General features: G+C 44.7%; 4 protein-coding genes across 14 annotated transcripts in view; all 4 read right to left on the bottom strand.

Annotated features, from left to right (window-relative positions):
* LOC115141515 (calpain-8-like) overlaps positions 1-7,722 on the bottom strand; it is a 13,887-nt gene extending 6,165 nt beyond the window's left edge. Inside the window, exons 1-9 of one of the 3 annotated variants that reach the window (XM_029680449.2) lie at positions 7,363-7,450; positions 5,497-6,091; positions 5,277-5,346; positions 4,190-4,308; positions 1,131-1,264; positions 660-831; positions 321-404; positions 137-222; positions 1-33 (exon numbers count right to left, since the gene is read on the bottom strand). The exon at positions 1-33 is cut by the window's left edge and continues 45 nt beyond it. In XM_029680449.2, coding sequence (XP_029536309.1) covers positions 1-33; positions 137-222; positions 321-404; positions 660-831; positions 1,131-1,264; positions 4,190-4,270 — 590 coding nt within the window. In that variant the 5' untranslated portion in view covers positions 4,271-4,308; positions 5,277-5,346; positions 5,497-6,091; positions 7,363-7,450. Of the gene's footprint in view, positions 34-136; positions 223-320; positions 405-659; positions 832-1,130; positions 1,265-4,189; positions 4,309-5,276; positions 6,092-7,362 lie in introns of all 3 variants that reach the window. The other 2 variants (XM_029680447.2, XM_029680448.2) reach the window with 2 other exon arrangements.
* Positions 7,723-43,674: 35,952 nt separating this feature from the next.
* LOC115141514 (B-cell lymphoma/leukemia 11B-like) lies at positions 43,675-56,965 on the bottom strand. The gene is made up of 3 exons (XM_029680445.2): positions 56,705-56,965; positions 54,369-54,713; positions 43,675-47,249 (listed from the first exon to the last, which is right to left on the bottom strand). Exons 1-3 carry the CDS (start codon positions 56,754-56,756, stop codon positions 45,511-45,513), a joined length of 2,136 nt encoding a protein of 711 aa, XP_029536305.1. The 5' UTR covers positions 56,757-56,965; the 3' UTR covers positions 43,675-45,510.
* Positions 56,966-58,175: 1,210 nt separating this feature from the next.
* LOC115141513 (CLK4-associating serine/arginine rich protein-like) lies at positions 58,176-75,452 on the bottom strand. 9 transcript variants are annotated; one of them, XM_029680435.2, is made up of 21 exons: positions 75,341-75,450; positions 69,870-70,009; positions 69,537-69,634; positions 69,266-69,367; positions 68,972-69,051; positions 68,783-68,867; positions 68,525-68,664; positions 68,154-68,250; positions 67,816-67,894; positions 67,641-67,714; positions 67,314-67,355; positions 66,506-66,691; positions 65,624-65,944; positions 65,075-65,266; positions 62,402-62,441; positions 60,664-60,724; positions 60,497-60,555; positions 60,297-60,343; positions 60,104-60,198; positions 59,679-59,703; positions 58,176-58,863 (listed from the first exon to the last, which is right to left on the bottom strand). In XM_029680435.2, the coding sequence occupies exons 2-21, from the start codon at positions 69,966-69,968 to the stop codon at positions 58,821-58,823; spliced, it is 1,965 nt and encodes a 654-aa protein (XP_029536295.1). In that variant the 5' UTR covers positions 69,969-70,009; positions 75,341-75,450; the 3' UTR covers positions 58,176-58,820. The 9 variants fall into 9 exon arrangements, 7 of the variants coding, with proteins under 7 accessions (XP_029536295.1, XP_029536298.1, XP_029536297.1 ...); XM_029680438.2 differs by having other exon boundaries at positions 60,113-60,198; XM_029680437.2 differs by having other exon boundaries at positions 65,624-65,941.
* Positions 75,453-80,744: 5,292 nt separating this feature from the next.
* On the bottom strand, positions 80,745-130,381 carry LOC115141501 (protein jagged-1b-like). The gene is made up of 13 exons (XM_029680419.2): positions 129,563-130,381; positions 123,534-123,866; positions 93,561-93,618; positions 90,217-90,471; positions 89,228-89,288; positions 89,007-89,137; positions 88,048-88,167; positions 87,755-87,868; positions 85,004-85,117; positions 83,136-83,249; positions 82,821-83,044; positions 82,585-82,735; positions 80,745-82,466 (listed from the first exon to the last, which is right to left on the bottom strand). Exons 1-13 carry the CDS (start codon positions 129,710-129,712, stop codon positions 82,021-82,023), a joined length of 2,271 nt encoding a protein of 756 aa, XP_029536279.1. The 5' UTR covers positions 129,713-130,381; the 3' UTR covers positions 80,745-82,020.
* Positions 130,382-144,179: the final 13,798 nt, after the last annotated feature.

The raw sequence follows: 144,179 nt of genomic DNA, 5'->3' as shown, positions 1-144,179 counted from the left end.
TCAGCAGCATTCACATCATCCCAGTCTTTACTCCTGCAATTACACACACACACAGGAAAATGAGCACGGGATCACTGTGTAGTGACAAAATGAAACACACACACACGCACACAAATGCACACACACACTTCCTCACTTGTCACTCCAGGGTCCAGAGTACTCCACAAAGCCCCAGGGGTTCCTCAGCCTCAGTAACAAGGCCTCACCAGCCGAATTCTTCACCTGAACCACACACACACACAAACAATTATGTTAGCAAAATGGGAAAGTGGATTATTTTCTCATGACTTTAGTTCAGGGAAGCACAGTATGATACATACCGTGTCAGTGTCTGTGATGGCGTAGGCATGGCCCTTCACCAGTCCCTCTGCAGTCACTGTGCCTATCTCAAGATAGTTACTAGCCTGTGGAGATACACAGCACATACACAGTGAAAGTCACACTTGCAATCACAGTAGCTATTGACGAAGGAGCGATGTGGGTGTCAGAAAGGTGTGTAGCTTTGTTGGTACAGCATTCTGTGTGTGTGTGTGTGTGTATGTGTGTATGTGTGTGTGTGTGTGTGTGTGTGTGTGTGTGTGTGTGTGTGTGTGTGTGTGTGTGTGTGTGTGTGTGTGTGTGCGTGCGTTCTTGCTTGCTTGTTTGTGTTTGTGCTGTACCTGTATGAAGCAGCTGAGCAGGCTGCCACGGGACAGGGCATCAGAGAGGGCTTTCCACATGATCCTGGGGGTGCGTGAGGATACAGGTAGGGAGTAGGCTATGCCCCCTGTGAAGTCCTCCATCGCCTCAGAGATATTACCCCCCTTCAGACTGCCATATGACCCGATCAGCCTGCTCCGAGATAGGGGTAGAGGGAGCAGGAGAAAGAGGTGTGTGGAGAGAAAGGGGGAGGGGATAGAGTGGCGGGGGAGAGGAATGAGGGAGATAAAGGAAGGGGACATTTTCTAGATTGACATTTTCTGCGATTTAGCAGATGCTCTTATTTAAAGTGCCTTATGATAAACGTATTCAAATGAGGAGGCTGAAACCTCATAAGAGCATTGTCAGGCACACACAAACACTACAACCATATAGCATATTACACACGCGCGCACACACACACACACACACACACACCCCGGTTGACTCACTTGGCATAGGCTTTCTCCACCAGGGCGCTCCAGTACTCGTTGCGGGTACAGGAGTAGCTGAAGAGCAGGCGGCCTCCGCGTACAGGCAGCCTGTCATCCACTACCACCTCCACCCACTCACCATACTGCCAGAACTACACAGGGAGAGGGAGGTACGGAGGGGGAGGGAGGTAGCGAGGGAGAGGGAGGCATAAAGAGGGTGGACAGTAAGGGAGGGAGAAGGGATGAGGGGGATGTAGGGAGAGAGGGAGGGAGAAGGTGAGAGAGAAATCTACATTTAATGTGTTGCGTAACAGTGGGCAAGTACAGGCCTGCATTTAAACATCCTGGAGGTCATGAGTTATGACTTGGTGATGTTCTCTAATTGCTTGCCCATAAGCGCGTGTGTGTGTGTGTGTGTGTGGATGCGTGCGTGCGTGTATCCCAGGGTAGTAGCTACCTACAAGTCTGGACTACAATCCCAACATAACCTCTCCAGTTATCTAAGTCTACTCATATTTATCCCCCTTCCTTCCGACAAACATGTTAAGTCATGCCACACATACTTCACTGAGAGGACATTAGAAAATATTAAAGCAATTACAGAGTCATAACTCATGACCTCTATGTTTTAATGTTTCCATTGCATGTCTTTTCACAGATGTTATTTCATGAGACAATGTTTTAGTAATCAATCCCTTTAAATTGACACAATTGGTCCAGAGACCAATTAAATGATAATGACGCCAGGGGCAAGTTTGCAGAGACGAGATAGAGAATGGGTTAGAGGTGTGTGTATGAAAATGTGTGAGTGTGTGTGTGTGTGGGGGGGTGGGGTGTAATTAGAGATCTCCCTCTTAGTGATGGGAAGGGGGGATGAAAGGTGTGTGTGTGGGGGGGTCATAAATCAAGCAAACTAGCACAAGCAAAGTTAATCTAGGGCAGAGATCATCAACTAGATTTAGCCACAGGCCCATTTTTTCTTGAGTGGATGGTCAGGGTGCCGGAACATAATAACAAATTATTTGTAGACTGCAAAATGACCGCAAGTAGCCCAAACAGGTCAAATATTTTACTAAAACAACCCTTTCAAACTTCACATATATCTCCATATCACAGGGGGTTCATGGCACCTTCATTGGGGAGGACGGGCACGTGGTAATGGCTGGAGAGGAATATTAGTTACACCACCCAACTTGGTCTCAAAGCGTTTTGTATTATTCTGTACGTAAACCCGAACCACTCCACTTAGTATGATATGTCACGTTTCATGTGGTTACATAAGACAGATGGTTACTAAAAGCAAAAACAAAAGGAGGGTGGCTGTGGGTGGGTGCACAGCGAGAACATCTAGCAACCCAAAGGTTGCGAGTTCAAATCTCATCACGACTAACATTAGCATTTTAGCAACTTTTCAACTACTTACTACTTTTTTAGCTCCTTTGCATCTACTTAGCATGTTAGCTAACCCTTTCCCCTAACCTTAACCCTTTTAGCTAACCCTTCACCCAACCCTTAAAACTAACTCCTAAACTTAACCCTAACACCTAACACAAAACCTAGCTAATATTAGCCAGATAGCTAACGCTAGGCACCTAGCTAGAATCCTTAACATATCATACATTTTTCAACTTCGTAACATGTTGAACGTTTTGCTTATTTGTAATATATAATACAAATTGTAATTCGTAACATATCATACAAAATGGGTGATGGACAACCACAAATTAATACATACCACATGAAATGTAACATATCATACTAAATGGAGTGGTTGCCCCACCTGGTCCCATAACACACACTAACACACACCTATATTCTCTCATTTCCTTTGTTCCCTTAATAACTCTTTATTTCCACCTTACCACTGAGAAATAGCTAAAAACAAAATAGCTACAATGGACCGAGTTTACCTTGTATCTTTGTATATTTGCTCTGTCTCTGTGTACACTCACAGGGCTCCCTACGCACTCACACACACTGTCACTCCAACGCACTAACACACACTGTCACTCCAACGCACTCACACACACTGTCACTCCAACGCACACACTCACTCCATCATTTGCCCACTCACACATACATTTATACTGACTCCACTCACATACAAGCTGCTGCTACTCTGTTTATCTTATATCCTGTTGCCTAGTCCCCTTACCCCTATTACATATCTACCTCCATCACTCCAGTATCCCTGCACTAGAGGAGATCTGCATGGAGGAATGGGCCAAAATACCAGCAACAGTGTGTGAAAACCTTGTGAAGACTTACAGAAAACGTTTGACCTCTGTCATTGCCAACAAAGGGTATAATAACAAAGTATTGAGATAAACTTTTGCTATTGACCAAATACTTGTTTTCCACCATAATTTGCAAATAAATTAATTAAAAATCCAACAATGTGATTTTCTGGATTTTTTTCTTCTAATTTTGTCTGTCATAGTTGAAGTGTACCTATGATGAAAATGACAGGCCTCTCTCATCTTTTTAAGTGGGAGAACTTGCACAATTGGTGGTTGACTAAATACTTTTTTGCCCCACTGTATAGCATGTTTACCTACTTACTTTATTGTGTTTTTCATTTTATTGTGTATTTCATATTATTCTTATTTCTTGTGTGTGTGTTTTCTTCTATTAGTACATTTGCTATTGATTACTGCATTGTTTTTTTGAATGTACCTTTTATTTAACTAGGCAAGTCAGTTAAGAACAAATTCTTATTTTCAAAGATGGTGGGTTAACGGCCTTGTTCAGGGGCAGAACAACAGTTTTGTACCTTGTCAGCTCGGGGGTTTGAACTTGCAACCTTCCGGTTACTAGTCCAACACTCTAACCACTAGGCTACCTTGCTGCCCCATTGTTGGGTTTTGAGTTTGGAAGAAAGGCATTTCACTGTACTTGTGCATGTGACATTAAAACTTGACACTACTACTTTTCAGTCCTGCGTTTGCTACTCTCACTCTTTTACATGGCATGCTGCACTAATACGATTGTAATGGACATTCTCGTTGTAACGACAAAAAAGTGAGTATGCAGAACACATGTACACTGCAAGCTCATGAACCCTCCCCACGCATTACCGTGAAGTGGAAGATGCCAGCATAGGATTCTGTCAGGCTCTGATTAGGTGGTACCACTTTGACAAAGAGATTGGGGTGCATGGTAAGGCAGGACAGGGCAGCCAGAAGCCAACAGTCACCTATTAGAAAAACAAAGAGACAGGCCAAAGGCATGATAACTAGCCGTATGAATTAGATTTGATTTCAATTGATTCTACATGTTTTTTTGTTTGTTTTTTCATTTCAAATCATTTCCTGACGCTTGAGGAAGTTCTAACACTGCAGAGTTCCCACACTCACACACTCTCTCCCTCACAAACACACACACATGCACAAGCGCACAAAAACATGCCTGTACACACACAGGCACATTCCTCTCTAACAGTCAACAGCTGCTCTTTGTGTCTGTGTAGAGGAAAGAAAGAGGTGTTGATGTTTGATGCACACACACACACACACACACACACACACACACACATGCACACACACACACACACACACACACACACACACACACACACACACACACACACACACACACACACACACACACACACACACACAAGGGATGCCACATTGCCACCAGATCCTTTACACAAACCCAGAGGACAAATAATGAAGCAATAACAAGAGAGCAACATGAGAATTCTCCCTATTTCACAACAATGAAAAACAGACTGGACATCACATGAAAAGCGGTGATAAACAAGGCACATTGTTTTTCATGGGAGAAAGGGGTGTGACCACAGGGTCCATTTTAGACCCACAGATTCCCCCAGGAGGTTGGGACTGGGAGGTGAGAGCACAGAATGTCTCCCCGATCCCCATGCTGTTGGGCCATGTGTTTGGAGCGGAGCCCCTGGGGTGGTGTGGAAGGGTGACCTATTCAATGTGATTATAGGATATCTAATCAGAGTCTGAACCACACAGATAGTAGAACCAGGATATCATCTCGACCCCATTCCCAGGAGAATAGGTTTGAAGAGGTGAAGTCAATCTAGTTCTACATGAAAACTGTGAGTTGGAGTGAGCATAAGTGTCTACCTGTTACTGCAATGATATCCCATCCTACGATGCTTAAAACACACGCACGCACACACACACTTACCCAGCTGGCCCTGGCAGATATCGGTGGTGCAGGTTGTGTCCTCCACAAACACAGCATTGGCACTGATCTCCTGCAGAGAGAGAGAGAGAGAGACACAGGGCAGAGTTCAAAGACTACAGTTTACACTGTCTGAGGGAATGTGTAACTCTTTGTTTCATTCACATAACAGTTGACTGGATGATGACAAAGCAATGTTCCTGATTTCAACTGCATCACAGACGTTTCATGGCTTCTTCGGTTGTTCTCCTCTTTCCATGTCTTTTCTGCTTTTAGTGATTTCCTGTCCAGCTGTTTGGCACAAACTCTGTAAGTTCTCTTTCTTTTCTCTCTCTGAACATTCTCCGTTCTGTCAATTCGCTCTCTTCTCTCTCTGAATACGCTCCAGCAGATCAATCTATCTTCCTCAGAACTAGACCACACCTGACAGTGAGTCAGCTCCGGTGTAGCCTACATCTGTCCATGAGCATCACCCAATTGTACACAACTAGAGCTACTCATATCCTCATCAACCTCAATTCATAATGTCAATGTAAAAATGATAACATAGGCTACAGATATCCATAAAATAAGCATGACTAAGAAATGTGACTATTGCAATTTAGAAGTATGTTTTTGAGAGTGACCACATGGCTGGCTATCATGTAGACCAGGGTTCCCCAAACTCTGTCCTGGGGCCCCCCCTGGATGCACTTTTTTTCCTTCCCTAGCACTGCATAGCTGGGGGGGGGGCCTGATGTAGCCCAGTTGTCACCAATCGGTCGATCACGATCGACTTGTCCATCTTCAAGGCATCCCTAGATGATCACCAAACATTCCTGTAGAAAAGCGATAAAGGATTGAGTTCCTTTGTGTGTGTGTGTGTGTGTGTGTGTGTTGCGCTGCCAACTCTGCCTACCTGGCAGACCGGGAGATCTGTGGCTAAATCGAGTGTGCCGGCACTGGCCAATCCGGTAGCTCAAATCACTGTGCCTACAGCTTCCGTCATCCTGGCCACAAAATTTGAAACTAGCCTATGTGAGATTTCATAACTTTTAAAACCATGACCAGAGAGAGACTGTCAAAGAATAACCTACAGCGACGAGCTGCTATTCTGAGTGAGTTCACGTCTAAGTTTTTATTCAGTACTGTTTTATTTAACCAGGCAAGTCAGTGAAGAACAAATTCTTATTTACAATGACGACCTACCCCTTCCAAACCTGGGCCAATTGTGCACCGCCCTATTGGACTCCCAATCACAGCCATATGTGAACCAGGGACTGTAGTGAAACCTCTTAGCACTGAGATGCTGTGCCTTAGACCACTGCGCCACTCATGAGCCCTATTAAAGCACTATTACAAACAAAACGCTCTTCTTCCTACTTCCACTGGAGCTGCAATGAATGAGTATCCAAGTGTAGGCTACCAATAGCCCTGCGTTTTTATTATTATTAGCATTTCGTCCTGTCTATTGTAATATCAAGGAATTATGTAGCTTTCTCTGGTCATAGGGACAACATGAATTTGTGCATGAGGCAGACGCGGTTTGAAACATTCGAGTTTCGCCATCAGGTGGAAGATTGTGTCCTCTCTCTCTGGTCTGTCTCCCTCCCTCAGCTGAGACTAATGGTGTGTTCAAAGCAACTCGGAAATCTCATACTTCAGTGTGTTCAATACAGCTGGGAACTCGGAATAAAACGAGATCCGACTTGGGGGGGAAAAATCTTTAACGGTCATCCAACTCGGAATTCCAAGTCGGAAATATTTCTAGAGCTCTGACTTTCCGACCTGAAAATCACTCATATCATGATTTGACTTCGTTTTTTCCCCTTCTTGTTCCCAGTTGTCTTGAACGCACCATGACCATCAGAGGCAGTTAGCATCAGTCCAGTAAAATAAAAAAGCTCATTATTTCAAATTATACTGTGCCTCGCAAGTGCTACAACTGAAATATTTTGCTATCAAAGCTCGAGTTTTGAAATATAATGTGGCCTAAGAATAGCAATATTGGCCGGCCAATATTTCATTTTTTAAAGTCGTGTTTTAAAAAAGAAATCACTGCGGTAGATCGCGACTTGCTTGTGTATACACTGATAGGACAGGAGCCTACCTTGGGTCGCAGCCACTTGATCTCCTTTTTGGGATCCGGATCGGTAGGCATACCGATTGAGCTCTGGTCCGGGGCGAAGGTTGAGTCAGAGAACAGCGAACCGGATTTAACGCACGCATCTAGGAGGGCTACATAGTCCTGGTCCCGGAATTGAACAGGGTTGGCAATGGAACCGGTTGCGACCTGAGTCTCCATTTCCAATGTTCAAGTTGAGATCAATTTGGAAAAATAGTAAACGTAGCCTAATTAGAGTTAAACTATGCCAGCTTTCCTATTTTGACTCACTCCTGTATGCTTATTTTTTGGGACTTGTGCAACAACCCCTGTTCTTAAATACACACACACTCATTCACCCGTATGGAGACATAAGGGCGCCTCCCTTACTCGAACCATCCCAGAAAGGTATGCAGAGCCCCCGGGAGGTTTGGAATTTTCTCCTTTTGTTAACACAATCAACATGTCCCTGTACTGTGGCCGGAATTGTGATCGAATCAAAGTAATGTTAGCCACTATCAATGCAACAAATATGAAACAAAACGAACTTCGACTTAGTAGGAGAGTGTATGCAAGATATTTTGCAGAGAACCTCTGAGTAGAATTATATTGCAGCGACTAGATATATGTGCTTGTTTTGAGATCAAAGCGAGAGCCGTATGTACTGCCACATGTGCACATTTGTTGATATTCTTTGTTAGTTAGTGAGTTATTAGCCCAGTTATAGCTCATTTATGGTCAGCAATGATGGAGTGATTGCTTCATACAAAAGCAGAAACTGTGTACATTTCTAGCCATCTGAGTCAAGTAGATGTTTTTATGTCTTAAAAGGGCAGTGTTGTATTTTGAGACATGCTTGAATAGCTAAGTAGCCAATAGGCAGAGGGTAGCATAGATTTTTGTCTGATTCTCTGTAATAATAAAAATGGTATGGGAATAAGAATTATTCTTATTTTGTAAAGTGGTTTCTTGCATAAATCTATGGTGCTCCTGAGTGGTGACTTGCCTATACAACAGCATTTTCAGTGATGTCCTTGTCTGAAGAACAAGTTGATAAACAGGTTAATGACAAACCCTGCATGTTTTTTCAAAGGTGTCTTGGAATGTAGGCCTACATTGAACACCCCATGTTGTCTACTACTGTAGGCTGAATGATATAACTATGTCCTTGTTAAAGTGTTATGGGATGCATTTTCTCTGTTGTTTTTGACATTATTATCAAAGAGCAAAAGTAGCCTTCCTAGCCACTGTTAAAACAGTGACTTAAAGCAGGTGCAGCCTCAGTGTTGACAGTAAACGCCGGAAATTGCACAGCATTTTCACAATGTTCAGGTTAGCAGACCTGAAATTTCCTCAGTGCTGAAAAAAATGTAAGGGAACATTGTCTATGACACTTGCTTTGTCCACAGGATGATTTGGACTCTCAAAGAGCCCTTCAGTCTGTCACTGGGCCGTTCTCCTTCACGCCTGATTAAATCGACAATGAGGACAAGAAAACAATGACCAGAGCAAACAAACACAAAGAATAACGATTCAAACCCATAGAATAGTGCCCATTTAACTCCATTATCCGCCTGCCCATTCTTCCCATATGGTCTTTGAGGTCGGGATTATACACAGCCCTAATAACATAGCTCGCCGATCTGCCCTAAACATCCACGCCTTCCGAGACCCTTTTGATCCCACGACCCGCGCGACGTTCTGACGAAAACTGTCAGCGCCACTATTTAAAAATATATGTTAATAAATGTTTATATATATATATATAAATATAAATGTGTTACAAATTCATTTAAAAAAATAGGTCAGGGAAATGAACAATATGAACAACCACCTGAAATAAAAATAAATAGAAGATGACAGATCACATTTCAACATACCGGTACATCAAATCCAATTATATAATGTTATGGTGCAAATACTATTTTGTTACTATGTAACTTGAGGGTATTTGGCATTTTATTAGGATCCCCATTAGCTGTTGCAAAAGCAGCAGCTACTCTTCCTGGGGTCCAACACAAAACATGACATAATACAGAACATTGATAAACAGAACTACATCCATTTTTTTTTAAACATATCAATACATACACACAAACTATCTAGGTCAAATAGGGGAGAGGCGTGGTGCCGTGAGGTGTTGCTTTATCTGATTTTTAAACCAGGTTTCCTGTTCATTTGAGCAAAATGAGATGGAAGGGAGTTTCATGCAATAACGGCCCTAGTAAGGCTACAAATTCACAAATTAAGGTTTGAAATCTGGGCGTCTTCTTTGAAAATATACATTTATGAATATAGATTTTAATCATAAGTAAATTCTGTTTTTTCAGAATGTCTTTTAGTAAGGAGGAGTCTGGGTAATGACATGGTGCCAGGAGCTGACTGAATGGTAGCCTATTATTTTTCGCCTATTTGCATCATTTTCTGTAGTCAGGCAATCCCATGTCGATTAAACATGTATGTCGATTAAAAATGTATGAAGAACAGGCTGTGTGTGTTCTCTCTCTCTAACTCACACATAAACACACTTTCCTCGTCCTACTTTAAGCACATTATTTCACACATTCTTCTTCCACACACAGCCTATATTTAGTTGAAACCAATTACATATACAGTGCATTCAGAAAGTATTCAGACCCCTGTAAGGAGTGCGTAACTGGTGGCAGGGAAATCAGACACAGGAGAGCAGAACTAGGTAATAGCTGGAGCAGTTTAATTCCAAAACCAACGGCATTAAGAAAATATCAACATGGGTACAAAACCCGACGCGCACCAGTAAACATGTGCACAAGCACTTACAACAAACAATACCACACATAGACACGGGGGGAACAGAGGGTTAAATACACAACACGTAATGAGGGAATGAAAACCAGGTGTGTGGGAAAACAAGACAAAACAAATGGAAAATGACAAATGGATCGGCGATGGCTAGAAGACCGGTGACCCGAACAAGGAGAGGAACCGACTTCGGCAGAAGTCATGACAGTACCCCCCCCTTGACGCGCGCCGAAACCGGCCTCGGGGACGACCCGGAGGGTGAGATGCAAGGCGATCCGGACAGAGACGGTGGATTCTAGCCAACACGTCCTCCACCGGCATCCAGCATCTCTCCTCCGGACCATACCGCCTCGAATCCAGTATGGGACGAATGGAGTACGCTGGGGCCCCTCGATGTCCAGAGGGGGCGAAGGAACCTCCCGCACCTCAGACTCCTGGAGCGGGCCAGCCACCACCGGCCTGAGGAGAGACACATGGAACGAGGGGTTAATACAGTAATCGGGAAGCTGTAACCTGTAACTCACCTCGTTCAGTCTCATCAGGATTTTAAATGGTCCCACAAACCACGGACCCAGCTTCCGGCAGGCGGAGGGGCAGGTTTTGGGTCAAGAGCCAGACCCGGTCCCCCGGTGCAAACACCGGGGCCTCACTTCGGTGACGGTCTGCGCCGGCATTCTGGCGCAGCACGGCGCGCTGAAGGTGAACATGGGCGGCGTCCCATGTTTCCTCCGCACGCCGGAACCAGTCGTCCACCGCAGGAGCCTCGGTCTGACTCTGATGCCAAGGAGCCAGAACCGGCTGATACCCCAGTACGCACTGGAAGGGGGAGAGGTTAGTGGAGGAGTGGCGGAGCGAGTTCTGGGCCATCTCTACCCAGGGCACGAACGCTGCCCACTCCCCTGGCCGGTCCTGGCAATAAGACCTCAGAAACCTACCCACATCCTGGTTTACTCTCTCCACCTGCCCATTACTCTCTGGGTGAAAACCCAAGGTAAGGCTGATCAAGACCCCCAGACGTTCCATGAACGCCCTCCAGACCCTCGAAGTGAACTGGGGACCCCGATCAGACACTATGTCCTCAGGCACCCCGTAGTGCCGGAACACGTGTGTAAACAAGGCCTCCGCAGTCTGTAGGGCTGTAGAGAGACCGGGCAGCGGGAGGAGACGGCAGGATCCACAACAACCAGGATCGTGGTGTTTCCCTGTGATGGGGGAGATCGGTCAGGAAATCGATCGACAGGTGTGACCATGGCTGCTGTGGAATGGGTAAGGGGTGTAGCTTACCTCTGGGCAGGTCCCTAGGAGCCTTTCACAGTGGGCGCACACCGAGCAGGAGGAAACATAAACCCTCGCGTCCTTAGCCAAAGTGGGCCACCAGTACTTCCCACTCAGACAGCGCACCGTCCGACCGATGCCTGGATGACCAGAGGAGGATGACATGTGGGCCCAATAGATCAGCCGGTCACAGACAGACACCCCGCGGGACACTGGCGAGGAGCGGACTCTGCACGCCATGCCTATTCAATGTTAGCGTCCAGCTCCCACTCTACCGGTGTCACCAGGCAGGTAGCCGGGAGTATGGGGGTGGGATCCATGGGCAACTCCTCTGTGTCATACAGCCGGGACGATGCGTCTGCCTTCACGTTCTGGGAACCTGGTCTGTAAGAAAGGGTGAAAACAAAACGGGTGAAAAACATGGCCCACCTTGCTTGGCGAGGGTTCAGTCTCCTTGCCGCCCGGATGTACCCCAGATTGCGGTGGTCAGTCCAGATGAGAAAAGGGTGCTTAGCCCCCTCAAGCCAATGTCTCCATGCCTTCAAAGCCTTGAAGACAGCCAACAGCTCCCGGTCCCCCATGTCATAGTTTCGCTCTACCGGGCTGAGCTTCCGCAAGAAGAAGACACAGGGGCGGAGCTTCGGTGGCGTGCCCGAGCACTGAGAGAGCACGGCTCCTATCCCAGCCTCGGACGCATCCACCTCCACTATTGACGCCAAAGAGGGATCTGGATGGGCCAGCACGGGAGCCGAGGTGAACAGAGCCCTCTGGTGACCAAAGGCCCTGGCCGCCTCAGCCGACCACTAAAAACGTACCGGTCCCCCCTTCAGCGGTAGTATTTGGCAAACCCTAGAAACCGCTGCACCTCCTTACCGTGGTGGGAGTCGGCCAATTACGCACAGCTAAGGTCACTCTCCATCTCCACCCCTGAGGTGGAAATGCGGTACCCTAGGAAGGAGACGGACTGTTGGAAGAACAGGCATTTCTCAGTCTTGGCATGCAGGTCATGCTACAACAGTCGACCAAGCACCGTGCGCACCAGGGACACATGTTCGGCACGTTTAGAGGAGTATATCAGAATGTCATCCATATACACCACTACACCCTGCCAACGTAGGTCCCTGAAAATCTTGTCTACAAAGGCTTTGAAGACTGATGGAGCATTCATCAACCTGTACGGCATGACCAGGTACTCATAATGCCCTGAGGTCGTACTGAACGCCGTTTTCCACTCGTCTCCCTCCTGGACACGCACCAGGTTGTAAGCACTCCTGAGATCAAGTCTGGTGAAGAAGCGCGCCCCGTGCATTGACTCAATCGCCATGGCGATAAGCGGGTAACTGTACCTCACAGTTATCTGATTAAGGCCTCGATAGTCAATACACGGGTGCAGACCTCCCTCCTTCTTCTTCACAAAAAATAAACTTGAGGAGGCGGGGGAAGTGGAGGACCCAATGTACCCCTGACGCAGGGATTCGGAGACATATGTTTCCATAGCCACCGTCTCCGCCTGCGACAGAGGATACACGTGACTCCTGGGAAGTGCAGTGTCTACCAGGAGATTTATCACACAATCCCCCCGTCTGTGGGGTGGTAATTGAGACGCATTCTTTTTGGAGAAGGCGAGAGCCAAATCGGCATATTCGGGGGGAATGTGCACGGTGGAGACCTGGTCTGGACTTTCCACCATAGTAGCACCTATGGAAACCGCTAAACACCTCCCCAAGCACTCTCGCAACCACCCCGTGAGAGCCCTCCGTTGCCATGAAACAGTGGAGTCATGACAAGCTAACCAGGGTAGGCCTAGCACCATGGGAAACGCAGGAGAGTCAATGAGAAAGAGACTGATTCTCTCTGTGTGACCCCCCTGCGTCACCATGCCCAGAGGAGCGGTGGCCTCCCTAATCAACCCTGACCCTAAAGGTTGACTGTCTAAGGCGTGAACTGTGAAGGGCATAGCCACAGGAATGATGGGGATCCCTAAACTATGGGCAAATGATCTGTCAATTAAATTCCCAGCCGCGCCTGAATCGACGAGCGCCTTATGCTGGGAATGCGGGGAAAACTCAGGAAAAGTATTGAACAAAAACATGTGTGCAATAGAAGGCTCTGGGTGAGAATGGTGCCTTCTCACCTGGGGTGACGCCAGAGTGCCCTGCCTGCTGCCTCGACCCCCAGAGGAACCAACCCAGCACCGACCGGCAGTGTGACCTCTGCGGCCACAGATGGTGTACGAGACGGAACCTCCTACGGTCTCCCTGAGTGCAGCACCTCCCAGCTCCATGGGCATCGGAGCGGTGGTGCTGAGGGATGGAACCAACAGACCCCGATCTGGACGACCGCGGGTAGCCAGCAGGTTATCCAGCCCGAATGCACAGGTCCACCAGCTGGTCGAAGGTGAGGGTGGTGTCCCTGCAGGCCAACTCTCGACGGACGTCCTCACACAAACTGCAGTGAATGTGGTCGATCAGGGCCCTGTCGTTCCATCCCGCTCCGGCGGCCAGGGTCAGAAAGCCCAAAACGAACTCCTCTGCGCTCCTCGTCCCCTGCCTCAGATGGAAAAGATGTTCACCTGCCGCTCTGCCCTCGGGCGGGTGGTCGAAGACTGCCCGGAAACGACGGGTGAACTCCTCAAAGTGGTCCAGTACCGCATCTCCCTCCACCCACACGGCGTTGGCCCACTCCAGGGCTTTCCCCGAGAGGCAGGAGAAGAAGGCGGACACCTTTTCACGGCCCGAAGGAGCCGGGTGGACGGTTGCCAGGTATAACTCCAACTGCAGCAGGAAACCCTAGCAGCGGGCAGCCATCCCATCGTACTCCCTGGGGAGGGCGAGACGAATCCCACTGGAACTGGGTGCAGGGGGAGTGAGTAGTGGAGGCCCCTGTTGTACTGGTGGAGGTGCTGGAGGAACTCTCCGTCTCTCCCAGAGGTCCATAGCTTGGACGACACGGTCCATGGTGGCGCCGAGATGGTGGAGCATCGCTGTGTGTTCCTGGACGCGCTCCTCGATCTCCATACCAGGGGCACCTGCTCCTGCTGACTTCATATTCCAGTGTGGTATTCTGTAAGGGGTGCGTAACTGGTGGCAGGGAAGTCAGACACAGGAGAGCAGAACTAGGTAATAGCTGGAGCAGTTTAATTCCAAAACCAACGGCATTAAGAAAATATCACCATGGGTACAAAACCCAACGCGCACCAGTCAACATGTGCACAAGCACTTACAACAAACAATACCACACAAAGACACGGGGGGAACAGAGGGTTAAATACACAACACGTAATGAGGGAATGAAAACCAGGTGTGTGGGAAAACAAGACAAAACAAATGGAAAATGAATCGGCGATGGCTAGAAGACCGGTGACGTCAACCGCCGAACACCGCCCGAACAAGGAGAGGAACCGACTTCGGTAGAAGTCGTGACAACCCCTTGACTTTTTCCACATTTTGTTATGTTAGAGCCTTATTCTAAAATTGATTTTATAGTTTTTCCCTCATCGATCTACACACAATACCCCATAATGACAAAGCCAAAACAGTTTTTTCTGACTTTTTACAAATTTAGTTTAAAAAAAAAATCGGAAATCACATTTACATAAGTATTCAGACCCTTAACTCAGTACTTTGTTGAAACACCTTTGGCAGAAATTACAGCCTGGAGTCATCTTGAGTATGATGCTACAAGCTTGGCCCACCTGTATTTGATGAAGTTTCTCCCATTCTTCTCTGCAGATCCTCTCAAGCTCTGTTAGGTTGGATGGGGAACGTCGCTGCACAGATATTTTCATGTCTCTCCAGAGATGTTTGATTGGGTTCGAGTCCGGGCTCTGGCTGGGCCACTCAAGGACATTCAGAGACTTGTCTCGAAGCCACTCCTGCATTGTCTTGGCTGTGTGCTTAGGGTCGTTATCCTGTTGGAAGGTGAACCTTACCCACAGTCTGAGGTCCTGAGAGGTCTGGAGCAGGTTTTCATCAAGGAACTCTCTGTACTTTGCTATGTTAATTTTTCCCTCTATCCCACAGCATGATGCTGCCACCACCATGCTTCATCGTAGGGATGGTGCCAGGTTTCCTCCAGACGTGATGCTTCGCATTCAGGCCAAAGAGTTCAATCTTGGTTTAGTCAGACCAGAGAATCATGTTTCTCATGGTCTGATAATCCTTTAGGTGCCTTTTGGCAAACTCTAAGCGTGGTGTCTTGTGCCTTTTACTGAGGAGTGGCTTCCGTCTGGTCACTCTACCATAAAGTCCTGATTGGTGGAGTGCTGCAGAGATGGTTGTCCTTCTGGAAGGTTCTCCCATCTCCACAGAGGAACTTTGGAACTTTGTCAGAGTGACCATAGGGTTTTTGGTCACCTCCCTGACCAAGGCCCTTCTAGCCCGATTGCTCATTTTGGCCGGGCGGCTAGCTCTAGGAAGAGTTTTGGTGGTTCCAGACTTCTTCCATTTAAGAATGATGGACCTTCAATGCTGCAAACATTTTTTGATACCCTTCCCCAGATCCATGCCTCGAACCAATCCTATCAGATCTCTACGGACAATTCCTTCGACCTCATGGCTTGTTTTTTGCTCTGACATGCACTGTCAACTGTGGGACCTTTTATAGACAGGTGTATGCCTTTTCAAATGTCCAATCAACTGAATTTACCACAGGTGGACTCCAATCAAGTTGTAGAAACATCTCAAGGATGATCAATGGAAACAGGATACACCTGAGCTCAATTTTTAGTCTAATAGCAAGGGTCTGAATACTTATGTAAATAAGGTTACTGTATTTTTTTTTTTAAATACAATAATAATACATTTGCAAAAATGTCCAAAAACATGTTATCACTTTGTCATTATGTGGTATTGTATGTATACTGATGAGGATTTTTTTTATTTAATCCATTTTAGAATAAGGCTGTAATATAACAAAATGTGAAAAAAAGTGAAGTTGTCTGAATACTTTCCTAATGCACTGTCAATCTTTTGTCTTGCCCATTCACCCTCTGAATGGCACACATACACAATCCACGTCTCAATTTAGAGGCTTTGAGGGCACCGGCCGCCATTTTTGTACTCCACAGAAGGCACAGTCCTCCATCGGAATGAATGGAATTCAAAATAACATGTACTTCTTTGTTGTAGTGGGGACAGTAACATTATTACTATTTAAGAAAAATACTTTAAGGAATATGTTTTAATAAACAAATATATATTTTTATGTTCAGTTCACATCATCATTTAATAAAAAATTAGGCTATGCATTAAGATGTCAAGGTGATTCGAAGCAAGAGGGTTTACTGATCGCTCCTCCTCCCGGCTGTCTGCCATCTTTGGAGACTTGCATTTCCATTGTTAGAGCGGTCACTCGACTATCTCGTCAATATAATAGATCATAATTGCCAAAACTGTCCTCTCCATCAGACCAGCCATTTTGGGTATTTGATGTGAGCGCCTTTTTCGCACTACCAGACTGCAATCAATAGTAGGCTACTACATTTCGCCACTAGATGGCAGTCTGTCTCTGCTAGATGTGCGAGGGAATTGGAGTTGCTGCCCATACAATTTTGAAGCACTTTAAATGCCAAGAGACAATAAAGCAAGAAAAGTGATATCATTCAAATGTTACTAGCCTTAAATGGAAAAAGAGAGACATTATATATACAAAAAAAAGTATTTGGAATCTCCTTCAAATTAGTGGATTTGGCTGTTTCAGCCATATCCGTTGCTGACAGGTGTATAAAATTGAGCACACATCCATGTAATCTCCATAGACAAACATTGACAGTAGAATGGCCTTACTGAAGAGCTCAGTGACATTCAACGAGGCACCGGCATAGAATGCTACCTGTCCAAAAAGTCAGTTTGTTACATTTCTACCCTGCTAAAGCTGCCCAACTGGTCAACTGTTATTGTGAAGTTGAAATGTCTAGGAGCAACGACTCCGCCGCAAAGTTTTAGGCCACACAAGCTCACATCTGTAGTCGGTTGCAACACTCACTACCGAGTTCCAAACTGCCTCTGGAAGCAACATCAGCACAAGAACTGTTCATTGGAAGCTTCATGAGATGGGTTTCCATGGCCATGCAGCCGCACACAAGTCTAAAATCACAATGCGCAATGCAAAGCGTTGGCTGGAGTTCACCACCACTGGACTCTCGAGCAATGGAAATGCGTTCTCTGGAGTGATGAATAACGCTTCACCATCTGGCAGTCCGACGGATTCATCTGGGTTTGGCGGATACCTGGAGAACGTTACCTGCCCCGATGCATAGTGCTAACTGTAAAGTTTGGTGGAGGAGGAATAATGGTTTGGGGCTGTTTTTCATGGTTCGGGCTAGGCCCCTTAGTTCCAGTGAAAGGAAATCATAACGTTACAGCATACAATGACATTCTAGATGATTCTCTGCTTCCAACTTTGTGGCAATAGTTTGGGGCAGGCCCATTCCTGTTTCAGCATGAAAATTCCCCCATGCACAAAGCGAGGTCCATACATAAATGGTTTGTCGAGATCGGTGTGAAAGAACTTGACTGGCCTGCACAGAGCCCTGACCTCAACCCCATCTACACCTTTGTGATGAATTGGAACGCTGACTGCGAGCCAGGCCTAATTGCCCAACATCAGTGCCCAACCTCACTAATGCTCTTCTGGCTGAATGGAAGAAAGTCCCTGCAGCATGTTCCAACATCGTGTGGAAAGCCTTCCCAGAAGAGTGGAGACTATTTTAGCAGCAAAGGGGGACCAACTACATATTAATGCCCATTATTATTTTATATGAGATGTTCGACCAGCAGGTGTCCACATATTTTTGGCCACGTGTGTTGTATTTTCACATGACCCTCCCCTAAATTGAACATCTTACCCCCTCATAGAATTAACTCAAATAAATGCTTAGACCACAACAACAAATAACTGTATCAACCCTGTGTTTATAAACGTGGATATCTACTTTGCTTTTGTGGCACAGTCGTGTCGATGCCACGCAGGTTGAGGTTTCACCGATCACCGCAGAGGAACTCACTCTCCCTGCTTGTTTCACTTCTTCACGATCAGAGCCGGTTACAAACAATGATCAGATTTTTCAACATTTTGGTGCCATATTTATAATTATCTAAAATTTACGCAAAACATTTTCCACCAACAAGTTTCTGTGACAATGCACTACACAACCAATAAACAAAAGGTACCGACATGGTTTGCATTTCAACACCACAATAAATAGACAATGTCAATCTCGACAAACAGAAAACACATCTCTCCCTACCTTGTAGTCTTGCCGGGGTATCGAAGACTTGGTGACAATCTCTGAATGCCATTGAACTTGTTGGTGTTTTGGAACAGATGTCTATTTCCATTCATCAAATTTCCTCTGCACAGTTTGGATTGATTGATTGATTTTATTTGCCAGTTAAAAAAATACATATATACACAAATCATTTTTATAGCGACCGGGATTGCACAAAGTCAGGGACTGATTTCCATTGTGGTCCCTATTTGCTGCAGAATATACTACAGTAATATAAGGTCTGATTGCAAGTCTAATTTACACATCTCCATCTGGCTTTCTGGTGTCACCTTATTTTTTTAACATAACTACATCTTTTATGTTTTTCTGTCGTGCGTAATGTGTGGTCGCCTAAATAATAGGCTATGTATTGGATGACGGTACAATCACTTGGGCTTTTTTGGGGTTTGGGCTCAAAAAATGTCTTTAATGTAGGGCTCATAAAATGTCTTTAATGTAGGGCTCATAAAATATATTTAATGTATGGCTCATCTGGCTCAGGTAGCATCAGACTTGAATTTTCATGCCGATCAAAGCTCTAATCAAATCCAGACATGTTAATAGGCTTTATACGCTTTACACTTCCGGTTTGGGCGGGATATACTGTGTTACCCGGGAGAAAAAGGATTAACTCGGGATGGAACATTTGTAATACTGGGAAAATATTCTACACTAGTCTGTAGTTTATTTAGATATTTGGGGCTGCTGGTGAACCATGTTGTGCTGGCATAATCAAAGTGACACTGAACAATAGCACTTGCGAGATACTTTAGGGTGTCTATAGGTTTCAAGGTATGCACATTTCACGGTTTCAAAATTCAAATTGTATCGCCAGACAACGTGACCGGGAAGATTTTAATTTACCAGACATTTGAGAAATTTACCAGACATCCATATGCATTCAGATCCGACTTGGCGCAGCCAGCCCCACCCAATAAACTAGGGATACTGGTCAAATGAGCCACATGTACATGTCCTTTTGTAGAATGATAAGCATTATATTGTTAGATTATAGGAGTAACTTTGGTAGGCATGAAACATTCTTCCTCACCTCGAAGTTCAACTGTCTGAGTCAGTTGTAAGCGCTGGTGCGCACTGCCTTCATATCATAGGCTTGCAGCAGTTAAAGTTTAATAATAGCCACACCAAACATCCACAAACATTTCTAAACTTTATTAGGGTAATATCAAAAGTATGTCAAGCCATTGCTTATAGTGAAAATATGAGCAGACTGTTATATTGTGGCAAACACAGCATTACATTTGGAAGTGAATAACCTTTTACTGCAGTGGGCTAAATCAGGGTCACACGGCGTTCCTTGGTAGTCTTAAACATGTCTACTTTGAAACAAAAGTATACACCTCACACACGTGGTTATGGGTTAAAAGAAATAAGACACCTGTGCAATGTCAGATATAGAGTTGAAATGTATTACATTTTGAGTTTGCGTACAAATATTACACTTTATACACATCACAGAAGACTGAAATATAACAAAACAGTTTGACATAGAATTGAGATTTTCCGCAGCTTTAAAAAAAAGTTGATTAATTATAGAATCATGAAAAATATTAGTAACATTCCACCCATGAGGCCACTAAGTAATTTGACTGCAGGAAATGGCTCAACAGAATGAAACAAAACACTTGCAAACGGGTTTAAACCTTAACAAAAGTTTTGAACAAGCTATATTGCAGCAATTACTAAAAAGGCAAGTGCCTACCATATCCAAAAATGACAGAAATAGGCTAATGTTATGTATTTTACAACAGACCTACTTATAACCTATCTTAAACAAAAGACGGAGCTCAAAATTAAAAAGACAGATATCATTTAATTAGCCAATGAAAATGTCTCAACAGAAATAAACAAAACAGGTTTAGCATAAGAACTGTTTTCGATTAATAAATAGGCTTACAATAATAACAAGGATATACAATAATAATTATAATAATTATGATAAAACAAATTATTAAACTACGTTTTAGTTCCAAAATTGCATCCTACCTAAATAGGGAGTTGCACAGTAGCCTGCATTCTTAAAAAAAACAAACATTTTTAGTCCACTACAATATTAAAACTCGCATAAAATTCCTCTTGTAGGCTTTTCACTAAAGACATCCTCTTTTTCATCTAACTTTTGTTTGACTTGAAAAAGGCCTCCATCTTTGCAAGTATCTGTAGCCTAGGCACTAGGCCAAGGCTCCTCTGTTCCTCTCTCTCCTCAGCAGCAGGCGCACGTGTGCGCAAGGCGAGAGAGATTGGTACTGAAGCGCCAATTCGGGGTGTCGGCTATGATAGACAGCCTCTCCTGGACAATTTTTCCTGCTACAATTTTATTTATCTGCTTTAATTTAAAAAATCTCAGCCAAATGCAGGCAAGTACCAGCTAAGGGAACACATGGAGCATTTTCCCATCAGAGTTGTGTTCTATCAAATGTACTTCTTGCAGATAAAAGTATGTGTGTAATTATGTAGTGCACATGAAAATTCCCATGTATCGAATTAATGTACCGGGTTTCCATCACATTTTCAAAGTCCCACTTATGGTTTTGTCACAAAACATGTTACGTAGCGAATGTGCCCACTCTGTTATTGGCGGGTGCGCTCTAGCCAACAGTTTACAGTACAGGTATAGGGTTAGGTACAGGTATAGCCTACTACATGATGAGATTATTATGGACAGAAGTGCCACATTATTTTCATTTTTTTTTCTTCAAATGGGAGCCAAGCGTCGATCACCATGTCACCAAAATAAGACCCTCGCTTCATCACTGAGCAGTTTCACCACCCTGTGAAGTTCATCATAACTTACTGCATCTGTAGCCTAATAAACTGCATGCTTTCCCATGATGTGGTGACATTGTTTTATCAGACATGTAGGCTACTTTACTTGCATAAAAAGGTTGAAAGGAAACCTGGTTAATGTCAAGCCATTTTGAGGATGCTGGATTTATATGTTGAATGAATGTGCATATGCCTACATGACACTTTTGAAGTAGCCTAATCTGATTAAAACATTGTAACTGGATGTGTTCATGCCATATATAAAAGGTAATACATCTGAACAGTTACATTATACATATCTTGGCTATGAAGCGTTAGGTTCTAGGTGTTTGAAGAATAGCCGGAGAGGATTGGAGAGGAAGCAGAACGTGTTAAACTTTCCTGGACAACTGGGCATGCCGGGAGCATATGTGGCCACATTATTATAGGACGACTTGGGAAAATGATGATCTCAACAAACAGCGCATTCAGTATAAAAAGTAAAAAATACAGCCAGAGTGGCATGCTACTGTTCCTTTCTAGACCTTATAAACTGTCAAAAGTAGACCCACAACTGATCCAAACCTAATGGCACATTCACATCACAGTGCTTTTGCACTGTTATTCAAATGACACTTTCACTGCGGCATAGAGTAGGCTAGAATGTTGACTCAAAGCCACAAGAGCATAGAACATATTTCAAACCTTGCTTGCTAGGGGGAGGTAGTTGCAGAAACGTTGGAATGGTTATTAAGTCAACTTCCTCAATAGTTGGTCCAGATGATCCACCGCCTCCAGAAACGGTGCCACCTGGTGTTGTAGGCTAGCATAGGTAGGATAATTGTATTATCCCTAAACAAGATCAGTAGAGCTTTTTGAGTTGTGTGCCTCACGTCTTCACTGTTCTTTCATGCGCAATGATGCACCTGGCCTCCGCTGCCTTTCAGCTAATCCTATTTGTTCTTGTCCATTCATATAAAAAATGTATGCAACTTTGAATGTTTTTATGTGTGGTATGATTTCTAGCTAGCCTATAGCATATCTGGACAAACGGTTCAAATACCCTTATTGCCACTTTGGATTGTGTATGGAGGGCAGGATAGACTGTTAGACTGAAACTATGCTGACCTGTGGTATACTAAAAGTTAGCATAAGGAAGAGCATAGTGCATAATATCTTGATATAGGGGACGCACATGCAAGCAGATGAGGAAATTTGGCTTGGATGGAATAAATTAAATAGTAAAACCTGTAAAAGAGCGAATGAAAACAAGGGGGAAAAAACGCACTACCCCCCCCCCCCCCCCCCCCCTGTGCTAAAAAACAAACACAACACACCCCAAAGCTAAGTAAAACGTTTGACAACCCTCCCGTATTTTGGACCACCCCTCTCCCCCAGTAAATTGCGATTTGTCCCTGGTTTCTCCTTGGCTGTCCCATCTATGCCCCCCTCCATGGAACCTCCACTGCCTTTCCAAACCAAACTGCCTCAACTTCATCCCAAAATGACGGCTTTCAATCTCCACTATTTCCATTTTTCCACTATTTCCATTTTTTTCTGTTTTTTTCTCAACTTTTGACGTGTTTTGAGATTCTTCGAAAAGCGCTGTACAAGTAAAAGAAAATGTAAGTAAAATGTAAAAGTATAACGATGTTTATAATTAAATCTAGCCTATTAGCAAGGTTGTCAAAAAAAAAATTTAAATGTCATTTTTGCTCAAGGTAAAGTTTGAAACATACCCATTTGAAAAATATACTACGAGATCAAGATCATCCCAGAATTTGGGTATTACATGACATTCCTAAAAAAGGTCACGTTACGACAAAAAAAATGAATTGTCCACATCTGTGCACTTCGAAATCAAGGCATTTGTTGGATATATTATGTATCACCTTCAAATGGACTTGGTATACAAAACCTGTAAGGCTTTAACCATGCTTTTTTCAAATCTATGTAATCAATTATTGAATTCGAATAAAACTTCCCTTTTGGTGTTGCTGCCACTAGTATTCTGTCTGCAGCACACATTATGACATCACTTTCGTATGGTAATGAGGAAACCTTCCACATAAAACCCCCCCATTTCAAAAACATTGCCATGAAGATAACTCATTTGAAAAGTCCATTTTTTTATTGTGCTTATAAACAAATGCAAGAAGGAAGTTATGAAAACAATTAGAAATATGTTTCAAAAAAGAAAAAAAAATACAATTTAAGAATACTATCAAAAAACACAATGTTCAGACTGGTATAACATTGGGCCCATAACATTGAGCTGTATAGAAAAAACTATTCTATGTGCCGAGGTAAAAGTGGGGATGAAAACACTCAGTAGGGTCTGCATAATCAGTAGTCTGTCATTTCTTGGGGATCTGAGACCTAAATACTCAGCAGCACTTTCTACTCCACCCATTCCATTGGCCACAATGCAATACACATGTATGAGTTACTATAAGGCTTCCAGAGAAAAAACAATTCTATGTGCCGAGGTAAAAGTGGGGTTGGGAATACTCAGTAGGGTCTGTAGTTAATCGTAAGGTACCCTATATTTTACAGTTAGCTATCTAATTGTGTGATGCCTTGAATTATGAAATGCAAAGTAGTATGTATTTGCTATGGATTGCAATGCAAAGTATTTGCTATGGATTGTAGTGATTAGCAGCAACAAAACATTTTGTCAAGGTATGCGTGAAGGGCTGTAGGAAGTCAGGCGCAGAAGAGCAGATAGTTGGTAGTAACACGGAGCCTTTTATTTGGCGAACCAAAAGCCCACCGCACAAACGAATACGAAATACAAAATAGGGGTTAAACATAACCCAGCGCAACCAGCCTAAAGTGCACATACATGAACACAGATAAACAATGCCACACAAAGACATGGGGTAAACAGAGGGTTAAATACACAACACATAATGAGGGAAATGAGAACCAGGTGTGTGAAAAAACGAGACAAAACAAATGGAAAAGGACAAATGGATCGGCGATGGCTAGAAGACCGGTGACGTCGACCGCCGAACACCGCCCGAACAAGGAGAGGCATCGACTTCGTCAGAAGTCGTGACACATTTGCCTGGCCATCCATGAGTATGACAATCCAGGGACCGCAGTCTATCTAAATTATTACTGTGACCCATCTGTACTGAACGGTAGCAAGTTAACTAAGTAAAGATGACTTGAACTATCCATTTTCTAGGGTTGTTATGTGATATTAAAATCAGTTTATTTGTTCCATGCGTGGAATACAACCTTACAGTGAAATGCTTACTTACAAGCCCTTAACTAACAATGCAGTTAAGAAAAATACCTAAAAAAATAAGAAATGAAAGTAACCAATATTTATAGAGCAGCAGTAAAATAACATTAGCGAGGCTATATTACAGGGGGTACCGGTACAGAGTCAATGTGGAGGCTATATACAGGGGGTACCGGTACAGAGTCAATGTGGAGGCTATATTACAGGGGGTACCGGTACAGAGTCAATGTGGAGGCTATATAACAGGGGGTACCGGTACAGAGTCAATGTGGAGGCTATATACAGGGGGTACCGGTACAGAGTCAATGTGGAGGCTATATACAGGGGGTACCGGTACAGAGTCAATGTGGAGGCTATATACAGGGGGTACCGGTACAGAGTCAATGTGGAGGCTATATAACAGGGGGTACCGGTACAGAGTCAATGTGGAGGCTATATACAGGGGGTACCGGTACAGAGTCAATGTGGAGGCTATATACAGGGGGTACCGGTACAGAGTCAATGTGGAGGCTATATACAGGGGGTACCGGTACAGAGTCAATGTGGAGGCTATATACAGGGGGTACCGGTACAGAGTCAATGTGGAGGCTATATACAGGGGGTACCGGTACAGAGTCAATGTGGAGGCTATATACAGGGGGTACCGGTACAGAGTCAATGTGGAGGCTATATACAGGGGGTACTGGTACAGAGTCAATGTGCGGGGGCAGTTAGTCGAGGTAATTGAGGTAATATGTACATGTAGGTAGAGTAATTAAAGGGACTATGCATACATAATAACAGAGAGTAGCAGCAACGTAAAACAGGGGCGGGGGTCAATGCAAATAGTCTGGGTAGCCATTTGATTAGATGTTCAGTAGTCTTATGGCTTGGGGGAAGAAGCTGTTTAGAAGCCTCTTGGACCTAGACTTTGATCTCCGGTACCGCTTGACCATGCAGTAGAAGAGAGAACAGTCTATGACTAGGGTGGCTGGAGTCTGACCATTTTTTCCTCTGACACCGCCTGGTATAGAGGTCCTGGATGACAGGAAGCTTGGCCTCAGTGATGTACTGGGCCGTACACACTACCCTCTGTAGTGCCTTGCGATCGGAGGCCAAGCAGTTGCCATACCTATATAACAGTCCTTCACAATGCCGGGGCTGCACAGCTGTCAAGACACAGCATTTTAAGGTTAGAGCAGTTGTCCTCCATAGCTCTGGTGTGTGCCATTTGTTTCATTACCACCATTTGAATTGTGATAATGTGATGGCATAGTCCTTCGCTTGTTATTTATGTTGTCTAACACATAACCCTTTCCTTCTCTCTGTTACAGAAAACAATTTACACGATTCTCCATCATTCTCTGTGAGTCTCTCTATAAAGTTAAGTGGGTTGATCTCTCTGTGAGATTGTCTAATTCCCTCTGACTGAGGAAGGGTCAGTGTGATGTATTTTTATTTTTATTGAACCTTTATTTAACTAGGCAAGTCAGTTAAGAACAAATTCTTATACATTCGTATATACCCACTTGATGTATAGATAAACCCACTTTTTTGTACAGCTACCTGGCCGATCTCCTCTCCCTGTTTACGCGGTTACATCTCTACAGAATCTACAGAGGGGTTCTGGCGCAGCAGAACCCCTCAGCAGGTACCTCCAGGGCTCCTGTCCCAACATCCAGATTGGATCTACCCAACATGGATCTACCCAACATCAGACATCCATCAAGATACATCATGCTCCTAAATCTCATCTACCATAACATTCTGGTTAAGTATTGTCTAACTAAACCTTCCCTAAATGCTTTTCAGTTGTAGGTGTGGTGTCTTAACTCATGAAGCAACAGTTATAACATTCACCGGTGTTTGTACTGGGTGACTTCAACCTCCCGACGTCTGCCTTAGATTAATTTCTTTCCAACTCTCGCTTTCCCCTCCTCGTCTCTTTTGACCTCACCCTTTCCCAGTCCCCTCCCACTTTCACAGTCTCCTCCAACTCACAAGGCAGACAATACGTTTGACCTCATCTTTACTAGAGGCTGCTCTCCTACTAATCTCACTGCAACCCGCCTCCAGGTCTCTGATCCCTACTTTGTTTCCTTTTCTGTCTCCCTTTCCCCCAACCCTAACCACTCAGCCTCTACCCAGATGTTAATGCGCCGTCACAATCTTCGCTCTCTCTCTCCCACTACTCTCTCCTATCTCCATTCTGCTAAATCCTTCTGTCTCCTGATTTTGCCACTTCGACCCTACTCTCCTCAAATTCCGCATCCTATGACTCGCACAGTCCCCTTTCCTCCCGACCGGGTCGGCCCTCCCCTCCTGCTTCGTGTCTGAGTGACTCATTGAGAGTTTACAGAACAGGGTTGCAGGCAGCTGAGATCGAAAATGAAGGAAAACTAAACTTCCAGAGGACCTATCATACTTTCACTCCCTCCTACCTACCTTCTCTTCCTCTGCATCAGCTTCTAAAGCCACTTTCTGAATTTCAAGCTTCTGCCTCTAACTCTAGGAAATTATTTCCCACCTTCTCCTCCTTCCTTAATCCTCCAACCCCTCCCCCTCGCTCCTCCCTCTCTGTGGACGCCTTTGTCATCCACTTTGAAAAAAAAGCTTGATGACATCCGCTACTCATTCACTCAGCCTATTGAGTCCACTGGTCTCACTCACATAGGACTACCCTATGACCTCTTTCTCCAGATGACATCCTGCGACTAGTGAAGTCAGGCCACCAGACAACCGGCCTGCTTGACCCCATCCCCTCCTCCCTTCTCCAGACCATCTCTGGAGATCTTCTCCCACTCCTCACTTCCCTCATCACTGACCACTGGCTGTGTCCCCTCTGACTTCAAAATGGCCCGAGTTGCTCCCCACCTCAAGAAACCAACACTCGACCAACATCTGACGTCAAAAACTATAGACCTGTATCCTTTCTTTTTTCTTCTTTCCAAAACGTCATTTTCAATGACGGCCTAGGAACAGTGGGTTGACTGCCTGTTCAAGGGCAGAACGACAGATTTTGTACCTTGTCAGCTCGGGGATTTGCAACCTTTCGGTTACTAGTCCAATGCTCTAACCACTAGGCTACCCTGCCGCCCACTTTAGCCAGTCAGGCTTAACGACGGGTCACTCGATCGAGACTGCTCTTCTCTGTTATCACGGAGGCTTTCCGTACTGCCAAAGCTGACTCTTCTCTGTTCTCATCCTCCTAGATCTATCCACTGCCTTCGACTCTGTGAAGCATCAGGTCCTCTCCACCCTCTCGGGGCTGGGCGTCTCAGGCTCTGTCAGGTCCTCCTCTCCACCCTCTCAGGGCTGGGCGTCTCAGGCTCTGTCAGGTCCTCCTCTCCACCCTCTCAGGGCTGGGCGTCTCAGGCTCTGTCAGGTCCTCCTCTCCACCCTCTCAGGGCTGGGCGTCTCAGGCTCTGTCAGGTCCTCCTCTCCACCCTCTCAGGGCTGGGCGTCTCAGGCTCTGTCAGGTCCTCTCCACCCTCTCAGGGCTGGGCGTCTCAGGCTCTGTCAGGTCCTCTCCACCCTCTCAGGGCTGGGCGTCTCAGGCTCTGTCAGGTCCTCCTCTTCACCCTCTCAGGGCTGGGCGTCTCAGGCTCTGTCAGGTCCTCTCCACCCTCTCAGGGCTGGGCGTCTCAGGCTCTGTCAGGTCCTCTCCACCCTCTCAGGGCTGGGCGTCTCAGGCTCTGTCAGGTCCTCTCCACCCTCTCAGGGCTGGGCGTCTCAGGCTCTGTCAGGTCCTCCTCTCCACCCTCTCAGGGCTGGGCGTCTCAGGCTCTGTCAGATCCTCTTCTCCACCCTCTCAGGGCTGGGCGTCTCAGGCTCTGTCAGGTCCTCCTCTTCACCCTCTCAGGGCTGGGCGTCTCAGGCTCTGTCAGATCCTCTTCTCCACCCTCTCAGGGCTGGGCGTCTCAGGCTCTGTCAGGTCCTCTCCACCCTCTCAGGGCTGGGCGTCTCAGGCTCTGTCAGGTCCTCCTCTCCACCCTCTCAGGGCTGGGCGTCTCAGGCTCTGTCAGGTCCTCCTCTCCACCCTCTCAGGGCTGGGCGTCTCAGGCTCAGCACACTCTTGGATTGCATCCTACCTGGCAGGCCGCTCCTACCAGATGACGTGGAGAGGATTTGCGTCTGCACCACAGACTCTCACTACTGGTGTCCCCCAGGGCTGTGAGATGTGGTTGTCCCACCTAGCTATCTTAATTAAGATGATAGCACTAACTGTAAGTCGCTCTGGATAAGAGTGTCTGCTAATTGTATAAAATGTCAAATGTAAATGGGGCCTTTAGGATCATTTAGTGTCTGCTCTACAGGTCTAGATGGGGGACATGCCAATACATAGACACAGTATCAGATGAGGCTATGTCTATAATAGTCTCACAAAAAACATGGACTAACAGCCTGTCTTAGCCCTGACTTGCAGCTCTGCCTCCACCAACCCCTTTAGCCACCTGAAAATAAACCAGACACGCTGCATGTTAAAATACAACACCAAGGTTTAGGGTTGCAGAGGGCATCAAATCTCTCATCTGAGGAATGTGATTATGAAATCAGCCACTATGCAACCTGCCCAAAACTTTAAATGAAATCTAATTCGCCTATGTGGTCGAGCTACAGCTGTGTTTGTCAGACCATGAGACATTATGAAAAACGGTCTTCTCACAAAAATGCCTGAGGCGTCTAAATGGTTGGTGTTCAAAGGTGTTTTCCATTTTGCTCAACGACCCCACAGTCAGTAATGCTAAAGTGCCAACTTCTGTCTGTAGTGTCCAAACTGTTTGAGCTACAAACTATACTGAACAAAATTATAAACGCAACATGTAAAGTATTGGCCTCATGTTTCATGAACTGAAATAAGACCCCCCCCCCCAAAAAAAATCAAATTTTATGCACAAGTTTGTCTCTGTTAGTGAGCATTTCTCCTTTGCCAAGATAATCCATCCATCTGACAGGTGTGGCATATCAAGAAGCTGATCAAAAACAGCAGGATCATTACACAGGTGAACCTTGTGCTGGGGACAATAAAAGGCCACTCGAAAATGTGCAGTTTTGTCACACAACACAATGCCACAGATGTCTCAAGTATTGAGGGAGTGTGCAATTGGCATTCTGACTCAAGGAATCTCCACCAGAATTGTTGCCAGAAAATTGAATGTTAATTTTTCTACCATAAGACTAATGTCATTTTAGCGTGGCCTTTGTGGGGAAAAACTCAAAATAAGAGGGTAAATATGTACGTTTTCTGAGTTTTCTTATATATCTCCTAGATATAGAACAGACACTTCAAAAAATTCCTTTATGATCTATTTTTTGATGGTCTTTTTTGCCATTTATGAATGTGTTACTCAAAGAGTTTCTTTGGGCTATAGTAGTAAAGGCCAAATTCAATATTTTATCAAATTATAATACATAAAGGAGTTCTAAAATTCTAAATCAAATAGCAAAACAATTCCAAATGTTAGCTTTGAGTGGGGAGGGGGAAACTGAAAATGTGTTTTTATTGGCAGAGAGGATTGGAACTCTTTCTTATTGGTCTATTACATAATTTATCACATGGTGATGTCACCATGGAAAGACAAAACTCCCTCCCACTAAAACAGGCTGAACTTTCAGGCAGCCTTTTCAAAAAGCTCTTACACTAAAAGTCCACTGTCTGTCATCATTTTCACATTTTTCGAGTATTATTCCAACCCTAATGTTTGACTGCATTGGGCCTTTAAGATCTTGTGAAGTAGTTATTCAGTAGAACTCTTTTTTATATAAGGGGTAGCCTGCCATCTTGTGGTCAGTTTCTGCAGTTGCAGTTACTGTCTTCATTTTGGGTTCTCTACCTGGGAATATAGTGCACCTGATGGAATCTTTATCCCAGCCTCCACAAACAAATCCTTAATGATGATGATAGATTGTGTGTGCGTTTGGGTGCGTGTACCTTCTACGGCAGCTCCATTAGGCTCGGCGTATCCCGGTCCCTTAGTGATGATGCGACAGATGATTGCTCCATCCTCCCTTGTAACTCAAACAGCTCCATCGAACACACACACAAACAAAATATTAATTTAAGCACTCTCACAAAATCACACGTCAATGTTGACTGAATGTATAGCTAAAAAAAACAAACTCTCAATCCCTCACAGACAGACCTGGAAGACGTGGTTCGTACTTTGGTTGTCCTTTACATTTACATTTAAGTCATTTAGCAGACGCTCTTATCCAGAGCGACTTACAAATTGGTGCGTTCACCTTAAGACATCCAGTGGAACAGCCACTTTACAATAGTGCATCTAAATCTTTTAAGGGGGGTGAGAAGGATTACTTTATCCTATCCTAGGTATTCCTGAAAGAGGTGGGGTTTCAGGTGTCTCCGGAAGGTGGTGATTGACTCCGCTGTCCTGGCGTCGTGAGGGAGTTTGTTCCACCATTGGGGGGCCAGAGCAGCGAACAGTTTTGACTGGGCTGCGCGGGAACTGTACTTCCTCAGTGGTAGGGAGGCGAGCAGGCCAGAGGTGGATGAACGCAGTGCCCTTGTTTGGGTGTAGGGCCTGATCAGAGCCTGGAGGTACTGAGGTGCCGTTCCCCTCACAGCTCCGTAGGCAAGCACCATGGTCTTGTAGCGGATGCGAGCTTCAACTGGAAGCCAGTGGAGAGAGCGGAGGAGCGGGGTGACGTGAGAGAACTTGGGAAGGTTGAACACCAGACGGGCTGCGGCGTTCTGGATGAGTTGTAGGGGTTTAATGGCACAGGCAGGGAGCCCAGCCAACAGCAAGTTGCAGTAATCCAGACGGGAGATGACAAGTGCCTGGATTAGGACCTGCGCCGCTTCCTGTGTGAGGCAGGGTCGTACTCTGCGGATGTTGTAGAGCATGAACCTACAAGAACGGGCCACCGCCTTGATGTTAGTTGAGAACGACAGGGTGTTGTCCAGGATCACGCCAAGGTTCTTAGCGCTCTGGGAGGAGGACACAATGGAGTTGTCAACCGTGATGGCGAGATCATGGAACGGGCAGTCCTTTCATAGTAACCACTCCCAGGTATCACAGCTTGATTGCATGACGTACGTACACACAGTTATAGTGACTACACCCAGGTCCAATGCCTTGATTGCCTGGCCCACACTAACACAGACACACACACCCTTGCCCAGCTCAAAATATAACTTATTTCCTTGTTCGAAGCCAGAGTAAAAACAGGGTTTCATCCAGCAGCATGCCAACATAGTAAACAAACACCTTGTCCCCCACCAACAAACACCCTGTCCCTGTGCTTCACTAACTACAGAGGGAAGGGAGGAAGAGAGACACTGAAGGTTAGTTCTGATGAGGCAGTGTATTCCATGGTCAGCAACACACAATATAATTCCCTTACATTTTTGCTTTTACAGTTTGTTTTTTGTTATATACATTTTACACACACAGTAAAAAAAATGTTAGTTACATAACAAAGACATTATTAAAATATATACATATATATACAGTGCCTTGCGAAAGTATTCGGCCCCCTTGAACTTTGCGACCTTTTGCCACATTTCAGGCTTCAAACATAGATATAAAACTGTATTTTTTTGTGAAGAATCAACAACAAGTGGGACACAATCATGAAGTGGAACGACATTTATTGGATATTTCAAACTTTTTTAACAAATCAAAAACTGAAAAATTGGGCGTGCAAAATTATTCAGCCCCCTTAAGTTAATACTTTGTAGCGCCACCTTTTGCTGCGATTACAGCTGTAAGTCGCTTGGGGTATGTCTATCAGTTTTGCACATCGAGAGACTGACATTTTTTCCCATTCCTCCTTGCAAAACAGCTCGAGCTCAGTGAGGTTGGATGGAGAGCATTTGTGAACTGCAGTTTTCAGTTCTTTCCACAGATTCTCGATTGGATTCAGGTCTGGACTTTGACTTGGCCATTCTAACACCTGGATATGTTTATTTTTGAACCATTCCATTGTAGATTTTGCTTTATGTTTTGGATCATTGTCTTGTTGGAAGACAAATCTCCGTCCCAGTCTCAGGTCTTTTGCAGACTCCATCAGGTTTTCTTCCAGAATGTTCCTGTATTTGGCTCCATCCATCTTCCCATCAATTTTAACCATCTTCCCTGTCCCTGCTGAAGAAAAGCAGGCCAAAACCATGATGCTGCCACCACCATGTTTGACAGTGGGGATGGTGTGTTCAGGGTGATGAGCTGTGTTGCTTTTACGCCAAACATAACGTTTTGCATTGTTGCCAAAAAGTTCAATTTTGGTTTCATCTGACCATCTGACATTCTTCCACATGTTTGGTGTGTCTCCCAGGTGGCTTGTGGCAAACTTTAAACAACACTTTTTATGGATATCTTTAAGAAATGGCGTTCTTCTTGCCACTCTTCCATAAAGGCCAGATTTGTGCAATATACGACTGATTGTTGTCCTATGGACAGAGTCTCCCACCTCAGCTGTAGATCTCTGCAGTTCATCCAGAGTGATCATGGGCCTCTTGGCTGCATCTCTGATCAGTCTTCTCCTTGTATGAGCTGAAAGTTGAGGGACGGCCAGGTCTTGGTAGATTTGCAGTGGTCTGATACTCCTTCCATTTCAATATTATCGCTTGCACAGTGCTCCTTGGGATGTTTAAAGCTTGGGAAATATTTGTGTATCCAAATCCGGCTTTAAACTTCTTCACAACAGTATCTCGGACCTGCCTGGTGTGTTCCTTGTTCTTCATGATGCTCTCTGCGCTTTTAACTGACCTCTGAGACTATCACAGTGCAGGTGCATTTATACGGAGACTTGATTACACACAGGTGGATTGTATTTATCATCATTAGTCATTTAGGTCATTGGATCATTCAGAGATCCTCACTGAAGTTCTGGAGAGAGTTTGCTGCACTGAAAGTAAAGGGACTGAATCATTTTGCACGCCCAATTTTTCAGTTTTTGATTTGTTAAAAAAGTTTGAAATATCCAATAAATGTCGTTCCACTTCATGGTTGTGTCCCACTTGTTGATTCTTCACAAAAAAATACAGTTTTATATCTTTATGTTTGAAGCCTGAAATGTGGCAAAAGGTCGCAAAGTTCAAGGGGGCCGAATACTTTCGCAAGGCACTGTATGTGGAGGCTAATTAGATGGTGGTCCGATCGCATTCTGTCTCCTATAAATACTTTTAAAAATGTTTAGTGCCCGAGAGAATGACAAAATAAATGATTCAAGATTGATAGCTTGATTAAGTCTCCTCCAAGTATAAAGTAAGTCCGTTTTTTCCCCCCACTAGTACTAATGTGGGACGGTAGTTAGCCTAGTGGTTAGAGCTTTGGGCCAGTAACTGAAAGGTTGCTGGATTGAATCGCCGAGCTGACAAGGTAAAAATCTGTCGTTCTGCCCTTGAACAAGGCAGTTAACCCACTGTTCCCCGTTAGGCCGTCATTGTAAATAAGAATTTGTTCTTCACTGACTTGCCTAGTTAAATAAAGGTTAAATAAAAAATGTGTCCATGATATTTGTGATCTCCTTAAGGGCGTGTGGTAGTGGTACTGTATGCCGTCTAGTACTTTGGCCTGCAGTTGTGTTCAGGTCTTGGGCTTTGGGCTCTTATTAAACTGCAAGAAGTGAATTGATTTGTGTGATGTGGGAACTGTCGGATGAGGCAATGAGAGTCTTCTGCAAGAAGAACACTAAAGGTAAATCATAAATACTACATGAAAATGACAGTGGGTTGTGATGAACAGCCTACTTGATATCTGAAGGCAATGAGCGTCTCAAGCATAAGGGACAATAAAAGTAAATCATAGATACATGAAAATGGCAGTTCAAAAAACATTGTATAATAAAAATCAATCCCTGTGACATCTCACATTCATAACTGAAACCGTAACATAATTTTAAAATTGCCGTTTTGCATGTTAACACACCCACCTACAACTGAAAAATGTTTAAGGAAGATCTACAGAGAAAATACTTAACCAGAATGTTATGGCGGTAGATGTAGGAGTATGACGCATCTTGATGAAGGTTGGTTGTCTGATGTTGGGTAGATCAGGGGGGAGGACTTTGGATGTTGGGAAAGGAGCCCTGGAGGTACCTGCCGTCTGGCGCTGCAGAACCCCTCTGTAGATTCCGTAGAACTAGAACAGAGTAAACAGGAAGAGGGGAGTAGAACGGGGAGGTGGAGGGATGCAATACAGAAAACACACAGGTATCAGTAGATCAAGTGGGTATATAAAATGGGTAGTTTGTCATCTTTACTTCGCTAACTAGCTACCTTGCAGTACAAATGGGTCACAGGAATAGTTGAGATGGACTATGGTCCCTGGGTTGTTTCTAATCACTGCAATCCAAAGCAAATACTTGCATAATTCAAGGCAGCACACAGATAGTAAGACAGTTAGATTACTATTAACTTACTTCAGCTACGTTAGTTGTACAGTTCACTATCATCATGTACAATAACAGTGTTGTGAAAACTAGCAGGATAACATTTCCATTATTTGTAAGTGTCATCAACAGTTGAAGAGATGCAAAACTTACCTATCAGAACAAGCTCCTCTCAAGAAGGTCTTTGACTGGAGCTCCCAATCAGACAGACTATTGGCATCGATACGAAAAGTACACCCAAATTAAATCTTTTTTTTTAATCACATGCTTTGTGAACAGATGTAGACTTACAGTGAAATGCTTATGGGCCCTTCCCAATATAAAATAAACCAGAATTTGTTTACATAATTATATACACACACACACACAATGCCAACAAAAATTGTGAACCCTTGGAAATGACCAAGATTTCTGCATAAATTTGTCATCAAATTTTCTGATCTTGATCTAATTCACAACAATGGACAAATGGTCTGCTTAAACTAACACACAACTTATTGTATTTCTCTTGTCTATATTAAATACATAATTTAAACATTCAGTGTAGGTTAGGAAAAGTATGTAAACCCCTAGGCTAATGACTTCTCCAAAAGCTAATTGGAGTCAGGAGTCAGCTAACCTGGAGTCCAATCAATGAGACAAGATTGGAGATGTTGGTTAGAGATGCTCTGCCCTATAAAAACTCAAAACATTTGAGTTTGCTATTCACAAGAAGCATTGCCTGATGTGAACTATGCCTCGAACAAAAGATCTCAGAAGACCTAAGATTACAAATAGTTGATTTATCGTTGTGCAGGTCTGATCCGCAACTGAAAAAGTTGGTTTTTGCTGCCAAAGGAGGATCGACCAGTTACTAAATCAAAGGGTTCACATACTTTTTCCACCCTGCACTGTGAATTATTTTTACAGTGTGATCAATAAAGACATAAAAATGTATAATTGTTTGTGTGTTACTCGTTTAAGCAGACTGTGCTTGTCTATTGTTGTGCTTTAGATGAAGATCAGATTTTATGACCAATTTATGCAGAAATCCAGGTAATTCCGAAGGGTTTACATACCTTCTTGCTACACATATATAGTAACGGATTTACTCTTCAGAGGAGTAGCAAGGATCAGACCAATGTGCAGCGTGGTAAGTGTCCATAATGATATATTTAATAAATCAACAGCACACTGAACAAAATAACAAAAGTACAAACAACCGAAACAGTCCTGTATGGTGAAAACACTAACACAGGATACAACCACTTACAAAACACAATAGAAAACAGGCTACATAAATATGGCTCCCAATCAGAGACGACTGACACCTGCCTCTGATTGAGAACCATACTAGGCCAAACGCATAGAAATATAACAGAACAAAACATAGAATGCACACCCCAACCAACTAAAATAAAAGACATAAAAGAGGAACAAAGGTCAGAACGTGACAGTACCCCCCCCCCCCAAAGGTGCGACTCCGGCCGCAAAACCTGAACCTATAGGGGAGGGTCTGGGTGGGCATTTACCGCAGTGGCGGCTCTGGAGCGGGACGTGGACCCCACCATAGTCTCGGCCCACTTATATGGCACCTTAGGAGTGGCGACCCTCACCACCGACCCCGGATTGGGGACCCTAGCAACGGGTCCCGAATGGACGGGAGATTCCGGCAGCACCGGACAGGAGGGAGACTCCGGCAACTCCGGAGTGAAGGGCGAGTCCTGCAGCGCCGGAGTGACGGGAGACTCCGGCAGCGCTGGACAGGAGGGAGACTCCGGCAGCGCTGGACAGGAGGGAGACTCCGGCAGCGCTGGACAGGAGGGAGACTCCGGCAGCGCTGGACAGGAGGGAGACTCCGGCAGCGCTGGACAGGAGGGAGACTCCGGCAGCGCTGGACAGGAGGGAGACTCCGGCAGCGCTGGACAGGAGGGAGACTCCGGCAGCGCTGGACAGGAGGGAGACTCCGGCAGCGCTGGACAGGAGGGAGCACCTGTAGAGAGGAGATGGAGAGACAGCCTGGTGCGGGGGCTGCCCCCAGAGGGCTGGTGCGTGGAGGAGGCACCGGATAGACCGGACCGTGGAGGCGCCCTTGAGGTCTCGAGCACCGAGCCTGCACAACCCTACCTGGTTGGATACTCCCCGTAGCCAGGCCAGCGTGGCGAGGTGGAAAAGATCGCACTGGGCTGTGCTGGCGAACCGGGGACACCATGTGTAGGGCTGGTGCCATGTACCCTGGCCCGAGGAGACGCACTGGAGACCAGATGCACTGAGCCGGTTTCATTGCACCTGGCTCGATGCCCACTCTAGCCCGGCCGATACGAGGCGCTGCGCTGTAACGCACCGGGCTATGCCTGCGCACCGGGGACACCGTACGCCTCACGGCATAACACGGTGCCTGCCCGGTCCATATCTCTCCACGGTAAGCACGGGGAGTTGGCTCACGTCTCCTACCTTACTTAGTCACACTCCCCGTCTGCCTCCCCCCAAGAAACGTTTGGGGCTGCCTCTCGTCCCAGCCACGCTGCCTCCTCTCAGCTTTCGCTGCCTCCAGCTCTGCCTTGGGGCGGTGATATTCCCCAGCCTGTGCCCAGGGTCCCTTGCAGTCCAGAATCTCCTCCGATGTCCAGGAGTCTTGAGATTTCTGCTGCTCGTTACCACGCTGCTTGGTCCTCTTTTGGTGGGTGGTTCTGTAACGGAATTCCTTTTCAGAGGAGGAGTAGCAAGGATCAGACCAATGTGCAGTGAGGTAAGTGTCCATAATGATATATTTAATAAATCAACTGAAAAAAGTACAAACAAACAACCGCAACAGTCCCATATGGTGAAACCACTAACACAGGATACAACCACCCACAAAACACAACAGAAAACAGGCTACCTAAATATAGCTCCCAATCAGAGACAACGACTGACACCTGCCTCTGATTGAGAACCATACTCGGCCAAACACATAGAAATATAACAACAGAACAAAACATAGAAAAACAACATAGAATGCCCACCCCAACTCACGCCCTGACCAACTAAAATAAAAACATAAGAAAGGAACATAAAAAGGTCAGAACTTGACATATATCTATATATCTCTATATATACAATGCCTTCAGAAAGTAGTTATACCCCTTGACTTATTCCACATTTATTCCACATTTTGTTGTGATACAGCCTGAATACAAAATGGATCAAATATATATTTTTCTCACCCACCCATCTACACAAAACATCCCATAATGACAAAGTGAAAACATGTTTTTATATATTTTTGTAGATTTATTGAAAATGAAATAGAGCAATATCTCATTTACATAAGTGTTCACACCCATGAGTCGATACTTTGTAGAAGCACCTTTGGCACACCTGAATTGTGCAACTTTTGCCCATTCAAAAAAATATTCAAGCTCTAAAAATTGGTTGTTGATCATTGCTAGACAACCGTTTTCAGGTCGTGTCATAGATTTTCAAGTAGATTTCATTTAAAACTAACTCGGCCACTCAGGACAATTCACTGTCTTCTTGGTAAGCAACTCCAGTGTAGATTTGGCCTTGTGTTTTAGGTTATTGTCCTGCTGAAAGGTGAATTAATCTCCCAGTGTCTGGTGGAAAGCAGACTGAGCCAGGTTTGCCTCTATTATTTTGCCTGTGCTTAGCTCCATTCCGTTTAATTTTTATCCTGAAAAACTCCCCAGTTCCTAATTATTATAAACATACTCATAACATGATGCAGCCACCAGTATGCTTGAAAATATGGAGTGGTACTCAGTAATGTGTTGTATTGGATTTGCCCCAAACATAACACTTTGTATTCAGGAGAAAAAGTGAATTGCTTTGCCACATTTCTTGCACTATTACTTTGTTGCAAACAGGATGCATGTTTTGGATTTGTTTTTTAAATGACAGGGTTCCTTCTTTTCACTCTATCCATTAGGTTAGTATTGTGGATTAACTACAATGTTGTTGATCCATCCTCAGTTTTATTCAATCACAGCCATTCAACCCTGTAACTGTTTTAAAGTCACCAAATCCCTGAGTGTTTTCCTTCCTCTCCTTGCAAATGAGTTAGGAAGGAGGATGACTGTATCTTTGTAGTGACTGGGTGTATTGATACACCATCCAAAGTGTAATGAACAACTTCACCATGCTCGAAGGGAAATTCAATCTCTGTATTTTTTTCTTTCTTCCCATCTACCAATAGGTGCCCTTCTTTGTGAGGCATTGGAAAACCTCTCTGGTCTTTGTGGTTGTATCTGTTTGAAATTCACTGCTTGACTGAGGCACCTTACAGATACTTTTATGTCTGGGGTACAGGTAGTCATTCAAAAATCATGTTAAACACTATTATTGCACACAGAGTCAGTCTGTGCAACTTATTAGGCAACTTGTTAAGCACATCTTTACTCCTGGACTTATTTAGGCTTGACATAACAAAAGGGTTGAATACTTACTGTCTCAAGACATTTCAGCTTCTCATTTATAATTCATTTGTAAAAAAAATCAAAAACATAATTCCACTTTGACATTATTCAAAGTGTGCAGGCCAGTGAAAAAAATAAATCACAATTTAATCAATTTTAAGTTCAGGATGTAACGCAGTAAAATGTGGAAAAAGTCCAGGGGTGTGAATACTTTTGGAAGGGGGGGTGCCAGTACATGAGGTACCACTACAGAGTCCTGTTTAGTAGTCTTATGTCTTGGGGGTAGAAGCTGTTCAGGGTCCTGTTGGTTCCAGACTTGGTGCATCGGTACCGCTTGCTGTGCGGTGGCAGAGAAAACAGTTTATGACTTGGGTGGCTGGAGTCTTTGACAATTTACAGGGCCTTCCTCTGACAACGCCTGGTATAGAGGTCCTGGATGGCAGGGAGTTTGGCCCCAGTGATATTCTGGCCGTAATCACTACCCTCTGTAGCGCCTTGCAGTCAGATGCCAAGAAGCTGACATGCCAGGCGGTGATGCAGCCAGTCAAGATGCTCTCAATGGTGCAGCTGTATAACTTTTTGAGGATCTGAGGAACATATTCCAGTTTGTGCTAGCGAAACAGTCCTTTATCTTAGTATCCGCTTCATTGGACCACTTCCGTATTGAGCGTGTCACTGGTACTTCCTGTTTTGAGTTTTTGCTTGTAAGCAGGAATCAGGAGGATAGAGTTATGGTCAGATTTGCCAAAGGGAGGGTGAGGGACAGTCTTGTAAGAACATGAACCTTCCTACACCGCCTACACGGTACATGACGTCTTTGCATCTGAAAATCCATAGAATATTAATTCCAAAAACAGATGTGTTTTGACACGCTCAGATGAACGGTCGACAGCAGAGTTATCCACAACCATCGCTAACTGCTCCTTCTCCCGGCACGAATCAGGGCCTACTCTCCTTAGAGCTGACTTAGCTGGCCATCCAGGTAATGCCAGGTCATGGCAGTTAGGCTATGTGTGTGTGTGTGTGTGTGTGTGTGTGTGTGTGTGTGTGTGTGTGTGTGTGTGTGTGTGTGTGTGTGTGTGTGTATGTGTGTGTGTGTGTGCACGTGCATGCGTTTATGTCTGTCACGGAACCCTGGAAGGATGGATCTGGGGTCAGAGGAGCTAGTTCTTCCAATTCTCTCATGTGTTGCTGGGGAGTTAGAATGACCCTGTGACTGGCCCTCAGGTGTGGAGGGAGGGAGGGAGGGAGGGAGGGGGAGAGAGAGAGAGAGAGAGGTTTATAACCAGGTGCAGAGGGAACATGGTCATGTGTGTGTCAAGCGTTGGAAGTGTAAACAGACTGCTTGTTATTGAGTGGGTGGAGGTGGCAGTGGAGGTTTTATTAATGAGGTAGCTAGTGCAGGAATGAGACTGTGAATATCACATTCTTTCTTTCTCTATGCTGGTCATAAGGGTGTATTGAGGTGGGTGGAAGAGGTCCAAATGAGAATTTCCACTGAAATGACAGCACTCCAAAGAGAATTTCAGCAAATATGTTCAGTGTCAATAGAGCAAAAAAAGACATGACACGTTTCAGGCGTGACGAATAGTGAAAATAAAGAAAACATTTAAACGCTCCAAGTTTTAAGCAAGGTTTGGACCACTGTGGGTCCTGGCAAAGAGTACGAACCGTAAACCATGAATTGGGAGATGGAGACATTGGCGTCTATGACATACGATCAGTGTATTAGGCTACAATTCACTGAAGGGAATCAGGCAGACACAGATGTTCAGTTAGGCTATTCACTGAAACTGTACTCGAGGACATGACTCATCTTTAGGAAAACACTACTAAACACACATCTTAATGCTGGTAATATTAGCCATTTTGGTGAACTTCAGGCTTCAGTGTAAAGGCAGTTGGGTCCATTGAAATCCTGTAGATCCTAGAGGTTTGCTGTTTGCACCACCTAAATGGCAGACATCAATAGACGTCCTGCCCTGTTTTTATCATAACCTTGTATCACAGCGTTCCCACCTTGTCATGATTATTCCCCATAGAAGCCCGGCAAGGCCACTCTCATACGGTCCTCCCGGCCATTCAATATCATTATATAACCCTTAAAGAATGGACACCATCTGAATGCATTGTTTCCCCCCTGCTCATTATGTGGAGGTGTTGAACGGCACAGACTGGATTTGACGGCTGGGACCGCGTCGCCTCTCACCCATCCTCTCACACTCTCACTGGGAGAGTTAGGTGATGGAGGGGAGGGCAGACGGTGGGGGAGTTTAATTCCAGGGTTTAGGTTTCACGTTGTGGTCTTTGTTGGAGGGAGGGAGGGAGGGAGGTGGAGGTTGTGGGAATGAAGGCTTAGCCTATTCATTCCCAAACGCATCTCTCCCCTTTCTCCTCACCCCTTTGGTGTGAACCCTCACCCCTGCCTTGCCTTCTAAACTGTACCCCCCCCCCCCCTTTCCGTTCTGGGAGGCAAAGAGGGAGTCATTGGGGAGGAGGATTGGATGGCAGACGTTAAATGTAATTAAGAGAAGTTAATTGGCTTTTTACATGAGAAAGCCTAACCTTAGTTCTAATATAAGGTAGAGGCATGTTTGTGGCTCCAGGCCTGCCCCATACAATACCACAGTGTATCACAGACCTGCATGTCTGTCTGGGCTATTCGTGGCAACTTTCATAATTGGATGTCTTATCAATACGACAGTGTGTCCCTGTTTACCCCTTGAGATTATACTAATAACAAGAGTCAAAGACAATATCAAGAATGAATCCCATGACTGCATGGCCATAAGAAGGTAACCGTGACGGTGCTGCTAGCTCTATAAACACTTCAGTTGGTTCAGCTGTTAGTATTTTGTACACACACACAGGAAGCTCTTGCACAACCCTGATGGCTTTCTGGCCATTTTACTGCAGGTAAGACATTAAATGTTCCAAAAGTTTCCAACCAGAAGAGGCTGGTGGGAAGAGTTATAGGAGGACGGTCTCATTGTAATGGCTGGAGTAAATGGAACGTCAAACACATCAAACATGAGTCAAACACGAGGTGTCCATGGTTTGATGTGTTCGACTCCGTTCCATAAATTCCATTCCAGCCATTACAATGAGCCCGTCCTCCTATAACCCCTCTCCCTGTCCTGGCCCAACAAAAGCCTTCTCTGTCGAGCTGAGACACGGCTATTAGATCTCAAAGTCCATGCCACCGCCGCCCCAGGGCTGGGCTCTGGTCAGACACACACACACACGGTCAGCTGATGATTTCCCCCGCACCCTGCCCTGCTCTATTGGCCGACGGCCTGTGTCTGATAAAGTCCAGAGAGGTGATTGGCTGACCCAGTGTGAACGGAGCAGGGTCGGGGTTGCTACGGTACAGAGGTGCGGACTGGAGGTGGCTGGCAGGAATACAAAGACCAGTTGGGGGTGGGAAGGTAAGCATTTGCCGTGGTGCCTACTGCACTGCTGTGTATCACCTTACCTTACGTAATTTGGTGCATACGGACACCAAATGGTGCAGGAGTGCCCATGTAGCGTACCTGCCCTGGGTCCAAGGGGAGAAGTGCAGGAGGTTTCCTGTCCCACACCTGTGTGGTACCTGCCCTCTCACCCTCTTTGGGGAGAAGAGCAGACCAACTCCTCTGGGTCTGGTCCAGTGAACGGCTTTGGTTCTCTTCATTCCCCCTACACAATAGAAATCGGTAGTGGGGGGCGTGTGCGCATCTGGTGCCCACCCCTCCCACCGGCGATGCTGAAAGCTCATTAAAAATGGCTTGCTGTTAATGAGCTATAGGGATCATAGAGCTGCCTTCTCATTAGAGGGGGCAGGGCTATGGCCATAGGATGCTGGCGCAGGGATTTTTGTGCCCCCAAAATGCAGTCCGCAATTACGTGAGCGCAACCCCCTGGCACCCAGTACCCCCTACCCCTAGAAACCTTACAGCTTGCCCCTGTCCCATCCCAATTCCCCTGGATATGTAGCCTTCTACGTAAAGTTCAACTGGCCTACAGATTGAGTCACGTCACTTCCTTTTAGAAACTCCCTCCGGTAGGCGTTTGATCTGTGCGGGTCGTTTCTCTGTGGACTGACTCCAGTCATCCCAAGTTATGAATGTTTAATGTCAGAGCACTGGATCAAGGATCCTCTATGCTTGTTTACATCCGTCTGACGTTTGTTGCCTTTGACCTTCAGGAGCGGGTTAGCCATTCCGACACGGAGACCAAAACACACACACACACACACACACACACGATCGCTTTGCCTCAAATCTTTAATGAAACTTCTCATAACCAGGTCAATGACAAAATGGTATGAAGTTTACAAAAAGACAGTGGCATAGTTAGCCTCATTGCAGTCAGCACAGACAGAGAAAACCAGGAATGCTGGGAAAATGAGTTTGAGGCATACAGCATACAGTCAATTGATGATAACAAAACGGCAACGACATCTACATGTAGGAGTGCCATTTTACGTACATAACATTGGTCCCTGAACAAGTATACTCCACTCATGTCCATCAATCATTCACATTTGACCCTATCACTACATTTCATACACAAAAGCATAGAATTGGTTTTTCAAAGTGTCCAAAAAGAAGGGTTCCCTGCCATCAGTGTATATAGACATCAATAATGATCACGTAAATCACAGTAGTCAGAAATTAGTTGGTGACACGTCACTCAAAGCATGTTCTCAGCCACAATGGCAAATGTAGCTAAATGTTAGCTGCATAATTGTTGTTGGCATAGGCTCACTTTCCATGCGCATAAAACAGCTTGCTTATGACTTGTTACGTCATGTTTCAGATGTAGTTAGTTAGGCATTTGACCGAAGGTTCAAGTCAAGTGTTACCAAAAAATTCCCCTGTACACACACACACACACACAGTAAACATAGACACATACACAAGTGCTCATTCGGTGTTACCCACAAAACTCTCCCACCTATCAACAAGCCATTCACTGTAGCTCTCCACCCTGTAGTTTAGCAGTAGATAGACTTTTCATTTGCCCACCACTAACATGCAGTGTTCATAAATAAGGACAAATTTTAAAGCACACAGGCAAAAGAAAACAGAAAACATTTCAAATGGCAGCAAAACATGCATGCTTAAGCTTCAAGCAATTCAGCATTGAAAAAAGTAAACAAAGGAAAGAGAAAGATCCCCCCCCCCCAATTATCAAGCACAAAAAGAAAGAAATTCACAAGTTTCATATGAAGTTAAATTGCAGTTTTTTTTATGCATAGGAGTTCAGGAAATCAGCAGATGAGACGTATACACATATATAAAAATAACATCCATACACAGAGAAGAACAACACAATGCTGCTGGGCCTCGTGAGCCTCAAACTTTACATTAAGTGGCAAGTGTTGTGACATAGAAGCACATTTAGAAGGACAGAGAAACGACAGGCAATCTATGTTTGGCTTCGTTTCCCCTTTGACCCCGTCTCCGTCCAAACAACTAGTCTTTCATTCATCCACAGAGTGAAACGACCACCATCCCAGTTGTCACCAAATCAACGGAACAGGATATGAAAGCCTCACTATTGTCGCAATCTCTTGCCACTAGATATAAAAAAATATAAAAACAATGAAACCCTTTTTTACATTTGACAGTTCAGATTGGTAATCATCATTATGTTGAGTGAGTGAACCAATCAATTGACCACGGGTGTCCAATTCCTATATTCTGCTGGAGCATAGTGATCAACTTCCTGTGTTCTGGTGGACTGTGGTGGTATGAATTCCTGTTCTTAAGTCCTGTTTGCCCTCCACCTTTCCATTGCATGTCTGGGTTTTGTGCTGTGGTCTAAGTAGGTGGATTTGCATATGCTAATTGTCAGCTCTGGCGAGACGTGATGTACCTCAGCATTGCACAGATAGGGAATTCAGAGGAGAGCAGGGTTGGTACCTAGATTCCAGTTGGAATTAATCCCCAGTTGAGTGCTAGGAAAGGTTCATTACATTTATATGGATATTTATGTTGGTCAAAGCGGTTGGAATGATTGAGAGTCCAAGCCAGTGCTTCTGAATGTCTTAGTCAGTGTACAAAAGTGTGAAATGACGGCTATGCTGGACCCGTAGTTTACACCAAGCCCACATGCACACTGCCTTCAGTAGGAAGCTCACCCACATTATCCTCCACTACGGCTGGGCTGACAGTACCATCCACCTCCCCTTTCTGGTTCTCCTCAGCCTCCACTACCACCTCGATGGCAGCCATGTTGCTTTCTGTCTGGTCCGTGCTGGCTTCATCCTCCATCTTGATGACCAACCCGTCCTCCATTTTGACAAGGGCCCAGTTGGCATCAGCTGCACTGGCCTGGGTGTAGGTCCCGACTCTGGCATGGCTCAGCCCATGCACCTTCTTCAGGTGTTTCTCCAGGGTGGCGTACACAGTGAAGGGCACCCCGCACAGCTGGCACAGGAACGGGGCGCGGGCCCCGTGGGCACCGTGGGTCTTCATGTGGCGTGTGAGCTTGGAGCTCTGGGCGCATGCGTAGCTGCACAGGCCACACTGGTAGGGTCGTTCTCCCGTGTGGCTGCGCCGGTGCACCGTCAGGTTGCTGCTGTTCCGGAACTGTTTCCCACAGTACTCACAGGCCTCCTCCTTCTTCTTCTTCCCTGACCCCCCATCGTTGTTACCACTGTTACTGCTGATGACGCTGTTTCCTCCTCCTCCTCTCCGTTCACTCTCCCTCTGCCACTCCTGGACCACCTCGATGTTCCCACCTGCAAGCCACTCCTTCTCTCCATCCCTCTCGCTCACCCACTCCCCCCCTACCTGAGCCCTCTCCTCCCTCTCCGGACGTTTGGGGGTGCAATTTCCGCTGGCGATGCCACTCTCCCCGCTGCCACCCGTCTCTCCACTTTCAAGTGACCCCCCTGAAGGGCTGGCGTAGGGGGACGCATGCTGGGGCTCCTCTTGACCCTCCACCACCTCTCCCTGGGGTTGGAACAGCCTGAACAGGCTCATGTCTGGACCTCCAGGCTGGGAAGCGAGCAGGATCAGTCCAGAGCCTGGGGAGTGAGGCTTGGACTGGGATAGGTCCAACTCAGAGGTCTCCCTCTCCCCTGGTCCTCCACTCAACACCCTCTCTCCTGTCCCCTGCATTACAAATCTCCCTCTCATCCCCTGCCGACCCCCCTCATCCTCCCCTACCAGCCCCACCTCCACCCCCTCGTAGCCCCCTCCACCAGTCTCTCCGCGGTGACTCCTCATGTGGCGAGCCAGCTGACCACTCTGGGCAAAGGCCTGGTCACACAAGCCACAGTGATAGGGCCGCTCACATGAGTGGGTCCTCCGGTGGGCTGACAGGCTGCGGAGGGATTGGAAACCCTGGCCACACAGCTCACAGGGAAACCCCACCTGGGCGGGTCCGCACTGGGGGAAGGAAGAGGCGGCCAGGGGGGACGGCGATGGAGAGGTGACCAGATCTCCAGCAGTGGTGACGATGGTGGTGTTGCTACTGCCCTCAACCAGCTCTCTCAGACAGAAGTTGAGGGCCTGTCGTTCTCTGGAGGAAGGGATGGAGCTGGCCCGAGAAGCTGGCCTGCGGTTCTGACGAGGACTGAAGATGCGGGGCAGACGCAGAATGGAAGGGTGGAAGGCAGTGGCCAGGGTGTGGCTCAGTTGACAGGGATCCAGAGTAGCTGCAGGTTTGGAGTGCTGGTGACGCCCTCTTCCCATCTTCTCCTCGTCATCCTTCTCCCCGTGCTCCTGGTAGATACTAAAAGAGTGTGTGTGCTGGGCGTGTTGGAGCAGGGCCCAGGCAGAGGGCAACACACACTCACACAGTTGGCAGGTAAAGCAGGACGGCTCTTCTGCCACAGGAAAAAAAAAACAGTTAGTAAGCAAGCCAAGACGACATTAGCAGAAACATTTCCTTGATCTGAAAAATGTAAGGGATCTCAATAGTTTAAAAAAATTTAAAACAGCACATATCAGACAGTAGGAACTATTGTGGATAGCTAGGCGGTGACAGCAGAATACTGGGATAAATAAAAGGAACACGGCACAGAAAAAAGGCACTCTGGTTAGGGCAGTACATAGGTGCAGAGAAACTAAGCCTGTTAAGTCGGTGAAGAGTGAGTGACCACAGCAAGAGGGACGGTGCTTAACATCCTCTGGTTCAGGTCGACAGGACAAGGTAGTCGGAGTTTCAAATAGAAAAACAATGCATTGTTCCTGCCTCTCGTCCTTTTTGAGACAGAAGCCAAGGAGAGAGGGACTCAGAGATAGCGAAGGCTGTTGATGGGACCAGAAGCAGGTGAGAGATGAACGACAGAGGCCAGCAGAAAGGGGAGATGGATAGTCAAGTACATCTGGAGAAATGTTTTAAATGTGGTTAGCATTGTCTCTTAACCGAGAGCCACTCTCCAATTAAGCTGCAAATTGCTAATTAGCGGAACCGAGAAAACGAAGGCTTTATGTAAATCAGGGACTGACTCAGCCTGCTTGACAAATGAGGCCTTTCTGCATAAATCTAAATTGGAAAGAAGATCCTCAAATTGAGGGGGAAAACAGTTCTATTTTTTGTAAAGGTTCAAAGCCGACTCTGGTATAAGCCTCTTTCATGTTTCCTGAAGTCAAAATCCTTCTGTATTTTACTGGAGGGGGAGGAGAGAAAAGATGAAAAAGAAAGCAACTGTTTCTCCCTCTCCCTCCCTCTCTCTTGCGCTCTGCCTGGAGAGGATAGGAGATGTGGTGGACACATCCTTTAACTTAGCCTGAAGAGATGAGTAGAGCAGGAGAGAAGTTGGTGTATTTATGAAAAGTGGGGTGAATGAGAGCGCAACAACAACAAAAAAAGAGATGAGGAAAGCGAGAGAAAGATCAAAAAGGAGGATGTCGCAGCGCGGGGTCGAGAAACGCCACAAACAAATGTGTCACCCCTTGGATTGTACTTCAGACCCATCCTCCTACCCCTCACCCCTCTGCCCCCCTAACCCTCCAAATCTCTCCCCGAGGGGGGGCTTTTGTCTTGAGCTCCTGGAGTGAAACACAATACCCAGCCGGTTTCTCATTCGCTCTTTCTTTCCCTCTCCATCTTTTTTTTTTGTAAGGATTCCCATTTGGCCCGGGGTAGCACTTGAATATTAAGCAGAAGCAATAACTGCTAATTAAAAATGCAGATTGGCTCGGAGCACTAACGAGCAGTAGGCAGAATCTCCTCTCCCGGGGGAGAAAGAGGGAGGAGAAAAGAGTGTGGGGGGAGATTGAAATAGGGCAAGCGAGAGTCTGTTGAAATGGGGGGGGGGGGGGGGGGGGTAATGTTATAGATGAGAAAAAACAAACAAGTCAAATAAATAAAAATAAATGGAGACAGACGCACACGTTATTATATTCCATCACGTTCTTCCATTCTCCATCACATACACATTCTAGAGTGAAAGGGACACCTATCCGCTGTGGGGATAATTGCTCTTTCAGTTTGAGTCATCTTCCTCAAGCAGACATATTCACATGCCAAGAGAAGCCAGGCTTCCCCAAAACATCTACCCAGAAAAATATGCAATAATTTATCTTTGGTCTGTTTCATATTTTCCTTCAAAATCGCAAGAGGCTGAATGTACAGTATCGCACCGGAGAAAGCAGCAACCTTCTGTCTCTGTATGTGTAGCTCATCTATCTGATGCTCTCTGGTCAAAAAGAGTATGACATTGTTTCCGCCAGTAGTATTGAATGCAAGAGAAGTCAGCGAGCATTTAGCCTCCCTTTATAAAAAAAAGTATAAAATAATAGCCAATCAGTGTTGAGCTAAACTGAGTGAGCTAAACTGTGAATGGTCCTGGTGCATCCCCCCCAAAAAAACTAAAAAACAGGAAGCCAGTTTGGATTGGGCTTCACGCCAATCACATCGAAAGAAAAACACAGACAGAAAAAATATATATTGTTGTGTCGTTTTCCTCAGTTGGCTAGCTAACTAGCTAAAATTGTCCCTTTCCTAAATTAGCCATGAATGGAGATAGGGATTTGGACTTGTGGTTTTACTTAATTCTCCGTACTAGCTAATGATTTATAACGGCGATTCTGATCCAACCATAAATTCATACATTGTTCCCCTAGCCTGAGAGGATGGAAGTTCAATATGTAGCTAGATGTAGAAGGCTAGTGTTAACTAGTTGGCCTGAGACATTGATGCCCATGAAAAGGACGTTAGGCTAGTGAGCGAGCATTTTAGCCAAGTAGCCTAGGTCAACAACAAAAAATAAAGTGTGTACTGTATGACAGAGTCATAGACCGTTTCGTCATCATGAAAGAGAGGATGGAATTGGCATTTCTCGACATGTAGGGTGAGTCAACATGTTCTCTCTACTTTGAACGCACGCTTGCACACAGCAAGAGAGCGAGCCATGGACAGCCACATGATATTTAGCTTATGTTGATTGGACTAAATTGTTTTATGGTATATTTTATGGTATATTTTATTTGTCATAGCATAGGGGATTCCTCTTCCTCTCTTCTTCTCTTCGCTAACTCTCCGCGGTTTTAAATCAATAGTTGTTTACTAGTCTGAAAATGTTGTAAACATCCACTTGCTTGACCCTGCTGTAGGTCATGTAACCTCTTCTGTCACATGCAATATGCTTTGTGGACTCCACCGGACAGAGGTTGGTCTCCGGATTTCTGATGAAACAAAGGTGTGGTTGAATTTACTCTGCCACTGTCTTTCCTATGGTCTTGTTGCATATACCACAGTCGCAAAGGCATATGAACTAACAGGTTATAGAGCAAACAACGCAATTATCACAACACACAGGTTGTAATGTGAAAAAAATGTAATGGGCTTGGCATCACCAGGGATTTTAGATAGACGCACAACACGTAGCGCATACAGTACTGTATCAAATCATACCACATACAAAACATTTAACTTGAGTTACTTAACCCTTGTGTTGTCTTAAGGGTAAAAAAAAATAATAATAATGACCCGCCACTGTTCAACAGCAGAGACATTTTTTCAATTTGAAATGTTATGACTTTTCCTACAGTGACCCCAATATTAGAAAAAGTGAAACATCGCCTTTGTTCATATTTCCATGAAAGCTGTACACCACCAGGGTACAAAGATTGTCTTAGGGACATTTTTGACCCGGCGGTTATAAAATAATTTACGCACCACACAAACCACAGAGACACACACGAAATTGAGATTACATGTGCTACTGATTGAACTCAGCCAGCAGGTCCTGGAGAGGAAGATCCCCATGGTTGGCACAGGTAGAAAGAACAAGCCTGAGCTCCCCCCTGCACTCCTCGCAACAAAGTTTGCCTTCACCCCCACCACCCCACTAACCACAGTGGTTAGAGCGTTGGACTAGTAACCGAAAGGTTGCAAGACCGAATCCCCGAGCTGACAAGGTAAAAAAGTCTGTCGTTCTGCCCCCCTGTTCCGTCATTGAAAAGAATATGTTCTTAACTGACTTACCTAGTTAAATAAAAGGTCAAATAAAATACATGTAAAAAAAATATTTAAAAAAACACCACTCTAGTTTCCTACCTCCCAAAGAGGAACACGAATGTGGTCCTCCTGAGCACACTGCGCAAAACGGCTGAGATCAGTGATCGTGAGGACAGGAAGCCAGCCATCGTCCTGGACTACAACCACAACAAAGGAGGCGTGGACAACCTGGACAAGGTCACTGGAACGTACTGCTGCAGGAGGACGACTGCCCGCTGATCCCTGGTCATCTTCTATAACATCATTGATGTGTCCTCGTACAATGCCTTCGTGATATGGAACAAGATCAACCCTACCTGGATGCCTGATAAGTGTTCCTGGAGGAGCTGGGAAAGACCCTTGTAACCCCACACGTTCAAAGAAGGGAGCGCCTGCCCCGCACAGCAGCGCTTGTGAAAGCTGTTCAGGGGGCTGAATCTTGTTCTGATCCACCTGAGGCTGCAGCTGGGGCAGGCAAGAGGAGGAGATGACAATTCTGCCCCCCAAAGAAGGACTGTAAAACAAACTGTGTGCTGCACATGTGAGAAATACATCTGCAAAGTCCATGCACACACACTTGCATACTTTCCTACATGTGCTAATTAGAGTTGATTGATTTATGTTCTTCACGTTTCTGTTTTGTATCTATTATTTTATTAATATTTATTGTTGTTGTTTATACACCTTGTGGGTGGGGGCAATGGTTTAAAAAAATTGGGAAAATACTAATATTTTGTAGTTGAATTCCTCATTGTACAGTATAAGAATATCACTATGTTGCCAAAAAAGCTCAAGACATTGCTTCCCGTCAATAAAATGCATTCAAAACTACTTTCTGCACATTTTTGCTACTTTCTTAGGCTATACAATAGCCATCACTTGCAACAACAACAAAAAGAGTATGTTCACACTTATGCAGTACCATTAGCAATACTACTTTAGTAAAGAAAACAATTGAAAACAATTAAATAGTACCCGCAAAACACCAGTCTCAACGTCAACAGTGAAGAGGCGACCCCAGGATGCTGGCCTTCTAGGCACAGTTCCTCTGTCCAGTGTCTGTATTATTTTGCCCATCTTAATCTTTAATTTTTATTGGCCAGTCTGAGATATGGCTTTTTCTTTGCAACTCTGCCTAGAAGGTCAGCATCCCAGAGTCGCCTCTGCACTGTTGACATTGAGACTGGTGTTTTGCCGGCACTGTTGAATGAAGCTGCCAATTGAGGACTTGTGAGGCACCGGTTTCTCAAACTAGACACTTATCCTCTTGCTCAGTTGTGCACCGGGGCCTCCCGCTTGTTATATTCTGGTTAGGGCCAGTTTGCGCTGTTCTGTGAAGGGAGTAGTTCACAGCTTTGTACGATATCTTCAGTTTCTTGGCAATTTCTCACATGGAATAGCCGTCATTTCTCAGAACAAGAATAGACTGATGAGTTTCAGAAGAAAGTTCTTTGTTTCTGGCCATTTTGATCCTGTAATCAAACCCACAAATGCTGAAGCTCCAGATACTCAACTAGTCTAAAGAAGGCCAGTTTTATTGCTTCTTTAATCAGAACAGTTTCAGCTGTGCTAACATAATTGCAAAATGATTTTATAATGATCAATTAGCCTTTTAAAATTATAAACTTGGATAAGCTAATATAACGTGCCATTGGAACACAGGAGTGATGGTTTCTGATAAAGGGGCCTCTGTAAGCCTATGTAGATATTCCATGAAAACATCTGCCATTTCCAGCTACAATAGTCATTTACAACATTAACAATGTCTACACTGTATTTCTGATCAATTTGATGTTATTTTAATGGACAAAAAAAGTGATTTTTCTTTCAAAAACAAGGACATTTCTCTGTGACCCCAAACGTTTGAACGGTAGTGTACATATCAATAGTTCAACCTAGGTCTTTTCCACAAATACCTCCTAACAATTTAAACAACACATCTAAATTCTAAAAAATGGGCGATCGACATTAGATACACGTTTTCATGCACCAGTGACTCATTTCGTTATTAAAAAGTTGAATTAAAAATTATCTGGCTTTGCTTGGTTGGAGATACGGCTCTTGTGTAGTGCACGTGGGTAGCTCTGTTGTGTAAGCCGTTGGGCACGGAGAAGAGAACTTACACACAGACAGAAACATTTTTAAAAAGCAGCTAGAAAGCGATAGAGCGGTTGATAGAGACAGAAGAGAGAGAGAGAGAACATGTAAAACAGGCAGCGAGAGACCTAGAGGTAGAGACAGGTTGAGAGAGAGAAAACATAACAGGCAGGACTGGAAGAGACCGAAAGAGAAAAACGTGGACAGACGGAAACAGAGCATGCAGCAGTCCCCTGAGCGTTACACAAAGGAAGGAAGTGCACGTGGCTGTGTGTGAGAGAAAGAGTGTGTGTGAGAGAAAGAGTGCGTATGTCTAAGGGATCTCAGTTCCAAAAATATGCATATGAAACAAAACATTAAAAAATATATATGTTTTATTGTCACACAGTGGATAGGTCCATTGAAATGTGTTGTTTTACAGGATAAGCCATAGAAGGATGGCGTCAAGTGCTTTGCGCATGGCCCCATCAACTGATTTTTCATCGGCTTGAGTATTCGAACAAGCTACATTTCGGTTACTGGCTCAACGCTCGCACAGCTAGGCTACCTGCCGCCCTAAAGCTCATCTAATCAGAGTCATTCAGACCATATATACTGTAAATAGAATCTAGAGATTCTATTTCTATGGTTCAGACACACAATGAGAACTTGCTTGTTCACTTCTAAATACATGACCTATACATACTGTGAGTTTAGGCCCCCTCTTACTGCCTACATAGTCCTGCTTCAGATGCCTAGTAGAAAGCCTCTAAGGTAGGAGAGACAAGGAAGGTAACCATGGGTGCATCTCAATAGTCATGTCGCTGTTCTTCACTTGTCTCCATTCCTCCCATCTCTGTAAAGACGTTGGTGAGGAGACAAGGGGAGGAAGTATCACTCAACTATTTACTATCAAAATGCAGATTGGGATGCCCATCTGATGGACACCACACACTTGCACCGAGAAGCCATGCAAACATCAGAACGAACGATGGTGACATTATCCTTTTAAACATGTTGCAATGGTAGTACGACCACACCGCAGCCTGTTGTGACACCATCTCATTGTCCCCCTCAGCTTAGCACAGCCAGTCCTCCAGTGAGCGCAGGCCGTGTTATTGCGTGGCCAGAGAGCACGGTGCCTTGCCCTATGTGTTTACCTGGCCACTTCACCTGAGAGAGACAGAGTCAAGGAGATGGAGGGGAGCTCAGGTGCACCGGAGCCCTCAGGGGCCCCCTATGGCCTCAAAACACCACTGCCTATCCTTTCCACACAATTACCCAGTGCGTCGCTAACTCAGAGGCCTCCTCAGCACAGCAACGCCCAGCTAATGAGCTGGACTGGGGGGGGACGGTTGTTAGAGGGGGGAGAGAAAACAACAAAACAAAAAAAGTCACTAATTAGCGACCTGCCCGCACTCACCTGTTCTGTTAGCCTCTATCTTCACCTTCACACTATGCTCCTCCCCTCTGGACATGTCTGTCAAACTCCTCAGCTCCACGAACCCAGCCTCTACCTGAGTGACATCACCACGTCGCTGTGTCCGGTTGGCTGGGGAGGGAGGGGTGTGGGGGTTGGGGGCGTGATTCCGGGAGCGGCAGCCCCCTTGTTTGTGCTGGATGAAGGCCAGGATGTGGGCGAGAGGGAAGGCCTGGCTGCACTGCCCACAGGTCAGCAGGTCACGACCCTCCTCAATATCCCTGACCCGGGGAAGGGACCCCCTCTCCTCCAACGATGGAGTGGCAGCGTCCAAGGGCTCAGGGGCATCTGAGAGAAGATGAGAGGCAAGTGAGGGAGAGTCAGAGAAAGAAGAGGGGGAGAGTGAAAAACTAATTAGGGCAGGGGAGTGATACGGGGAAAGGAAGCGAAGACAGAGGGAGGAAGACGAAGAGAGTCAAGAAGAACATTTGAGAAAATAGAAACTACAAAGAACTTGAATATTCTGTCCATCATGTAAGATCCTACAGCAACAGGGAGACAGTGGGTGGTCAGACACCATGTAGATTGGGCAACTGCTGATATGGCCTTCAGAGAAAAACAACTCCACCCTGTTTTTTTTAAGCATTACTTTCGATGCTGCGCCACTCCCCCCACCCCACCCGCTCCACCAGGGCTACAGAGGCAGTCAGGCTATTCCGGTCAGCTGATACTGACCACTTCCCTCTAACTAACCCTTTGACAGCTCCTTTCACTGAGATGGCAGGCTGCATAGTGTCTTCACTGACACCGTTGCTTCCTGTCTCTATTGGTGCTGTGAGTAGAAATATATCTATTTTTAATTATACCATTCCCAAGGCCTGGGAGAAAGAAAAAAACACCTGTCAACACATTCTCAATCATCAACTACTCAAGTAAGAGAAACAACAAGGCAAGGAACTGACCAGTTTATCGGCGAGAAAGTGAGTGGCCATGACTTGAAGGCATTCAGAGTCACTCAGGGTTTGAAGGCCAAATTAATCATTTATCACTAAGAGAGTTGAGTCTAACACGAGATTACTCAAATTAAATGTGTGGTTTAGATTTAAGCACCTCTCAGGGATGTAGTCTGGTTCAGTCTCTCATTAGCGCCATAAATGTAGGCTACAAAATAAAAATGTCCATGACTCATATATGACCCAAGTAGACAGCCAAAGACAAGGACGGTTAAATACCGTTGGTCGGGTTTGAGCTGCTGGATTGGCCCTCACCACTCTTTTAACGACTTGTGAGAGTTGAGGCAGGGAGTGAGTCAATATGGTCGTGTACACACCTTAAAGCTTGGACCGGCTTCACTTGCCCGGACTAGGCCGAGTACAGGACAGGTACAGACAGTACAGTTGCGCTGAGTAGCTCACCGGTGGTTACTCAAAAATGTAACCTTTCCTGTTTCAGTGCTGCTCACGGTTTGTGCAGACAAGCTAGGCGCGGTTTGCACGCACACCATTGAAGAGTCAAGGCTTGTGGTCAAACTAGACACGCTCGACTGGTCTTCGTTGGGGTAACAGAGAAAGCGATGTTTTCTAACATTTTTCAGTGTTTTTGTCAAAGGCCTGCCCTCAGTGACCGGGGGAAGAAACACGATATCATCAACGAACCCGTGGTTTAATAAGCAGAGCCTGTTATTTTGATATACAACTATATCTTTATGATAACCTACATAGGCCTACGCACAAGTCAAGTGTATGGGGTTTCTAGGCTAGATCATTTTTTTGACGAAACGGCTATAAAAGTGGAAGAGGTCAGTGGAGTTGTTGTGAGGGCAGACTGTATCCTCTCCTCTCTCGCCTTGTCACACGGATACAGTGTCTAGAACACGCGGTCTGCCCCACAAGGAAGCGTTCAATGTTGGCAAAAAAATCGGAGATAATTCCAAACAGCCCCCCCCCCCCCACAGACAAGACAGAAAGAAAAACTAGAAGAAAATAAAAAGGATAGGCAAGTAAAGAACCTTGATTAAATTTTTTTTTTTAAAACATGACCTATGTTTAAAACCACCTTTTAATGTGTAGTTTATGAACACATTTAATTGATTTTAAACTTCATTTGTTGCACAGCTAGCCTATATATAAATCAGCTCTTTACAAAAATATATTTGGTAACTTTTATCAATGATTTAACTTCAATGTCAAGGTGCGCATAACCCTACAAAGCCCGACTGACCCCCCCGCACCACCCGAAAAAGCGACGTTTAACATGAATACATCGTATATGAAATACATAACATGCATATAGCCAACCCCTTATTAGTAAACTATGGCCATAGCCTCATCTCAGTTTACCTTGAATTGCACTCAGGTGTTGCGGTCGGCTGCCTTGTTTGCGTCTGGACATTCTGTTTGATTACACCAGGCAAGGTTTGTCTGGTGTATCCACACCCCTCGATCGGAATCTAACGTAATTGATCAAGTTGATAAGAATACTGTGTAGCTCAATGGCACGGACGGGTCGTGGCTCGCTGTGTACCAGCCAGTGTTCAAGTTCAGGCTACCAGCCCCGCAGCGGAGGAAAGAAGGGGCAACATGTTAGGCGCCGCCCGTCACTAACTACTCCGACCCCGACCCCGCCCTCTACACAATGTTACACTCACACATACCTTGTTTTACTCTCACTTGTGGGGACAAAAACAATTGATTCCCATTCCAAATCATATTTTCCCCTAACAGCCTTTTTTGTCTCTTGTGGGGACCAGCAAAATGTCTTCACTTATCCTAATGTTCCTTCTTTTACTTCTGGTCCCCACAAGGAGACTAAAAACCCCACCAAAATAATACATACACAGAATCCTCATGCGATAGTGTCATCACAGTCTAGACCGGTTTGGCTTCTATAACAATCAATATTAGTGGCCCATTTATTTCAGGAACTATCAAATGCAACGATATTAAAATGCACGTTGCAGAATACATGGGATGATGGGAGGCAGCAATAGGACTTACAGCTGCACAGCCACTTCCTCCTTGCACCCCTAGCTTACATGCAGCCTACTGGTTATAGCTGCCTGCTAAGGATGTGGGTGAGGAGGAAGTGGCTTTAACAAGGTCGCTGAAGACAGGTGTTTGTTTTGCTGTCCGGCTGATTTCGAAACCGATGTAAACGGTCTGTTAGTTTCTCCTTTTGTTACTCACCAGACAGCACATCAAATACAGTGGCGAGTGGGGTTAAAAACCATAGGCCTGACCGTAAACTTTTACAAAGCCAAACTAAGCAGCCTAGGCGCTAGTTTATCTTGGTTGGGAAATGATTCAGACGGATTATGAGACAATATAGCTATAAAGTATGTTGTGAAACATTGTAAATGGTTAGATGTAACACATGCTGAATAATGTGCGTAAAAGGTAGGTTATTACACGAAATAAGGTGTTTGGCGCCACCCGGTGGCTAAACGTGGCCTGCTTAACGAGAACTGCGCCTTACAAGTAGGGTAGTAGACTATAAATGCTGACACCTTCCCTTCACACTCACCACTTAGTGAGTTGATCTTACCAGTACGCTAAAGCGCAATCATTTCGACAAAATGCATTATAATGTATAATTGTAAATGCATCTTAGCTACAATAACCAAACTACTTGTTAAATTGGTCCCTGACTTTTATATAACTCCAAACAACTTTAATCAAGTGTTGGACAAGACACTTTGCTGCTTGACTCAACAAAGCCTCACTAGTGAATTGTTGCAGTTATGACTTGGGGACATTTATAATGCATGTATGAGAGATGAGAACATTCAAGTAAAGACACAAAACCAATAGATTGACGACATATACTTTTGTGCATTTTATTTGGATTTCTCAGTTTGATAACTGATCATATATTTGGATTAAAACAATCTGTTACTCAGAAGAGTACAATCAAGTCTCAATTCACTGGGTGAGTGGTTGGGGGGGCATGCCATACAAAAAGATTAAAATCATTAGCGACCAATTATTTTTCGTATTCACATGGAGCTATACACCGCCTCGGGATTTCATCAATGTTCACTCACTTGTAATTGAAGAAAACTATGTACATAGATGAAGGTAAAAATTTAAATCCGATTTCTTTTACATCCTATTCAGTGATGCCAACATACTCTTCTCAGAGAGAGATTGAGGGGACAGGGGCACAGGGAAAGATAGAAAGAACACCCAGAGATAGAGAAAAAGCAAGACCATCATAAAAGGAGATAAATATGTATGCAGAATTACTGATACTAAAATGTGGCCAGATGCAATAACTACCAAATCTCAATCTCCGGCCTCCAATTCAGCTCTTCCATTTTCCTCTCCCCCATCCATCTCTATCTCACCCTCATTCAGGTCCCTCACTTCTCTCCTTTTCTCATTTCTCTTCACTGGAACAGTAGGCAGAAGAGGGGATGAGGAGGGTTGTGGGGGTTAGTGGGTCCAAGCGGTATGTTTAGTATCGGTAATATGGACTCCTCGACCGGGAACGGGACCTCCTGGAAACCCGAGAAAAGAGTGTGTTTGAGTCTCAGGTAACACAGTGCTACATTTGGACCCCCACAGTATATTCACTACCCCCACATATAATGCTATATGTCAAACTGGACATGACTAGCCAGTTATTACACAAGACATTACTTTCTTTAAAATATTGGGATACTTCCTGGTGTAAACAGTTGCTCTCCAGTATTTGCTGGTACTTGCTAGCTTGTATCATATTTGACTAAGCTACCATTGGTCTGTCGCATACACATGGATGGTCTAAGTGCAGAACTGCTGTAGCGTATTGAGACTGACAGTGTTAAGCCTCATCTGTTTCTGATGTACCGAGACTCCAGGTTCAGTGTGTCCCCCCCACTACCAAATACCACAGCCGGCCCCACAACTCCCCAGGGAGGACCAGGGACGAGAGAGCCTAACATCAGTACTGACAGCCCTCTGTGAGAGTATGCAGGCTTTTGATTCAAACTCTTTGTCCCAATGTGGGTGCGTGTGAGCGGGAGAGAATACATTTGAATACGAGTGTGTGAGGGGGGGGGGGGGGAAGGAACAAAGAGTGTGAGAGTGTGTGTGTCTGTCGTGTGTCACAAATAGAACACTGGACATCTTGAGCATTACAGAAATATGCTCAACATTGTGTTAATCACTCTAAACTGAATATGGATTTCAGTGATCATAACTTCCCCCATTACAGTGTCGAGAAAGAGTTGCGACAGATCACAGAGGGAGAGTACGATGCGCTACTGAGATAACGTGCGCGAGAGTCAACATCCTTCCTCAACAGTGGAGATTCTTGTGGTTGCTCACATACCTTCTGGATGAGCTGTGGTCACGACCTGAGGGACAGACAAGAGGACAGACACACCTGATGAAAGAATGACCAACACAACAGCGTGCCAGAAAGTTAACTGACAACACTCAGAACTAGTACTGAGCCAATGTCACACATTGACAAAAAAAAAAAAAGTGTATAATTTGCAAATTCTTACTTTTAACTCTGCATTGTTGGGAGAGGGCTCGTAAGTAAGCAATTCACGGTGAAGTCTACACCTTTTGTGTTCGGCACGTGTGACAAATACAATTTGTTTTGACAACTAATACTGAGCCACAACTAGTACTGAGCTACTGTTAGAGGCTTATGAGCTGCATCCCAATTGCACAGCCATTTCAAAAAGTGTGCAATTGAACACATCCCGTCAAAGATTTAACAACGATGACAGTTAAGGGGTGACTCACTGGACTCACCATATTTAGATGGGGAGGGCGAGTGGCTTTGTCGTCCGTACTGTCTCTCCCACTCGTCCCTCTCTTTCTCCCGACGCTCACGCTCCCTGGAACACACACACCACCGTTTAACCAGAGTCATACGGCACCACAATGCAGCATCACACACACACACACACACAATCACACAATCACACAGTCTTACTTCATGCGGATCTTGCGTGCCATGGCTCTGAGCTCTCCCTCGCGCTCCTGTAAAGTATACACAGCCATGAGGGCCAATGGCAGATGACAACATGTATCAAAGGACTGTCTTAGGGGGACACTGTCTGTTTCTAGAGGAAACATCACAATATGCTATTGTGGGGGCTGGCTAGCAGATCACAAACACGAATCCACACGCACCGCTCGCTTATTTTCCTGCTGAGTGACTTTCGCCTGGGCTGCTTTCTTATCCGCCTTGGCTGTGGGGGAAACAGAAGAGCAGAGGTAGGATTAATATTTATATACAAACACAGCATCAACTAGTTGTAACTGAGACTGACCAAGCAGAGTCCAGTCTGTCTACTCACACTGCCTGTTGAGGGCCTTCTGCATGCGTATCTTCAGCTTCTCCTGCGGGGTCATCCTGGGCTGTAAGAGACACGCAGGCATCAGCACACACACTCGCAGGGCAGGAGCGCAGGGTGTGTGTGGAACTACGGGGATGGGCACGTTTTGGACCACCACTGCCTCATAAAGCAGCTGGTAAGGCCACGGTTAGTCATATGGGGGTTATACGGCCGTAAATCACGTGAGCCTGTTCTCTGCTGGACTGGAAGAGCCGGCTACGTGAGGAGAGGAGAGGCAAACCCCGTGCCCGTTGCACACTGTAGCAGGACAGGATCACATTACATGGAACTGGACTCTTAAGTATATGTGTCTTATGCATTTGTACATATGTGTGAATGTTGTGAGGACAGCTAAGGTTAAGAGAGTCGAACAGGGAAAGAACATTCTGGCACAAGTAGCGCCAGCAGCCCTCCCCTCCCTGTACATTCCCTGCTGACACTCCCTGGCCAGGTAGGAATTCAGCTTGAGGATAAACAAGCGCACACATACACAACAGGCTAAAATGGCAACCTACTGAGTTTAATGACCCTTCCCTCTACCACCCTTCTGCTCCTACACAGCAACTACGTGACATCCCTTTACCCCGGTGAATCCCCTGTACTGGAGCGGTTACTAGCCATGTCTAGTGGCGTGTCTCTAAGGGGAAGGCAGCAGGTAACAGTGTGTGCTGTTAAGTCCTGGGTGGAGAGGCGCGGTGGTGTATTTCTCCTGCCTGCTCAGACAAGCCCAGCCCCCCCCCCCCTCACTGCTCTGCTGTCCACAACAGCTGCATACACCTGAGAGCTCCGACCTCACTACATAGCAGCCTAAAATGGCCTCCTCTCCCGAGTGCCCTTCACTTTAGCTGATCTGAAACGTAACAGAGAAGAATATAGAGTATGCCTGCCAGTGCACCGCCTTGACCGGTCTAGTTCTTTTACCGTCAGCGCAGATGGCAGAATGGAAAGGAGGAGAGGAAGCCTCTTAAGACTATTGGAACGCACCCAGACTACTCTCCCCCCTATTCTCTTATATGGCTTCCTTTACTACTCCTGCGCTTTTACTGGCCCAGTCCCTTAAGATCAATGGTGAGGGGAAAGAGGAGACAAGGAAAGGAGACAAGGAAGCCATTTAAGAGCTTCTGACAATGACATATCAGTGCTTTCCCCTCAGTCGGAGGGCACGAGCTTTAAAAAGGTGTTGTCTATATGTAGAGTGAAACGTCTCAGCATTGAGATTGAGGGACACACTCCACTCTCTGGTCTGACCCACACCACTCTGCATAGCTCAGCAGGTGCCGCAGAATATCCATAATATAGACAGATACATAAGTGACATAAAGGGTGCTGGGAACACCAGTCCAGTCAGGGATACGGAGAAAGAAGGGTCCGGGAAAAGTCTGTCACAACACTCTGCAATGTAGGTTGTGCCCTTTGGAGGCAGGCTAACCCTGTAACCACACTCTACACTGAGTAGAGAAGGGTTTATCTCTACACTACATTCAGGGGGGAGGTAAGGACACATTTAAAAATATGGGAGCTCCACAGCGAGGGGCAGTCAAAAGATAGAGAATGGAAATCATATGAAATGTGTGCACAGTGGCCTTTGGGGGGGGGGGGGGGGGGTCCCCGGCCTGATGGATAACCCAGCTCAGCCTGTCAGGGGTGAGGGAGGCGTAGACTTTTGCAACAAACCCAGCTAGATCAAATTCTTACTGACTTTGGCAGCTCCCGTCTCTTTACCACCCGGAGTATCAGGCCTGGAGGGAGAGAAAGAGAGAGGGGGAGAAAGAGGAAGAAAAGTAGGGCTGAAATGGTCACCATTTCCCATTTGAGAGCTCCTCCATGGGACAGACTAGGGCAAATATTAGCTACTTATTGCTGCTGTTTGTTTTAAACGGCATGTGAGGGGTAGGCTGGGTGTATATATATATATAGTGGGGCAAAGAAGTATTTAGTCAGCCACCAATTGCGCAAGTTCTCCCACTTAAAAAGATGAGGCCTGTAATTTTCATCATAGGTACACTTCAAATATGACAGACAAAATGAGAAGAAAAGAACTCCAGAAAATCACATTGTACGATTTTTAATGAATTTATTTGCAAATTATGGTGGAAAATAAGTATTTGGTCACCTACAAACAAGCAAGATTTCTGGCTCTCACAGACCTGTAACAACTTCCTTAAGAGGCTCCTCTGTCCTCCACTCGTTGCCTGTATTAATGGCACCTGTTTGAACTTGTTATCAGTATAAAAGACACCTGTCCACAACCTCAAACAGTCACACTCCAAACTCCACTATGGCCAAGGCCAAAGAGCTGTCAAAGGACACCAGAAACAAAATTGTAGACCTGCACCAGGCTGGGAAGACTGAATCTGCAATAGGTAAGCAGCTTGGTTTGAAGAAATCAACTGTGGAAGCAACTATTAGGAAATGGAAGACATACAAGACCACTGATAATCTCCCTCGATCTGGGGCTCCACGCAAGATCTCACCCCGTGGGGTCAAAATGATCACAAGAACGGTGAGTAAAAATCCCAGAACCACACGGGGGGACCTAGTGAATGACCTGCAGAGAGCTGGGACCAAAGTAACAAAGCCTACCATCAGTAACACACTATGGCGCCAGGGACTCAAATACTGCAGTGCCAGACATGTCCCCCTGCTTAAGCCAGTACATGTCCAGGCCCGTCTGAAGTTTGCTAGAGAGCATTTGGATGATCCAGAAGAAGATTGGGAAAATGTCATATGGTCAGATGAAACCAAAATATAACTTTTTGGTAAAAACTCAACTCATCGTATTTGGAAGACAAAGAATGCTGAGTTGCATCCAAAGAACACCATACCTACTGTGAAGCATGGGGGTGGAAACATCATGCTTTGGGGCTGTTTTTCTGCAAAGGGACCAGGACGACTGATCCGTGTAAAGGAAAGAATGAATGGGGCCATGTATCGTGAGATTTTGAGTGAAAACCTCCTTCCATCAGCAAGGGCATTGAAGATGAAACGTGGCTGGGTCTTTCAGCATGACAATGATCCCAAACACACCGCCCGGGCAACGAAGGAGTGGCTTCGTAAGAAGCATTTCAAAGTCCTGGAGTGGCCTAGCCAGTCTCCAGATCTCAACCCCATAGAAAATTTTTGGAGGGAGTTGAAAGTCCATGTTGCCCAGCAACAGCCCCAAAACATCACTGCTCTAGAGGAGATCTGCATGGAGGAATGGGACAAAATACCAGCAACAGTGTGTGAAAACTGTGTGAAGACTTAGAGAAAACGTTTGACCTCTGTCATTGCCAACAAAGGGTATATAACAAAGTATTGAGTTAAACTTTTGTTATTGACCAAATACTTATTTTCCACCATAATTTGCAAATAAATTCATAAAAAAATCCTACAATGTAATTTTCTGGAATTTTTCTTCTCATTTTGTCTGTCATAGTTGAAGTGTAACTATGATGAAAATTACAGGCCTCATCTTTTTAAGTGGGAGAACTTGCACAATTGGTGGCTGACTAAATACTTTTTTGCCCCACTGTACATGTGAGTATTAATGTGTGTGTGCTTTAGAGGTCTTCGCGGATCTACCTATACCTGATTACCAGACCCAGAATTCTAAATATCACGGGGTCTGGGTCAGATCTGATTGTCACAGGTCTCGGGTACCTGTCATTTTAACTGAGTTTGCACACGATGCGTACAGATCCAAACAGCGACTGCTGCAGTAGAGAGAGAAATGTAATCATTTATGCTGCTGCTCTTGCTTTTCACGAGAATGGCACATGTAGCTTGTTGGCCAATTATAAGTCAAAGCGGCAATAGGCTACAGTCAGATGCTCCATGTGTGGCAAAAGTTATAGATATCTAGTCAATGGAAGGTAAAGTTAGGCATTTCACTGTTAGGCTACACCTATTGGTTTACAAAGCATTTGACAAATAACATTTGATTTGTAATCATATTGAATGATGAATAACCTAGCTATGGCAGCTATCTACTATAACACGAGTCGGCTTGGTTGGTTGCATTCCCTCCCTCCGTCCTTCCTTTGGCTTGGTTGGTTGCGGTCTCATCTTTCACGCTCTCCTCCGTGTCACTCGCTCACACACTCGGAGTACACGCACGGCCCCCCTCTCTCCCCCTTGCTTATCAGCGCCAGTTAATAAAGTAGCTTAAAATGGACTTTTTGTCTGATTCCGGTCTGAAGTCGGTCTGGATCGGAACGGGTCTAGTTGTTCTTGTGTACTTTTAGAACAGGTCATTATATTTAAAAATTGTATTTATGCATATCGTGTCTGCGCGGGAAAGCCCCAGGTCTATTTCGGAACGGGTCCAACTTTTTTTGAACCCGTTTAAGATCTCTAGTGTGTTTATGCATGTAGGTGTCAGTGGACTCACTTTCTCAGCTTGTCACAGAGTGCAGTGGCAGAGGGCGGGCCTCCTCTGTGTGAGGGGGAAGGGGTGCAGCTGGGCTGGGGGGATTGGGAGGGGCTAGGACTACTGCTGCTGACCCCCCTCTGATGGCCTCCCAAAGTCCGCCCCCCACCCCCCCGCCTTGCACGGTCCCCCTGTCGAGAGTTCGAGCGGGACCTGAAATTCGAGCAGACAGATGTGATCAGCACAACGTCGAAGAGCTCACCGGTTCATGTAAGTGGTAGGATTTTTAAAAATACATTACGTTCAGGATTTACTTAGGTTAAAAAAGTCGTATGGAGGGGCCTCCCAAGAGGCGCAGCTGTCTAAAGCACTGCATCGAAGCGCTAGAGGAGTCACTACAAAACCCGGGTTCGATCCCAGGCTGTGTCGCAGCCGGCCGTGACCGGGAGACCCCCGTACGGGAGTTGCAGCGATGGGACAAAACTGTAACTACCAATTGGATATCACAAAATTGGGGAGAAAAAGGAGTCCAAAAAATATAAATAAATATTGTTGTCTAGGCTGCCTTACCGTGTGCGCCTGCGTGCCACGAAGCGACGTCCCACGTCCCTGTATCGCTCCCTGTCCCTCTCCCGGTCTCCATCTCGGTCATTGGAGCGGGACTGTGTCCGGTCGCATCTCCTCCGTGACCCCCCTCTTCCTCCTCCGTTGGCTCCTCTACCCCGGGACCGCGAGTCGGAGCGCCGCCTCGACCGGGAGCGGGAATGTCGTCTGTCCCTCCCTCCTCCACGGCGTCTGTCGCGGTGTGAGTGAGAGGAGGAACGAGAGGAGGAGCGATGAGTGGAAGAGTGGGTGGAAGAGGAGGAAGGGCTGGAGGAAGAGCGGCGTCTGCTGAACAGAGAGACAACACTGAGGTATTAGCAACGACCCACAGGCTGCTCTAATCCTAAATGTCCGCTTGAACTCATTTTTATTTCAGGTTTTTGATCTACATTGGACTGATAGTGCTGCAATTTTGTTGTAAAATCATGTAACCACACAGGTAGACCAGAGCTCAGGACTTAAGCATTGCTGCTACTTTGTGAACCATACTGAATATTGGCACATGGCGTACATGCCATATACGTTTTCCCTTACCTCCTGGTGCCTTTAAAAGTGGTACTAAGTTGTCTAGGGCAGCTTTTAATGTGAAGAAGTACACCATCTAATTGATTTACCATGAATAACAACATGCAGAATTTGCTGTTTGGGATGTACAAACTAACACGCATCTCTAAAAAGGTCACTACTAGGACTGTAAACTGTTCAGGTCAAACTTACTAACCTAAATCTGAGCTCCACTTCACCTACCAAATCTCTAAAGCCCAAATCTTTACAGCTGTAGTCAATGGACAGCAACATGACTGACAGGAGTAAACAACCAATGGAAAGCAGAAGGGGAAAGCTACCGACCGGGAGCCCCTGCTATGACCTGCGGGCTGGTGCAGCGAGTTGGCGGGGGTGTGGACAGGGGGTGGAGCTTGAATTGCAGCAACAGCCTCCTCGTCACTGCCTCCGAAGCTGGTGATAAAAGTGATCTTCTCTGGGCCCGGGGAACGGGAGCGGGACCGCGACTCCGAACTGGACTCTGACTGGGGCCTGAGGGAGAGAGGAAGGAAGTCAAAAAAAAAAAACACAAAAAAACCCCCAAAAAAACAACAACATAGGGCTGCTTATATGTCTTGTTTCACACATGTACAAGCGTGTAACCTGTACAAGTGTGTGGTGTGAACTTGAACCCACCCTCGGAGAGTGGGCTCAAGGCCAGGGATCAGCCATTATTGACAGCGACGCTGGACTAATTACGGGGTAAAGGAAAATTCCACTCAAAAACTGTTTTGGTATTTGTTTCACTAGTCAACTGTTGATATAGTCCCAAAATGGCTTGCATGCCAACAATCACGTTTTCACGCTTTCAAAATACAGAAAGTGTCACAGTATGATGCATTTTGGCATCATGTGCTAGGGCAGATGCTCCATACCTAGACAACTCAGGGATTCAAACTAGCTCTAACCACTAAGCTACCCATCGCGCTGCCAGGGAATGGAGAATCATCAGTGTTCTCTCCTGACCTCAAACTAGAAAGCAGTTCATCATTAGTTGATAGCACTGACCAAAAGGATGACAGTGCCATTACTTTCCTAGTCAAAACATACTATTAGATGTACTTTTAAGGTGAAAAACTTCAACAGAAAGTTAAATGGTTGGCCTCCAGCTCACCGTTTGTAGGGATCGTAGGTTGGGCTGTCTCTCCTGGCATAGCTGGAGATCATAAACAGGGAAAGGATTTAAAAGAGGTGTGACAGTGTGTTTCGTACCATGTGTGCGCTACACATTGGTCGCGGATGAGGTGAGTTACCCCATATCGTATAAAAATCAGTCAAAAAAATCAAAAATAATCAAAAATAAAATCAAAAAAATCGGTCAATTCCATACCAAGTAAATTCAGAAAGCAAACTAAATTCAAACGACAATAGCAATGAAAATAATTGGAATTTCTGTGTACTTCCTGAATTGACCCCAACCCTGGTATAAACTTCTGTTTACCTGGGTGGGCTGATTTGTCTGCCCTTCAGTCTCTTCTCTCTGAACTCCCTCCTCTGTCTGCGAGAGCGACGTCCCTGAGGGTCACACACACAGTCAGTCAGTCAGTGACATAATCAGGGAAAAGGCCTACCAACAATCATTGACATAACAGCAACACACACCAATTCTTTCTTACCGAGTACATGGCCTTCTCTGCCTCCAGAGCTTTGGCATGTTTAATGGCCTCCAGCTCATCCTTGTCTTTCCTCAGCATCCTGTCAAACAGTCAGCCAGTTAACACATTGTATAAAACAGCAGACTTTTTACTCTTTAACCTTTGTTAAAATACGCTATGAAAGGAACTGGTCATTTACTAGAAGCATAAAATGCACAAAAAAAACAAAAATGCAACATGAAGCAACGTAAGCGACATTTAAAAAACAAAGTATGACAGGCATTTGCGGCGATAATGTAACGTCGACAATTAAAATTGTAGCGAAACGCATAGCCTATAATGGGAGCAGGTAGACTGACCTGACAAAATCTCCCTCTGCCATTCCATATGGAGTGGCCATCTTGTTCAGATCCAACTCCTGCTCTGTGTTGAGCTCGTCAACGTCCACCTCCACGTCTGAAACACACACACAACAAAATGGTATAAGAGAATAATGCATACTCGCATTCCACATACATGACCATTTTCTGGGCTTGTTCAAAATTGCAGTCAACGTGATGCATTCTGGGTAAATTGTGACCGACTGATCTACAAATAATAATTGATTTTATTTTTGACGCAACGTCATTTCTAGATCAGTCAGTCGGCTGCAATGTCAAACAAGCCCAATGTCCACTCAACCCAACCACTCATACTTACAGTATGTGGGTGAGAAGATACGGGAACTCACCAATGTCTGGAATACCCTCGTCCTCCTCTGATTCGCTGTTGTCAGAGTCATCCTCCTCCCCTTTCTCTTCTTCCTCCCCAGGCTTTGTAACAGTACTGTCCTCGTACGTGTAGCCAATTGTGGCCTTCTCCTTGGCAAGCCTAAATGAAAAAAGGTAGGGGCTTATTATAATCAATACAAATAATCTAAATACGAGTATACTTCTATAAGCCATAAATAGAGAATGTGGAGATCGTGAAAAGATGGGATAGGACTAACTTTTTCTTCTCGTCCTCATTTGGCCTCTGCAGGCCACCATAGAGCTCGTCCATTTGGATCTGGTACAAACACTGCTCCTCAGAGACTGCAGAGGGACAGCGGGAGGTTAGAGAACACTGAGAAACACAATATACCCACTGGGAGGGAGGCACAAGAGACATAGCATTACCAACACCGGCGGATACTCACTGCTGGCAAAGTCGTTCTGCACTAGGCCTCTGTAACGCTCATAGTTGCACTTCCTCTCCTCCGACTCCTGTTCTGGTGTGCTGCAACCCAAACGCAACACTTCAATATGTTTGATGAAAAACGGTGGTGGTCCCACGTAACACATTTGACCTTTCAGATCACATTTCATTAAACAACCACAACAAATATACCTGTGTGTGTGTATGATTATAATCAATTTCAGTGAGGACATCTTTACTAGAGTGTCGTAATAAGGTAGGAAGTCTGAAGGAGAGACCTCAGTCACACACTTACGCTGTGTTGAGGAGCGGAGGGGTGTAGGTGAGTATGAAGTCCAGGTGTGCCCTCACGTCAAACCTGTCAATCATGTTGTTGGCGTCTCCCTGCCAGGGCATCCTGCAACAACAAGAGAACATAACATCCTGATTAGTGTTCTCAGGTGGTGCGAGTGTGTGATGTGCAGAAAGAGTATTTGTGTGACAGTATTATATCAAGAGTAAGACATGGTGGCATGTATGCACATGCATGTCGTGTGTGTTGTACTCATGCGCGTTTCTCTCCTCACATGTTGACGGGGCTTTCTGCGGCGAGCGCCACGGCCGAGTCCAGATGGATCTTATAGGCCCGGCCGTGAACCTGAAGGAACTGAGCCGGGTCCTTTTTCTGTAGAGGAGAGAAGGGTGAAAGGAAGGACAGGGGGAGGAGACCAGAGCATGTGAACCTTCATTCAGTAAAAAAAAAAAAAATCTGGTCCTGGAGAGCTACACGGTGTGAAGGCTTTAGTTCCAGCCCAGCACGAAACACCAGATTGTATGAAGTTGTGCAGATCTGGATGATTCGTGTAATGAGCTATGCACAAGAAAAGCAACAAAAAAAACAGTGCGCCTGGGCGACTTACGATCTTCTCGTAGTACTCTCGCCGGCGCTCGCCGCGGCGTTTGTAGTCCACCATCATGCCGCGCAGCTTGCGCTCATGTTTGCGGGCCTCCTGCCACATGACGGCTCCGCTGGGGGTGGGGGCGCGGCGGGGCACGGTGACTGTGAGAAGACAGGACCAATACCATATTACACAGAATAAAAATAGAAGACGCAGCAATAAAGACTTTACAGAGTTTATATAAGGAAATCAGTCAATTTAAATAAATAAATTAGGCCCTAATCTATGGATTTCACATGACTGGGAATACAGATACATCTGTTGGTCACAGATACCTTAAAAAAAAAAAAAGTAGGGGTGTGGATCAGAAAACCGATCAGCATCTGGTGTGACCACCATTTGTCTCATGCAGGGTGACGCATCTCCTTTGCAACGAGTTGATCAGGCTGTTGATCGTGGCCTCTGGAATGTTGTCCCACTCCTCTTCAATGGCTGTGCGAAGTTGCCGGATATTGGCGGGAAAAGGAACATGCAGTAGTGCTGTCGATCAAGAGCATTCCAAACATTCTCAATAATTGACATGTCTGGTGAGTATGCAGGCCATGGAAGAACAGACATGCTCAACTTCCAGGAAGTATGAACAGATTCTTGCGACATGAGGCCGTGCATGATCATACTGAAACATGAGGTGATGTCGGCAGATTAATAGCACGACAATGGGCCTCAGGATCTCGTCACGATATCTCTGTGCATTGAAACTTACATAGATAGGAACACAATTGCATTCCTGTCCCTAGCTTATGTCTGCCCATGACATAACCAGACCATGTGGGCACTCTGTTCCCAACGCTCACCCACGCTATACACGCAGTCTGCCGGGTACAGTTGAAACCACGAATCAGCTGTGAAGAACACACTTCTTCAGCATGCAAGTGGCCATCGAAGGTTAGCATTTTCCCACTGAAGTCGGTTATGACGCCAAACTGCAGTCAAGCCAAGATCCTAATGAGGACAACGAGCACGCAGATGAGCTTCCCTGAGATGGTTTCTGACAGTTTGTGCAGAAATTCTTTGGTTGTGCAAAACCCACAGTTTCATGCGCCCGTGCTTAGGTCTATCCAACGCTGGTCTGATCAATCGGATTCCACGCTTCAGGATTGCGTTGATCACGTGAAATTGGATATGTTCCGGCAAGCCTCGGATAATAAAATTGACGTATACGCTGACTCGGTGAGCGAGTTTATAAGTGTATAGGAGATGTACCCACTGACTATTAAAACCTTCCCTAACCAGAAACCGTGGATGGATGGCAGCATTCACGCTAAACTGAAAGCATGTACCACCGCATTTAATCATGGCAAGTCGACTGGAAATATGGCCGAATACAAACAGTGTAGTAATTCCCTCCGTAAGGCAAACAAGCAAAGTCAGTATAGAGACAACGTGGAGTCGCAACAGCTCAAACACAATATGCATGTGGCAGGGTCTACAGACAATCACGGATTACAAAAAGAAAACCAGCCCTGTCGCGGACATCGACATCTTACTTCCAGACAAATTAAACAACTTTGCGTGCTTTGAGGACAATACAGTGCCATCGACATGGCTTGATACCAAAGACTGTGGGCTCTCCTTCTCCGTGGCCGATGTGAGTAAAACATTTAAACGTGTTAACCCTCGCAAGGCTGCCGACCCAGTCCTCGGACGCGGCTAGGCTGGCTGCTGTGTTTATTGACATAATCAATCCCTATCCCCGCCTGCTGTTCCCACATGCTTCAAGATGGCCACCATTGTTCCTGTTCCCAAGAAAGCTAAGGTAACTGAACTAAATGACTATCGCCCCGTAGAACTCACTTCTGTCATCATGAAGTGCCGTTGAGAGACTAGTCAAGGATCATATCACCTCCACCCTACCTGTCACCCTAGACCCACTTCAATTTGCTTAATAGGTCCACAGACGATGAAGTAACCATCACACTGCCCTATCCCATCTGGACAAGAGGAATACCCATGTAAGAATGCTGTTAATTGACTACAGCTCAGCATTTAACACCATAGTACCCTGCAAACTCGTCATTAAGCTTGAGACCCTGTGCAACTGGTTCCTGGACTTTGACGGGCCGCACCCAGGTGGTGAAGGTAGGAAACATCTCCACTCCCCTGATCCTCAACACTGGGACCCCACAAGGGTGAGTTCTCAGCCCCCTTCTGTACTCCATGTTCACCCATGACTGCGTGGCCATGCACGCCTCCAACTCAATCAACAAGATTGCAGACAACACAACAGTAGTGGGCTTGATTACAAACAACGAAGAGACAGCCTACAGGGAGGAGGTGAGGGACCTCAGAGTTTGGTGTCAGGAAAATAACCTCAATTTAAGCAAAACAATAGAGATGATCGTTGACTTCAGGAAAAAGCTAAATGAGCACCCCCCTATCCACATTGATGGGACAGCAGTGGAGAAGGTGGAAAGTTAAGTTCCTCTGTGTACATATCACCAACAAACTGAAATGGTCCACGCACACAGACAGCAACAGCACCTCTTCAACCTCAGCAGGCTGAAAAAAGATTGCCTTGACACTAAAACCCACCACTAACTTTCACAGGTGCACAAGAGCATTCTGTCGGGCTGTCACCGCCTGGTACGGCAACTGCACCGCCCACAACCACAAAGGCTCTCCAGAGGGTGGTTCGGTCTAGAGGTCGACCGATTAATCGGAATGGCCGATTAATTAGGGCCGATTTCAAGTTTTTATAACAATCGGAAATCGGTATTTTTTGGCGCCGATACGCCAATTAAAAAATAATAATAATAATCATACCTTTATTTAACTAGGCAAGTGAGTTAAGAACACATTCTTATTTTCAATGACGGCCTAGGAACGGTGGGTTAACTGCCTTGTTCAGGGACAGAAAGACAGATTTTCACCTTGTCAGCTCGGGGGATCCAATCTAGCAACCTTACAGTTAACTAATCCAACGCAATAACGACCTGCCTCTCTCTCGTTGCACTCCACAAGGAGACTGCATGTTACGCGAATGCAGTAAGCCAAGGTAAGTTGCTAGCTAGCATTAAAATGATCATAATCACTAGTTAACTACAAATGGTTGATGATATTACTAGATATTATCTAGCGTGTCCTGCGTTGCATATAATCTTACTGAGCATACAAGCATCTAAGTATCTGACTGAGCGGTGGTAGGCAGAAGCAGGCGCAAGCATTCATTCAAACAGCACTTTCGCGTGTTTTGCCAGCAGCTCTTGGTTGTGCGTCAAGCATTGCACTGTTTATGACTTCAAGCCTATCAACTCCCGAGATGAGGCTGGTGTAACCGAAGTGAAATGGCTAGCTAGTTAGGGCGCGCGCTAATAGCGTTTCAAACGTCACTCGCTCTGAGCCTTCTAGTAGTTGTTCCCCCCTTGCTCTGCATGGGTAACGCTGCTTTGAGGGTGGCTGTTGTTGTTGTGTTGCTGGTTCTAGCCCTGGAAGGAGCGAGGAGAGGGACGGAAGCTATACTGTTACACTGGCAATACTAAAGTGCCTATAAGAACATCCAATAGTCAAAGGTTAATGAAATACAAATGGTATAGAAGGAAATAGTCCTATAATTCCTATAATAACTACAACCTAAAACTTCTTACCTGGGAATATTGAAAACTCATGTTAAAAGGAACCACCAGCTTTCATATGTTCTCATGTTCTGAGCAAGGAACTGAAGCGTTAGCTTTCTTACATGGCACATATTGCACTTTTACTTTCTTCTCCAACACTTTGTTTTGCATTATTTAAACCAACTTGAACATGTTTCATTATTTACTTGAGGCTAAATTGATTTTATTTATGTATTATATTAAGTTCAAATAAGTGTTTATTCAGTATTGTTGTAATTGCCATTATTACAAATAAATAAATAAATATATATATATATATATATATTTTAAATCGGCCGGTTAAATCGGCATCGGCTTTTTTGGTCCTCCAATAATCGGTATTGGCGTTGAAAAATCATAATCGGTCGACCTCTAGTTCAATCAGCTTAATTTCTCAGAGATCAAATTAGAACATAATGTGTCAGGAAAGCTAATTTTATCTGTTCCAAACTACAGAGACAATTTCAGAAAAATTTGAGATGGTGGTTGTCATGGTTTGCAGAAAAATTGGAATGACCAATGGTCCATACACACCAACACAGTCGTGAAGAAGGCACAACAACTCCTTTCCCCCCCTCAGGCTGGATAGATTTGGCATGGGCCCACAGGTCCTCACAAAGTTCTACAGCTGCACCATTGAGAGCATCTTCACTGCCTGCATGACTGCTTGGTACGGAAAGTGATTGGCATCTGACTGCAAGGTGCTACAGAGGGCAATATATACGGCCAAGTTCATCACTGGGACCAAGCTTCCTGCCACCCAGGACCTCTATACCAGGCGGTGTCAGAAGGCCCTAAAAATTGTCAAAGACTCCAGCTACCCTAGCCATAGACTGTTCCCTCTGCTACCACACAGCAAGCAGTACCGGAGCGCCATGTCTAGGTCCAAGAGGCTTCTAAACTGCTTCTACACCCAAGCCATAAGACTACTGAACATCTAATCAAATGGCTACCCAGACTATTTGGATTACCCGCCACCCTCCTTTACACTGCTGTTACTCTCTAGTATTAACTATGTATAAGTCATTTGATTAACTCTACCACACGTATACATTACCTCAATTACATCGACTAACCGGTACCCCTGTATATAGCCCCGCTATTGTTATTTTACTGCTGCTCTTAAATTAGTTAATTTAATTTCTTTTTTTCTTTTCTTTAAAAAAAAAACTGCATTGTTGGTTAAGGGCTTGTAAGTAAGCATTTCAGTAAGGTCTACTACACCTGTTGTATTCGGCGCATGTGACAAATAAAATGTGATCGTACACTTCCACATCGACTCGGTACGTATACCCGGTGTATAATAGCCAAGTTCTCGTTACTCATTGTGTATTTATCCCTCCTGTTATTATTTCTCTAAATTGTTGGTTTAGGGCCCTAAGTAAGCATTTTACTGTTATGCTACAACTATTCTACTATTTTACTGTTATGCTACAACATTTACCATTTTATTTGAGCCCTGACCCTGCAGCGCACCGTGGCGCAACCAAAACAACACGGTAAACACCGTTTTCGTCACTAAAGGTACAGATGTAGCACACTCGTTAGTTAACGTTACCTAGGTATACTAGTAAAGCAATATTTGGTTTGGAGACTTAAAACACCATGTCTGCAGAAAATAGGTTTTAGCTTCCTGAATTTGCCACAAATTGCTAGCTACTAAACGCAATGACTTCTGGCCCACTTAACGTGTTAGCAAGCTAGCCAGCCATTCAGCGAATGTTAGCTAGCAATGGGGGGGCCTCCATGTGTGGTTGGGATAATGCACACGAAAGATTGTGTATGAATACAATACATGCAGTCATTCATTTAGTTGATTTTAGGCACGTATTGGTATACCTGTTTTTGTAGTTCTCCAACACACACTTGAATTATTTCTCCAGATTGTTCGGCTGAGCGATAGCAGCCGAAGTCATCTCGTCACACCTCCTTTCAGACCGGAAGCTGACTCTGAGTTCTTCTATGGTATATTGACGATCACACAATTTAATGTGCATCCCGCCACCTACTGTTCGGGATGGAAACAGGATTCCCAAAAAACTGAACAAACTACTAAAAAATGACAAAAAAAATGCATAAATAAAACCACAACGTTTTTAAAAATATATTTTAAATAGATCTGATCCCTACGCATGCTCAAGGGGAACCTGGGAGGCCAGGTCTTCCGGAGCCAGTACAACTTGCAAGTCTTCAGATGTAAAATCCTTAAGTCCCAAGGATGGCCGCAGACATAATAATGCCCAGTTTCTTAGACTTGTTTGAGACTCGTGCCTTACAGTGTATAACTGTGGCAATGAATGCAACAAAATCCACATTTTTAACAAACAGGGTATCTTTTGTCTGGAAGCAAACATTTACTACAGGCTGTGGTGCGTCCACTACTAATATCTTCACCAGCATCATTTGTTTTCTTAATTGTTTTAATCGCCTCCACATAGGAGATTAGATCGACAGCTCTATCTTTTGCCACCTCAATCTCCTTTACCCTTATAGGGCACTCCAGGAACTCAAGATCGTGATCCCCACCACAATTGCAACACCGTTGCCCTTCTGCACACCGTTCTTCAGTATACTCTGTCCGTCTGTTGAAACATGGACATATCCTTTACAATTCTTACACTGGAGTGGTTTGGGGACGAAAGCTCTTACAGCATATCTAACATAACCAACCACATGCATTGGTATTTGCTCTTTATGAAAAAACAACAGGACAACAGGCTTTCTTCTTTTTCTCTATTCACGCCGGGCACCAACTACCCCAGGAATTCTCTTCAGGTATTCAACCGGAACATCCGTCGTCACTCCTGAGATGACTGCTTTGACGGGTGCTCTACTCCGAAGATCAAAACACAACACTTCTGTTCTTTTTGAAGCCCACTCCAATCTTCCTCTGTTCTTCAGAAATACAATTACTCAAAATAAGACCACTCTTGATCACTCTGACAGACTCCATTTTTCCAAGCGCATACTTCACCATTTTTGACACCTCAAACGGGTCTCCCACATATGCATGCTTACTCAAAAACGCATCCCAACAAGGAGCGATTCATTATCATTCGTACATGTATCATCCACTCCAATTTTAGACAATTTCGTTTTTGTTCCAGTTTTTGATACTATTGTTGTCCATTCAGAACATTCATCTTCACCACATTTACTCGACACGATGCTTGATTCAAACTCAGCCTCCACCTCTGCCATCTTCTCCGTTGTCGGAATCACCTTCTGCTAACCCCATCTCCTCACTCTGAGTTAGTGGGATGTTGTCAAAATGGTGTGTAGGTTATTCTTCTTCTTCTTTGGTATGGCATGACTGTTCATGAGAATCCAAATAGGTCAGATCAGGTTTGCAATGAATAACTTCAATCAGACCCCCTCTCACCAGTAAACGGGGATGGAAATAACTAGTGGGGATTAACAACTCACGTCCTATTGTAAATCAAGGAGAAGATCCAGGCTCTCCCTCTCCAAATTCACCAAAGTAATGTGCTTTGTCTCAGCAGACCTTTTTCCCGCTGACACTTGAACACATTCAAAAGCAACTACTGGAACAGTATTTCTAACATAGAACGTGGGGAATGGTCAGAGGCGAACTATAAAACACTAATGTCATTTTGTTTGTTATTTTGTGATGGCATTAAACATGTTATAAAGGAAATACTGTAACTATGAAAGTATACCCACAACATATATGAAGTTTTCATACTATGCATTGTGCATGTAATATGACACAAGATGAAAGTGTTTTTGTTAAGAGAGGGATGTGATTTGAGAAGCCATAAGAGATAAGTGTTTTACATAACTTTGCACCGGGAGTAGTCACTGCCCTGAAGTGAAGTCAGAGAGCGTGTCAGCCTGCCGGAGCCGCCCCTTTCTGTCAAAAGGTGTAAATGAAGGATTAAGAAACAAACACATTGGACCAGAAAAGCATGAAGTGGCAGCTACACGTTTAAAACGGTTTGAACTTTGAATCTCAACACGAGGTGATGATAAACTCATCTCCCGGACAAACACTGGTACGGCTGATTAGCTGTCCTAAGTAAAGTTTCTTCAAAAGTGAATTTAAGTCGGACCATCCTGTTACTCTGCTCAAACCATCGTATTACGCTACTCTCATCCCCCCCACTGGGGAACCATCGATACGGCTCGGTAGCCTATCTTCAAAAAAGCATCTTCAAGATCAAATGGAAGGAAAATCACTCCTGTAGTTCTGTTCAGGACTACGTGACAGGTTACTGGGTACCGGACAACAACAAAGAAGGACAACAGTAGAAGAATTGTTGGAACCATTTCAGATAATCAGAGCCTTACAAGCATGCCACGAAAAGGCCCAACCCCCTTTCCAAGGCTGTTCTGTTCACAGAGAGATCCCAGGCATTTCACGTAAATACATTCATAATTTCTTACTCAAAGCGGGAAGTGGTTTGTGTGCAATGTATATGGTTACTGTAGGTGACAGTTGTTTCCAAATGTGGCAATGTTAAGGGTCTCTGTCCCTCTCTTTCCCTCTCCATCTCTTCTTTAACAAGCATCCATGTTGTTGTCTTTCTGCTAGGGACCTGTTTTCAGCGTATTAAGTCCAGTCAATAACCGGTGCTGAGTGTGTTTGTTTATCCTGTGTTCCCATTTAATTAGCTAGTAAATAAATAATTAAACCAATTTGTGTAGTACTGAATCATAAGTAAGGCTTGGGCTTTTGCAGATGCAAGGAGGTTACGACTGTTCGGAATGGTAATATGCTACGAGGTTATGATTATTAAGTTGACTGTTAATAGATGTGATAGGTAAAGACCTTTTAGAGTTTCATTCGGGAGATGGTAACTCTTTAAAGAACTGCTCTCGTGGTGCCCCAGATCCTAATAAGTTCATTGTTACATTATTAATTTAATAGGGAAACAATTAAACATAGTTAATTACAGCGTCCAGATGCACATTTCCAAGCACTCTGATTGGTTGGGAATAGCAGCGCTATGATGGGTGAGTGACAACTAAGTTAAATTGCGCAGCCAAACTAACGTGACTTAAGGGAAACTAAGAGAACTGTGAGGAGAAGTTAGATAGAGAGGAGGGGAGCAGGAAGGCCTTTTTTCTACAGCCGCCACCAATATTTCTTATGGAAATATTGACATCCATGATGAATGGAATGGCATCGCTATAATGGATGGGTGACAACTATGTTAGACTGCGCAGCCAAACTGTTTAGACTTGTATTGAAAATCTGCAGATAAACTCAAGTGAAGCTCACTATTGATTGGCAAATTTTCTGTATTTAAACAAATATTTAATAGAGTTAAAATTATATGAACAATTAATTTACTGGCACTAAGCCACAGATGAATAGTTAGTGTTGCAAACTAGTATAATAGCAAAAGTGTTTTCCGCTAACATAATGACTACCTTTATTTGCCACCAGATGGCGCTACATAACCTGTCGTTTCTTTGTGGTTCATTTACCTAATCATTCTCTCGTTCCTCTGAATTCATTGCCAGATGATGAAGCTGTAGCAAAACTCAATGATGACCCTTTTGATATGATTCTACCTGCCCTGCTGCTTTGAATGGTAATATGAAGAAAGTGAGATCTGTAGTGTTCATATTCAGTTGGAGGTGCCACATATTGAAGAATAGAAATGTCTCCCAAAAATTCCACCTTTGAGGGACAAATGGCTTATATTTATCATACCTATCATACCTACTTGTGAGTTATGTTGATATTGAAAAGGGGGTTGTTCCACCGATTCGGTGCCTTTTGAGAAGTGTAGCTTAACTTGTTTTAAAAAATGAAGTTTAATTTCAGCTCATTTTAACCTTTTGCATGAGGAAAACATTTTCAACTTGATAAAAAACACATTTTCCCATTTCAAGAGGTACATTTTTTTTACTATAGTAAGTTCCTATTCAGTGCCAAACAAAGTAACAGGGTTCTTAAATCAACCATAAATCCCCTTGTGACAGGAAGCTTGTTGTGTTCAACAGGGAGTGGCAATTGAATGCAAGCTTCACAAAAACATATATAATTGTTCAAACATTTCAAGCCTAACATCTATCAGTCACAGCGTTGACTTATTATTCTCGAACCTCACCGTTTCCCACCACAAAACACCAGGAAATGGCCAAAAAGAGTAGAAGATGATTTGAAATAGAACCACGAGGAAAGTTGTCGGGAACGTTATCCTTTTATCGCTACTTTCAACCACTCCAAAGCTAATTTCTGACAAGAATATTGAGAGGTCAGAATGGAAGCTACAGGTTTCCAACAGCTAGTGGTCTCTGGCTCCTCAAAATAGACCAAGAGGAACTAGCAGAAACATTAAAACCACCCTCTGTGATTTTAACCTTGACCCCCAGTTCATGGATGCAAAGCTGCAGGGGCGGACATACAGGCACCAATGAGATGCCAAGTGGACAAACTCTCACTCGAGTACCAGTACACACAATAGGAAACATCACCGTAAATGGAATGTGTGATACATACCCTGAAATAGTATGATAGCAAAATTAATGGATGATTGATGAACGAGGAACTTAAAACTTTGTACAATGAGGAATTTTGACCTTTGCTTGGTTGATGATGGGTGGGTTATGGAGTCATCCTGAGCTGCACAGCAGGTGTGAAGAGGTCTCTACAATGCAGGGTTTTGTGTGTGTGTGTGTGCATGCGTGTTGGGTAGAAACTCTATTTCCTACATTTCCTTGTGGCCAGGGTGTGGACGGGAAGCCCATGGTCATTTCCACCCTTTAGCCTGTCTGAGAAGGGCAAAGGTCACATTCGTCATAGCCATAAGCCTGCTCACTAACTGCTCTGACCTCTCACTCACTTTCTCACAACATACACACATATATATCACATATTAATTCTCACTGTATTGTGAACCCACTTACAGTATCTCTTGCTCTCTAACATAAACATGCAGGGACTTACACACTAACAAAGTCCCTCACAGGCAATTCAATCAAAGCCGCTCAGGTGTTTGTGTGTTGTGTGACCTCGTGACACGGTCGTGGTGGCTTAGAGCCATGCTCTTCATGATGGAATATCCTCTCTGGACTCCCAGTACTGGTGGAATAGAACAGGCGCTACTACCCATAGAACTGCATGACCCATTCTAACACTTTGAAAATGTCTTTCATTTCTACCTCCCGTGATCAACGATCTGCCGCGACAGGATTGCTGAAAGCTACCCGTTCCCCCGATCCATTCGTGTTGGATCTGAGACATACAAATAACTCTGCGACACAAACGTGGATTTGGAAGGTAAATGCACTTTAATTACAATCCACACCCGCTGGCAGCCCCAGACGAACGGAAGGAGAGAGAGGACAAATAAAGCAAAGTAAAACAGCGACATTCAGAGACAAACCACAGTACAAAAAAAAAACATATCAATATGTACAACATATATACACAACAGAGCTATTTTACACACAGGTATAAAAAACATCTTACATCTTTTGACAACCGCAGTGTGTTACAGAGACCGCACAGGCAACAGTGTCATGTTTTAACTCAGTTCTCTCATGTTTTAAATGGATTGGGGTCAGGCTCTACTCTCTTGTCGAACCTTTCCCTCTTTTTTATCTAAAGGTTGCATTTATTGATTATTTTTTCCCTCTTTTGCGCCTTCAGTCATTTTTTCTCTTTCTCCTGGCAACAGGCATGAAGCTCTGTAATGCTTATCACACACACACACACACACACCTCAGACTGACACACGCTGTCCGCCTGTGTCAGAGACACACAGTGACCAACGCACAGAGACACACAGAGACCAACACACACCTCACACAGACACACGCAGACACACGCAGACACACACACACACACACACACACACACACACAATAATTATACCACAGTTTATCCTTCAATAATTAATGTGGAAATGGACTAATTGGAATTAAAACCACTTTGCCCTTCCCTCACATCCCCTGTCGGTTGCTGCCGCCCAGAAGGCAACAGCGCAGGGCTGGAGTTCCTGTAGAGGTCCAGTTACATATGTCGGTGACAGGCCATCCAGGCCTTCCAGGGCAACCAGGGCAGTGGGGTGCCTACAGAGGGACATTAAAACCTGGGGAATGGCTCACAGGGCTCCTCACAGTTGTTCCTGTCTACATGAGTCCCCATACAACACAGAGACACTCAGACACAGGCCAGACTCTTAACTCAAAGGCCGACCCTCGTAAGATTAGCTCCGGGGTCAGCAGTTCAGAAGGGCATGATGTAAAAAGTTCCCCGCCATGCTGTTTCTGGGTGTTGGCGAGGTCGGTCCCCAAAATAGATCTGCTTAGCTACCTCGTAGGCCCAGCATTCTACAACAATAATTTATGCCAATTAGCAGATGACAATATCAGCTCACAAAAGATGAGGAGTCAACTCACAGAGGGATGGGTCGGGGTGAGGTCATCGCCACAAGAACCTGTGCAACATGCCACGGCGCCGGGGCCCAGTGCCAGGGCCCGGTCAGAGAGAAGCGGGCACAAAATAATAAAAGCCTCTAGACAGTTGAAAGGTCCAAAGGTCACACCTCCAGTTCCTGTTTGTCTGAGTAGTGGAAGCGGTTGAGCTTCTCCCTCTCACGGTTGGAGATGTCCTGTTTGGGGGCGTGGTTTGATGGTTTGAGTGCAGGGGAGGGGTGTGAGGGGGCCGGGGAGGGGGGCAGAGTGAGCTCGATCTCTTCGCAGAAGCGAGGTACAGGGACAGGGACAGGGGTGTGGGCGGTGGTGTTGGGGGTGAGAGGGGGCAGGAGGGGCGCGGGGCGGTCCAGGTTTCGGACGAGGGTGACGAACTCTCTCTGGTTGTTGATGCCCTCCTCCTGGGGCCCGCCCTGCGTCTTTTTCCGTCGCCGGTGGAGACGGGAGAGGAGGAGGGCGCAGGCTGCGCAGCCGCACGCCGTTACTAACGCTGACACTCCCACCAACACCATGTAGAGATGGACCCCTCCACGAGCCAGGTCTGACATGGCACCTAGTGAGAGACAGAGAGACAGAGAGAGAGGGAGGCATGTTAGTTAGTTAACAAACACACCTGTACACACACATAATGTGAAAAATAAAAAAATCTCCGTAGTCCCACTACGACTCACCTGGACAGTGTTGGCCATGACAAGGGTCCTTAAGGCTCGTGCACTCATTACCATAGTAACCCTCGGGGCAGGCACACGTGTACCCCCCGTCGGTGCTCTGACAGGGCACCCCCTGCTGGCATGGGTTGGGATTGCACAGATCCACCACCATCTGGAAAATATTAACAAGAACAAAATATGTGAGGAAGATTCAGAAAACCAGTAGGAAGATGACGAATCTGAGAATGGAGTCTGACCTCGCAGTACGTCCCTGAGTAGCCCATGGGACAGCTACAAAGCTCCGCCCTGCCCTCCGTGTCCACACACTGGCCTCCGTGCTGACAGGGGGTGCTGTCACAGGGACTGGGGCCAGTCTGGCAGTGCTTCCCAGAGAAACCGGGTACACACAGGCAGTGTGAGCCTGACACAGAGTCCTCACAGTGACCTCCGTTTAGACATAACCCCTGGCAGCTGCTGTTCCCTACAGAGCAGAGATAAATACAGATGAGCGCACGCACGCGCGCACACGCACACTGGCACACATCTTGCTCCATCCTCAACCTCATACTCACTGACGTCACAGGTAGGCCCCGCCCAGCCTGGCAGGCAATCGCACAGGTATCCACCAATCAGATTACGGCAGGAGCGGGCATGGACACACACACCCGTGTCACACTCGTTGGTGTCTGTGGAGAGAGATGGGAAGTAGAGAGAGAAAGAGAACACATCAATAAAAATGCCTGGTGGGGTCTCGGGACAATCTTGTAGCTTGGGCCAATTTACAGCAGCAGTCATTTTGTAAGAGCCTGGCACAACACACATATGGAGAGCAATAAAACCTCTTAAAAAGAGAAAGAACAAACTTGCTAGACAACAATGACAAAGGCTGTGGTGACTGAAATGTGACTCTACGTGCGTGTCTCTACATGTATGTCTCTGCGTGTGTGTGTATCTGTGTGTGTGTGTGTTTGTCTCTGCATGTATGTCTCTGTGTGTGTGTGTATCTGTGTGTGTGTGTGTTTGTCTCTACATGTATGTCTCTGCGTGTGTGTGTCTCTACATGTATGTCTCTGCGTGTGTGTGTATCTGTGTGTGTGTGTGTGTTTGTCTCTACATGTATGTCTCTGCGTGTGTGTGTCTCTACATATATGTCTCTGCGTGTGTGTGTTTGTCTCTACATGTATGTCTCTGCATGTGTGTGTCTCTACATATATGTCTCTGCGTGTGTGTGTGTATCTGTGTGTGTGTGTGTGTGTTTGTCTCTACATATGCGTGTCTCTACGTGCGTGTCTCTACATGTATGTCTCTGCGTCTGTGTGTGTTTGTGCATCTGTGTGTCTCTACATGTATGTCTCTGCGTGTGTGTGTATCTGTGTGTGTGTCTCTACATATGCGTGTCTCTACGTGCGTGTCTCTACATGTATGTCTGTGTGTGTGTGTGTATCTGTGTGTGTGTGTGTGTGTCTCTACATGTGTGTCTCTACGTGTGTCTGTGTATGGGCGTCTCAACTCCTACACGAGACCCCAGGGAGCTGAACCACCTCCAGTGTGGCTATAGAAGTACTCGTGTCTCTGTCCCCTCTGACAGACTCCAGAGTGTTGGAGCTGAGAGAGGTCTTTGATAGCAAGGCGGAATGAGGGTGTGACACCATCAAATCAGGAGACAGGAAGCAGTCAGGTAATAGAAACCCTGCTGCTGTCAGCCCCATAAGGATTTTACCACCAGGGATGAGAAAGAGCAGAGAGACAGGGAGCGTGGACCTTTGTAGGAACAGCCTGAAGGCAGGGGATTGCCACTGATTCAGCCAGTGAAGACTGGGAAGGAACTCAGAGACAGAACTATGTCAAGTATATTCTCTGTGTGTGTACTGAGTCTGTTTTACCCAGATTGAGGGTCAGGATTTTGGGGAACCTGTCCTGTGGGTCGGAGCTAAAGCCTGGGCTGTGTGTGTGTGTGTGTGTTGAGTGCAAACAAGTGAATGTGAGCAATGTACCGCGCGCACTGAAGTGGAACTGTAGGGGATTATCAGGTGTCAGTGTGACATATCACTTCAACACAGAGGGATATAAGGAGACTGTCATCCTGAAATATGTCTCCACGGACCTTATGAGCCCCAAGCCTGTCTGTGTGTGTGTGTGTGTGTGTGTGTGTGTGTGTGTGTGTGTGTGTGTGTGTGTGTGTGTGTGTGCGTGCCAACCCCCTACTGAAGTATCATCTGTCATTAGAACTAATATGCATCAGGGCTTTGGGGAATTTCTTCTCAATACGAGAGTACTGGGGTCTAATGGACACAGTGTAACATTGTACGCATACCGAGTTAGATCTGGTTGCCTGGATTCTCTAGCTTGAAGTGCTTTGTGTGGACATACTACGTATGGACGCCGAAGAGGGTCGCTCTTGCGGACGACTAGTGTTCCATAGCGTGTCCATCTCACTGACCTAGTTGGCAGGTTCTGCCAGTCCAGCCGGGGGGGCAGAGGCACCGGAACCCCTCTGGAGACTCCTGGCACGTCGCCCCGCGCCCACACGGGTTTGAGTCACACTGCCGCGCCGCTAAGAGGAGAGAGAGAGAGAACTCAATGAATGAACCGATCAATCAAGAACATATGTTGATTATACGGCAAACAATCAAATAAACAGTAACTCACACCTCAACATCCCTGAGGAGAGATGGAAAAATATGAATCCACCTAACAACCGACCAATTAATCGACCGACCAATTGGTGTGTTCACCGTGATTCTTACCTACCCTTGTTTGTCCTATTATTGCTTGTTTTATGTGGAGGGGGGGGTTCTCAGCTTTCTTATTCGCCCGCGTAATGAGTCGTTCTAGATTAGAGTATTCGCGAAAAATTACCCGGATATAAATGTTAAAATGCAAATGTGTGCGCAGTTGTATGTGCGTCAGCGATGCATGCGTGTGTTCCTAACCGTCGCGCTGGTATGTGGATGCTCGCGGCCGGGTTTTCATCCCCCTGTTCTCTTGCTCTGGTTCCTGCGCAATGTTCACACCTCACCGGATCTCCTAAGCTCGCTTTCCCATCCGGGGATAGGGGGATAGGGGAGCGAGAGATAGGGAGCTAGAGACAGAGAGAGAGGGAAAGGGGGATAGGGGAGCGAGAGATAGGGAGCTAGAGAGAGAGAGAGAGAGAGAGGGAAAGGGAAAGGGGGATAGGGGAGAGGAGGGAGCAGCCACGCCTCGTTCCACTTCTCTGGAGAGTAATTAAAAACTGAGAAAAAAAGGAGGAATATATGGAGAGAGGATGACGGAAAGAGAGAGAGAGGGAACGGGTAGAAACGACAGGCTGGGAAGGAGGTAGGTAGGGTGAACCCATAGGCTAACATGGCATATTTGTTTAGTAATGCGGTCACTGGTTTTTTCTCTCTCTCTCTCTCTCTCCATGCAGAGCCACTGTGGCGTACATTTCTCATCAGTCAGCACCTCTCTCATAGCCCTTTCCCATTTACCTAACCCCATAGTCATACCAGTTTCCATGATCCTGACCCTTACCCCAACCCTGCACAATAACCCATTCAAAGCCACCGCAGCCCAGGGGGCGAGTCAATAGCAAGCAAAGTACCCTCTAATTAATGTCCAGTATATAAATCACGTCGAAAAACTGAGCTGTGTTGTGGTTCCGACATCCATGCCCTAGTACCCGAACCGACAGTCTGTCCCCCAGGGTGTGTGTGTGTGTGTGTGTGACTTCGTGCTCCCACCCAGTGACAAACAGTAGATAGATAGTTCAGCTGTTTGCCATGTTGTCAACAAACGCTCAATGAATAATAGCATTCTAATTGGCATCATTACTACAATGTAATTGCCTTGAGAATTTCTGTTGAGAGGGAGAGAGAGAGGGAGAAATTGCTTGAGAGAGGGCGAGCGAGAGAGAGAGAGGAATAAATAACGAAAGAGAGAGAGGGAGACAGGGAGGTAGAGAGGGAGAATGTTCTTGTAAACACGGTGTCCATTGAAAGAAGAGAGAGAGAGAGAGAGAGAGAGAGAGAGAGAGACAGAGACAGAGAAAGAGACAGACAGACTAAATTGCCTTCTTTCTTCGCACACAGCCAGACTCTCATACTTTCCCACACACGTTAAAAGAAAATAAGCAGTGGTAGAGACAGGGAGGGAGGGAGAGTGAGTTTGTGACCTGGGGCTATGGTTCCCCTCTGTCCTCACTGAGGAAGGGAGAGAACCTGCGGCACAGTCATTATTTCCTGTGAGTGTATCTGCTGTACCTGTCTGACTGTCTGCTGACCTACACCATCAACAAACATGGTGGTAAAAAGAGACAAAGTGGAACCCTGCATGTTTCTACAGATAGCGCTTAGATATCCAGATGTAACATTTATGAATGCATGACTAAACCACTTAGGACAAATGCGTCTGCTAAATGACAACTATTTGATTATTATTATTATATATATTATCTTGTGCACACGCGCACACACACATACGCAACACACAAACAAACAAACTAACTAACAAACACACACACACACGCACACACACACACACACACACACACACACACGTGAGATCACTAGATCTTTTGATTGTGGCCTCAGAATCAGAGGCCGGACCAGACTGACCCTGTAATCCACCCAAACACTTGTGACCTCAATGCCCTCAATGCCCAGCAACCGACAGGGGATGTGAAGTGGAACATTCTCCAAGCTGTGTGGGCCCCTGTTAACTTGTGGGAAGAAGGGGGAAGGTAGTCAGGGGTGATTGGTATTCTAACTAAAGACCAAGCACTCATCTTAACTTAAATGCTTAAGCCTGTTAGCTAATTGGCTAATCGGCAAAGATCAAAATACATCCCCCTCGGGCCCTCATATACCCCAAACACACCCCATGTTAACCTGCCCAGCTTAGCAAGCTCTACCTGTTTTGAAGCGACACGGCCAGGGACACACGGAATGGGTAACGGGTGCATGTGACTGTGCCGACTGTGCCTATTTATTTCTCTCTTTCTCTGACACACATAACAACTGGGGGGGGGCATGGTTGACTCCACGTCGTTAATGTGTTTGTACCAGTGGTGTAATGGCTTCTATCTGTATCTGATTACTGTGTCGCTTATGTTCTGTGCAAATCAGTCTCATCCTGGACACTGATTAGAATCTTGCCACTGGCTCGGCTCCAATCGCGGGTAATCTCAGCCGTGCTGATTGGCGCTAATTACCGTCGGCGCAGGTGTGTCCGGTCCAGCTGTCCGCACAGACACAGCTGAAACCCGACGGTTCCTCCGCACAGGTGGCCCCATTCGCACAGGGGGACGAGAGACACGCATGCTCCACTGAGGAACGAGAGAGAGAGAGAGAGAGAGAGAGAGAGAGAGAGAGAGAGAGTCAAACTCAGAACCAGGCAAATTCGGTCATGAATCTGGTCACTAAGTGCCCACGTGCTCGAAGGTCCTTCACGCTGATATTATTCTCAAGATTCTCTGCAGAAGTACTGCAGCAGCAAAGAACTCACCGATATCACAGTTGCGCCCGCGGAAGCCCTCTTGGCACTCACACTGGTACTCGTTAGGCTCTGTGTTGGAACAGGTGCCCCCATTCTTACAGGGCCGGTGGGTACCGCAGTAGTTCAGATCTGAGAGGTAAAAGGAGATGGGGGAGACGGCGGGGGGGCAGCAAAAAAGAGTGAGGATAGGTAGAGTGGAGGGCAGTTGAAAAAGTGACGGAGAGGGAACGGGGTGAGGAAGAGGGAGAACAAAAGAAAAAGGAATCATCTCCAACCCTTCCTCTTTTCCCGTGTCCTTGAGCCGTCTGGTCTCAGAAGCGCAGAGCGGCACTGCCACGTTAGCGCAAACACACACACGCAACAAAGCGTTCCGCGGCAGTTGACACTGAGGCATCCTCATTAGATACATAACATTAAACTGATAAAGTTTTATATAAACCACAACCCCCCCCCCAGAGTGAGTGAGTGAATCCATGTCAGTGTGGTACAGGAGAGCGGCTGCCTGCCTGGGGACCGGGTGTGGGCCCTGTGCGTGGAAGAAGGCAGTATTAAGCCCAACTTTCTAAAGATCTCTCTCTCTGCAGTGTTCGGCTCTCTTTGTGACTGAGCCTCTTCACAGACGACCTGAATGGAGGGACAGGGAGAGGCTCAGTACCCCAAATAGCTAAGCAGGACCCAACCCAGCCCAGCTCACATTCACTTTACCCAAGGCTATCGCCTTTCCCCTCACAATGCTCAGCTGCTGGCCCCTCATGTGGCTCCCGGAGGTTCCCACACTGGGGCACAGGAGGGCAACATTGGGGAATTGTTTGTACAATGTTGCGGTAATGTCACCCATTCACTCACACGCGGTCGAAAACAGACTGATGCACAAGCACTCTCAAAGCATGACCTTCTTCTGATCGATGGCCTACTCTTCTTTATTCCAACGCCAGTACTGCGTGGACGCAAACACACACAAAAATCACCTTTGTCACACAGCAGGCCTCCCCAGTTGACGTCACACACACACTGCCAGGGTTCAACGCAGCTCCCGTAGACGCAGCCTGGGAACGTCATACACCGGTGACACAGAGCACCCTCATAGCCGTAGTGACACCTGCAAAACACAGAGGCGGGGGGGCTACATGGTAAGATACATGGAAGCCTTTGAGAACAAATTTTATTTTATTTTCGACGGCAGACTCACTTGCATTCTCCAGGCACAGAGCAGGAGCCATGGATCTGATGACACCCCTGTCTGCACACCGCTGTAACACAACACACACACACACACACACACACACAACATTACGTCACCGTATGTCAGGTCAGAGGCAGTCCACTGACACTGGGGACCTATATAGACGCTGCAGTCCCTAGGTGCCGACCAAGAGTACAAAACAACACTGTCATCAAAGAAACACAGCACACAGAACCGCAACAGCACACAGCATCACCGACGTCAGGTGGGGTCAGGTGGGGTCAGGTTCCATTTATGGTAACGTTCAGTGCTCGCCACCCTCTACGTCTCTCTGGGGACAAACTCCACTGACGGCTCTCAACAAATGGATGTCTCCCTTCCTGTATCTCTCCGGTCGAAATCAGCGCCCTGCTGAGGAGGAAGTGAGATGAGCCAGAGGAGGGCGGTAGCGGGAGGGAGGGCCACAGGATGTCATTACTCCAGGCTCATATCCTCCAGGGTTTCCGCCATCATTTCCTTGATTTAGTCTCACCTCAGCAACCCTGCCGCTTCAGGTCAGAGGTCAGAGTGTGAGGTCGCCTTAATGATGACTCACGAGCCGGAATCATAAAGTGACTTTGAAAAAACTGTCAGGACATTTGAGGTTTTAAGGGGATTTTCCAGGCTTGATGGTTATAACCTTGGTTATTACCTTGGCATAACATACTAAGAATAGGAAGTGACACACAAAGAGCCACGAGTCACAGGCAAGGAGGAGCCATCACTTGGATTCCATCCAATCATTTGTGCTGGCCCTAATATGTCTGTAGTCTATAACACCAAGTCCCTAATGTAGGCAAAGCCTGAAACGCGTTGGTTTCCTCAATAAAGAAGCGTTTTCTATCAACTTCCACTGTCCTCTAGGAGCTGCTGAAGGTCCTCTTCACTACCGGAAGTCCAACACAATATCAGACACAAAACAAACCTTTGCCCAGCACCAGGTAGCCCTCGCTCACCTTCTCGACACTCCGGTCCGGTCCAGCCCTCCTTGCAGACCTTGATGCCGCTGACGTCACAGTCAAAGTGTCCGAAGAAGTCGTCCCGGGGCCGGCAGAACTTGTTGCAGAAGGGGCCGTAGTAGTTGAGGTCACAGCGGTACCGCAGGCGGTACTCCAGGCTGAGCGAGCGTCCGTGGTGACGGTACGTCTGCCACTGCTCGCCGGGATTCAACATGGAGGACAGGAGGACACGCTCGATCAGACCAGCCTGACCTGGAGGAGAGAGAGAGAGACAGAGAGAGAGAGAGAGAGAGAGAGTTAGATTTGCCCTGAGAGAAAGACAGTAGAGAAGAGACGGCGTGTAGGTAAAGAGAGCAGCTAAAGGGCACAGGGTCGGTGTGGCTGCCCTGAAAGAGAGAGAACGAGAAGGGACAGAGTCTCGCTCCACCCTGTATGGTGGCGACATGTTGTGAGAGCTACTGGTAAGGAGGAGAGGACAGGGTGAGGGCAGAGGTGGCAGACAAGAGATAGGGTGAGGGAGCAGAGGGCACAGAGGGTAGAGGGGGCCCAGATGGGTAGGAGGGGCACAGCGTTTGGGTGGTGACATGGTGAGAGAGCTGCTGACCCCGGGGGGATTTCCCAGAGAGGCTGTCATCTCCACCTCAGTTATAATCCCCCCTGACAGGGTATTAACCCACACAAAGCACTGTGTGTGTGTGTGTGTGTGTGTGTGTGTGTGTGTGTGTGTGTGTGTGTGTGTGTGTGTGTGTGTGTGTGTGTGTGTGCGAGAGAGAGAGAATGTGAGTGGCGAAACAGTGTACTGTGTGAATGTGTATTTAAGACACGGGGAGATGAAGCAAGAGATAGAAACAGAGAGAACAAGGGGGCCTGTAAGTGAGTGGGAGAGAGAGAGAGAGAGAGAGCATTAGAGAGGGAGGGAGGGAGACAGGGAGGGAGAGAGTGAGAGAGCATTAGAGAGGGAGGGAGGGAGACAGGGAGGGAGAGAGAGAGAGAGCATTAGAGAGGGAGGGAGGGAGACAGGGAGGGAGAGAGAGAGAGAGCATTAGAGAGGGAGGGAGGGAGACAGGGAGGGAGAGAGAGAGAGAGCATTAGAGAGGGAGGGAGGGAGACAGGGAGGAGAGAGAGAGAGCATTAGAGAGGGAGGGAGGGAGACAGGGAGGGAGAGAGAGAGAGAGCATTAGAGAGGGAGGGAGGGAGACAGGGAGGGAGAGAGAGAGAGCGAGCGAGGGAGAGCTAATAACACACATAGCAAAAGTCCTGATGGAGGGATGAGATCATCTGGGTTTGAAACAAAAGAATGAAAACAGGGGCACATATTGGCTGGGGGGTTGGAAGGGGAGAGGGAACACAACGGACACTAAGGGTGTTATCCCAGCTATACCCCCCCCACCACCCACCCCATTCTCCACACGTGCGGCCGTGTGTGTGTGTGTGTGCGTGCGTATTTTGAACTTGCAGCTACAACAGCATATGTTCGTTCCTTACTTTGACGCCTCCGATGAGTCCAACAGCTCATTTCAACGCCCACAGTAAAGTGCTCTACCAGAGAGACAGAGTCAGAGAGTCAGTGTTGTGAGCGAGTGTACAGTATGACTGTTCCGCTGTGGCGAGTTGGGCACAGTTAAGACAGGGACAGGCGGAGAGAGAGGTCTCAATGGGCGAGAACCCACACAGACAAGGATCATGTCTAGTCTCTAATCCCTTGTGATTGTGTCCCACTGCTCTGTATTGGATCTGAAGTGTTTGCCCTTGACGGTGTCTGTGTGTGTGTGTGTGTGTGTGTGTGGGGGGGGGATAGACCAATCCCAGTCAATAGATCAACACACAAACACCTTTTGAACCTGTCTCCAAACACACATTAAAAGAGGTTAGGGGGAGAAAGACAAAGGAAGAAAGAGAGAGGGACAGAGAGAAAGTGGGGTGCGGTTGGTTGTTCAAAAAGGGGGGGGGGGGGAGTAGTTGTTTTTTATTGATTGTATTGCCTTTCGTGTGATCCAACGAAAATGTATTGTTCACATTAAAAAAAAGAGGGAGAAAATCACCGGGGGAACACAACTAGCTCCATTCCGGAGAGTCGATGAAGATCATTCATGTTTTACAGCGTTGTCACTATGTTCTCCGCCTCTGTCCAAGGATTCTGTAGCTCTGTGTTCGACAGATACATTACAGTGTTGTAATCCATCCTGATTAGAGCTGTGGGCCTGTAAGTTGGCCCTGACTGCTCTAGGATGTCTGTTTTTTATTTATTTAGCTAAGCTGGGAGCCAGGAGAGAGGCTTTAAACCCAATGTGGTAAAAAGAGAGAATATTTGAGAGGCTCAGGAAGAATGAGGGATGGCGCAAACAAGACTTACGGCTAGAGCTGTGGAGGGCAGAGGGAAAGAGAGATGGAGGGAAGAGGAAAAAGAGAGGGAGAAGGAGGAAGAGGAGGAGGTCTGGGGTTTGGGTCCCAGTCTCTCATTATCTCTCCACTCATCTTTTGGCTGAGTCTGTCTGCAGCCTTTTACTGGGCAGGAGGGGGCAGAGGAACAAGGGAGACAGGATGAACGGGAAAGGCTGGGGAACGAGAGGAATGAGGAAGGATAGTCGCATCTTTGTGTTTGTGTGTCTTAGTGTGTATGTAATGATTATTGAAGTGTTGATTTTGGTTTATGTGTGTGTGTGTGTGTGTGTGTGTGTGTGTGTGGTCTATATCTGTCTGTTTTTAGAGAATGCTGCTCACATTCCCTATCTCTGATTATGAGCAGAAACAATAAGCGGAGTGTGAAATTAAAGGGTCTGACTGGGAGACCCTTACACTGAAACACACACACACGCACCAGCACACGTACAGGCACAATTAGAAGCACATGCAGACGCACACACACACAGACAGGCTTGGGGCTCATAAGGTCCGTGGAGACATACATACACCCACCCTGTACGCACAACCACAAAGGCAAACACATTTTCTACACGGCAAGTGCAAACTGATACACATTCAAAACAGACAGACATACTGGATGTGCCTCCTTTTCAAGACAGCAAGGGGACCCAGTGAGGACAGGGGGGAACCATAGCCCTGGGTCACAAACAGGAAGGGGGAGGGACCACATGCACTCTATGTCCCCCTCCCTCCCTCCCTGTCTGTATCACTGCTTATTTAGCTTTTAACGTGTGTGGGAAAGTATGAGAGTCTGGCTGTGTGCGAAGAAATAAGTCAATTTAGTCTGTCTGTCTCTTTCACTGATTCGCTCTCGCGCACACGCACACGCACACACACACACACACACACACACACACACACACACACACACACACACACACACACACACACACAGGAAATTCTCTCTCCAGCCTTACCTGATTCGGATGTTTTGTTGTCATGGTCCAGAGCCTCTAACACCAAGGAGAAAGATTTCTGTGGAGGACAAAGAGAGAGAACAAGGTTCAATCAATTCAGTTTAATCTACGTACGTAGTTCAGATCCAAATGGATTTGTCACAAAGTGCTGAGCCACAATCTGGCGTGAAACACCCAAAAGAGTTAGCCAAGAACACGTAGCAGCTCACAGTAGTCCTACTGATGAAATGAAACAAACACAACCTTGCAACCTCACAGTGTGAAGAACAATGTCATTTTTTGACTCACTCCAGAAACGTCCATAAAATCCATGAGGCAGATGGGCTGTGATGGTCACGGAATTTTGGATGATGGTAATTGGCCAGCCAAATGACCGTGGTCACCACAATAACAGTTTGAATAGCATTTTTTATTTTTTATTTTATTTAAATAATAATCCAATTAAATAAATCCTGACAAACATGTTCTCCTATCCTCCGCTCCAGATAAATAGAATGAATAGAACAGGTGTTTTCATTCTAGTCAATGATGGCATAATGGGTGGACTGGCTACCATTGCGAGTGTACCGATTGCAGAGATGGACAGACCATTTGTTCTGGTTATATTACAGTCAATGAACAAAGTAGGCCACACAAAGCTGCTATTGCACTGGAGAGCCAGAACCTTAAGGACACCGGAACTGACCATTCTTTTTTTTTTAAATGGTAAACAGAGTCTTAATTTATCCACCGTCTTTGGCCATAGGAGCAAAGCAGGAAGTAAAAGGCAGGAAGTGTACCCATCAATGTGTGCTGTGATTTGTTGATTCAACTCAACTGACATTCCAAAAAAAGACATGAGCCACATCAGGTAACATCATTTGAATGAACATTCTACATTTCAGCAAGGAGAAACAAAGATTCCTCACATTGTTAAGAGTCCATGTTAGCGCTGAAACGGACACAACCTCACGAAACAAAGTGCTCACATCCCAAAGTATAACACTTTTTTGGTTATTACATGATTCCATATGTGTTATTTCATAGTTTTGAGGTATTCACTATTATTCTACAATGTAGAAAATAGTACAAATTAAGAAAAACCCTGGAAAAAGTAGATGTGTCCAAATGTTTGGCTGGTACTGTACATGTATCAATAATTATTGGGAAAATTATTGGGAAAGGGAAGCATTTTTTCATCTTTTGGCTCTATACTCAAAAAGTTTATATTTTAAATCAAACAGTGACTATGAGGTTAAAGCGCAGACTACTTTAATTTGAGGGTATTTTCATCCATATCGGATTAACTGTTTATAAATTACAGCACTTTTTGTACATTGTCCCCCCATTTTAGGGCACCAAAAGCTTTGGGACAAATTCACGTATACAGTTCATTCGGAATGTATTCAGACCCCTTGACTTAAAAAAAAAAAATCTTGCGTTACAGCCTTATTCTAAAATGTATTAAATAAACATTTCCCCCATCAATCTACACACAATACCCCATAATGACAAACCGAAAACAGGTTTCATTCAAATGTTTCTACAACTTGATTGGAATCCAACTTCAATTGATCGGACATGATTTGGAAAGGCACACACCTGTCTATATAAGGTCCCACAGTTGACAGTGCATGTCAGAGCAAAAACCAAGCCATGAGGTGCAAGGAATTGTCCGTAAAGCTCTGAGACAGGATTGTGTCGAGGCACAGATCTTGGAAAGGGTACCAAAAAATGTCTGCAGCATTGAAGGTCCCCAAGAACACAGTGGCCTCCATCATTCTTAAATGTAAGAAGTTTGGAACAAACAAGACTCTCCCTAGAGCTGGCCGCTCGGCCAAACTGAGCAATCGGGGGAGAAGGGCATTGGTCAGGGAGGTGACTAAGAACCCGATGGTCACTCTGACAGAGCTCCTCAGTGGAAATGGAGAACCATCCAGAAGGACAACCATCTCTGCAGCACTCTATCAATCAGGCCTTTATGGTAGAGTGGCCAGACGGAAGCCACTCCTCAGTAAAATGTACACAACAGCCTGCTTGGTGTTTGCCAAAAGTCACCTGAAGGACACTCAGGCTATGAGAAAAAAGTTTCTCTGGCCTGAAAGCCAAGCATCATGTCTGGAGGAAACCTGGAACCGGTGAAGCATGGTGGTGGCAGCATCATGCTGTGGGGATGTTTTTCAGCGGCAGGATCAAGGGAAAGATGAACGGAGCAAAGTACAGGGAGATCCTTGATGAAAACCTGCTCCAGAACACTCAGAACCTCAGACTGGGGCAAAGGTTCACCTTCCAACAGGACAACGACCCTAAGTACACAGCCAAGACAACGCAAGAGTGGCTTCGGGACAAGCCTTTGAATATCCTTGAGTTGCCCAGCCAGAGCCCAGACTTGAACCCGATCGAACATCTCTGGAGACTGAAAATAATCGCTGCAAAAGGTGCTTCAACAAAGTACTGAGTAAATTGTAATAAATATGCAAAAATGTCTAAAAAAAGAGTTTTTTCTTTGTCATTATGGGTATTGTGTGTAGATTGATGAGAAAAAAACAATTCAATTTTAGAATAAGGCTGTAACGTAACAAAATGTGGAAAAAGTCAAGGGGTCTGAATACTTTCCTGGTGCACTGTATGTGTATTAAAGTAGTAAAAAGTATTTGGTCCCATATTCCTAGCACGCAATGACTACATCAAGCTTGTGACTAAACACATTTGTTGAATGCATTTGCTGTTAGTTTTGGTTGCGTTTCAGATGATTTTGTGCCCAATGAAAATGAATAGTAAATCATGTATTGCGTCATTTTGAAGTCTGTTTTATTGTAATTAATAATATAATATGTTTCTAAACACTTCTACAGTAATGTGGATGTTACCATGACTACGGATAAGCCTGAATGAATAGTGTATAATGATGAGGGAGAAAGCTGCAGACACACAAATATCATACCCATAAGACATGCAAACCTCTCACCATTACAATAACACAAGAGGTTAGCATTTGGGGGGCGTCTGTTGTTATTCAATTATTAGACATACACAAATTGTTTTTTTGCACCCACCAGGCGTCATGCCCGCAATGATCATGTGAGGTGAAATGCGTATATTTTGGGATGTGATCACTCGGTGTGTTTGACCAGACGAAGATCCGTTTGGGATGGAAACGCTGTCAATAAAGCGGTGAATTGGGAGCTTCAACGGTGTGCGGGCCCTTCTTGTACGACCACAAACTCTTCTGTAACTATGTAAAGAAAAAAGTATTTAATAAGAATATTTCATTCATTCAGATCTAGGATGTGTTATTTTAGTGTTCCCTTAATTTTTTTGAGCAGTGTGTATAATTTTATATATATATATATATATATATTTTTTTTTTCAATACGGTTATGACGGTTATTTTATTTTCATGACGATCTTCATCCATAACCATCGTTTACACGGTTATACGGTAATTGTGCCAGCCCTATAAAGCAGCACTGATGTGATTTGCCAAGCTAAGCTACCTCAAGGAAGCCGTGCTACCCACATCTACGGATCCTAAATCAGCAGATCCTAGATCAGCACTCCTACTCTGAGACGTTTGTGGATACGGGCCCAGGTACAGTATGCCTGCATGATACGACAGAGTGGGGTGAACCCTTAGGAATTCAGCACCTTACAAACAGCAGCAACACAGAGAGAGACACAGAGAGAGAGAGAGAGAGAGAGAGAGAGAGAGAGAGAGAGAGAGAGACTGTAGACTGTAGTACTGTATAGACTACTACATCTGGCTACAAAAGGGCCTGTACAGAAGACAGGGACAAACAGCAGATATCTTACGATTTAGGATTTACAAAGATTCATACATTTTTTTTCACTCATTCTGTCTTTTGGTGCAGATCAGCAATGAATAATTCAGACCCATGTCCCCCCTCCAAAACACACCAGTGGCTGCCATGCAAATCACCCCGCTGTGCATTGTGGGCCGGGTGTCCTCCTAAAGGGCTGGATGGATGTGCAGTCACGCCTCTGCTCTAAGGGCCCACCGCTGAGGGGATGAGTGGAGCGAGGGAGGGAGGGAGGGATGGAGAGGCGGACGACGAAAGGTGAGTTTAGATGGAAGAAAAGAGGGCGGAATATAAGTTAAAAGGTAGTGCGCGGAGAGTACATGACATGTGGAAGAATGATGGCAGGATGGAGGGGAGAGGGAGCGGGTATAAAAATGTGTAGAGGGTAGTTAATTAGAGGTCGGGGGAACAATCAGGAGTGTGGAGGGAGAGGGAGCGGGTATAAAAATGTGTAGAGGGTAGTTAATTAGAGGTCGGGGGGAACATTCAGGAGTGTGGAGGGGAGAGGGAGCGGGTATAAAAATGTGTAGAGGGTAGTTAATTAGAGGTCGGGGGAGGACATTCAGGAGTGTGGAGGGAGAGGGAGCGGGTATAAAAATGTGTAGAGGGTAGTTAATTAGAGGTCGGGGGGGACATTCAGGAGTGTGGAGGGGAGAGGGAGCGGGGGTAAAATGTGTAGAGGGTAGTTAATTAGAGGTCGGGGGGACATTCAGGAGTGTGGAGGGGAGAGGGAGCGGGTATAAAAATGTATAGAGGGTAGTTAATTAGAGGTCGGGGGGGGGACATTCAGGAGTGTGGAGGGGAGAGGGAGCGGGTATAAAAATGTGTAGAGGGTAGTTAATTAGAGGTCGGGGGGGGAACATTCAGGAGTGTGGAGGGGAGAGGGAGCGGGTATAAAAATGTGTAGAGGGTAGTTAATTAGAGGTCGGGGGGGACGAAGGGAGGGGAAGGTGCACTTAGAGTGTAGACGTGGAGAGCGCGCGCATGTGAGACCCGAGGTGAGGGTGGGGCATTGAATAAATAGGTTGGTGGGTCTTAGACCGGCCAGGCATTCAGGAGAACAGGATATAGGAGGGAGAGAACGGGAGGATGGAACTCTGGCATGGTAGAGGAATAGAGGAAAGTGGAAAGTGGGGAGTTGAAGGTCGAGGGGAGATGTTAGATAAAGAAGGTGCGGAGAAGAAAAGTGCTAGAACAATGGATGACAGCACAGAGGAGCGGTAAAGAAGAGTTGGGGAGGCGAGGGGGGAGGTGTGGATGTGGAGAGCAGTGACGAGAGGCGCGCGCGCACACACGCCGGATTAGAGAAGAGTGAGACATCCCTCTTTCTAGCTGAGTTTTCCTCAGTCCGCCTATTTTACCTGTGGTGTTTACAATCCACCCCCATTCACACACACACACACACACACATACACACACTGAAAAAATCCTTATAGACTGGCGACGAATTAGGATTGAAGAACAGCGACCGTTCTACCTATTCTATTTCTATGTGAGAGGGGACTAGGGAGGGGTGAATATGGGCAAAAGTCATCATTGATTTGGACATCCTGTCAGGGAACTTCTGGGTAGGAAATGATGCAGCGCCCAACACACACACACACACCATTACCTCAGTGTTGGCCTGCTCCCTGGCTACTAGCTAAGGACACCTTTCCCATCCAATTTCTCTCCTTATCTCTCTCTCTCCCTCTGTTCTCCAACCGCTGCCCCACCCTCCACCACCCCTCCCCCATTCTCCCCCACCCTGTACCTGCTCCCATGCCAGCAGCAGGCTACGACCTAAGGGAGGCCCATGTGACCCACAAACACACACATGCACGCAGAGCCCAGGTCACACACACAGCCAGGTGACACACACACTCAGGAAGGGTGTACCTGTGACCAAACCTGTTGCTAAGGCTGGGATCACACCCAGGGGACCAGAGTAACCATGGTTACTCATCATGACATCTGTACACTCATTTCTTTGTTGTGCAATATTTTAACCCTGCTATTACATGAATTGTTATTTTATTGCTACTGGTCATTTTCATGTAAAAGGATCAATGAGCACCAACATGTGAAATTCATAGGAGCATTCGGTGTCAAATTAAAACTAAGAGTCTATATTTTGGAGAAATGAAGAAATAATTTTCCAATCCAAACAATTTGGAATAAGCAAAGGCTTTGATTTCTGGGCAAACAGATGGAAAAGGGTTCGAAGACAACATCTAACATAAAAAGTATTAAAAGGAATTAGAAATACATAAAAACATGTTATTAGAAATACATGTTTAAGACCCCTGCCAACTAATATCAACACTTATATTTTGTTTTAGAGACATTTCTCTGCTTTCTGTAAGTTTAAGAAACATTGCCTTACCAAAACACAAATATCTTTAAGATATTTTCTACTGAACTCTACTGTACTCTACTGTACTGTACTCTACTGAACTCTACTGTACTGAACTGTACTCTACTCTACCGTACTCTACTCTACAGTAGTGTACTCTACTCTACAGTACTGTACTCTGCTGTACTGTACGCCACTGAACTCTACTGTACTGTACTCCACTGAACTCTACTGTACTCCACTGAACTCTACTCTACTGATCTCTACTGTACTGTACTCTACCATACAGTACTCTACTCTACCGTACTGAACTGTACTCTACTCTACTGAACTCCACTGTACTGTACTGAACTCTACTGTACTGAACTGCACTCTACTGAGCTCTACCGTACTGTACTCTACTGTACTGAACTATACTGAACTCTACTCTACTCTACTGAGCTCTACTGTGCTCTACTGTGATGTCCAAACTTGTGAAAAATACACTACCGGTCAAAAGTTTTAAAACACCTACTTATTCAATAGTTTTTCTTTATTTTTAATATTTTCAACATTGTAGAATAATAGTGAAGACATCAAAACCATGAAATAACACATATGGAATCATGTAGTAACCAAAAAAGTGTTAATTAAACAAATCAAAATATATTTTATATTTGAGATTCTTCAAATTGCCACCCTTTGCATTGATGACAGCTTTGCACACTCTTGGAATTCTCTCAACCTGCTTCATGTATATAATACCCGAATATGCAAAGGCGAATATTGCATATTTATACCTTTGTGTACCTATTTAGAATACATCGCCATGAAGAGAACGACATTCATATCCATAATAATGCATTTCTGTGTAGTACAGATCAGGGACCCATGATGAAATTCTGATACCACAATTCCATTACCATGTGTAAATCCACTTCACTTCCTGTAGTTCAATAACCAAAGCAATTTTTTTTCAATGTGTCAATGTGTCATGTCTTAGCTGACACCCCATTCTTTCTGCAGACATTGTTGAATCTTAATTCAGAGCAGATATTTAACAGAAAATAGAAAAAACAGAGGGAGATTTGACCAAAATCCTGCTACCAAACTTTGCATCTGCACAGTTCTTCCAGTAAAAGTGTTTTTGTCAACTAAATCTGCGTAAATTGTTGAAAATAGTCATTGCGCATAGAGTTGTAGGGTTTGGTAAACATTGAAATGAAATGTTTTTAGTTTGGCATATATTTTAAGTGAAGAATCTGAGTGTCAGCGCAATTCCGTTACCATGGAATTGCCCAATTGTTTAATTTTGAAGGTCTTGAGACTACATTTTTGTATGAACTGTGCTATAAAGGTCATTATCAAAAACCGTATCGCATCATTTTCCAATAATGCCATACTACAAAACAGATACACAGTCCAACACACTTCAAAATGTCATCTATCAGTAATGCAATAAACACCGATATATAAATCAGACGCACAGAAGCATGTATGCCAAAGTATACACACAACAATAGGATAAATATAAGCACCAACCAAATCATTATTATTATTGTTTTAAACCACAATATTCTGATGTGAAATATATACTGCAAATTAGAGGTCGACCGATTATGAATTTTCAACGCGGATAACGATACCGATTATCGGAGGACCAGAAAAAGCCGATACCGATTATTCGGCCGATTTTTATATATATTTGAAGTAATGACAATTACAATAATACTGAATGAACAATGAACCCTTTTATTTGAACTTAACTTAATACATAAATACAATCTATTTAGTCTCAAATAAATAATGAAGCATGTTCTATTTGGTTTAAATAATGCAAAAACACAGTGTCGGAGAAGAAAGTAAAAGTGCAATATGTGCCATGTGAAAAAGCTAACGTTTAAGTTCCTTGCTCAGGACATGAGAACATATGAAAGCTGGTGGTTCAATATTCCCAGTTCTTCAATATTCCCAGTTAAGAAGTTTTAGGTTGTAGTTATTATAGGAATTATGACGCGTCGACTATTTCTCTATATACCATTTGTATTTCATATACCTTTGACTATTGGATGTTCTTATAGGCACTTCAGTATTGCCAGCCTAATCTCAAGAGTTGATAGGCTTGAAGTCATAAACAGAGCTGTGCTCAAGCATTGCTAAGAGTTTCTCGCAAACGCAGTAAAGTTCTGTTTGAATGCTTACGAGCCTGCTGCTGCCTACCACCGCTCAGTCAGACTGCTCTATCAAATATCAAATCATAGACTTAATTATAATATAATAAACACACAGAAATACGAGCCTTTGGTCATTAATATGGTCAAATCCAGAAACTATCATTTCGAAAACCAAACGTTTTTCCTTTAAGTGAAAGACGGAACGATTCCGTATTTTGTCGAACGGGTGGCAACCCTAAGTCTAAATATTGCTGTTACATTGCACAACTTTCAATGTTATGTCATAATTATGGCAAATTCTGGCAAATTAATTTGTTAGGAAGAAACAGGTGGCCCAAACTGTTGCAAACCTTACTCTGCTTGCACTGAACGCAAGAGAAGTGACACAATTTCCCTAGTCAATATTGCCTGCTAACATGCATTTATTTGAAAATATTCAGGTTTCAAAATATATACTTCTGTGTATTGATTTTAAGAAAGGCATTTATGTTTATGGTTAGGTACATTTCTGCAACGATTGTGCTTTTTTGGCGAATGCACTTTTGTTAAATCATCACCCGTTTGGCGAAGTAGGCTGCGATTCGATGAAAAATTAACAGGCACCGCATTGATTATATGCAACACCTGACAAGCTATATAAACTAGTAATATCATCAACCATGTGTAGTCAACTAGTGATTATGTGAAGATTGATTGTTTTTTATTAAGATAAGTTTAATGCTAGCTAGCAACTTGCCATGGCTCCTTGCAGCCACAAGGTCCTTTTGACGCTGCACTCGCGTAACAGGTGGTCAGCCTCCCACGCAGTCTCCTCGTGGATTGCAATGTAATAGGCCTTAATCGGCGTCCAAAAAGGCCGACTACCGATTGTTATGAAAACTTGAAATCGGCCCTAATTAATCAGACGTGCCAAATACACACACTCCTAGCACCCGCACACATATCCACTCACTCTCTTACACACTGACAGAAACATACAAACAAACTTTCTTTGACACACAATGTTTCCCTCTCTCCTTGTCACTCGACCCTGCAGCTCCACCACAGCAGACTGGTTCCACTCGCTCTCTTACAAGTCAGGATAGAAACATGCAGATACGTTGCTAAGGTCGCTAAGGGGGAACGAAACAGGCATGACTGAGTACACAGTGTGTGCGTGTGCGTGCCTGCGTGTGTAAACAACAGTAATGAGACACAGGGTCACTGATGACATCAGCGACAATGACAATAATGCAGGGATATTTCTACCTTTAGTCACCAAAACAACAACATTGTGATATTTGCGCTATTTGGGACAATAACAGCAGGAGGGATGACAGAGCCGGGGGAGTGACATGCGTGTTGTTTATGTCTGAGAGTGTGGTGTGTGTGTGTGTGTGTGTGTTTGTGTGTTTGTCAGGGTGCAATGTCGTTGTGGGAGTGTGTGTGGGAGCGCAGTGTTGTCCGGTGTGTGTGCGCAGACTACCACAGTGTGTTTTGTGTGTGTCATTTCATTGTTCACTGTGTGTGTGAGCATGTGTGTGTGTGTGTGTGTGTGTGTGTGTGTGTGTGTGTGTGTGTGTGTTTGTGTGTTTGTCAGGGTGCAATGTCGTTGTGGGAGTGTGTGTGGGAGCGCAGTGTTGTCCGGTGTGTGTGCGCAGACTACCACAGTGTGTTTTGTGTGTATCATTTCATTGTTCACTGTGTGTGTGAGTGTGTGTGTGTGCGTGTGTCGTCTAAAGCTGAGGAGAGAGCTCAAAGCGTGTCACGGCAGTGAGTTGAGAGGCTGGAAAAAAGAACATTTAAAACACTTTAAAATGTAAGATGATTCGTACAAGAGGACACTCAACTGGACTTTCCTAACCTCACTATTTCCCCCAGAAAACATCCATGGAATGTCTATCATCTCTTGCAGAACTGTCATTTGTTTCATCTTCTCTTAAACCAGTGTTCTGGAAACATTTGACAAATGTTACCCCTCGTAACCTCTCCATCCACAACAAGTCTGGGGTTGATGTTGCTGTGGGCTGGAGGGATGGATGGGGCCTTTTTCCATTTGGACATACCACAGCTCCACAGTTCCAGGTCTCTCATGCTATGCCCTCGTTGACCACTCTTCTTAACAGGCTGTGTTAGCATGGAGAGAGAACGAGAGGGAGTTCCCAAAACAAGACGCAATAACAACAAGGAAATGAAACAGCCATAAATCGCTGGAAACTGTCTGATTGTTTCTCCCTCCCTTCCCTTTCAGTCTACCATACATAAAAGAAGGCCTAAGTTAATTATGCCCAGACAGATCCCCATTAATGCCCACAATCCTACCCCTCCACATTCCTTTTCCTCAAAGCTCATGGAGCCAGGTGTGCTCCTCTCTCTCCATTTATACCTGATGTTTAGTCTTTCTGCCTTTCTCTCTCTCTCTCTGTTGTGTCTTTTATTCCTCTCACTCCATTTAGGATGGGCACCATGACCCTCCCCCTCCAGTCACTCCCCACCTCTCTCTCAGACATGGGCAGGGAAGGATATCCCGGCTGAGCCAGGCTGTACAAACACAGCTCTACGACAGGAAGGACTCCCAGCCCCGAGAGAGGAATTTCCCTTACACACACGCGAGCACACACACACACACACACACACCAAAAGTGCACATGAGAAATATGACAGTCAAAACTATCGACTATAACAGTATCTCTCTCTCTCTCTCTCTCTCTCTCTCTCTCTCTCTCTCTCTCTCTCTCTCTCTCTCTCTCTACCTCTACCTCTCTACCTCCATCACCGCATTTTCTACATTCTACATGAGCAGCACACCAATCATTCTGCTACCAGGCCCATTACCATGAAAACCCCTCTCTCATACAGATGGCACCACTCTCCTGAAGTATCAATAGCCCAACTGTAATTATAGACACACATACACACACACACACACACACACACACACACACACACACACACACAGACACACACACACGTCGCCTCAGTAACAGTGTTGTCATGACAGCGGTGCTTGAAGCTGGATACCACCACACCAGCAACACCCGAATGGAATCACAGCAACAGTGGGTCCATCCCAAATGGCACGCTATTCCTTATATAGTGCACTATACCCTATGGGCCCTGGTCAAAAGTAGTGCACTACGTATGGAAAATAGGGTGCCATTTGAGACACAGACAGTTTTACCTTTCCAAGACAGACCGACCCGCTAGTGTGAATTTACAACAGGTACATGAATAGAAGGGGTTATGTGAAATAGTAGTAAGAATATGGATTCGCCAATGAGGCGGCAGCGTAGCCTAACAGTGAGAGTGTTGGACTAGTAACCGAAAGGTGGCAAGATCGAATCCCCGAGCTGACACGGTACAAATCTGTCGTTCTGCCCCTGAACAAGGCAGTTAACCCACTGTTCCCAGGCTGTAATTGAAAATAAGAATTTGTTCTTAACTGACTTGCCTAGTTAAATAAAGGTTTAAAAAATGAGAGTACATCCTGGTGAATTGATTTTGGCACAGCTTTGATAGGCATTTATAATTCTGGAATACTGGCTGCTTTCTAAATAACTTAGAGCATAGAATTAGAATGACTTCTAATCTGACTATTTCTAAAAGAGAGAGAACCAACACTGAATGTACAAAACATTAAGAACACCTGCTTTTTCCATGACATAGACTGACCAGGTGAACCCAGGTGAAAGCTATGATCCCTTATTGATGTCACCTCAAATCAGTGCATATGAAGGGGAGGGGACCGGTTCAAAAATGATTTTTAAGCCTCGAGACAATTGAGACACGGATAATGTATGTTCTAATCATATATATGTTTCACCTTTATTTAACCAGGTAGGCCAGTAGAGAACAAGTTCTCATTTACAACTAGAGGAAGAGGGCTCAGGGAAGAACCATATTAAATGCTATCAACATCATAATTCTTGATCAAGCCTTACAATAACAGAGGGAAAACAAATCTATGCAGTGTGTGTGGAAATGGACATCCCTCTCCCTCTAGTACAAGTTCATCTATTGCTCTCATACTCTACCTGTTCCCTCTCCCTCTTTCTCGTCCCTTCCTCATTACGTACTGTGACACGCAACTCTTCAGGGAAGTTAGGAACCGATATACACAGGCAGTTAGGAAAGCAAAGGCCAGGTCTATTCCCCGAGGTGTCTGCAGCATTGTGACGTGTTTGTAGACATATCATTGGAAGATTGACCATAAGAGACTACATTTACCTGGTGTCCCGCCCGGTGTCCTGTGTGCGTAATCTGTAAGTCCATGCACGTTCCATTTCTTCAGAGGAGAAAGTAAAAATCCATCGTGGCAGTTATCGTCGATAGATATGTGAAAAACACCTTGAGGATTGATTCTAAACATCGGTTTGCCATGTTTCTGTCGATATTATGGAGTTATTTGGAAAAAAGTTTGCGTTTTAATGACTTTTTTTTTTTCTTACCCAAAACGTGATGAACAAAACGGAGCGATTAGTCGACACAAATAATATTTTTTGTAAAAACGGAACATTTGCTAGAGCAAATAGATTAATTTCATTTCATTTGCGATTTTCATGAATAGTTAACGTTGTGTTATGCTAATGAGCTTGCAGATTTACACAATCCTGGATACAGGTTTTTTTTCGTAGCTAAACGTGACGCAGAAAACGGAGCGATTTGTCCTAAACAAATAATCTTTCAGGAAAAACTGAACATTTGCTATCTGAGTCTCCTCATTCAAAACATCTGAAGTTCTTCAAAGGTAAATGATTTTATTTGAATGCTTTTCTGTTTTTTTGTGTAAATGTTGCCTGCTGAATGCTAACGCTAAATGCTATGCTAAATGCTACGTTAGCTATCAATACTGTTACACAAATGTTTGTTTTGCAATGTTTGAGAAGCATATTTTGAAAATCTGAGATGACAGTGTTGTTAACAAAAGGCTAAGCTTGAGAGCAAATATATTAATTTCATTTCATTTGCGATTTTCATGAGCTTGAGGCTGTAGTCACGATACCGGATCCGGGATGGCTCGACGCAAGAAGTTAACAAACAGATTACCGACCATTTCGAATCCCACCGTACCTTCTCCGCTATGCAATCTGGTTTCAGAGCTGGTCATGGGTGCACCTCAGCCACGCTCAAGGTCCTAAACGACATCATAACCACCATCAATAAGAGACATTACTGTGCAGCCGTAGTCATCAACCTGGCCAAGGCTTTCGACTCTGTCAATCACCACATCCTCATCGGCAGACATAAAAGCCTTGGTTTCTCAAATGACTGCCTCGCCTGGTTCACCAACTACTTCTCTGATAGAGTTCAGTGTGTCAAATCGGAGGGCCTGTTGTCTGGACCTCTGGCAGTCTCTATGAGGGTGCCACAGGGTTCAATTCTCGGGCTGACTCTCTTCTCTGTATACATCAATGATGTCGCTCTTGCTGCTGGTGATTATCTGATCCACCTCTACACAGACGACACCATTCTGTATACTTCTGGCCCTTCTTTGGACACTGTGTTAACTAACCTCCAGACGAGCTTCAATGCCATACAACTCTCCTTCCGTGGCCTCCAACTGCTCATAAATGCAAGTAAAACTAAATGCATGCTATTCAATCGATCACTGCCTGCACCTGCCAGCCCATCCAGAATCACTACTCTGGACGGTTCTGACTTAGAATATGTGGGCAACTACAACTACAACTACAAATAAACTATGAGTTTACAGCCAACTGGTTAGACTGTAAACTCTCCTTCCAGACTCACATTAACCTCTCTAGGGTAGGGGGCAGCATTTGGAATTTTGGATAAAAAGCATGCCCACATTAAATGGCCTGCTACTCGGGCCCGGAAGATATGATATGCATATAACTGGTAGATTCGGATAGAAAACACTCTAAAGTTTCCAAAACTGTTAAAATAGTGTCTGTGAGTATAACAGAAAATCGGAGAAAAATCCATTCAGGAAGTTTTTCTTTTCGTTTTGTAGTTTTCTATTCAATGCCATTACAGTATCCATTGACTTAGGACTCAATTTGCAGTTCCTATGCTTTCCACTAGATGTCAACAGTCTTTAGACATTGTATCAGGCTTGTATTCTTATAAATGAGGGAGTAAGACCAGTCTAAATGAGTGGACCCTCCCGTGTCGCAGAGCTTTTTCATGCGCAATCCCGAGAGAGTGCATTTCTTGTTTACCTTTAATATTGACGCCGTTATTGTCCGGTTGAAATATTACAGATCATTTAGGCTAAAAACAACCTGAGGATTGAATATAAACATCGTTTGACATGTTTCTATGAACTTTACGGATACAATTTTGATTTTTTTGTCTGCCTGTTTTGACTGCGTTTGAGCCTGTGGATTACTGAAGAAAAGTTTTTGGATATAAAGAGACTTTATCGAACAAAAGGAACATTTATTGAGTAAATGAATGTCTTCTGAGTGCCACCATATGAAAATCATCAAAGGTAAGGGATTCATTTTAATCTATATTTCTGAGTTTTGTAACGCTTTTGCTTGGCTGGTTACTGTTTGTAATAATTTCTCAACTGGGCTATGTTCTGGGCTAGGTATGTTCTGGGCTAGGTATGCTTTCGCCGAAAAGCATTTTATAAATCTGACACCGTGGTTGGATTAACAAGAAGTTCATCTTTAAACCTATATAAAACATGTCTTGTTTTCAGAATTTTTATAATGAGCATTTCTGTATTTGAATTGGGCGCTCTGCAATCTCACTGGATGTTGGCCAGATGGGACACTAGTGTCCCACATACCCTAGAGAGGTTAAGCATCTCCAATCCAAAATTAAATCTAGAATTGGCTTCCTATTTTGCAACAAAGCATCCTTCACTCATGCTGCCAAACATACCCTCGCAAAACTGACCATCCTACCGATCCTCGACTTCGGCAATGTCATTTACAAAATAGCCTCCAACACTCTACTCAACAAATTGGATGCAGTCTATCACAGTGCCATCCGTTTTTTCACCAAAGCGCCATATACTACCCACCACTGCAACCTGTACGCTCTCGTTGGCTGGCCCTCGCTTCATACTCGTCGCCAAAACCACTGGCTCCAGGTCATCTACAAGTCTTTGCTAGGTAAAGCCCCGCCTTATCTCAGCTTACTGGTCAACATAGCAGCTCTTACCCGTAGCAAGCGCTCCAGCAGGTATATTTCACTGGTCACCACCAAAGCAAATTCTTCCTTTGGCCACTTTCCTTCCAGTTCTCTGCTGCCTTGACTGAAATTAACTGCAAAAATCACTGAAGCCTGAGACTCATATCTCCCTCACAAACGTTAAGCACCAGCTGTCAGAGCAGCTCACAGATCACTGCACCTGTACATTGCCCATCTGTAAATAGCACATCCAACTACCTCATCCCCATACTGTATTTATTTATTTATCTTGCCCCCTTTGCACCCCAGTATTTTTACTTGCACATTCATCTTCTGCACATCTATCACTCCAGTGTTTAATTGCTATATTGTAATTACTTCGCCACAATGGCCTATTTATTGCCTACCTCCCTTATCTTACCTCATTTGCACACACTGTATATAGATTTTTTTTCGACTGTATTATTGATTGTATATTTGTTTATTCCATGTGTAGCTCTGGGTTGTTGTATGTGTCTAGTCTAAATGCTTTGCTTTATTTTGGCCAGGTCTCAGTTTTCAATGAGAACTTGTTCTCAACTAGCCTACCTGGTTAAATAAAGGTGAAATAAAAATGGCTTCTCTAGCACTACCTCTTTCTTTACACATTGTTATCTGTCTCTCAAACAGAGGATGGATGGAATTGGAGGAGACATACAGGGAGAAAAATACAAAGAGAGCAGCAATGCATATACACTGCGTTTCAAAGGTTTGGGGTCACTTAGAAATGTCCTTGTTTTCCATGACAACATACATGAAATGAGTTGCAAAATGAATAGGAAATATAGTCAAGATGTTGACAGGGTTATAAACAATGATTTTTTCATTGAAATAATAATTGTGCCCTTCAAACTTTGCTTTCGTCAAAGAATCCTCCATTTTCAGCAATTAAAGCCTTGCAGACCTTTGGCATTCTAGTTGTCAATTTGTTGAGGTAATCTGAAGAGATTTCACCCCAGGCTTCCTGAAGAACCTCCCACGGTCAAGCTTCTCCCACAATGGCTCAAAAGGGTTGAGATCGGGTGACTGTGCTGGTCACTCCATTATAGAATGAATACCAGCTGACTGCTTCCTCCCTAAATAGTTCTTGCATAGTTTAGAGCAGTGCTTTGGGTATTGTCCTGTTGTAGGAGGAAATTGGCTCCAATTAAGCGCCGTCCACTGGGTATGGCTTGGAGTTGCAAAATGGATTGATAGCCTTCCTTCTTTAAGATCCCAGTAACCCTGTACAAATCTCCCACTTTACCACCACCAAAGCACCCCAGACCATCACATTGCCTCCACCATGCTTGACAAATTGCGTCAAGCACTCCTCCAGCATCTTTTCATTTTTTTCTGCATCTCACGAATGTTCTTCTTTGTGATCCGAACACCTCAAACTGAGATTAATCTGTCCATAACACTTTTTTCCCCCAATCTTCCTCTGTCCAGTGTCTGTGTTCCTTTGCCCATCTTAATCTTTTATTTTTATTGGCCAGTCTGAGATATGGCTTTTCTTTTCCCAGCCTAGAAGGCTAGCATCCGGGGGTTGCCTCTTCGCTGTTGACGTTGAGAATGGTGTTTTGCAGGTACTATTTAATGAAGCTGCCAGTTGAGGACTTGTGAGGCGTTTGTTTCTCAAACTAGACACTCTAATGTACTTATCCTCAGTTGTGCACCCGGGCCTCCCACTCCTCTTTCTATTCCGTTTAGAGCCAGTTTGCATTGTTCTGTGAAGGGAGTAGTACACAGCGTTGTACGAGATCTTCAGTTTCTTGGCAATTTCCCGTATGGAATAGCCGTCATTTCTCAGAACAAGAATAGACTGACGAGTTTCAGAATAAAGCTCTTTGTTTCTGGCCATTTTGAGCGTGTAATCGAACCCACAAATGCTGATGCTCCAGGTACTCAACAAGTTTAAAGAAGGCCAGTTGTATTGCTTCTTTAATGAGCAGAACAGTTTTCAGCTGTGCTAACATAATTGCAAACAGGTTTTTTAATGATCAATTAGCCTTTTAAATTATAAACATGGATTAGCTAATACAATGGTGCCATTGGAACACATGAGTGATGGTTGCTGATAATGGGCCTTTGTACGCCTATGTAGATATTCCATTAAAAAATCTGCCGTTTCCAGCTACAATAGTACAACATTAACAATGTCTACACCGTATTTCTGATCAAATTGATGTTATTTTAACCTTTCTGCAAGTAAGGCTAGTTTCCTGAATTTCCTCCAGTCTGACGTGCCCAAAGTAAACTGCCTGTTACTCAGGCCCAGAAACTAGGATATGCATATGAAAACACTCTGAAGTTTCTAAAACTGTTAAAATAATGTCTGTGAGTATAACATAACTGATATAGCAGGTGAAAACCAGAGGAAAATTGATCCGTAAATAATATTTGGGGAGCTCAGAATGACTTCCAATGCAATGCCATTGAAAGATCTAATTTCCGTCTCCCAGATTTCAGTTCCCATGGCTTCCAGTAGGTGTCAACAGTCTTTATACAAGTTTTTAGGTTTAAGTATTTGTAGTCGTTCCAAGTTGAGCGCCAGGGCAAAAGTAGTGGGCGCGCTCTTCGTTCTTTTCCTTTGCTATTGAACATAGTAATCTCCGTCTGAAATATTAGCGTTTATTTTGATATTAGACAACCTGAGGATTCATAGAAAACATCGTTTGACTCGTTTGGATGAACTTTGCTGGTAACTTTTTGGAATCCTTTGTATGCAAGTTGAAGGACTGGATTATTGAATTCAATGGCGCCAACTATACAGCGTTTTTGGGATATAAAGATGGACAGTATCGAACAAAACAACCATTCATTGTGTAGCTGGGACCCTTGGGATTGCAAACAGAGGAAGATCTTCAAAAGTAAGTGATTTATTTTATCGCTATTTGTTATTTCGTGACGCCTGTGCTGGTTTGGAAAATATGTTAATGTGAGGCGATATCCTCAGACAATCGAATGCTATGCTTTTGCCGTAAAGCCTTTTTGAAATCTGACAACGCAGTTTGATTACCAAGATTCTAAGCTAAAGAATCATGTATGACACTTGTATTTTCGTGAATGTTTAATATTACGATTTTGTATTTGAATATGGGGCACTCTGATTTCACCGGATGTTGTCGAATTTGATCCCGCTAGTGATGGTGTACACAGTTGAAGTCAGAAGTTTACATACACTTAGGTTGGAGTCATTAAAACTCATTTTTCAACGACTCCACAAATTTCTTGTTAACAAACTATACTTTCGGCAAGTCGGTTAGGACATAAACTTTGTGCATGACACAAGTAATTCTTCCAACAATTGTGTACAGACAGATTATTTCACTTATAATTCACTGTATCACAATTCCACTGGGTCAGAAGTTTACATACACTAAGTTGACTGTGGCCTTTAAACAGCTTGGAAGATTCCAGAAGATGATGTCATGGCTTTAGAAGCTTCTGATAGGCTAATTGACATCATTTGAGTCATTTGGAGGTGTACCTGTGGTTGTATTTCAAGGCCTAACTTCAAACTCAGTGCCTCTTTCCTTGACATCATTGGAAAATCTAAAGAAATCAGGGGGGGGGCATAGTGACCCTGTCCATATAATTACGCCTCTGTTCCTTTATGCTTTCCATCTTTTAGTTTTTCTTTCATTCAGGACATGATTAGTATCAGACTCTTCACCCCCTCCCATTCCACCCCTCCTCCTCTCTCTCTGTCTTTGAGTAACATTCTTAGCAGGTTAATTGGCTTGACAAAGGTATGTGATTCCAGGCTACTTCAAACGCTCTGAAACAATAGAGCCCTTGCGGCATGGCATGTTCCCTCCCTGACTCACCCTCATCTCCCCCATCGTGTCCCCCTCGCCTCACCTCCCTGGCCCACAGCGAGACGCCCCCTCCGGCTTCCGCAGGAAATTACCTTGTCTGGTCACTTGGCTGCTAAAAATCCACACTTGTGTGTTTAGTGTGAGGCACGGCGAGTGAGAAAGTAGGTATGGGGATGGGTGTGTGTGTGTGTGTGTGTGGTCACTGGATGGCCTCTCAAAAGTTCTCCAGTTTCTACTTTCTCAGTAAACCAGATTCAAGGTTGTGGAGAGAAAAAATCTGTTCATCCCAAAAATATAGACATCTACCCTCAAGTACACACCCCACACACTCTCTTTTCCCAGAGATGAGATGTCAGGTTAGTGAGTCAATCACCCACAGACCGACAGCAGAACAGAATGAGAGCAGTGTTCGTGTGTTAATCATGAGTAGTATGTGTGAAATGCTTGATAGTGTATGTGATGTAAACAGAGAGGTCTACTTTCTTGGGGACCTGAATATTGACTGGTTTTCATCAAGCTGTACACTGAAGAGGAAGCTTCTTACTGTAACCAGTGCCTGTAATCTGGATCAGGTTATTAATCAACCTACCAGGGTGTTTACAAACACTACAGGCACAAGATCATCCACATGTATTAATCACATTTTTACTAATGCTGTAGAACTTTGTTCGAAAGCTATATCCGTACCCATTGGATGCAGTGATCACAATATAGTTGTTGATAAACATGCGCCTGTAAAGAAACCGACTGTTAGAACTGTTAAGGCTCCATGGATTGATGATGAATTTAAAAAACTGTATGGTTGAAAGAGATGGGGCAAAAGGAGTGGCTAATAAGTCTAGCTGCACATCTGACTGGCTGACGTACTGCAAATTGAGAAATTATGAGACTAAACTCAACAAAAAGAAGAAGAAACGTTATTATGAAGCCAAGATCAATGATATAAAAAACTTTAAAGTACTTTAAATTAAACTAGGGACAGAAAGACAAATTAAAACTCCATCTACCATCAAATCAGATGGCTTATTCATTATTTTAATGATTATTTCATTGACAAAGTGGGCAAATTTAGGCAGGAAATGCCCATGACAAACAGTGACAACTTAGATGGAAAGCTACTGAGGATGATTGCTGACTCTATAGCCACTCCTATCTGTGATATTTTTAATCTGAGCCTAGAGCAAAGTCTTTGTCCTCAGGGCTGGAGGGAAGGCAAAGTAATTCCGCTACCCAAGAGTGGTAAAGTGGCCTTTACTGGTTCTAACAGCAGACCTATAAGCTTGCTGCCAGCTCTCAGAAAACTGTTGGGATAAATTGTGTTTGACCAAATACAATGCTATTTCTCAATAAACAAATTAACAACAGACTTTCAGCATGCTTATAGAGAAGGGCACTCAACATGTACTGCACTGACACAAATGACTGATGATTGGTTGAGAGAAATTGATAATAAGAAGATTGCAGGAGCTGTACTGTTAGATTTCAGTGCAGCATTTGATATTATTGACCATAACCTACTGTTGAAAAACGTAAGTGCTATGGCTTTTAAACCTCTGCCATATTGTGGATTCAGAGCTATCTATCTAATAGAACTCAAAGGGGTTTATTTAATGGAAGCGTCACTAATTTCAAACATGTAAAGTGTGGTGTACCGCAGGGCAGCTCTCTAGGCCCTCTACTCTTTTCTATTTTTACCAATGACCTGCCACTGGCATTAAACAAAGCATGTGTGTCCATGTATGCTGATGATTCAACCATATATGCATCAGCAACCACAGCTAATGAAGTCACTGAAACCCTTAACAAAGAGTTGCAGTCTGTTTTGGATTGGGTGGCCAGTAATAAACTGGTCCTGAACATCTCTAAAACTAAGAGCATTGTATTTGGTACAAATCATTCCTTAAGTGCTAGACCTCAGCTGAATCTGGTAATGAATGGTGAGGCTGTTGAACAAGTTGAGGAGGCTAAATTACTTGGCGTTACCTTAGATTGTAAACTGTCATGGTCAAAACATATAGATTCAATGGTCGCAAAGATGGGGAGAGGTCCAGCCGCAATAAAGAGATGCTCTGCTTTTTTGACACCACACTCCAAAAAGCAAGTTCTGAAAGCTCTAGTTTTGTCTAATCTTGATTATTGTCCAGTCGTGTGTCCAGTGCTGCAAGGAAAGACCTAGTTAAGCTTTTTGGGATAGGGGGCAGCATTTTCACTTTTGGATGAACAGTGTGCCCAGAGTGAACTGCCTCCTACTCTGTCCCTGATGCCAATATATGCATATTATTAGTTGTATTGGATAGAAAACACTCTGAAGTTTCTAAAACTGTTTGAATGATGTCTGTGAGTATAACAGAACTCATATGGCATTCGAAAACCTGATAAAAATCCATCTGGGACATCTGAGGTTTGTAGTTTTTCAAAGCTTTGCCTACCGAGTACATATTGAGATATGGATGAGGTTGCACTTACTATGGCTTCCATTAGATGTCAACTGTCTTTTGAAAGTTGAATGAGGATTCTACTATAAAGGAGGGGCTCATGAGACCTGTTTGAGTCAGTGGTCTGGCAGAGAGCCTCGGTCTCATGACGCCCACTCCCAACAGAGTTACCTTGCGTTCCAGTGCTTTTTCTGAAGACAGGAATTCTCCGGTTGGAGCATTATTGATGTTTATGTTAAAAACATCCTAATGATTGATTCCATACATCGTTTGACATGTTTGTAAAGGACTGTAACGGAACTTTTTGAGTTTTTGTCTGGATGAAATGCTCGCGCCTCATGAAGATGGATTACTGGGCTGAACATGCTAACAACAAGTGGCTATTTGGACATAAATTATGGAACTTTATGGAACAAATCAGTCATTTATTGTCGAACTGGGATTCCTGGGAGTGCCTTCTGATGAAGATCATCAAAGGTAAGTTAATATTTATGGTGTTGTTTCTAACTTTGTTGATTCCAAAATGGTGGCTATTCCTCTGGCTGTTTTGGGTTATGAGCGCCGTTCTCAGATTATGCTTTTTCCATAAAGTTTTTTTGAAATCTGACACAGTAGTTGCATTAAGGAGAAGTCTATCTTTAATTCTGTGAATAACACTAGTATCTTTTATCAATGTTTATTATGAGTATTTCTGCTAAAATCACCGGATGTTTTGGAATCAAAACATTACTGCACATAAGCCGCCAATGTAAACTGAGATTGTTGGATATAAATATGCACATTATCGAACAAAACATACATGTATTGTGTAACGTGATGTCCTATGAGTGTCATCTGATGAAGATCATCAAAGGTTAGTGATTCATTTTATCTATATTTCTGCTTTTTGTGACTCCTATCTTTGTCTGGAAAAATGGCTGTGTGTTTTTGAAATCGGACACGATGGGTAGATTAACAAGATGTTTATCTTTCATTTGCTGTATTGGACTTGTTAATGTGTGAAAGTTACATATTTCTGAAAAATATTTATTTATTTATTTCGTGCTGCCTTTTTTAGTGGAATGTTGTCGAGGGCTAGAAAGGTTAAAGTGCAGCTGGCCCAGAACAGAGCGGCACATTTTGCTCTTCATTGTAATCAGAGGGCTAATATTAATTATATGCATGCCAGTCTCTCTTGGCTAAGAGGAGAGGAGAGACTGACTGCATCACTTCTTATTTTGATAAGAAACATGAATGTGTTGAAAATCCCAAATTGTTTGCATAGTCAACTTACACACAGCTCTGACACAAACACTTATCCTACCAGACATACCATCAGGGGTCTTTTCATAGTCCCCAAATCCAGAACAAATTCAAGAAAACATACAATATTATATAGAGCCCTTATTGCATGGAACTTCCTTCAAAATCATATTGCTCAAATAAACAGCAAACCTGGTTTCAAAAAACAGATAAAGCAACACCTCCCGGCACAACGCCTCTACCCTATTTGACCTAGATAGCTTTGTTGTATGCCATTAATATGTAGGCTACGTGCGCCTTTTTAAAAAGGTATGTAGTTCTATCCTTGAGCTGTTCTTGTCTAATGATGTTCTGTATTATGTCATTCTGTATTACGTGTCATGTTTTGTGTTGGACCCCAGGAAGAGTAGCTGCTGCTTTTTGTAACAGCTAATGGGGATCCTAATAAAATACTAAATACCACAGTTAGAGACTGTGGCTTCCAAGGCGCCATAGAGAGATTAAGAAGACGGATATGACTTGGAAGATGACATATAAAGGACAGGGAACTGCACTTGGGACCCAGGGGTTTATCCAATTCACTACGTTGCATTCACTGTGTCCCTGAACAGGGATGCCCCCAAGGAAACCGTTAATAGTATGACCATTGTTCCCTGCTACATCTAATTCCCACCGCAGAAGAAGCTACAGTGAGCTCCAAAAGTATTGGGAAAGTGAATTTTGTTTTGCGGTTATGGTTCTGTACTCCAGCACTTTGGATTTTGGATTTTAAATGATACAATAGCTTTGAGGTTAAGTTAAAGTGCAGATTGCCAGCTTTAATTTGAAGGTATTGTCATCCATTTTGGGTGAACTTACAACACATTTTGTACATAGTCCCCCCATTTTAGGGGACCAAAAGTAATGGGACAAATTCACTTATATGTGTATCAAAGTCGTCAAATGTTTCGTATTTGGTCCCATATTCCTAGCACGCAATGATTACATCAACTACACAATTGTTGGATGCATTTGCTGTTAGTTTTGGTTGTGTTTTAGATCATTTTGTGCCCAATAGAAATGAATAGTAAATCATGTATTGTGTCCTTTTGGAGTCCCTTTCTTTGTAAATAAGAATAGAATATGTTTCTAAACACTTCCTGTGGATGCTACCACGATTACGGATAGTCATGAATGAATCGTGATTAATGATGAGTGAGAATGTAACAGAAACACAAATGTCATACCCCCCAACAAATGCTAACCTCCCCTGTTATTGCAATGGTGAGATGTTAGTCTGTCTCGTGGGTATGACATTTGTGCGTCTGTAACTCTCTCACTCATCAGTACTCACGATTCATTCAGGACTATCGTAGTCGTTGTATCACTTCAAATTCATATGCTGGAGTACAGAGCCAAAACAACAAAACATTTGTCACTGTGCCATTACTTTTGGAGCTCAGTGTATGTGGTTTAACATCAACAGAGGGACATAAATGAGAGCAAGAGCAGTAACAAGCAAAGGAATGGGTTTCCATGGGTATAAAGAACAGAGAGAGAGAGAGAGAGAGAGAGAGACAGTAGGAGAGAGAGAGTATGAGAGATATGGAGAGAGACAGAGAGAGTGGGAGAGAGAATAGAGAGAGAGAGAGAGAGAGAGAGAGAGAGAGAGAGACACAGTAGGAGAGAGAGAGAGTATGAGAGATATGGAGAGAGACAGAGAGAGTAGGAGAGAGAGAGAGAGAGAGAGAGAGAGAAGGAGAAAGTGTGTGGGAGTGTTGACAGATGAGTGACTTCATAGGGGGTGGACACAGGGGATGGAGGATAGAGTAGTAAAGGTAGAGAAACAGAAAAATGGAGGGGGGTGCTAGAGGGAGCTGGGTGAGGAGTCAATACACTTCTGTAATTACACCTGCTCAACTACTTACAAAGCTGTGTGCCCATGCACTTCTTCAAACACAGCATACTCAGATGAACGCACGCACGCACACGGACACACACACACACGGTCCCTCCAGGATCTCCAAGGTGATCTGCTTCCCCCTCCTAATATAGAAACTCCCATTTCAATCCAATTTGCACACAAATGAATTCAGTAAAAGGCTGCCTCCCTAGAGAGACTTGTGTCCTCCAGGTTATTAACTTATCTCTAAAAAACACAAGGCTCAATCCCTGACGGAATCCACTTTCTTTGTGTGTCATGATACACTGTGTGAGCATGGGGTGCTAATTGACAGCATGCATGCCAGTCGATTTGTGCCTGCGCTCCTGTGCTGTGTGGCTACAGAAGCATATACAGTAGGGGAGTATGAGAGGGCGAGAGAGGAGTGTGTGTGTGTGTGTGTGTGTGTGTGTGTGTGTGTGTGTGTGTGTGTGTGTGTGTGTGTGTGTCCAATGTCAGCCCCACAGGTGAGCGTGTATGGGAGAGTCAGCGGCGGACAAAGGAGAGGAAAGCACAAAGGAGGAGTAGAGAAAGCGAGTGAAAGAGAGGGAGCGACCCAAATGAAAGAACGCTCCAAGTGAGCTCTCTGTCCTCCTCTCTCCTCTCATAACCCCTTGGTGACTGGGCCAGCCTGACTACCCACACAACGCCAATGCACAGGTAAACCCGTGGTGTGTGTGTGTGTGTGTGTGTGTGTGTGTGTGTGTGTGTGTGTGTGTGTGTGTGTGTGTGTGTGTGTGTGTGTGTGTGTGTGTGTGTGTGTGTGTGTGTGTGTGCGTCCGAGCGTATTAGAACCAACCTAGAACACAGTAGAGTACTGGCTGAATGACATGTGTGTAAATCCTCTACTTTGCGTGTTTGACAGCAGGGCCATTTTTAGTTTGATATATTTAGACGTTTTAACCACTAACTCTCACGAACCCTTAGTTAACAAATAGTAGTCCTTCCTCAACAGTTCTGTGGATATATGCCTCTTTTGTCCGTTCTAGCGTGGCCATCTATTGACAACCCTGAGAACCCTAGTTTGGGAACTATGAGACATATTTCAACTATGACCTTTGACTGCTGACGGTTCCTGGTACTACAGCCCTCACAAGACTGGCCCATATTCACGAGGTTAGTCGTGTAAACAGTATGTGTGGCACGGAAGGTCTTTCACTCTACAACCTGAACATACAACAAAATACTGTACAAGCATGTCTTTTTAAGTAAACTTTATGAACAAATAAGGCAAGTGGTGGGAGCGAATGAAGAAAGAAAAGAAAGAGAGTGAAAAAAAGTGGTATTATTACAGATGATATGGTTACCGAAACATACACATCACACACACATACACGCACGCACTCTGAACGCGAGTCCCGACAGCTGAGAGCTCTCTCCCTCTGGCAGTGAACCTGACCTGGAATCAGATTTAGGGGCTTTAACACTTGAGGTCAGGATTATGAATGATTGACCTAAAATTGGCCTAAGATTAAGAGATGGGGACCACAGCCCATTCCGTTCTTTTTAATGACGTTTGTTTAGTGCCTATCACAAAGTCATTTGTCACAGGACTCTTAACAAAAGACTAAGCCCAAGCCCTTCCTCTAAAGCCAGCCCAAGGCAACAACAGCACGATGGGAGAAGTTGTTGGGAGTAGACAGCAAAGCAGGCCACTTAAACAGTTCGGTGTACATCATACTGTAACATTGATGTCAACGGGAGCCCGAAAGTTCAAGTCAGGCAGAGCAGATCTAGAGATATGATTCTTAACTGACTTGCCTAGTTAAATAAAGGTTTAAATACAAATAAAAATACATTTGAGAGGAACAAGACTTTAGAGAGATTATAATGCACCTTTGTCTAAGAGCTGCCTGGCAACTCCTTCTGGTGTACCGCCTATTCACTCCTTCCATTCATTCAGAAACAGTGTAAGTTTCCTCTGCCACATAGACAACGACAAAAAGACAAACCCCACAGACCCCCCCCCCCCTCCACCAATCAGATATGAGGTTGGAAACAACAGCAGAGACCGTGCGACTTGAGAGAGACGACCTCACGGTTCTAAAATGCTTTGATATTTTATATCTGAACGGAAACGCCTTGGCTAAAACGTCCCAGACTGGGCCGCTAGCTGTCCCTGGACTTGGGAGTCAAACTGCAGCCAAATACTTCAGTCCATATGATTAGACAGTGAGGGGCTGGGAGACACATGTGCGCACACAAACACACACACACACACACACACACACACACACACACACACACACACACACACACACACACACACTTCCCTGAATAGATGAGTGGAGAGAAAGAGCAAGGGCAGGAGATAAAGAGAGCTCACCTTTCCTCATAATGACTGTGCTCACCTGTTCATCCCCCTCACCTGGGGCAGAGGGATCAGAATACTGCCTGAGCACCCCCCCCTCCCCCCCTCTGTCTCCCCCCCACGGCCTCTCCCCTACCTCCCAGAGATGGCCAGGTCTTTCGGAGCATGCAGTTGCATGGTTTGCTAACTATCTGTCTGATAAAACTCAGTGCACTCAATTTGATGGGCTTATGTCTGTTAAATTGTTTGTCTTGAATGGTGTGCCCCAAGGCTCTGTACTTGGTCCTCTCTTATTCACTATCTATATAAATTATTTAGACAAAAATGTCCAAAATGCACAACTTCATTTTTATGCTGATGATACTGTTATTTACTGTTGTGCCTCGTCTCTTACAAAAGCTTTCCAGAACATGCAAACTGCTTTTTATACTGTTCAACATACCTTGTGTCAATTGAAGCTTATCCTCAATACTGAGAAAACTAAACTAATATTGTTTTCTAATGCAAGAAATAGACCTCTGAACTCTTCACCCTTGTCAGGGCAAGGAGATTGAGGTTGTAACCTCATGTAAATATCTTGGAATTTTAATTGATGACGGCCTCTCTTTTAAATTGCATATTCAACAACTTACAAAAACATTGAAGCTGAAATTGGGATTTTATTTTAGGAATAAGGCCTGTTATTCTTTTGAAGTCAGAAGGAGGCTAGTATCAGCTACATTTATGCCTTTACTAGACTATGGGGATATTTTATATATGAATGCTTCCGCTCAGTGTTTGAGATCAATTGACACTCTTTACCATGGCACTTTGAGATTTATTTTAAACTGCAAAACCCTTACGCACCACTGCACTTTGTATACCAGGGTTGGCTGGCCTTCTCTAGTCACTCGTAGGCTCAGTCACTAGTATACTTTTATTTACAAAGCCATTTTGGGTTTACTACCTTTTTATTTGTGCATTTTTATGTGGTGGGTACTCTCTTCGTTCGCTGGACTTTATCCTGCTAACTGTTCCAAATGTCCGAACTGAATTTGGTAAAAGGGCTTTTATGAACTCTGCGCCATCGTCTTGGAACGCCTTACAAAATACTTTTAAACTGGAAGAACTTGTCTGTCTGTAATTTTTTGTAATGACTTGGTTCTGCCTATCTTGGCCAGGGTGCTCTTGAAAAAGAGATTTTAATCTCAATGAGCCCTTCCTGGTTAAATAAAAATAAATCCATCCCCATAAAGATGCTGGCCTGCCTCGGAGCCCCCCCCCCCTTCCCCTGCAGCCCAGCCCGCCCCACGGCCAGGGCCTGAAACTGATCCAGACAAGACTTTCTGCTGGAGAATTTTCTCACACTCATACCTGCCACTCACACGCCTCCCCAACATGGAGGAGAGTCACTGACACGGACCGTGTATGAAGACACACTTCCACAGGCGAATGGACTGATACCGATTAACGTGAGGCGGATAAACGCGGAGGCGCTGCGTGCGTGCGCGCATGTGTTCCAGATGCCTGAAGCCAGGACACACAGACCTGTGCGCTCCAACACCAGACCAGCTGGTGAGCATGACCAGCCTTATTCCCGGTCCGCCTCTAAATCTCCACCAGGGCTTTGCACAATATTAAAAACATTATTACTAGGCAATATGAATATAATTACAACCATACCGTCAGCTCTCGTTCCCCATTACTATAATACTTTCATTATGAATAACCATTCAACCTCACGGAGGAGGTCAGAAACGAAACATTCCAGACCTTAATCAAATATAGACCGCTCGCATTGAGACAGCAAACGTTGAAATAAACAAGCGCTCCCATCTCAGGAAGGAAGACAATGTGGATCAGTCGTCCTGCGTGTGCCAAGTCATCTAAAAGGGATACTCGCTGTGGCTCTGGCCCTGAAACGACTCGGGCAAACAGACATTAATTATAGTAAAAAAAACAAACAGGGAACTACTTCTAATGGGCGTGGATGAAGGGATGGAAGGAAGGAATGAAAGGATGGAAATGGGGTCGGGGGGGACTGCTCGTTGAGGACTTTAGTGCTTTCTACCACCAGCTAAAAGCTTTCACCCCCCTCCAGTTGTCTTTCCAGTCCCTTTCCAACCCCCCTCCCACACACCCCCCTAGCGAACATCTCAGGGCTTAGTAACAGTCAAATAGAACAACATATTTGTGAGCAGCAGCAATAGACAGACCTATGTGAGCCAGAACCAACAGACTTGGACAGTCTTTGGTCAGGGGGCTTTTCTATCCCCCCCGCAAGCCCTCCACTCAACCTTAAGGCTTCAAAATTACTCTTTAATTGTATTTGTTGTTTCTATTTTCCCCTCTTCCTGTATTGTTTTGGTCCTCCTTATGGGGGACGGAAGACGAGAAAGATAGAATTGGATTATCGATGGGTCTAATGTGCGATTAATAGGCCTGCTCTTTAATGAATACACGAGTCGTAGCCCCCAGCCTGGACTCCGTATCTGTTACAGACACAGGCAAGTCGATACACGAAGTCAGACAGAGAGGAGCGATATCAGGGACTTTAACGGAGAAAAAAAAACGCAACAGGGAAAAGTTTAGGAGGAGAGAGAGAAAGGGATGGATAAAGAGAGACAGAGGGAGAATGAGGGAGAGAGAGAGAGAGGAGGGAGAAAGAACATCCTCTCAGCATCGCACCCAGTGCCCGTGTTTAGACGAGCAGAAAACTGCCACTAGCTTGTGCAAATAGGAGCAAAGCCTCTTGACTGAATGCTAAGAGCTAGTGTCAACACTGTCACAGGTCTCTGTGAGTGTTGACCTACTTGAACCGCAACATGTTACCATGGTAACCACATTGTAGCTCCACTTCTATACTCACCGGCCAGGCGTATTTGAAGGGAATGACAATGTGTCCTGTAGTGACATCCCCTCCTCCTCCCCCTCCTCCGTCGTGACCTCGATGACGGAGGGACTGGGTGTTGCCCCCCAGGACGGTGGTGCTGCCCGCCCCGAAGGTGCAGGCTCCAGTGGGGACGACGCGGGCCTGGTACTCCTTGAGGCAGGCCTTGAAGAAGGTGTCACACTGGTCCCTGAGAGAGCAGCGCTGCCCCTCGGTGGCCTGGAGGTCACAGCACTCTCCACTCTGCAGCACACCTTGGGGGTTCTGGAAGTGACGGATCTGCAGCTCAAACATCCCCACTGCACACACAGCCTGGAGAGGGGGGGAGACAGGAGAGTTAGGATGAGGTATAACTCACACACACACACAGCCTGGAGAGAGAGGGAGACAGGAGAGTTAGGATGACGTATAACTCACACACACACACACAGCCTGGAGAGGGAGGGAGACAGGAGAGTTAGGATGAGGTATAACTCACACACACACAGCCTGGAGAGAGAGGGAGACAGGAGAGTTAGGATGACGTATAACTCACACACACACACACAGCCTGGAGAGGGAGGGAGACAGGAGAGTTAGGATGAGGTATAACTCACACACACACACACACAGCCTGGAGAGAGAGGGAGACAGGAGAGTTAGGATGAGGTATAACTCACACACACACACAGCCTGGAGAGAGAGGGAGACAGGAGAGTTAGGATGAGGTATAACTCACACACACACACACACACACACACAGCCTGGAGAGAGAGGGAGACAGGAGAGTTATGATGAGGTATAACTCACACACACACACACACACACACAGCCTGGAGAGAGAGGGAGACAGGAGAGTTAGGATGAGGTATAACTCACTCACACACACACACACACAGAATCATATACACCACCCAAAGAGAGGGTGAATCTACGGAAACAAAAACAACTGGTTTGTTGAAAAAACGTTAATGAATGTGATGAATACACCTGATCAATGGGTGGAGTATCGCATTTCATCCAAGTGCTTTCCAGCAATGGGATTCTATGGATAGCATTTTTTTCTCTCTCTCTCTCTCTCTCTCTCTCTCTCTCTCTCTCTCTCTCTCTCTCTCTCTCTCTACTGTCATCCTTTTCTAAGTGGTATAAAAAAAGAGGGTGATTGAGAAAGGAAAAACAACATTGATTCACACACCCCATCAATCAAATCCCTTCATCCCAATGGAGAGACACGGCCCCACTCCAGCAATCCCTCTCTCTCGCCGTATCTGTCCATTTATCTCCCTCTATCTGTCTCCATCTTTCCCTCCTAGCTTATTTACCCTCCTCCCTCCCTCGCTCTCTTTATCTTCCGCTTTCACCTCTCCCCTCCCCTGTGTCATGCCCTTCCTACACCTCTCCATCTAGCGCCTTCCTTTCTTTCTTCTCCTGTATCAGTACCCCTCCCTTCTTTTCTCTCCCTCTCTCCCCAGTGGGACTCAGACACTGGGAACCTGGCCACGGTTTCTCGGTCCTTCTCCTCCACTTCCTCCTCTATCTGGGAACAGGCTGCAACTCTTGCCCTCGCTCTTTCTCTCTGCACCAGCTCTTCTTCTCTGCATTTCTTCTTTTCATCTCTCTTTCTCCCTCTCTCTGTCTCTCTCGTTCTCCATCTCTCCCTCTCCCTTTTCCCAGAGCCTACAAAGCATATTCTTCTCAGCTGGGTGCAGAAGGGGACAGACAAGCTGGTAGAGCTAACAAGCCCCCCAGAGGGACAGGTGTGTGTTTGTGTATGTTGGTGTGTTGTATGGCAAGGAAATAATGGTTAGGATTTCCAACCACTATTAAAGCACAAACCACACACACACACACACACATCAAACACATGTCACATGCACACACGTCACATACACACACACGTCACACACACACAATGAAATTATGCAATAACGAATAACGGTGTAATAGTCTTGACAAAAGCCAGATAGAAGAATAGCTGGTAAGTCAGCCCATTGTGCTGTTGTATTCTGTCCCTCACCTGCCCCTGTCTCTGGACTAGGGGGCTAAACTCTCCTACATCAAACAGCCTGTGGAGATACAGGCCCACTCATCACTCTGCATCCTCCTTTCTTCCTCCCCCCCCCCCCCCCCCCCCCCTCTTTCTCAGCCATTCCGGGCATACCTGGGTTTCAGCGCTCCATCTGACCGCTCCAAGCCCTCAGCCTCGAGCATCACCATGGAGAGCTGTGGTAATTAAGTCCCCAATGAACCCAAAAACAGGGTGAGACCAGGACCACAACCTGACCCTGGATGAACCCGGTTAGATGTAATGGCAAAATGTAGATTTTCGCCTAAATAGACATACCCGAAAGTAACTGCTATTCGTGTGTAATTACATGATTCTGACATGCCAAAACGTATTTTAAAGAAGACATCTGGGAGACGAGGAAATTATCAGAAGATAGGAGTTACATAGTTCAGAATACACTAAATCAAGCACACACAAAATAACCGTTTCCTTTTTTCATTTTAAAGTCATCTTTCATTGACAAGCTATAAGTGAATTATTGATGCCCAGAGCTGGAAACACATCAGACGGCTTTCCACAACATGTGAGCAATATCAGAGAAAGAAAATGGGATTGATCGACCTAACAACTAGAAATGGACAGATGTTTTAGTAAGTGATGTCAGGTGTGGACACGGGACGTTTCCAAGTGTCGCTAAACCTCTCCAAAGTGGCATATGTGTGTAAATTAGATCATTCCAGTGCTATCACATATTTGCAATCCCTAAATGCTATTTGTTCAGTATGAAAACACAATTTCCATGTCAATTACCATAACAACCTCACTCAAACATGGGGGTGTTATGAGGTATCCAGGGGACATTCAAGTGTCCTTTCAACCTCTCCAAAGTCTCCAAATGTGGTAATTCCACTGTTTTTGCACGCACTGGATATGCCTGAAAAGGTATTGTTCACAATAAAATAAAATAAACTACATTTCTACAACACCAACCTCTCTCAAACATTGTGGTGGTGTCGGTGGACATTACAGGGGATATCCAAATGTGTTCATCATATTTTTCATGCGCAAAGATATAGTCACTCGGTCGATATTTGATATTCGTTGCCATTAAGTCATACATCATCAGATAACATTGGAAATAGGCTAGATTTGCTCCTACCAACCTAAGGATTATCATAACACCTTTGTCGCTATAGCTCAAGCACAGACCAAAAGGAAGCTTACCGTGTAAAATGATGGCTGTTTGGTGAAAACGTTGAGTAGAAGAAAAAAAGTACTCTCTGGGCTGGTGATCAAAAACGGTAGGTCACAGGTAGGCAAATAAGACATCCTCATGATCTGTGGAGTCCCGGTTTTTGGTGTGAATCAACGTATTTGGTCTTTATTTCGTTTGTGCTTCACAAAGCTAATCCGAATGTAGGTAACAGCCATCTTGAAATTAGGTCTTTGGCTCGGCCTGCCCTTATACATTTGTATGCCCATATATGGTAGTAAGTCACACCAGAAATTTTAAGGCACAGATCAATAGCCAATATATTCAGCTTTCCGCAGATACCCTGATTTTGCAGATAGGGGCTACCGTTCTCATACCAGACTGAATTGAATTTTTTTAAATCAAATAGGGGGTTTAAGAGGTTTTAAACACTTAACTATCTTGACTGTTCTGTAATAACAGAGTAATATCAGAACAACATTATACACTGTATCAAACAACATTAATATATCATCCTGAATGCTCTTATCTGCATTGCACTGAATTTGACACATCCCCAGACCTCTACTCTTACATGTTATAGTATCTTCAATGCTGAAATGGATGCAGTATATCAACTCTCCTGTGCTGATCCTACATTATAAATGTCCCACAGCACAGTAGAAAGGTCTGCATCGTACTGCAGTAGGGGAAGGGATGTTATATTAGTGAAGAGCTTCAGAGCTGGGTGCACAGATCCATGTGGATCATTCACATGCCCCAGTGCTACGCGGCTGTGGCCGCTGGCCCAACACACACACCCCAGTCCATGAGTCCACACACACACACACGCGCGCGCGCACACACACACACACACATGGGCATCTCATTTCACATAAATGCACACACACACACACACACACACACACACAGAACGTTCTATCTTGCCTCTGCACTGAGGGCTGTGTCACTCCGCCAGTTGGGGGCCCTTTCAGGCCGACAACCATAGCCTGGGGGTGGGTCTGGGAGGGGAAGAGTAGAGAACACATTCAGCCAGCGCTCTACCTCCAGGCTTTCCCTCTTGGTCTGTGTGAACTTGAACTTGAATGTGACAGGCCTATGTCCAATTTTATAAGGTAGTTTCTCGGCGTACACATCAGTGACAAACTCAAATGGTTCACCCATTCAGGAGGCTGAAGAAATTTGGCTTGGCACCTAAAACCCTTACAAACGTTTACAGATGCACAATTGAGAGCATCCTGTTAGGCGGTATCACCAGCTGGTACGGCAACTGCACCTCCCGCAACCACAGGGCTCTCCAGCGAGTGGTGTAGTCTGCCCAACGCATCACCGGGGGCAAACTACCTATCCTCCAGGACATCTTCAGCACCCGATGTCACAGGAAGGCCAAAAAGATCATCAAGGACAACAACCACTCGAGCCACTGCATGCACTCCGCTATCATCCAGAAGGCGAGGTCAATACAGGTGCATCAAAGCTGTGACCGAGAGACAGAAAAACAGCTTCTATCTCAAGGCCATCAGACTGTTAAATAGCCATCACTAGCATATTAGAGGCTGATGCCTATATACATAGACTTGAAATAACTGGCCACTTTAATAAATGAAACACTAATCACTTGAATAATGTTTACATATTTTGCATTACTCATCTCATATGTATATACTGTATTCCATTCTACTGTATCTTAGTCTATGCCGCTCTGACATTGCTCGTCCATATATTTATGTATTCTTAATTCCACTTTTACTTAGATGTGTGTGTATTGAGTGTATTGTTGTGAAGTTGTTAGATGTGACTTTTTAGATATGACTGCACTGTTGGAGCTAGAAACACAAGCATTTCGCTACACCCGCAATAACATCTGCTAAACATGTGTATGCGGAGGCGAAAGAAATGCACAGCTATTTAGGCGAGGTGCTGGCTGGCGACGTAGAACACTCGAGAAAGCTCAGATGCAATCATTTAATAAGACGCTGGTAAGACCTGACAAGACAAGACCGAACGGGTCAACACGTGTACGTGACCAATCAAATTTGATTTGATTTAGATGTATACTATGCTGGACTATTCCTGGTCGTCTGCAGAGCTTTTACATACTGTAGAGAGAGAGGATTACACACTACATTTGTGTGAAGAAAGGAAGGGAGGCCCTGACTGTAAGACACGTGAATAAACACACACACACATTACAAGTACACCCACGCAACACACACACACACACAGACTGACCAACAATTTCATCTTGTGATCGTGTTCATAATATTCACAAGGTTGACTTGTGCGTGTACTGTAGTAGTAAACACATAGAAGACAGCCTTACTCCATCCACGGACACCATAACGTTTAGCTTGTTTATCTCCCATAAAGGATGTATTTTTACACCATTAGAGCCCACAGGAGACTGTGTTCAGAACATCTGCAGGTTCTGGTTTAAACAATGCACCTCGTGGATGGGTCTTCTAGCATTCCTCAACAGGAAAACAAATCAATTGCAGTGTAATAGTCTTCGAATGCCAATAGCAAACATTGGTGTAATGAAAGGTCATGCTTGGTGAAGGTTTGATCATGTAGCCTATAGAAGAAAGGACACGCCCATGGAGCAACAAGTGGATGACCAGACAATTAAGACGCACAACAACAGGTGGGCACCGCGCTATTAGAAGCAACGGTAGACATATTGACCAGAGAAACAGGGAAGTAGAATGTGGGCAAAATGATTGAATATGTGGGAAGAAAACACCGACTGTAAAAGTCAGGGCAGGTTTAAACAACGGCCAAAAATAGCGCTTAATCGGTGCGGCTTACCTGCGGCTGCAGAGCGAGGGCGATGAGAAAAATCACGGTCCACTGCTGTCTCCAGCGCCGATCTCTCCTCATCTCCGTCCTGGCGCAGCTCCTCGCACCTCCGCTGCAGCAATCAACCGGATTTCGTCCGTGCGCTCTTTCTCTCTCCATCTCAACGTCACAGGATCGAGGACAAATAACGAGGCAGTATCCCCTCTTCTCTATAATATCCCTTTCTCGGCTATCTTTAAGCGCCAGTTCATCGTTTCGTACTAGGCTTGAGAGAAAGCATTATTGCCTAACTTGTATTGTTCCCCTTGTGGAGTTCCTCCTGCCTGCCCGCCCCGCCTCGACCCTTCTCCCCGGCTTCTCCCTCTTGGTGCGGTGTCCAGGGTGGGTCTCTCCTCGGAAGAAAAAAAAACACTCTCACTCCACCAGGTCGATCTTCCCTCCACCTGCCGTTAAGAGGCTTTGAATGTCAGACCTGCTGGCTCCCCGACTTGAGCTCTCATCCCAATTACACTCTCCTTATGCGCAACGCACTCGCCCTTCAAACTAAACCCATACGCATACACCCTTTCCTTCTTTGCGCCACGGACTCAAATTGATACCCAAATGAAATAGGATCTCCCTCTCTTCCAGTCCAGACTCTACTCTCTCTTGTTTATCCACTGCATGCTGCGTCCCTCACTCTTTCCGTAGGCTTTCCAACCCGGTGTGGTCACTTCGCTCAGGGCTACGGATCCGAATCACCCAGGTCCCGGGCAAGGCTCTGTGCGTATCGGCTGTGGGAAAGAACTCGGCGAAAAAGGATGCCAGCCAGTGACGAGAGGCTGTGTGTGTGGGGGGCGAGGAGGGTGTGTCCTCAGGCAAGGGATATCCGTCTTCTCTTTTTATGTGCACGCGGTCTGTGCGCTTGCACCTCTGGACGGTTCCTATGGGTTCCCATCGTTGCTGGAATGCCTGTCCTCTCCTTTCTGTCTCTCACCATCTAGCAGAGCCATTAAACAAAGGAGTAGGTATGTATTGATTATAATTATACTGTTTTAATTACCCTTGTAGAAAAGTGTAACTGCATGAGCAGGCTTTTGATAGCCTATAAAAAAAATGGCCATATTGAACCTCTTTTCAAATCATTTCTCTCGCCTATTTGACCATGAAATGAGATATTGTGTAATTCAACTAGACTCTGTAATAGAATAATGGGCCTAACCCCGGTTTCGGGCCTCGGTTAATCCCGTATAGATCAAAGCACCGCTGTGCCAATTAAGTAGGCTATCGGCCACAGTCTGCACTGTCTGTAACTGGTCGGGAAAACTGAAATAGTTTCTATGGGACTACCTCAGCGCAATTAGGAGACCACTTATTATGGTAGTGGAGAATGTATTTACTAACAGAATCCAATCAGGCCTGTGTGCAAAACAAATCGGAGAGAGAAGAAAATACATTCAAGTTTGAGAGTGGCCAAACGGGTGGCAAAGTATGTGGTGTTTATGCTGTGCTATTCTTACATAGCCGGACCGCAGCTGACGATTGGACGTTTAAAATCGTTTGATTATGAGTGTACACGAAAGGACATGACATCATTTCTTCCAGCTCTGGCCGTCTCGTGTCTGTGTGTGTCACTGCGTATGCGCATTTACAATTAAACCTGCCTGGACGACTACACAGATTCCACCGGTTCATTATACTGTCAACTGTAGTTGTCATATAGCCATAACAAAAGTGAACAAATCGTTTCCTCTAAAATGCAATTTAAAAAAAATAAACTACAGCCTAGTTAAAATAAACTCTGTCAAAGCAACTCAAAATGTTATATGGTCACCTTCAATTTTGAGTTTATATCCAATTTAATTAAGCGTTTCATGCACTAGTGCCTTGACTTTGCCCTCTGTTGTTACATTATAATTTAGGTTAATGTAAAGGTTTATTGATTCCCAAATAGACAATAATGTTGTTGGGTTTTTTTTCAAATGAAAAACACAATGTTCTTGATGATAACCAAGTGTCTTGCTATTACATTTTGGGTTAGATTCACAGTGATTACACTAAACCTTGATTAAAAAGCAATGATCTTACTTTATGTATTACTATAATGTTATCTGCTTCATGCTTAACAATTATTTTAAAATTTTGTCCAAGACAACAAGTTTTTTTCCTTTCATTTGGGCTATTGGCTTCACCCCATAAGACATTACGTCCCACCGATGGACAATACACAAAAGACAGTCAAAGTGTACTGTTTAAACATAACTAATGACACTTTCAGAAGTTTCTGACCACTGTAAAAATTCTTCAAAACATCCGTTCTAAACATCCGTAATGGATCCTCATTAAAGGATTTGAAGTGAAGCCTACTCGTTCCAATTGCAGGGACACAAAAGAGTCCTGTTTTTTTATTTTTTCGCTGCTACCTCCCTGAAGCAGGAGTGGATCATTTGTGTGCCTGCTACCTCCCTTGGATGTGGTAGCCACTGCGAAATCTAACCCTGATTCCCGTTACGCATGGTCAGCACAGAAACTCCCATTTAAAGTTGATAAGGCACACATTCCAATGATAAGCCTGTGCCAAAAGCGAGAGCACCCACCTCTGCATAGCCGCAGGAAGTAGGGGTGCTGAGAAATGCTGCAGTACCACTTCAAATAAATTATTTTAAATATTTTTTTTAATTCTCTCTCACAAAAGTATTAGCGGACCAATATACTGCCCAACCAAGCAAAAAGGCAGTAACTGCTCATAGCATGTAACTGAGAAAAATGGCTTTTATTTACATTGGTTTCACAGTAACCTTATGCAGTTACTGCAAACATGACCCCCATTTTGTCCAAAACACAACACCAATAGAGGCAGGATACTTGTCCACATGATTAAGCTTGCATGTAATGTAGAAAAAAATTACATTAACTAATTTTCAACCAAATGAGAAGTTACTGCCTTCTTGCTTGGCAGGGCAGTATAGCTGTCTGCATTGGACAAAAACATAAAAACAGTGATTGAGGACACCCAAGCTCACGTGTGGGCAACGAGTGGTAGGCCCCAAACAACCCACAGCTGAAGCCACTCAGGAGGTGTTCTATTGGAGAGTTTATGGAGTATAACTCCCCCCCCACGTAGGCCAATAGGTCAGGAGGAGTGACACTGGTAGGATAGACAGAGAGGGACCAAGGGGATGGACGGTCTAATGCAGGCAGTGAGAACCAGGAATAGGAGCACCACAGCCAGCCCCCAATATCTGCCTGCACCATCACTGGGGCCAGGTAAAATAACTAGACTCTACCAAGAGGGCAGAGACAGATCCAGAGGTCGCCGGAGCAATGTTCACCTGCCAAGAGTGAGAAACCAGGCATGGGCAAATGAATACATAAATAATGCACTCAGAACCACTTAAAAGGATAAAAAATTGCAACAGAATACAGATTTATTTTATTAATTGGTTATGTCCCCTGGATTGACAGCTATTTCCTCTGGTGTGACACCAACTTCCTTTCACACCAAGCAAACAAAGCTGTCACACTGTTGGAAATCTCAGGCTGTATGGTCCATTTTTGGATCTTATTGTTTTTTGGGTCTTACAGTACAGCCACTCATTTGACAATACAGCCATCCACAACATGTTTCCATTGTTTTTTATACTTCAATTGTCAAAAAAAAAAAAATGTTATACAGTGCCTTGCGAAAGTATTCGGCCCCCTTGAACTTTGCGACCTTTTGCCACATTTCAGGCTTCAAACATAAAGATATAAAACTGTATTTTTTTGTGAAGAATCAACAACAAGTGGGACACAATCATGAAGTGGAACGACATTTATTGGATATTTCAAACTTTTTTAACAAATTAAAACTGAAAAATTGGGTGTGCAAAATTATTCAGCCCCCTTAAGTTAATACTTTGTAGCGCCACCTTTTGCTGTGATTACAGCTGTAAGTCGCTAGGGGTATGTCTCTATCAGTTTTGCACATCGAGAGACTGAAATTCTTTCCCATTCCTCCTTGCAAAACAGCTCGAGCTCAGTGAGGTTGGATGGAGAGCATTTGTGAACAGCACTTTTCAGTTCTTTCCACAGATTCTCGATTGGATTCAGGTCTGGACTTTGACTTGGCCATTCTAACTGGATATGTTTATTTTTGAACCATTCCATTGTAGATTTTGCTTTATGTATATACAGTACCAGTCAAACGTTTGGTCACACCTTCTCATTCAATGGTTATTCTTTATTTTTACTATTTTCTACATTGTAGAATAATAGTGAAGACATCAAAACTATGAAATAACACATATGGAATCATGTAGTAACCAAAAAAGTGTTTAACAAATAGATTTTATATTTGAGATTCTTCAAAGTAGCCACCCTTTGCCTTGATGACAGCTTTGCACACTCTTGGCATTCTCTCAGCCAGCTTGGCCACTTTAATAAATGGAACACTAGTCACTTTAATAATGTCACTTTAAAAATGTTTACACGTCTTGCATTACTCATCTCATATGTATATACTGTATTCTCTACTATTCTACTATATCTAACAATGCTGACCACACCACTCAATGAACCTACCAGGTACCCCCCCAAAGCCTTGAACACGGGCACCCTCATAGATATCATCCTAACCAACTTCCCCTCTAAATACACCTCTGCTGTCTTCAACCAAGATCTCAGCGATCACTGCCTCATTGCCTGCATCCGTAATGGGTCAGCGGTCAAACGACCTCCACTCATCACTGTAAAACGCTCCCTGAAACACTTCAGCAAGCAGGCCTTTCTAATCGACCTGGCCGGGGTATCCTGGAAGGATATTGATCTCATCCCGTCAGTAGAGGATGCCTGGATATTTTTTTTAAATGCCTTCCTAACCATCTTAAATAAACATGCCCCATTCAAGAAATTTAGAACCAGGAACAGATATAGCCCATGGTTCTCCCCAGACCTGACTGCCCTTAACCAACACAAAAACATCCTATGGCGTTCTGCATTAGCATCGAACAGCCCCCGTGATATGCAGCTGTTCAGGGAAGCTAGAAACCGTTATACACAGCCAGTTAGAAAAGCCAAGGCTAGCTTTTTCAAGCAGAAATTTGCTTCCTGCAACACTAACTCAAAAAAGTTCTGGGACACTGTAAAGTCCATGGAGAATAAGAACACCTCATCCCAGCTGCCCACTGCACTGAAGATAGGAAACACTGTCACCACTGATAAATCCACCATAATTGAGAATTTCAAAAAGCATTTTTCTACGGCTGGCCATGCTTTCCACCTGGCTACTCCTACCCCGGTCAACAGCACTGCACCCCCAACAGCAACTCGCCTTTCTCCTTCTCCCAAATCCATTCAGCTGATGTTCTGAAAGAGCTGAAAAATCTGGACCCCTACAAATCAGCCGGGCTAGACAATCTGGACCCTTTCTTTCTAAAATTATCTGCCAAAATTGTTGCCACCCCTATTACTAGCCTGTTCAACCTCTCTTTCGTGTCGTCTGAGATTCCCAAAGATTGGAAAGCAGCTGCGGTCATCCCCCTCTTCAAAGGGGGGGACACTCTTGACCCAAACTGCTACAGACCTATATCTATCCTACCATGCCTTTCTAAGGTCTTCGAAAGCCAAGTCAACAAACAGATTACCGACCATTTCGAATCTCACCATACCTTCTCTGCTATGCAATCTGGTTTCAGAGCTGGTCATGGGTGCACCTCAGCCACGCTCAAGGTCCTAAACGATATCTTAACCGCCATCGATAAGAAACATTACTGTGCAGCCGTATTCATTGATCTGGCCAAGGCTTTCGACTCTGTCAATCACCACATCCTCATCGGCAGACTCGACAGCCTTGGTTTCTCAAATGATTGCCTCGCCTGGTTCACCAACTACTTCTCTGATAGATTTCAGTGTGTCAAATCGGAGGGTCTGCTGTCCGGACCTCTGGCAGTCTCTATGGGGGTGCCACAGGGTTCAATTCTTGGACCGACTCTCTTCTCTATATACATCAATGAGGTCGCTCTTGCTGCTGGTGAGTCTCTGATCCACCTCTACGTAGACGACACCATTCTGTATACTTCCGGCCCTTCTTTGGACACTGTGTTAACAACCCTCCAGGCAAGCTTCAATGCCATACAACTCTCCATCCATGGCCTCCAATTGCTCTTAAATACAAGTAAAACTAAATGCATGCTCTTCAACCGATCGCTACCTGCACCTACCCGCCTGTCCAACATCACTACTCTGGACGGCTCTGACTTAGAATACGTGGACAACTACAAATACTTAGGTGTCTGGTTAGACTGTAAACTCTCCTTCCAGACCCATATCAAACATCTCCAATCCAAAGTTACATCTAGAATTGGCTTCCTATTTCGCAACAAAGCATCCTTCACTCATGCTGCCAAACATACCCTTGTAAAACTGACCATCCTACCAAACCTCGACTTTGGCGATGTCATTTACAAAATAGCCTCCAAATCCCTACTCAACAAATTGGATGCAGTCTATCACAGTGCAATCCGTTTTGTCACCAAAGCCCCATATACTACCCACCATTGCGACCTGTACGCTCTCGTTGGCTGGCCCTCGCTTCATACTCGTCGCCAAACCCACTGGCTCCATGTCATCTACAAGACCCTGCTAGGTAAAGTCCCCCCTTATCTCAGCTCGCTGGTCACCATAGCATCTCCCACCTGTAGCACACGCTCCAGCAGGTATATCTCTCTAGTCACCCCCAAAACCAATTCTTTCTTTGGCCGCCTCTCCTTCCAGTTCTCTGCTGCCAATGACTGGAACGAACTACAAAAATCTCTGAAACTGGAAACACTTATTCCCTCACTAGCTTTAAGCACCAATTGTCAGAGCATCTTACAGATTACTGCACCTGTACATAGCCCACCTATAATTTAGCCCAAACAACTACCTCTTTCCCAACTGTATTTCATTAATTAATTTATTTTGCTCCTTTGCACCCCATTATTTTTATTTCTACTTTGCACATTCTTCCATTGCAAAACTACCATTCCAGTGTTTTACTTGCTATATTGTATTTACTTTGCCACCATGGCCTTTTTTGCCTTTACCTCCCTTCTCACCTCATTTGCTCACATTGTATATAGACTTGTTTATACTGTATTATTGACTGTATGTTTGTTTTACTCCATGTGTAACTCTGTGTCGTTGTATCTGTTGAACTGCTTTGCTTTATCTTGGCCAGGTCGCAATTGTAAATGAGAACTTGTTCTCAACTTGCCTACCTGGTTAAATAAAGGTGAAATAAAAAATAAAAAAAATAAAAACTCGAGTGCCGTACACGAGAGTTGCAAAAGTTGGAAGTTTACATATACTTAGATTGGAGTCATTAAAACTAGTTTTCAACCACTCCACAAATTTCTTGTTACAAACTGTAGTTTCGGCAAGTTGGTTAGGACATCTACTTTTTGCATAATATTGCTGCACTGTCGGAACTGTTGGAACTAGAAGCACAAGCATTTCGCTACACCCGCACCAACATCTGCTAAACACGCGTATGTGACCAATAAATTGGGTTTGGTGTGCCATGCCCCAAAATCTCAAATTTGGACAGATTTCCACCGGTCTAATATACATTGCTTGTGTTTCTTGGCCCAAGCAAGTCTCTTCTTATTATTGGTGTCCTTTAATAGTGGTTTGTTTGCAGCAATTAGACCATGAAGGCCTGATTCACGCTGTCTCCTCTGAACAGTCGATGTTGAGATGTGTCTGTTACTTTAATTCTGTGAAGCATTTATTTAGGCTGTAATTTCTGAGGCTTGTAATTCAAATGAAATTATCCTCTGCAGCAGAGGTATTTCTGGGTCTTCCTTTCCTGTGGAGGTCCTCATAAGAGCCAGTTTCAACATAGTGTGTGGTGGTTTTTGTGACTGCACTTCAAGAAACTTTCAAAGTTCTTGACATTTTCAGGATTGACTGACCTTCATGTCTTAAAGTAATGATGGACTGTCATTTCTCTTTGATTATTTCAGCTGTTCTTGCCATAATATAGACTTGGTATTTTACCAAATAGGGCTATCTTCTGTATACCATCCCTAATTTCACACATCACAACTGATTGGCTAAAACGCATTAAGAAGGAATGAAATTTCACAAATTAACTTTTAACAAGGCACACCTGTTAATTGAAATGCATTCCAGTTGACTACCTCATGAAGTTGGTTGAGAGAATGCCAAGAGTGTACAAAGCTGCAAACAAGGCAAAGGGTGTCTACTTTGAAGAATCTCAAATATAAAATGTATTTTGATTTGTTTAACACTTTTTTGGTTACTACTTAATTCCATATGTGTTATTTCTTAGTTTTGATGTCATCACTATTATTCTACAATGTATAAAATAGTAAAAATAAAGAAAAACCCTGGAATGGGTAGATGTGTCCAAACTTTTGACTGATACTGTACATTCAAAAACTGTCACACTAAGAAATGTACCCTTTTATGACAATGGCAGATAAGTGCAATATTTTGCTAAATATTTCTTATAAAGCTTACAACCTGTTCATGCCATGTGCTCCAGCCATCTGTTCTGTACTTCCGTCTTGCAAGAGAACCCTCCCCGGTGCAATGGTGCCCAAATGCTGACTTGTTGTTAAATCACAGAATTGTGTCACACACCAAGTGGACATTACTTTTAGGGTCAAAATGTTATCAACCAGAACTATTTGGAAATGTCATGAATAGACTCTCTTGAAATATAACTAAAATGGTAACTGAAATGGTGAAGGGAATGTTATTCATTTAAAAAAAAATGTTTTTACTTAAGTTCAATGTTCCAAAACCTTACATGGGACAGTCACACCATTGGACAATTTAGTTAAAAATAGTTAGAAAACAAATAATGCATGAATTTACAAATGATCCAAATGATCTTTTAGTATTATAGGCTATTGTAATTTTAGCCAATTTAATTTGTTATATTTGTGTTTGACATCATGGTAAAAAAAAGGGGTGTCACGTCAACTACCCAAAGCATCCAGTTTCCTGTATGTGCATAAAGGTAGCGTTGTATGTAGCCATCTTGACGTTGAATACATTTTATACAAATGGATGAGAAGCAGAAAATGAAAGAGAAGTGTGGGTTGCGTCTTTTTGCATTTTGGCACTAGTTCCAGTAAATATTTTCCACTGTCCATCTAGTTCCTGTCCGCGCGTCCGTTGGAACCAAGACTACAGGACAATGTGTCCGCTTCATGCCTGAAATATAATGAGCCAATTTTAGTGACCCCAGTTCTCCCCCTCTCTTTCTCTCCCTTCTCTGTGAGAGCAGGGATGGACTTGTTGCTTACGCTGACGCCCCTGGCAACCAGTAGGCCTAGTATCTCCGTTGCCACGTGCTGCGCCACGACCCGTGGACAGAACAGAGGGCTCTTGAAGCGCTCTGTGCTCATTAGCATAGAGCAGCAGTGACCCCGAGACATGTGCTGAATTTGAATCATCCTCCCTCCCTCCCTCCAGAATGAAGTGATCTGCAGGTCGTTTCTACATTATGTTGGCACCTGGTGAAGAGTGAAGGGCCTGTTGTTATCATCCACACTGCCAGCTGAATGTACAAAGTGACTCGGTCAATAATTGCTTTGAATACCCAACATTAGTGGTTGGGTGGTTGGTGCCATCTGATGGTGACCGTCTTAATGACACATACATAAGTAATGAGAGATCATCAAGGGGCCCTTGACTATCTACGACTTGAACCACATAGTCGTTCTAACTGATGATGTTTTAAGACATTTGATGGGCACAAATGAAGGATGTGTATATATAGGGTCCATGCATCATTGGAGGCTGTTTTCAACAGGATCTAGGCTATCCTTATAATAGGTCTAGTTGTCGCTAAATGACCATTCAATTATCTCCATAGTCTACTTCACTTCAAAGCAATAACAAATGTGCACAATCACATTAGCCAGTTTACTGTGAAGTGTCAAAGCATGAGAACGGCCAGAGAGCTTTGAAGAGGGCCACAGCCACAGATAGATTTACTCTGGATAGTGAGTGATGGCCAACCAGTACTCCCCAATGACACAGCAAGCCCTACAGAGATGAGCAGTAGGCTTTGTGTGAAAGACCCTTCAACAGGACAGGAGTAGCCTACAGTAAACACCCCTTAAACATAAAAAGGTGATTTACTTAATTCAGGGTTAGCCTAAACTGTTATTGTCTTTGGAATGCTATTGATGTTCTGATCTTAATATACGTAGATGTGCTTGGAGATGTCCCACGCAGATGGCGGATAAGTTGCCTCAGTTCCCCGGCTGAAAGATCCCAGTGTAGTGAATAGGGAGTGGCATGTCGCCAAGAGCATGGGACACTGACACACACACACACACACACACACACACACACACACACAGTGCCCGAGCGGCTAAGGTCAGCGCTTTCTCAAGGCAAAATAAGGGAGTGTGGAAAAGCTTGGGAAACTGCAGAAGAATAAGCATTTTGTGTACACTGAAGAGCTGACCTAGAGACAATTATTCAGGGAACAGTGGAAGTCGACAACAGGAGGCCCTTGTTTGCACTGGATACGGTTGATGGTACAGGCCTAAATGAACCCTTTCAAGCTTAATTCACAAGTCGCTCTGCTCTCCCTTCTTAAATCCATTTGGAGAGGGGAAGGTGTTCCTTCTTGACTAGCAATTACACTCCACTATCTTTTTGAGGGCCTGCTCTGGCTAAACCAGGGAAAAAATCATGGGTCCACCAATTCTAACTCATGAATAAACAAACTTGGGTAACTGATATGGTTCATAACCATAAATGTGTCATAAGCACAGGTAAAACAGTGTGGTTGATGTTGCCTTGGAATGATCTAAAATTTAACCACAAGCACTTAAGACGCTTTATGAACTACACACTTTTGAACAGCTACCGTTAAAGATAGAGAGCAGTGAAACATTTATAGTTTTGCGGGAGCAAAGCTGTCCTGGAAAGTAGGACAGTAGGACAGTAGGACACCAGTACAAAGCCAGTGACCACCGGTGTGCTAAAAAGACCCCTTAAAGGCCCTGTCTGGCTAGCTCCCAGTGCTATGAATTAATAGTGTTTAATTAGGGGTTCACCAATTATTATTATCTGAAATCTCAATTTTTTTGACATGGTCAAATAACCAAAGCATAGATTGGTAACCTTTTTTCTAATTCGGCACACAGAAACTAGAGGCCATGAGCAACTTCGTCAAAAAGAATGGAACCGAAACGGACTATTATCAATTCACTTTTTGACTATGTAACGCTAATGCTTAAAAGAATCATAAAGAATCATCTTCTCATGGACTGAAAGTTAGATTCACTCCAAATGTGGTCTTTGGACACAATAGTCCCTAAAGAGTTTGAAAAAAATAATGTGATTTTGGAATAAGTGGGGCACTTTGTTCATTTCCATCTTCTGTTACATCTTTTGACATCTATCCAACATAGATCTAGTTTTGTCCCATAGGAAAAAAATATGGTGGATCTAAATGTTTTTCCTCATAATCCTGGACTATCAGACAAACATCTTATTACGTTTGCAATCGCAACAAATAATCTGCTCAGACCCCAACTAAAGATTATCAAAAGTCACATAAATTCTCGGACAACCTAAAAATTCCTAGATGCCCTTTCAGACTCCATCCACCTACCCAAGGACATTGGAGTACAAAAATCAGTTAACCACCTAACCGAGGATCTAAACTTTGCCTTGCGTAACACCCTAGATGCAGTCGCACCTCTAAAAACAAAAAACATTTGTCACAAGAAACAAACTCCCTGGTAAACAGAAAACACCCGAGCTCTAAAGCAAGCTTCCAGAAAATTGGAACTGAAATGGCGCTCCACCAAACTGGAAGTCTTACGACAAGCTTGGAAAGACAGTATCGTGCAATATCGAAAAGCCCTCACTGCTGCTCGATCAAACAGCATTTAGTTTTGATACTGTCGCAAAACGGACTAAAAAGAAGCATTCCCCAAGTGTGGATGGCCTTCACTTCAGCAGAGATGAGTTCATGAACTTCTTTGACGAAAAGATAATGATCATTAGAAAGCAAATTACAGACTCCTCTTAGAATATTTCTCTAAAACTCAGTTGTCCTGAGTCTGCACAGAACTGCCAGGACCTAGGATCAATGGAAACACTCAAGTGTTTAATATCCATATCTCTCCACACATTCACGAAAATAATCATGGCCTCTAAACCTTCCAGCTGCCTACTGGAACCTGTTCCAGCTAAACTACTGAAAGAGCTACATCCTGTGCTTGGCCCTCCTATGTTGAACATTATAAACGGCTCCCTGTCCTCTGGATGTGTACCAAACTCACTAAAAGTGGCAGTAATAAAGCCTATCCTGAAAAAGCCCAACCTTGACCTGGAAAAAAAAAAAATTGTCCTACGGTACACTGAATCTCCTATTCCTCTCAAACATTTGAGGAAAAAGCTGTTGCACAACAACTCACTGCCTTCCTGAAGACGAATAATATACACGAGACACTCCAGTCTGGTTTTAGACCTCATCATAGTACTGAGACCACACTCGTGAAGGTAGTAAATTACCTTCTTCTGGCATCAGACCAAGGCTGTGCATCTGTCCTACTTCTCTTCGACCTTAGTGCCGCTTTTGACACCATCGATCACCACATTCTTTTGGTGAGATTGGAAACCCTAATTGGTCGACACGGACAAGTTCTTGCCTGGTTTAGATCTCACCTGTCGGAAAAATATACGTTTGTCTCTGTGGATGGTTTGTCCTCTGACAAATCAAAGGTAAGTTTTGTTATTCGTCAAGGTTCAGTGTTAGGGCCACTATTGTTTTCACTGTATATTCTATGTCAACTTTCACTGCTATGCAGACGACACACAGCTGTACATTTCGATGAAACATGGGGGAGTCCCAAAATTGTCTACCTTGAAAGCCTGTGTTTCAGACATAAGAAGCGGACGGCGACAAATGTTTTCATTTTAAACTCGGAGAAAACAGAGATGCTAGTTCTAGGGCCCAAGAAACAAAGAGATGTGTTGTTTGATCTGACAATTAATCTTGACGGTTGTAGAGTCATCCCAAACAAAACTGCGAAGGACCTTGGCATTACTCTTGACCCCGATCTCTCTTTTGACGAACATCCCAAAAACATTTCAAGGGCATGCTTTTGTCACTTCTAGATTAGGCTACAGCAATGATCTACTCTCCGGCTACATGGATAAATCACTAAATAAACTTCAGTTAGTACTAAATAAGGCTGCTAGAATCTTGACTAGAACCATGTGATCATTATACTCCAGAGCTACCCTCTCTACACTGGCTTCCTGTTAAAGCTAGGGCTGATTTAAAGATTTTACTGTTAACCTACATAGCATTATATGACCTTGCTCCTACCTATCTCTCTGATTTGGCACTGACGTACATACCTATATGTACGCTATGATCACAAGACAAGGTCCTCCAAATTGCTTCTAGAATTTCTATGCAAACAGCTGGAGGCAGGGCTTCCTTTTATAGAGTTACATTATTATGGAATGGTCTGCCTATCCACGTGAGAGGCGCAGACTCGGGCTCTACCTTTAAGTCTTTACTGAAGACTCATCTCGAACCACCCTGTCTCTGCCTGGCTGGGCTCCCCTCTCTCCACTGGGATTCTCTGCCTCTGACCCTATTATGAGCGCTGAGTCACTGGCTTACTAGTGCTCTCCCATGCCGTCCCTAGGAGGTGTGCGTCACGTGATGACAGGATTTTTTCGCTATACTCGACTTGAGTGGGATGAGTCACTGACGTGATCTTCCTGTCTGGTTTTGCTCCCCCTCAGGCTTGTGTGGCGAGGAAAATCTTTGTGGGCAATACTCAGCCTTGTCACAGGTAGTAAGTTGGTGGTCTGTTGTTGATATCTCCAGTATCTACGCTGCAATAGTCTACGTGCTGGGGGCTAAGGTCAGTCTGTCCTATTTGGTGTAATTCTCCTGTCTGATCTGGTGTCCTGTGTGATCTTAAGTACTGTATGCTTCCTCTAATTCTCTCTCTCTCTCTCTCTCTCTCTCTCTCTCTCTCTCTCTCTCTCTCCCTCTCTCCCTCTCTACCACACCTACTGTCTCGACCTCTGAATGTTCGGCTATGAAAGGTCAACTGACATTTACTCCTAAGGTGCTGACCTATTGCACCCTCAACAACCACTGTGATTATTATTTCACCCTGCAAGTCATCTATAAACGTTTGAACATCTTGAAGAACGATCTGGCCTTAATGGCCATGTACTCTTATCTGGTGTCCTGTATGTTCCCTCTAATTCTCCCATCTCTCTCTCCCTCTCTCTCTCTCTCTCTCCCTCGCTCTCCCTCTATTCCGCACCTGCTGTTCTGACCTCTAAATGGTCGGCTATGACAAGCCAACTGACATTTACACCTGAGATGCTGACCTGTTGCACAGATGCTGACAAGCACTGTGATTATTCTTTGACCCTGCTGGTCATCTATAAACATTTGAAAATCTTGAAGAACGATCTGGCCTTAATGGCCATGTACTCTTATAATCTCCACCCGGCACAGCCAGAAGAGGACTGGCCACCCCTCAGAGCCTGGTTGCTCTCTCGGTTTCTTCCTATGTTCCTGCCTTTCTAGGGAGTTTTTCTACCGTGCTTCTACATCTGCATTGCTTGCTCTTTGGGGTTTTAGGCT

Source organism: Oncorhynchus nerka, linkage group LG14 (assembly GCF_034236695.1).
Source record: "Oncorhynchus nerka isolate Pitt River linkage group LG14, Oner_Uvic_2.0, whole genome shotgun sequence".
In the NCBI taxonomy this organism is placed as follows: domain Eukaryota; kingdom Metazoa; phylum Chordata; class Actinopteri; order Salmoniformes; family Salmonidae; genus Oncorhynchus; species Oncorhynchus nerka.
The sequence above is the reverse complement of the archived record's forward strand: the minus strand, read 5'-3'. Positions and strand labels throughout refer to the sequence as shown.

Excerpts from the sequence above, each read along its gene's own strand:
- LOC115141514 (XM_029680445.2), bottom strand. The coding sequence starts at position 56,756 with ATGTCCAGACGCAAACAAGGCAGCCGACCGCAACACCTGAGTGCAATT. Across the intron at positions 54,714-56,704 it reads ACACCTGAGTGCAATTCAAG|ATGCCCCTGAGCCCTTGGAC; the intron begins GTAAACTGAGAT and ends ATCTTCTCTCAG. Across the intron at positions 47,250-54,368 it reads GATAGAGGCTAACAGAACAG|AAGAGCCGTCCTGCTTTACC; the intron begins GTGAGTGCGGGC and ends TTCCTGTGGCAG.
- LOC115141501 (XM_029680419.2), bottom strand. The coding sequence starts at position 129,712 with ATGGAGAGAGAAAGAGCGCACGGACGAAATCCGGTTGATTGCTGCAGC. Across the intron at positions 93,619-123,533 it reads CCTTCAAATACGCCTGGCCG|AAATCTTTCTCCTTGGTGTT; the intron begins GTGAGTATAGAA and ends TGTCCTCCACAG. Across the intron at positions 89,289-90,216 it reads CGGACCGGAGTGTCGAGAAG|CGGTGTGCAGACAGGGGTGT; the intron begins GTGAGCGAGGGC and ends GTTGTGTTACAG.
- LOC115141513 (XM_029680435.2), bottom strand. The coding sequence starts at position 69,968 with ATGTGGCAGGAGGCCCGCAAACATGAGCGCAAGCTGCGCGGCATGATG. Across the intron at positions 67,356-67,640 it reads AGACAAATCAGCCCACCCAG|CTATGCCAGGAGAGACAGCC; the intron begins GTAAACAGAAGT and ends TATGATCTCCAG. Across the intron at positions 65,945-66,505 it reads GGTCATAGCAGGGGCTCCCG|CAGACGCCGCTCTTCCTCCA; the intron begins GTCGGTAGCTTT and ends CTCTCTGTTCAG.